The sequence below is a fragment of the Polyodon spathula genome, chromosome 15 (genome assembly GCF_017654505.1).
Source record: "Polyodon spathula isolate WHYD16114869_AA chromosome 15, ASM1765450v1, whole genome shotgun sequence".
In the NCBI taxonomy this organism is placed as follows: Eukaryota; Metazoa; Chordata; class Actinopteri; order Acipenseriformes; family Polyodontidae; genus Polyodon; species Polyodon spathula.
The window spans coordinates 3912832-4057010 of NC_054548.1; the positions used below are offsets into that span (position 1 = coordinate 3912832).

The 144179-nt window shown below is 42.4% G+C and overlaps 5 protein-coding genes and 1 long non-coding RNA gene across 8 annotated transcripts in view; 2 read left to right on the forward strand and 4 right to left on the reverse strand.

Annotated features, from left to right (window-relative positions):
* Positions 1-3083: 3083 nt before the first annotated feature.
* LOC121327489 lies at positions 3084-7483 on the reverse strand. Its single transcript, XM_041271560.1, has 3 exons — positions 6378-7483; positions 3268-4278; positions 3084-3151 (listed from the first exon to the last, which is right to left on the reverse strand). Exons 1-3 carry the CDS (start codon positions 7411-7413, stop codon positions 3084-3086), a joined length of 2115 nt encoding a protein of 704 aa, XP_041127494.1. The 5' UTR covers positions 7414-7483.
* Positions 7484-19625: 12142 nt separating this feature from the next.
* On the forward strand, positions 19626-67610 carry LOC121327817 (phospholipid-transporting ATPase VA-like). Its single transcript, XM_041272033.1, has 21 exons — positions 19626-20426; positions 34982-35186; positions 42447-42532; positions 43288-43394; positions 43954-44085; positions 44562-44692; positions 44786-45038; positions 46393-46610; positions 46832-47026; positions 47974-48505; positions 50157-50260; positions 50842-50968; positions 53698-53882; positions 55959-56283; positions 58607-58683; positions 61658-61783; positions 62804-63004; positions 63992-64072; positions 64752-64856; positions 66184-66371; positions 66809-67610. Exons 1-21 carry the CDS (start codon positions 20002-20004, stop codon positions 67533-67535), a joined length of 4530 nt encoding a protein of 1509 aa, XP_041127967.1. The 5' UTR covers positions 19626-20001; the 3' UTR covers positions 67536-67610.
* Positions 67611-70154: 2544 nt separating this feature from the next.
* Positions 70155-73156, reverse strand: LOC121327818. Its single transcript, XR_005951614.1, has 4 exons — positions 72053-73156; positions 71288-71290; positions 70626-70847; positions 70155-70360 (listed from the first exon to the last, which is right to left on the reverse strand). It is a non-coding gene; the product is annotated as an uncharacterized LOC121327818 (long non-coding RNA).
* Positions 73157-90434: 17278 nt separating this feature from the next.
* On the forward strand, positions 90435-117847 carry LOC121328180 (ubiquitin-protein ligase E3A-like). Of its 3 annotated transcripts, none has more exons than XM_041272738.1 (11): positions 90435-93371; positions 96557-96601; positions 99661-99971; positions 101700-102922; positions 106686-106830; positions 108652-108857; positions 113582-113746; positions 113919-114074; positions 114180-114253; positions 114768-114911; positions 115945-117847. In XM_041272738.1, coding segments are annotated over exons 2-11 (2547 nt in total). In that variant the 5' UTR covers positions 90435-93371; positions 96557-96599; the 3' UTR covers positions 116066-117847. The 3 variants fall into 3 exon arrangements, with proteins under 3 accessions (XP_041128672.1, XP_041128671.1, XP_041128674.1); XM_041272737.1 differs by lacking the exon at positions 90435-93371 and adding an exon at positions 94247-94975; XM_041272740.1 differs by lacking the exon at positions 90435-93371 and adding an exon at positions 94929-94975 and having other exon boundaries at positions 99857-99971.
* A 6110-nt stretch (positions 117848-123957) lies between these two features.
* LOC121327746 (cyclic nucleotide-gated cation channel alpha-3-like) lies at positions 123958-140851 on the reverse strand. The gene is made up of 7 exons (XM_041271930.1): positions 140533-140851; positions 138307-138580; positions 136931-137047; positions 134485-134659; positions 127610-127713; positions 126442-126548; positions 123958-126080 (listed from the first exon to the last, which is right to left on the reverse strand). Exons 2-7 carry the CDS (start codon positions 138531-138533, stop codon positions 124663-124665), a joined length of 2148 nt encoding a protein of 715 aa, XP_041127864.1. The 5' UTR covers positions 138534-138580; positions 140533-140851; the 3' UTR covers positions 123958-124662.
* Positions 140852-143182: 2331 nt separating this feature from the next.
* The window catches only part of LOC121327656 (von Willebrand factor A domain-containing protein 3B-like), a 69770-nt gene continuing 68773 nt past the window's right edge, over positions 143183-144179 (reverse strand). Inside the window, exon 29 of the mRNA XM_041271793.1 lies at positions 143183-144179. This exon is cut by the window's right edge and continues 240 nt beyond it. The gene's annotated coding sequence lies outside the window, so the exon portion shown is untranslated.

Consider the following 144179-nt stretch of genomic DNA (forward strand, 5'->3'; position numbering starts at 1 on the left):
AGCATCCATTCCACTGGTGTTCTGGTTATAGAGATCAACATTTTAAATCACTTCAGCTCAGTATTAGGTAATGGCAAAAATCTTCCATACAAGAGATTAAAAAATGTTTTTAAACCAGATCCCACCGGACCAAAAGGAGTCTGCATATTTTTAAATCTGCCCCATGTTTGTTTAGGTTACACATTTTTGCAAACTTTATTTTCATTGGAAGTGCATTATAAATGAAAATTGAAGATTGACAGGCCAGCAGTTGGGGTTAGGGTTAGGGTTAGCGCTTGTGAGAGAAAGGATTCTCTCTACAGTCACTCCTGGTACTGGGGGCCCATTGTTGCAATTCTCAGAGCCTCATGGACTCATGTTTACACACAATGATGAGCTTTCATTAGGGTTAGGAGAATGTAACGCTTCTCCTCCTGGCGTCTGAGGAGTTCATAATACTTCATATCCCATTTATCGCTGTAGAATGAATTATAAACGTGTCCCTGTAAAGCTCAGTAAATGACATAACCACATCATTTTCTTTTTTGAATATTTTTGTCTAGAAGCTGTAATATGGCTCGCAACCAAACAAGCAGTCATGATGATGGGGTGCTTTCTGCTGGGATGATTAATTAAGGCCACTCTTGTAATACAAGGTAGTACTCCACTCTGCAGATAATTACCATCTCCTTCCAGTGTCTGTGTGAACAGTACAAACTCTTAATTAGTATAAAACATATAACACTTTTGCGCTCAGAGGCCAGTGAATGTGATACTGGAGGTATTGTACAGTGCAGCGCCTCAGTAATAAATTACATTTCAATTCCCATTTAGCAGAGTCAACATCTGCTGATCTGATCTGCGCCCAAACCTGAAATCCAGCTGCTGTAAAATACAGCGCCCAAACCTGAAATCCAGCTGCTATAAAATACAGCGCCCAAACCTGAAATCCAGCTGCTGTAAAATACAGTGCCCAAACCTGAAATCCAGCTGCTGTAAAATACAGTGCCCAAACCTGAAATCCAGCTGCTGTAAAATACAGCGCCCAAACCTGAAATCCAGCTGCTGTAAAATACAGCGCCCAAACCTGAAATCCAGCTGCTTTAAAATACAGCGCCCAAACCTGAAATCCAGCTGCTTTAAAATACAGCACCCAAACCTGAAATCCAGCTGCTTTAAAATACAGTGCCCAAACCTGAAATCCAGCTGCTTTAAAATACAGCGCCCAAACCTGAAATCCAGCTGCTTTAAAATACAGTGCCCAAACCTGAAATCCAGCTGCTTTAAAATACAGTGCCCAAACCTGAAATCCAGCTGCTGTAAAATACAGTGCCCAAACCTGAAATCCAGCTGCTGTAAAATACAGCGCCCAAACCTGAAATCCAGCTGCTGTAAAATACAGTGCCCAAACCTGAAATCCAGCTGCTGTAAAATACAGTGCCCAAACCTGAAATCCAGCTGCTGTAAAATACAGTGCCCAAACCTGAAATCCAGCTGCTGTAAAATACAGCGCCCAAACCTGAAATCCAGCTGCTGTAAAATACAGCACCCAAACCTGAAATCCAGCTGCTTTAAAATACAGTGCCCAAACCTGAAATCCAGCTGCTGTAAAATACAGTGCCCAAACCTGAAATCCAGCTGCTGTAAAATACAGCGCCCAAACCTGAAATCCAGCTGCTTTAAAATACAGTGCCCAAACCTGAAATCCAGCTGCTTTAAAATACAGCGCCCAAACCTGAAATCCAGCTGCTTTAAAATACAGTGCCCAAACCTGAAATCCAGCTGCTGTAAAATACAGCGCCCAAACCTGAAATCCAGCTGCTTTAAAATACAGTGCCCAAACCTGAAATCCAGCTGCTTTAAAATACAGTGCCCAAACCTGAAATCCAGCTGCTTTAAAATACAGTGCCCAAACCTGAAATCCAGCTGCTTTAAAATACAGTGCCCAAACCTGAAATCCAGCTGCTTTAAAATACAGTGCCCAAACCTGAAATCCAGCTGCTGTAAAATACAGCACCCAAACCTGAAATCCAGCTGCTTTAAAATACAGTGCCCAAACCTGAAATCCAGCTGCTTTAAAATACAGCACCCAAACCTGAAATCCAGCTGCTGTAAAATACAGTGCCCAAACCTGAAATCCAGCTGCTGTAAAATACAGCACCCAAACCTGAAATCCAGCTGCTGTACAATACAGCGCCCAAACCTGAAATCCAGCTGCTGTAAAATACAGCACTTGTGGGAGGGTAGTGGGTGGAGCTTTTGGGAAGGACCAGAAATGACAGCACACAGGAGCCGGAAATGGAGATTAGTCCTTAGAGCCCTGTACCATCAATGGTATCAGGGCAGGGTTTTATTTTACAAAAACAATAAAAATAGAACAGTCCAGTATTGCAAAAAATAAACAAGAAAACCACCTGGAATACCAGCAATGGTAAACTCAGGTTTGAAATAAAAAGAGTAAACAAAAATGTCACGGTTACAAAATAACAACAAAGGAAGCACTGGGTTTCGTTGTGGTACTGCGGTGGGTTTCCTCTCACCGCTTCTTAGCTCCCTTTCACAGATTAATGGCCAGTCCTCGGTTCCTCACTCCAGTAATCCAACAGTGTCCAAGATTTTCAAGCTTCTGTGAATAACAGCAGTGAATGAAAGCAACAAAGCAAGCACAGCATGTGTTTTCAGTTCAGCCCAGAGAGCGCGAATGGCAAAACCATACTGCTTAAATACTGCCAAGTCCCACCCCTGCAATCAGCACGCTGCCCCACGTCAGCCAATCAACGAGAACAGCACAGCTGATTGCAATGATGGGACCCGACGGCCGCATGGTTCTACCTTGGGCCAAGATGGCTGCCTGACCCGGAACTTCCTGCATGGTCAGAGTTCAGCCTCCTGATCCAATCACGGTCAACCCTACACAGCGCTGCCGGTGGTCGGGAGGGCAAATTACGACAGGGACTCCTTCCAGTCCTGTCACACATCCCCCCCCCCTCAGAGTGGAGCCATAGGCACACTCGGCCAACCCTAACTCCCCTAAATCACCACCCTCCCTTGAAAAAAAATCAGCATTTTGATGCTCCTTACCCGAACGATGTTTAACAGTGAAGTTAAAGGGTTGCAGCGCCAGACTCCACCGAGTAATCCGGGCGTTCGTGTCCCTCATCGTTTTTAGCCACTTAAGAGGAGCGTGATCTGTGACAAGAGTGAAGGACCGCCCCAGGAGATAATATCGAAGAGAGTTCATGGCCCATTTAATGGCCAGGCACTCCTTCTCAATAACTGAGTAGTTGCGCTCCCTCTGAGCCATTTTCCTGCTAATGTATAGCACGGGGCGCTCTACCCCATCGATCTCCTGGGACAAGACTGCCCCCAGACCGACATCCGAGGCATCTGTCTGGAGGATGAATTCCCTGTCGAAATCTGGTGACACTAGTGCAGGGGCTTGGCAAAGTATCCGCTTTATCATGTCAAATGCTTCCTGACACTCATCTGACCATTTTACAGTGTTTGGGGCGCTCTTCTTAGTTAGGTCAATCAAGGGGCTAACAATGGTGGAAAACTCGGGGATAAAACGGCGATAATAGCCTGCCAGCCCCAAAAGTGACCTCACTTGAGCCTTGGTTCGTGGAACCGGAGTGTCCACCAAGGCCTGGACCTTGGAAGCCACTGGTTTTACCCGACCATTACCCATGCTAAATCCAAGATATTGGGTCTCTTGTTTGCCAAACGCGCATTTACCTAGGTTGACTGTTAGCCCCGCCTCCCTCAGAGACTGCAGGACAGCCGCCAATCTATCAAGGTGCTCCTTCCAGGTAGAGCTAAAAATAACCACGTCATCAATATACGCTGCAGCATACTGATGATGGGGACATAACACCTTGTCCATCAGTCTCTGGAAGGTAGCCGGGGCCCCATGCAACCCAAAGGGCATGGTCTTGAAATGAAACAAGCCATCCGGGGTAGCAAATGCGGTTTTCTCCTTGGAGCTGGGTGTTAATGGGATCTGCCAATATCCCTTCGTCAGGTCCAGAGTGGACAAGAACCTCGCCTTACCCAGTCTGTCAAGGAGCTCATCCACTCGGGGCATGGGGTACGCATCGAACTTGGAGATAGCGTTCACCTTTCTAAAGTCCACACAGAAACGAGTGGAGCCATCCTTCTTAGGTACCATTACCACAGGACTACACCACTCGCTCTGGGAAGGTTGCACTACTCCCAGCTCGAGCATACTGGCCACTTCCCGGCGCATTACACCCCGCCGACTTTCCGGGATCCGGTAAGGCCTCTGACGCACTCGAACACCTGGCAGAGTAATAATGGCATGTTCAATAATGTCAGTTCTACCGGGCAACTCAGAAAAAACATCACTGAATTCCTCAATTAGTTGGCCCAGCTCCTGTTTCTGACAGGGAAGTAACTGTTTCCCCATTGAAATCTTAGTTGTTTGACCAAGTGGCCCCACCTCAGGACCAAAATCCTCCTCGGGGATATCATTAGCAATAAACAGGGCCTCTCTGTCTCTCCAAGGTTTTAACAAATTTACATGATAAATTTGAAGTGGTTTTCGATGGTCCGGCTGCCTGATTTCATAATTGACTCTCCCTATAGCTCGAACCACCTCATAAGGCCCTTGCCACTTGGCAAACAACTTAGACTCAGCTGTGGGAAGAAGCAGCAGTACCTTATCCCCAGTTCGAAAAGTCAGAATTCGTGCTTTTTGATTGTACTGCTGCTGCTGCTGATGCTGAGCATTGCGCAGGTTCTCTTGAGCCAAACGACCGACTAATTCTAAGCGATCTCGTAGCAGTAGTACATATTTGACTACATTTTTAGACGTAGAGGTTTGGTCCTCCCACCCTTCTCGCACGAGATCGAGAATGCCTCGGGGTTGTCTCCCATACAGCAGCTCAAACGGGGAGAACCCAGTTGAGCTCTGTGGCACCTCTCTCACTGCGAACATCAGGAAGGGAAGGAGTTTTGCCCAATGTTTTTGTTCCTGGTTCACAAATCGCCTCAGCATCTGCTTCAGGGTCTGATTAAACCTTTCCACCAGGCCATCTGTCTGCGGATGGTACACAGAGGTCCTGATGGGATGGATTTTCAAAATTTTGTAAACTTCTTTGAGGGTATCGGACATGAAGTTAGTTCCTTGATCTGTCAGAATCTCTTTGGGCACCCCTACTCTAGCAATAATCTTAACTAGTTCTTTAGCAATGGCGACAGCACTAGTGGAGCGCAGTGGCACCGCCTCTGGATATCGAGTAGCATAATCCACCATTACTAAAATGTGCGTATATCCAGAGTCGGCGGGCTGCACTGGGCCCACTATGTCCATTGCTATGCGATCGAAGGGAGTACAAACCAGGGGCAGTGGGACCAGCGGGGCCGGGCGAACCCGTCCCGGCGCTACTCTCTGACAATCGGGACACTCCGCTACATATTTCCTCACATCCATGTGGAGTCCCATCCAATAAAACCGGGCCAGTATTCGTTCCAAGGTCTTTTCCCGCCCCAGGTGGCCAGAAAAGGGAATATCATGTGCCAACCTCATGACCTCCCGGCGGAAAGACCCCGGAACCAATAACTGGGTTACAAGGCTGTCCTGTGCCCGGGGCTTGGGATACCCTATACATCAAATGCCCCATCATGATGAAGTGAGGAAATGTGAGCGGCCAGCAGCCTTCAACTTCCTTCCCCTTGACAGACCAAACCCGCTATCCTGATGTGCACCAGAGTGGGGTCGTTACTTTGCTCCCACTCCAGGTCCACACCCCGGTCCCAGAATTGCGGTATGCCGAGCGGGGCCTCAGTAGCTTCTGCTCTAGGGATCTCAGTAACCCGCTCCCGCTGGTCACACTGGACACCCACACCCTTCTGTGTTCGTTTGACAGGCAATGCAGATTTCCCCACCAATCCCCAGCCTTGTCTCATTAATGCCCCCTCAAGTTTCTCAGCCCTCCGCTCTCTTTTAGTTTTACGGGGCCGGAACCTGGAAGTAAATATGTCGGCCTGCAAGGGAAAGATCCGGCCAATTGGATCCCCCGTTGCGACCACCCCTTCTACAATGGGTGGCCGAGCCGCATTGACCTTAACTTCTGAATAGTAAGGCCAATCTCGACCCAAAATCACTGGGTATGGCACCTTTTTAGCGACGGCCACGACTACATGGCACGTCCGACTTTCCACAGTCATTCTAACTTTAGTGGTAGGATATGCCTTGGTTTCTCCATGAATACACGAGATGGTCACAGACCCCTGTGGCCGCCAAGGCGTACCCTCCAAGAGAGCAGACCGAATTATAGTGTGACTACACCCTGAGTCCACTAATGCGTGGGTACTCATATTACCAACATCTACATTAATAATGCAAGGCCCCTCCCGACCCCTTCCCCTGTACTCACCACCCTCTGCAGCCGGACATCGCAAGGCCACGTCACACTCCATCGCGATGGGACAGAATCTCGCGATGTGCCCCACCTCGTGGCACCGGAAGCAGGTAGGGGAAGGCGGCGCTGTGGGAGACGGCTGTTTGTCCCTTGGTCCACTAGGGGAGGTCCAAGGATTCTCTCTAGCCCAGCTGGGAGCTAACCTCTGTCTCCACTTTGGAGGAGAGGCGCTCAAAGGGACGGGGAAAACTGAAGGCCTCGTTGCAGTCTTTGGGTGCGCTGGCGAAGGCAGATGCCTCACTGGAGCTGGACTGGGGTCCACCCGAAGCAGTGCGTCCTCGAAGGCCTCCGCCAGCTCGACGGCCGTGTCCATCGTCTCGGGACTGTGGCGAGCGACCCAGGCTCGAGTCTCTGGTTCCAACACCTCCAGGAACTGGTCGACCGCCACAGACTCCATGATTTGTTGGGTGGTCCGTTCAGTGGGACGCAGCCAGCGGGTCAGATGGTCCCAGAGTTGCTGGGCCATGATGCGAGGCCGGGTTCCCTCCAGCCGCTTGTAACTCCGGAAACGCCGGCAATGCGTCTCCGGGGTGATATTAAGGCGCCGGAGGATAGCTGTCTTCACCTGGGAGTAATCTTCCGCCGCCACGTTGCTCAGAGCCTGGTATGCTGCCTGCGCTTCACCAGTTAGACAGGGGGCTAGTTGGGCTGCCCAACATCCGGCTGGCCACCCTGACACTGTAGCCATCCGCTCAAATGTGGTCAGGAAGGCCTCCGGGTCATCTTCTGGGGTCATCTTTTGCAGACGGATTTTGGGCACTGGCAGCACTGGTCCAGCTGCTGCGACCGGGACCTGAGCTTGGGCTTGGGCCACTACCAGGTTCTGAATGGCCAGACACATGGCCGCCATCTTGTCAGCCATCGCAGTCATGTGGGCTGTACGCTCAGCATCCCTCTGAGCATCCCGTTCTTCCCGACGCCGCTCTATACCATCACGGTGTCTCTCCTGATCCTCCAGAACGGCTTGCAGGGTGTGCCGGTCCATGCTCATCCCACTTCTGACACCACCTGTGGGAGGGTAGTGGGTGGAGCTTTTGGGAAGGACCAGAAATGACAGCACACAGGAGCCGGAAATGGAGATTAGTCCTTAGAGCCCTGTACCATCAATGGTATCAGGGCAGGGTTTTATTTTACAAAAACAATAAAAATAGAACAGTCCAGTATTGCAAAAAATAAACAAGAAAACCACCTGGAATACCAGCAATGGTAAACTCAGGTTTGAAATAAAAAGAGTAAACAAAAAAATGTCACGGTTACAAAATAAATAACAAAAGGAAGCACTGGGTTTCGTTGTGGTACTGCGGTGGGTTTCCTCTCACCGCTTCTTAGCTCCCTTTCACAGATTAATGGCCAGTCCTCGGTTCCTCACTCCAGTAATCCAACAGTGTCCAAGATTTTCAAGCTTCTGTGAATAACAGCAGTGAATGAAAGCAACAAAGCAAGCACAGCATGTGTTTTCAGTTCAGCCCAGACAGCGCGAATGGCAAAACCATACTGCTTAAATACTGCCAAGTCCCACCCCTGCAATCAGCACGCTGCCCCACGTCAGCCAATCAACGAGAACAGCACAGCTGATTGCAATGATGGGACCCGACGGCCGCATGGTTCTACCTTGGGCCAAGATGGCTGCCTGACCCGGAACTTCCTGCATGGTCAGAGTTCAGCCTCCTGATCCAATCACGGTCAACCCTACACAGCGCTGCCGGTGGTCGGGAGGGCAAATTACGACAGGGACTCCTTCCAGTCCTGTCACAGCACCCAAACCTGAAATCCAGCTGCTGTACAATACAGCACCCAAACCTGAAATCCAGCTGCTGTACAATACAGCACCCAAACCTGAAATCCAGCTGCTTTAAAATACAGCACCCAAACCTGAAATCCAGCTGCTGTAAAATACAGCGCCCAAACCTGAAATCCAGCTGCTGTACAATACAGCACCCAAACCTGAAATCCAGCTGCTTTAAAATACAGCACCCAAACCTGAAATCCAGCTGCTTTAAAATACAGTGCCCAAACCTGAAATCCAGCTGCTGTAAAATACAGCACCCAAACCTGAAATCCAGCTGCTGTAAAATACAGTGCCCAAACCTGAAATCCAGCTGCTGTAAAATACAGCGCCCAAACCTGAAATCCAGCTGCTGTAAAATACAGAGCCCAAACCTGAAATCCAGCTGATGTACAATACAGCACCCAAACCTGAAATCCAGCTGCTTTAAAATACAGTGCCCAAACCTGAAATCCAGCTGCTTTAAAATACAGTGCCCAAACCTGAAATCCAGCTGCTGTAAAATACAGCACCCAAACCTGAAATCCAGCTGCTGTAAAATACAGCACCCAAACCTGAAATCCAGCTGCTGTAAAATACAGTGCCCAAACCTGAAATCCAGCTGCTGTAAAATACAGCACCCAAACCTGAAATCCAGCTGCTGTAAAATACAGCACCCAAACCTGAAATCCAGCTGCTTTAAAATACAGCACCCAAATCTGCTGTCTGCTGTAAAATGTAAAATAATTCCTGAAAAAGTGAAGAAAGCCAGAATCTCTAAAGATGATTTATTTATGTTATGGGTTAAAGAAAGAAAAGAAAAGGAAACAAGGTTTGTGTGATGCCAGTAAGGTTATTGGTTTTTAAATTCAATTATTCCTGTCATAGCCCTAAGGAACTGGCTGAATGAATACTCAGAATATATCATTCGTTTAGTGTGTGTTTGTACTAATTCTATTTTTACAAAAGCAAAAACCCACTGCATTTTTCATCCTTGTTTTTTATTCTCAATTGAGTATTTAACACGTGTCTGATCAGGTACGTCTCATTGAGACGCCATGTTTTCACGATTTCCATGGGATGGTCCCCTTGAGCTACCAAGTCCTTATACAGTGCTCCCTCATTAAAGGTGGCCTTTTACAGTGCAGGATGGGTTATGAGACGACAGTCACCACTCCCATTGTGCTGATCAAGCCATTCTGCTTGCGTTCTCATTATAAAGCAGAACACAAATGGCACCGTCTCTTATCTCTGGCCCCTGACAACAATGTTGAAAAGGAAGGGACACTTGATGCTGCAATACATAAATATCCTTTGTAGCATTCCTGTTAGATAACTGACCACAGCAACTGTGTCCCAAGCTGAAGACAGAGGCACTGACACTCACTGTTCAGGCTGGGCATTCACCTTCATTGAACCATCCTCTTTCTTAACACAGGATTTATCCGTTTGTAACCATGTGGCTGGGGCTTGATTGACCATAAATGACTCAATCAAGACCAGCCACATTCCACTCATGGACTTGGCAGGACTGGGATTTTAACCCCATCCCTGCCAAACCTCCATTCAAAACATACAAACTTTCTAACCGAAGCACACCGTTTGCACACGCGGGGCTGCTGCCCTGCCACAAGTCAGCAATATTACTTTCAATAACCCAACAGTGTCTGTGTGCTGAATGAAGAGAGAAATCACCAATGTGGTTTTCTCTACCTTTTCAAAATGTTGCCATGTTGTTCACTGCACATGGTATTCTGATATCATGGTCTCTGAAGCAGAGTTTAAATGTGTGTTCGGTGTGTCTGGCTTTTTAAATACAAGCATAAAAACAACATAATGCTAAGTGTTTACTGACAAAATGTTATTATTATTATTATTATTATTATTATTATTATTATTATTATTATTATTATTATTATCATTATTACCTGACGCTTTTTTATCTAATTTGCGATAATATTATATAATAATATATTCTATATATCTATAGTATTATATAATATATATACCTATACTATATATCTATTATATAAAACAAACAGTATGTTTGATTGTCATAACCTTGCTAATCAAAGTGGCCTATATGTATCTATTGCAATGGTCCTGCATTTATTTAGATTCAAAGTGCTCTAAAAGTCAACAGCAGGAGTACTGAGTACTGCATGCCAGCAGGCTGTGATGCAGCTCCTCCTAGTGGCCGAGGAGATAATAACACTGACAACAGCATTGACCCATACTAACCTCTCATCTACAGAGCTTGCATTCGGTTGAATGTCAAGGCATTCTTACTAATATCTGAATTTCCAGTCAGTGCACCAGTTTAATCATCTCACTGAGTGGAGTGCACCTGTCTGAAACTCATCATGAAAAATGTATGGCAAGATTTTTAACTTAAAGTGTGTTTTAGGCAGCAGAGCAGCATATAACACTATAACAATACAGGCTGAGCATTCACCTTCACTATAACGATTCAAACCAATAAAAAAAAAATCACAGCAGAAACACTCACCTCCCAAACTCCTCCCAAAGGAAGGATTTCTCCTTCCTTATATACATGTGGCCATTACATTATACATTGTAACGGTGCACGATAACATTGTAATTATATGTAAGTACACATGTATTTACCATGTAACTACTATGTAAACACGCAGTGTAAACACACTGTGTTCATTTTATAGAGACCTTGATTTCACATGTTTGTTCTTAATTTATATTTTAAAAAAATAAACCAGAACCTGCACTGTTGTTATACTCTTCTTTACAAGAGCGGGTCTAAGAGGCAGTTCAGGCATTTTGTCCTGTGAAAAAAGTTGCCATGGTAACCTGTCATAACAAACCTTGCTGCTGAAGGACAGGCCTTCTAAGACTCCCAGGTAATGATTGTTTACAAACATGGAAGATACCTGTTATTGTGTACAGTCTAACCTCTCCAAGATAACCCTGAACTGGATTGAATACACATTGTATACCATTAACAGAAATCTTCATGTTCCAGTATGTATACTGTATATATGTAAGTACACAAGTGTGTCAGAAAGGGATTTGGGTTTGGGTTAGAGTTAAGATTAGGGTTATATCATGCAAAGCAATGACACATGAAGTACATTGGAACTATGCATAATAACACTGTAATTATGTCACTCATTTTAGAATGTTTTTTTTTCCTCTGAATGTTTATGTGGTTATTGAGTTAGAGTGTATGTGTTCACAATTCACTAGCAACCCGGTGTGTTGTTTTAATGTTAACAAATTAGACACAAACATATTCTGATATGAATCTGCTCAGTGACTCACCCCATAGCTGCTGCCTTTGACCAATTGTAGTGCCACTGCTTTAACATCGCATATCACTTGCTAAGGAATAGCGCAATCTAATAGATGAATTACATAAGAATACAATACCCAAACCAACCTTTAAATAAAAAGAAGACAATGCAGAATAAAAACTCACACCTGACACTTTTATAGCAGCCTCTAAAATATTTAAGACAACTACAAGCTCTCCACTCAAGAGAAACTGATGCACGAAATTGTTGCAAGCTGGCTTTTTCAATATTTGCAAGAATTCAATTTACAACCCCCAGTGTTTCTTTGAAAAGCAAGAAAGAGTGATCTATAGGGTCCCTGCAAATGTGTTTGAATGCAAGCCTCCCTCGTTGGTGTACAGAATTGATTTGCATGCATTGTGCATTTATACAGCCCTCTGCTAATTTACTTTTAGCTTAAAACTCATTTATTTGTAATACAAAATACCTGTGTGTGTGGAATCATTTCTATTCATCTTTTCTGACACGCTGCTCTATTGCATATTAGAACCAAGAAGTCCTAACTGGTATCGGAGTTAATGAAACAACAAATCATTCATTCACTCTGAATGAAAGCTTAAAGAACCATCTTTTCTCGAATAAGTGCAAGGCAAGCTCAAAATGTTCAGCGGCTTGACTTTCTGTGGGAATATTTCATATTCTCTTCTACTTCAGAATGGCAGATTTCTCCACACAGATCCATATAAAGCTATACAGATGTGTGTTAAAAGCACAGTGAAATGTAATGAGATGTGATTGTTCAGGAAACACGCAGTAGCAGTAAATCTCAGGGGGCTCAACACATATTCTCAATAAGGCTTTTCATCCTGGCACATTCTTTCAATCGATTCTTCATGTGAATGAGCAATTAACAGATGGAACCGCATACCTCATTAGGCCCATATGATGTGGAATTGTAATAATCTACACAAAACAACAAGAATCTCTACATTAAAAAGCTCCATACCTGCACAAGCATTGTTGTTTCATCAATGCAGTTCATCTGAAAGGTAAGGGACTTTGTTCTTGTGTTTGGAATTGCAGTTCTACTTGAACTTTCTGCAGTGTGGTGGTGTCCTGCAAGGCAGCTTCCTGATTTGTGGATGAAAATTCTGAGGCTTCGACTGTATTATATTTACCCTTTGTTAATCAATTAGGACATTACTAATCGATTGAAGGTAGCTTGTGCAGATAATTACTTAATCAACCCTTAAATCTCAATATAAAGTAGGTGATTGAGTCATGATGTTGTTGAAGCTGACACCCTGGGATTCTTCAAGAAGCTGCTTGATGAGATTCTGGGATCAATAAGCTACTAACAAGCAAACGAGCAAGATGGGCTGAACGGCCTCCTCTCGTTTGTAAACTTTCTTATGTTCTTATAATCGAGAAGCCTAACTGACAAGTGCCCTGTGTTTAATAAATATATATTATTTGTTCCATTTTTATTGGCAGTCCTTTTTACATTTCTTAATTCAAGTTGCCGGTTGTTCTGAAAACGTGCATCTTTCTTTAGCAGAAATAGAAGGGCCGGCGCCTGCATGGAGCAGAATAGAAGGGCCGGCGCCTGCATGGAGCAGAATAGAAGGGTCGGTGCCTGCATGGAGCAGAATAGAAGGGTCGGTGCCTGCAAGGAGCAGCAGAACAGAAGGGTCATGCCTGCATGGAGCAGAATAGAAGGGCCGGTGCCTGCATGGAGCAGAATAGAAGGGTCGGTGCCTGCATGGAGCAGAATAGAAGGGTCGGTGCCTGCATGGAGCAGAATAGAAGGGCCAGCGCCTGCATGGAGCAGAATAGAAGGGTCGGTGCCTGCATGGAGCAGAATAGAAGGGTCGGTGCCTGCATGGAGCAGAATAGAAGGGTCGGTGCCTGCAAGGAGCAGCAGAACAGAAGGGTCAGTGCCTGCATGGAGCAGCAGAATAGAAGGGCCGGCGCCTGCATGGAGCAGAATAGAAGGGTCGGTGCCTGCATGGAGGAGAATAGAAGGGCCAGCGCCTGCATGGAGCAGAATAGAAGGGTCGGTGCCTGCATGGAGCAGAATAGAAGGGTCGGTGCCTGCATGGAGCAGCAGAACAGAAGGGTCAGTGCCTGCATGGAGCAGCAGAATAGAAGTGCCGGCGCCTGTATACAGCAGCTGAGGAGCTTCATTCTCGTGACGATTTATTCCAGGTTACATATGTGACTTCTCATCCATTATAGGACTTCTATAGGAATTGTATATAGTAGATCGTCACCGACACTTCAAATGAATATTTTACTAAATATATTTCTGAACTTCAAAATAAATTTTGAAAGACGCTGCAGTGCTGTGCTCGGGTAAGCGGCCAGTCTGTAAATGGGGGTTTGCTGTGGTCGGGTGAGCAGCCACTCTGTAAATGGGGGTTTTGTGACGGCACATTTCTACTGCACACATAAAGGGAACAACACAACTGATTACACTCTACAGAAAGCTGTCCTGGTAATTCAAATGGGAAACAATCTTCCATCCCTTTAAAATGAACTGATCAAAGATTTCGTCTCACTGTAGGGAAGCAGATATTTGTTTTCGTTTGTTTGTTTTAAATATATAAATAGCAGCAATTGTTTCCTTGCACAGTTTGGTTTTGAATTAGGTATAGTATACTGCTGTCCACAAACAGAGGTAGGGACTCTGTGTTTAGCAGACCATGAATGTGGATCAGCTGTCTCTTGTTGAATATTCCACAGTCTGTATTTTTATATAGAAACTATTCAGACTGATGTGTTAGTTGTTAATGCCTGCACTTTTCAAGTTTGATAAATACAGAGTGCCCAGTGTACCAGTATCACAAAATCTATTCTGCATGATACAGAGATCCAAGAAAAAAAAAAAATGCAAGTTCAATATCAAACTGATTTTTAAAAATCCTCTGTATTTTGGAATGGTATTTCGATTAGAGTTCTAAAGACATGAAAACATATTTAAAATTTAATTCAACTTTGAATGCAGAGAGAAATCCTGTCCTTCAGTGGCTGTATCACACATTGATGAGTGAGGTAAAAGAGAAGAAAGTTACTTCTTACCTGATGTTAATTTAGCAGTTTGCTGGTTGAATCTATTTTGCTTAATAACAGAAAAAAATTAAGGAAAGCTTTCTTCAAAATATGACACCTGAGTGCTGTTGACGGGAGGAACTGCAAGATTTATAGCTAATTAATGTCAGGTAATTGGTAGTGTTTTTACATTAGTAACTACTATGTAAATACCCAGTCATGAGAGACACAAATGTAAAGTGTTACTGTGCATTGTCATTAATGTCATTAGTGTTGGTATTAACTGAATGTGGCATTTTTGTGTTTAAGCCTTTGTTTCCACTTTCACAGCTGTATTTAACACTGCGTTCTTGCTGGTTTTTTAGTAAAACTATACTTTCTGTTTTCATCAATGGCGCAACAGCTGACGTGCACATACAGCAGTATCACATAACTGACCAGAGCTGAACCAGAGCATCTCCACATTGCAAGCAAGTCCATTCCCTTTGAACCAGAGCATCTCCGCATTGCAAGCAAGTCCATTCCCTTTGAACCAGAGCATCTCCACATTGCAAGCAAGCCCATTCCCTTTGAACCAGAGCATCTCCACATTGCAAGTCCACTCCCTTTGAACCAGAGCATCTCTGCATTGCAAGCAAGTCCATTCCCTTTGAACCAGAGCATCTCCACATTGCAAGCAAGCCCATTCCCTTTGAACCAGAGCATCTCTGCATTGCAAGCAAGTCCATTCCCTTTGAACCAGAGCATCTCCACATTGCAAGCAAGTCCATTCCCTTTGAACCAGAGCATCTCTGCATTGCAAGCAAGTCCATTCCCTTTGACCAGAGCATCTCCACATTGCAAGCAAGTCCACTCCCTTTGAACCAGAGCATCTCCGCATTGCAAGCAAGCCCATTCCCTTTGAACCAGAGCATCTCCACATTGCAAGCAAGCCCATTCCCTTTGAACCAGAGCATCTCCACATTGCAAGTCCACTCCCTTTGAACCAGAGCATCTCTGCATTGCAAGCAAGTCCATTCCCTTTGAACCAGAGCATCTCCACATTGCAAGCAAGTCCATTCCCTTTGAACCAGAGCATCTCCACATTGCAAGCAAGCCCATTCCCTTTGAACCAGAGCATCTCCACATTGCAAGTCCACTCCCTTTGAACCAGAGCATCTCTGCATTGCAAGCAAGTCCATTCCCTTTGAACCAGAGCATCTCCATTGCATTGAACAGAGCATCTCCAGCAAGCAAGTCCATTCCCTTTGAACCAGAGCATCTCTGCATTGCAAGCAAGTCCATTCCCTTTGAACCAGAGCATCTCCACATTGCAAGCAAGTCCATTCCCTTTGAACCAGAGCATCTCCACATTGCAAGCAAGCCCATTCCCTTTGAACCAGAGCATATCCACATTGCAAGCAAGTCCATTCCCTTTGAACCAGAGCATCTCCACATTGCAAGTCAACTCCCTTTGATTGGCAGTGATAGTAACCCTGCTTCTGATCCTCCCGTGACACACGGAGGCCCGCATTCTCATTCAGCTGTTTGTGTTGTAACTCTTGTAAAAGTTGTAAAAATGCCACAAATGTCTCACTCACAGACGTGCCGCCACAAAGAAAGCAAGGCTTCAGCACCAAGCTCTTCTTCACCTCCTGTGGAACCTGCACAGAATTTCAGCAGTAGTTCAGCTTTTTGGGATACCTCTTGACCCATGAGATGAAACTGTGGCCCAACATTAAGAAAACGTGTAAAAGCACTTTAAATATCTACAGGACGTGTGCTCAATTGAAAATCCCATGTTGACAGTTCCAGATTGATTCCTCACCTGAGTTGCTCTGATGTAGGCACCATTTTCAGATCACTTGTTTTCTGCTGCACCTACAGTAGGCATGCTATACGATATAATACTATACAATACTGTACTATGCTGTACTATATACTTTCATGTATATAAAAGTAGGTGGATCCCAAATAACTTTGCATTTGTTAATAATTTATTGTCTTACAAACCAATAAGACATGATTGTATAAGGATTACTGAAGTTGTATTATCTGCCTGCAGGTAAATAAACATGTCTGAAGCATCTTAACAATGCAGAAGAGTCGGGCTCGTCCACATTCCTGGTTATAGAGCTTTGAACCTCTTTGCATCTCACCTGAAGCTGGGTTTGAAGCTGGATTTGTAGGGACCAGTTTATTTGGTTCTAGAAGCAGATGTTGTTTTCTTTGAAGTTAGAGTGCACCCATCTGATTTGAGGTTTTCAACAAGAATCAGGTATACTGTAGCATTTCCTTTATTCATATTTGTCAGGTCTTTCTCCATGATTCTTATTCTCTGTCTTTCTCTCATTTAAAAAAAAATGTTCGGGTTAATTAGGATAAAAGCCTCAAGCAGGATTTCCACATCATCCATTGTCTGTGCATGTTTGTGTACGTGACATACAACCCTGATACTTTATTTCATCTTGCATCCTGTTTTCAAACCGCTGACGAGTCCAATTCAAAGCACATCCCATTTCAATTCAAAGCACATCCCATTTCAATTCAAAGCACATCCCATTTCAATTCAAAGCACATCCCATTTCAATTCAAAGAACATCTCATTTCAATTCAAAGCACATCCCATTTCAATTCAAAGCACATCCCATTTCAATTCAAAGCACATCCCATTTCAATTCAAAGAACATCTCATTTCAATTCAAAGCACATCCCATTTCAATTCAAAGCACATCCCATTTCAATTCAAAGAACATCCCATTTCAATTCAAAGAACATCTCATTTCAATTCAAAGCACATCCCATTTCAATTCAAAGAACATCCCATTTCAATTCAAAGCACATCCCATTTCAATTCAAAACACATCCCATTTCAATTCAAAGCACATCCCATTTCAATTCAAAGCACATCCCATTTCAATTCAAAGCACATCCCATTTCAATTCAAAACACATCCCATTTCAATTCAAAACACATCCCATTTCAATTCAAAACACATTCCGTTTCTGCACAGGCCCTTTACGTGGAGTGGTTTGTGACATTCTAATGAGATGCATGATTAGTGGCAGCAGTCACGTCTTCTGAAGCAAATGATTCGGGGCACATGCTAATAGTACAGCAAGAGCAAAAACAAATGAACACCAGGATGGGAAATTCCCCAGAAACGAGACACTCATCTCAGTATCAAGTGTGAAGAGAATTCATCCGAGGCTTCTTGCTTGTTTTAAATCTCAATGTGATTCTGGTATTTGTTATAATTAATAAAGTGCTTTTCTAGATAAAGTCCACAGTATTGTTGGTCTTTCAATTTTGGCTTGTATCCAGTCTTCAGAAAGTCCCTATTGATCCTCTGCTAAGCTGATTAAAATCCTCATCCTAATTACCATTTAAAATGCAGTTACAAACACTTTTCAGACACCAAAGTGGATTACAAGTAACTCCAGTACAATATTTCAGTGGATAGCAGTCGTTCGGAGCTGCCTGCATAGGCAGGGCATTCGGTCTGCCATGTGTGGTTTAGTAGCGGTCAATTTATAAGCACAGGATCCATATAAAGCACCCTTACAACTCCTAGAGTACAGGTTACCAAAGTGTAACCATTAACCTGTCCCCCCCGCAACACTCTGCACTAGTACTGTATGTTAGAAACGTATCAGAGTGTAACCATCAACCTGCCCCCCCCCCCCCCCCCCCCCCCACCCCCCCACCAACACTCGAGACTAGCTCTTTGTATGTTAGAAACATGGTGTTTCTTGCGAACCACAACGAACAAGTGTGGTGCTTCTTACATCCAGAAAAAGCAATACCAGTTATTTTGTTTGTTTTTCCAGTTTCTTTTAAATTTTATTTGAATGCCATAAAGCAGGGAGTAGGAATCACAGGATTCCTAAATGAAAATGTATTGAAGTGGTGAAGACTTTGCCTGCAGAGAGATGCATGTGACACCAGTGCATTCACTGGAATGCTTATACTTTATGAATACGGCTTTGTCTTAATCCTTTATAATTTTAAAATGTGAAAGCTTTCTACTGGAGTTTAATAATGGGGCCTTTCTTGGGTAAGTATAGATAAATTTACAATGACACTTAAGATCAGTGACGTACATATGAACAGAGCGGATCTAGATAAGTGCTAGACCCTTGAAAGTCCCTGGTCCCCTTCTATTCTGTGATGCAGAGGTAAGGGCAGGGTAATTAACTCATCCCCAGTCTACTTCAGGATCCACTCCAGCTCCAGCATTACTGGGAGACTCTGAAATACCAAATAGCTGTTGAGTTTGTGACCATGTCAGTCTAGGGTTATGAAGCGTGCTGCCAGTCAATGACATTGGTGCCTTGCCTTTAAAGCAAGTAGTGCCTGCCTGCTTACCCTTTACTCTTGATCGTGAATCTTGTAAATCGACACGCTCCCTTGGGCACCTAGGTGTAGTACTTGAATAGATGAGCACTGTGCATTTTAAATGTGTTTCAGGCCTCCGTATAGGACTGAGGGTCCTAACATCACCGCCTCAGACTCTAGTCTTGCTGCTTGCAGATATCTGACTACATTATGCGTATATAAAAGAGAAAGGCTTGGCTCTACGTTGTTTCTTAAAGTCTGTGGTAAGGATGTAATTGACTGTTCCCTTCTCTCAGTCTGGCTGGCGAGGGAAATCACCCTAGTTGTGTATGACTGGCACTCACAGCAAGCCAGCGTCATCCAGGCTCAGCAGCCACCTGGCAGCTATGGTTTTTAAATTAACTGATGAAAACTGCTATTGCTCAATGAAGCTGATTCTGTGACCGCGATGTCCTTCTATGTGTGTGTCTGCAGTTATTATAATAATGACATCTCAAAGATGGGGTAGTTTATACAATTATATTTGGTTATAGCGGCTATGTATTTTAAGCTATACAAATTGCTGAAGGTGGTTAATGTCTTTTCTCTGAATAGTAATGAAAAAAAAAGCCCAACAGGAGCGTGACGCAAACGACACTGTGTTCCTGGCAGTGACGCCAAATCTCACGAGAAAAAAAGCTGCACCGCCTGCCAAAAGAAGCCCAAAAGAAGCCCAATATATTTCCGAGGGAGGGGTGGGGATGTTTATACACAGTCTTTCTGTTTCCAGTAAAGGAGTTCGTTTTGCTTAGTTGAACTGGTGGGGATAGGATGATTCTAAAAATTCAGTCAATCACGCAACCCGTCACTCTCAAAACATTAAGGCGACTCTTTAAAAGAAGCCCAATTATTATAAGCGGACTTTTGAGAAAGGTAGGCGGAGCATGACTGGGAATCAGGTTTCGTCAGGGGTGACGAGCGGATACGCGGCAAGTGAAGAAACAACTTTCCAAGCTCCAATTACACCGTTAATCGGGGGGGAAATAAGAATGGCGGGTGAGAAAGTATAGGCTGCTGGAGAAATCCGTATCTCTCTTCGTTGTAAATACACCTCAACAGCATGATTACTTACTGTATGTGTTGTTTTGTAAGCGGAAAAGGGAACAACTTCACTTTTTCTGAAGTTTTGTTGTGAAGCATGGAGCCAGAGTTCGGAGAGAGCGGAGGGATGAAAAGTTCCAAACTTAAACAGAGGAAAAAGCAAAACAAAAGAGAGAGTAAAAGCAGGACGGTGCACTCGAATCTGCTGTACAGCGGTGCCAAGGGAGACGAGAACCCCAACAGACACTATGCACTCAATCACATTAAAACCACCAAATACACCGTGCTGTCTTTTCTACCCAAGAACCTGTTCGAGCAGTTCCACAGATTCGCCAACGTCTATTTCGTTTTTATCGCTTTGCTCAACTTTGTGCCCATTGTCAATGCATTTCAGCCGGAGCTGGCGCTAGCTCCCGTGGTTTTTATTCTGTCTGTTACCGCTCTCAAGGATCTTTGGGAGGATTACAGAAGACACCGATCGGATAAAGAAATTAATCACATGGATTGTCTCGTTTACTGCAGGTATGTACTGTCTGTGGTTTTTGCTGCCTACGTGGTAGACGCGGCGTTGTTATTTTGCTAGTATTTGTTACCTGTTGCAAACAGTTTTTTTTAGAGCGCTTAAGTTATTTTTCTTAAATACCGGGGAAAAAGTTTACTTTTGAAGTCCTTGGAATCAGAATCTGAAAGAATGAATGACTTTAAAATGCGTTTCAGAAATGAAATGTTAGTTTTCTAATTTACACTAAAGGGTCATGTGATGCTTCTTTGCAATATGCAAGCATGGATAGTTAACATTTTTTTTTTTTTTTTTTTTTAAATATTGATCAACTGGCAAATACAATGGTGGGTAATCGTTCTGAGCGCAGTTATTTCAATGAAGGGGTTCTTTCAAAGCAAAGTGTTCTAGTCGGATGTTATGTATCCCTATGCATTCCCAGATGATGCAGTATAAACCAGTGCGTGCTCTACAGAGGATAGAGAGCTTGGTAAAGGTATGCAGTATCATGGCTGTCTAAAGTAACGTAGTCTTCCTGTTCAGTTTCACTTTGTACCATTTTCAGTTTCAGGCGTTACATCCTGGGGACTTTTTAAAAGTCAACTTGAAAGAACACCTGTGGCCTCAGTATAGCTCCAGGAATCATGTGTAACCACGAAGTACATCTGGTACACCTGTGTCTAACCATTAACCTGTCCCCCTGCAACACTGCCTCTAGCAGATGTGGGCAGTCACACACATGTTCTGTTGGTATTTCTTACAGGGTATAGCAGCCTTTCCATGTGAGTTCTGGGGACTGTCCACAATAATATAACTGCTGAATGCTGAAACAAAACATCAGCTTTGAGCAGAATCTTTGAGCTTGTCTGCAATTACCGGTTATTATTCACAGTAACCAGTTCTTTGCTTCAACCTTTCTACACTCCAGAGGTAAACAAGTCGGTCATGTAGACCTTGCTCTGGACTGAATTGGTTCTCATATACTCAGTCACATGTATTAAAAGATTTTCATTTGTATCATATTTGGTGTGTTTTTTAGCAAGGGTGAAATTCTCAATAAACAAGTGTGGCTATTCATATGCACAGCCAGGTGTAAACATTTTAATAATTGAGACAATTTGAGTGCCAATGAATAAATACTTTTAAAATGTATCCATATCGCTACACGATACATTTATGAATACAAAATAAGCCTTAAAGTAACTGATCAGTTATAACCAATTCACCGTATTAAGGAAGCTGAAAACACTGAAAGCTTTGTCCCCTCTGCTTGTATCACTCAGTCATGCTCTGTAATATAACACTTCAGTTAAACCTTAAATGACAAGCATTAAGAAATATTACACCATGTAGTAACTGCTGTAGAGAGAGAGTTTTGTTTCAGGGTATCCTAAAAAGGGATGATGTTATAAAGAATGGTATAAAAAAAACAACTTTGTTATGAAAAAAGTGGTACAAAAAGGTGCAAGTCAGACCGTGCACACTAGGGGCTGAAACACCCCTCAAATGTGTTCTGTAACAGGGTTTACTGCTACTAGTGATGTACTTGCCTCTTTAATCTTCATAGTGTTCTCAGCGATCATCCCCATACTTTCCAGACCCGGGGTACTCGCCTGCAACAGGACCTGCCCGTGCTACAGCGATAGCCTTGGATTAGAACGTATCCCTGTTTCTTTCAGTTATGTTGTGTGCTTCTCTGTTGTGTCTCTGTGTAGATTAATTACCATGATCTATTACAGAAAAGATCTTTCAGGCAGAAACCGTATAAAAGTCGACTTTTTTTTTTAAATGTTATCCCTGGTATTGTGGTTTCTGCACAAGAAACAAAGTGGCAAAAGACACATTTTCACAAAGTGATATCATTACTGTGGTTTATTTCTGCCTTTGTAAAGATGTGCACGCAAGTGAAGACTCACATTTAACTTAAATAAACTCTTCAACATGTTTTAGAAAAGGGGGCATTGTACAAAGAAAAAGCACCTCACTATTTTGGTTTTCATTTTACAGTCCCCATAACAGTAAATACGAGGATCACAACAAAACGTTGCTTACTATGCTTAACATGTACCTTGCAAGTTGGGCCCGTGCTTGAAAGCGTGAAGCACACTTTGTATCCTGATTCTTAGAAACTCATGCAGATACTGGCAATGTGGTAAATTGGTGCAAGGGAAAACGCGTTCTGATCATTATTTCTAATATTTATCAACAGTGTAATTAATGGCAAACACTGACGTGGACCTTTGCCTTCAAAGTCATGTACAGCAGTGTTCGTTTTGAATATTTCAGGTAGTTTCTCCAGCACACTAAAGAAAATAATTACTTCATAATAATGATAATTACTCCATACCGCTGTTTTCACGTTGCATTGCTAAAGTCTTCTCTAATGAATGAGCACTGACACAAAGCGAAATGGGTGGAGACTCATGACAAAATGAAATCTGATCAGCCAATCAGCATGCAGTGATTATACTGACGTTAACGGTGGCCAATACCAGCTAACAGTAACAGAAGCGGTATGAGGAAACAGAATGCAAGCAGCAGAACTGTGCTGAGTGAAAGCGCATTTGAGGAACGTTGCGCTAGTGGACTGTGCGAGTGGGTGGAATGTATCTGCATTGGATGAAAAGCAGATTAAATCCCAGTACCCAGTACCGGGATCAAAATAAGTCCCGGTACTGAGTAACGGCAGAATTTCACCGCTGGTTTTTAGTTCTGATACGCACACAGCTGATTAGTTCATGGGAGTTGTTCTTGTTGTAATTGAGGAAGCTGGATTCCACCCGTGCATTTGTAAATGTGAAGGAGGCATGCTGTAATGGCCCTGCTTCGAGTGCTAGTCCAGAGCTACGCTTCCATCTCTGTCATGGTCCAGCTCAGGTTAGTTTGTTTTATTAGTAATGTAAATGCTTTGCAAAATGATCCATTACTCGATTTGATAATGAAGTAAGATGAATCTTGTTTTCAGATTAAGTAGGGTACTGTATTTATCACTCTTGCTATGGCCATGTCTGCTGTTAACTGCAGTATTGTGCATGCTGGAATTCCCACTGACAGTGGCAGTATAGCTGATCTGATCTGCAGTATTGTGCATGCTGGAATTCCCTCTGACAGTGGGAGTATAGCTGATCTGATCTGCAGCATTGTGCATTCTGGAATTCCCTCTGACAGTGGCAGTATAGCTGATATGATCTGCAGTACTGTGCATGCTGGAATTCCCTCTGACAGTGGGAGTATAGCTGATCTGATCTGCAGCATTGTGCATGCTGGAATTCCCACTGACAGTGGCAGTATAGCTGATCTGATCTGCAGCATTGTGCATTCTGGAATTCCCTCTGACAGTGGCAGTATAGCTGATCTGATCTGCAGCATTGTGCATTCTGGAATTCCCTCTGACAGTGGCAGTATAGCTGATCTGATCTGCAGTACTGTGCATGCTGGAATTCCCTCTGACAGTGGGAGTATAGCTGATCTGATCTGCAGCATTGTGCATTCTGGAATTCCCTCTGACAGTGGCAGTATAGCTGATCTGATCTGCAGTACTGTGCATGCTGGAATTCCCTCTGACAGTGGGAGTATAGCTGATCTGATCTGCAGCATTGTGCATGCTGGAATTCCCTCTGACAGTGGCAGTATAGCTGATCTGATCTGCAGTACTGTGCATGCTGGAATTCCCTCTGACAGTGGGAGTATAGCTGATCTGATCTGCAGCATTGTGCATGCTGGAATTCCCTCTGACAGTGGCAGTATAGCTGATCTGATCTGCAGTACTGTGCATGCTGGAATTCCCTCTGACAGTGGGAGTATAGCCTGATCTGATCTGCAGCATTGTGCATGCTGGAATTCCCTCTGACAGTGGCAGTATAGCTGATCTGATCTGCAGTATTGTGCATGCTGGAATTCCCTCTGACAGTGGGAGTATAGCTGATCTGATCTGAAATTAACCTTGTTTGCATGATTATTGTGACATTTTTCAAAGTCATTAATACAGTATTCATTTTGCGTTTCCGAATCCCGTGTTCTGTTATTGGTATGGACTTAGTGTCTAATTCTCTCTTTTCAATTTATTCTAAGTTATAACTAAGCCTTCCTTTGGGTAAGAGTCACTGTTTTTCCATCGCTCAGCCAAAAAGCGGTTCTCAGCCCACAGTAGCTTTAAAAACAAAACTGCAAACTAAAAAAACTGATTAACTTTTTTTTTTGTAAATGGACAGATAAAACTACCCATAAATGTTGATTCAATGTGTGTGTATTTGCTTGTCAGGAATCGGGGAATGGCATAAGAATGAAATCTGTATTTATGTCTTGTTTTTTTGAGTGCGATGTATCATTTTGAGCAGCAGGCTGCACTCTTCTGGTAAGGTAAACTCATATCTTTAAGTATTCTTTGCTAATGAAAATGCTTCTACATACAGGAGGTGTGAGTTTTAAGATTGTTAATTAGTGATAGACATGGTTCTTCCCATTGGATTTAAGGGGTGCAGGTGATGCACGTCTGCTTGCTCTCGAAGGCAGGCTGTTGTCTGTGTGGGAAGGGGAGCGCACACCTGAGGCTGATGCTGCTCTGTTCTTTCAGGGCCACACTTACCCTATAGAGGGGAAGTTTAATCTTGTTTAACCCTATTATTTTAATAATGGTAAATTTAATAAGGAGAAGATTGAGTTTTATATTGAAATTAATGTGAAGTAAAGCATTCTTATTGAGTAATTAATAATAATAGTCTGGATTAATGTGTAATTATTATGGGTATTTGCCCAGTGATGGTTTTGCTCGGGGAGGAACCTGTCTGAGATAAGGTGTCTAAGAGGTCAGTTTGAGGAGCTCTGGGTGGGCTGGAGGTTATACCAGACCTCTGTCTGCTCAGGTATAGAAGGATTGTGCTATTGGCCAATGGTTTTCTTTGTTTTGATCCAGGATCAGTGTAAATAGTTGTTTTGTTGAAAGAACAAGCTTACTTTGGTTCACAAATAAAGTATTTGTTTCTTTTAACTGAATTTTTGGTTGTGCGTCCTCCCTGTTTAACATCGGCCACTGGGCACACCCTCACAAAGTCGCCTTGTATAAAGGTGTCTGATAATTGTGTGCAAGCAACAAAACTTTTGATTAAAGCATCATGAGGAATACCTCGGAATCCCATATTTGACAGTTTTTCATAGTAAAATGTCATAAGTCCATGCACAACATTTTAACACAATTTTTGGGGAGAAAAAGCAAAGGAAAAACAAAAACAAATAAACACAGCATCAGTGAAAGCGATCTGCCGACCCTGACCTGTGTGTTTGGTGTTTTGTGTTCGAGATTTGTTTTGTTTAAAGCCATTATTTTGCTCTGCAAGTAAGTGTTTTTGTTTGAATGTTTGTATTTATTTTTGTGATTTAAAAATTAACGGCGTCACAGCGCCTTTGCACCTGCAGTACTGCGTTTGTTTTTGCTCCTGCATTCTGGCCTGACGTCACCACTACAGCCATCCCAGCCACAGGCAGTCATTCGCATCTACATTCATTCAGGTAGTGTGCTATCAAATCATATACGTGCTACAGAAGTGTTCGTACCGGCATTCAAAGGGTTCTTTTCACATGTGATGTATTCAGCATTGCACTTGTGGCAAGTGCATTTCTTACATTCCATCAGCATGAGAGCAGAGATACAAAGCTCTTTCTACTTTTTTTGCTACCTTGACACGTTCCCCATGAAAGTGAGATTTCAAAATGGTCTTATTAACCTTTTACTTGTGTTTGTGGTTATGCATGTGTTTACTACAGTGTGTGTGTGTGTGTGTGTGTGTGTGTGTGTGTGTGTTCTTGCAAGCCTGTGCTGTCCATTGCATCAGAAAGTGTTTTTCTGTTGAACAAGTTAAAGCAGGGCTCCTTCCATTCTGCACAGTATGTTTGTAGTGCTGATCGGATTCTCTTTACAGAAAGCAGTTATTTCATGCAGATTTCGCCAGGCGCACAGACAGCAGTGTTGAGTGCACCTGGAAAGAAACTGTTCAGCTCCGACTGCAGAAGCAGGGCCTGATAAAGGCAGTGCTGTAGTGTTCATTGTGACGCTCTGGAAGTGCATCGTTGTGTTCTGGGACATGGTGTAGAAAGTGAAGAGATAAGCAAACCTCAGTCACTGTTTGCTTAGGAAATTGGAAATGAGTCTCCTCTGCTTTCCTGCTTGCTTCGCATTGTTGTGCATTTCAAAACTGATCTAGTATCCTATATGGGGAATAAAAATCTCTGAATCATATCTGTGGGGTATGTAGAATACAGTGCAAGCTGAGAGAGTACCATGTCCGTTAAATCATGGTCACCTAGGAGTAGAAATCCTGTTGGAATTCAGATGAATGTCATGACATTGTGTCAAAAAGAGCCTTGTATTTCATCTGTCACTCACAAGAAATAGCAGCTCTATGGATCATGTAGGGTCTGCAGGACACTTTTGCATTTCCCCTGGTGTCATCATTCTCACTAAAGATTATATTAACCATTTTTAGTGTTTTACTACTGCCCTGCTCGGACTGCTCTGCTGCCGGCTCTACTGCCCTGCTCGGACTGCTCTACTGCCCTGCTCGGACTGCTCTGCTGCCGGCTCTACTGCCCTGCTCGGACGGCTCTACTGCCGGCTCTACTGCCCTGCTCGGACGGCTCTACTGCCCTGCTCGGACTGCTCTCTACTGCCCTGCTCGGACAGCTCTACTGCCCTGCTCGGACTGCTCTACTGCCGGCTCTACTGCCCTGCTCGGACGGCTCTACTGCCGGCTCTACTGCCCTGCTCGGACGGCTCTACTGCCCTGCTCGGACAGCAATACTGCCCTGCTCTACTGCCCTACTGGACGGCTCTACTGCCCTGCTCGGACTGCTCTACTGCCCTGCTGGGACTGCTCTACTGCCCTGCTGGGACTGCTCTACTGCCCTGCTCGGCTCTACTGCTGGATCTACTGCCCTGCTCGGACGGCTCTACTGCCCTGCTCGGACGGCTCTACTGCCCTGCTCGGACGGCTCTACTGCCCTGCTCGCTGCGCTCTTTTGACGACTCTACTGCCCTGCTCGGACGGCTCTACTGCCGGCTCTACTGCCCTGCTCGGACGGCTCTACTGCCAATTCTACTGCCCTGCTTGGACGGCTCTACTGACAGCTCTACTGCCCTGCACGGACGGCTCTACTGCCCTGCTCGGACAGCTCTAGTGCCGGCTCTACTGCCCTGCTCGGACTGCTCTACTGCCGGCTCTACTGCCCTGCTGGGACTGCTCTACTGCCCTGCTGGGACTGCTCTACTGCTGGCTCTACTGCCCTGCTCGGACGGCTCTACTGCCCTGCTCGGACGGCTCTACTGCCCTGCTCGGACGGCTCTAGTGCCGGCTCTACTGCCCTGCTCGGACGGCTCTAGTGCCGGCTCTACTGCCCTGCTTGGACGGCTCTACTGCCAATTCTACTGCCCTGCTTGGACGGCTCTACTGACAGCTCTACTGCCCTGCACGGACGGCTCTACTGCCCTGCTCGGACAGCTCTAGTGCCGGCTCTACTGCCCTGCTCGGACAGCTCTAGTGCCGGCTCTACTGCCCTGCTCGGACAGCTCTAGTGCCGGCTCTACTGCCCTGCTCGGACGGCTGTACTGCCCTGCTCGGACGGCTCTACTGCCCTGTTCAGACAGCTGTCTCTCTCTCTTTCTTTTCATCAAAGCTTTGCAGCTGAGTAACTTCAGCTCTTCAGATGTATAAATGGCAAAAGCTTATGGCGCTTCAGACTGCATTATTTCTCTTGTAAGTCTGTCTATAATAAGATGGTGCTTTTGACAACCTGTACTGTAATGTAAACTGCAAGTTACCCTGCTGACAGCGCTACACAAAAACACAGCCTGCAAAACAAACTGCTTCTGTTGCATCTCTATTGAAACTGGAACATATACTGGCTGTGCTGCATGTCTTAGAGGGAGGGTTGCATCTCTTCAGGTATTTCATACCTCTTGGTATTGGCCCCTGATTTCTGTTGGCATCCTTGCAATGCGTTGAAACCGGGAAGCGGTTATTTTAAAATTGTAAAAAAGGTTAAACTGAAAGAAAAATCCTAAACGGTGTAGAGTCCTTCAGAAAACTTTTTCTATGTTCTGTAATAACTTTAAGCACAATTACTATATGCTAACTTGACTTGTGTCATAAAGTCAAATAAAACAGAAGAACTTTTAAACCATAGGATTGCATTTCAATGAATTGGGCATCTTGGCCCATGATCCCTCAGTCAGCAGAATGGATGGGATGGTCACGTGACTGCTCTGTTCCCTCATGCGCTGAAAGGGTGGCTGTACAAGGCAGGCTTGATGATGGTCAGTATGGTTTTACAGTCAGCGTGCTGGAGCTTGTGTGCAGCTGCTTATTGCTCCTCTGCTCTTTATCTTTCAGTACAGAAGTGTGCGAGGGACCCAGTCTGACAGTAATAACTACAAACAAACTCCAACTACTGCACTGCTCAGCTGTGTTTCAGTTCAATTTCATACCATGTGTACCACTGAACACCTGCTCTGGACTGGAGTTTTAAACAGAGAACACAATGCCCGCTGCCTTGGAGTAACATCTAACTGCATGCAAGGCTGCAATTTAGAATGTGAGATTCTGTTTAATTCAAGAAGCCATCCGTCATGTGGATAGAATACTGCAGTGTCTGTGCGTGCGTGTGCGTGTGTGTGCATGCGCAGCGTTGAAAAGAAGGGAAGAAATACTGACTATCAAATCAATTGGCTCTGCGCTGCACAATCCCCTTCCTATCTGACTTGTGGATTTTTGGCAGTGATTAAGCGTAAAAATAATTTGAAAACGTTTTTGACACTTGGACTAACGTCTAAAGATTGAAAACAGTGGGGGGTGAATAAAGAAAGAAAAATGATCTGTTTTTAATTTTTGTTACGGTTTGATTTCCATTACAGGAGAGTAAGTGTTAAAATGTCAGGCTGATATTGGACTCAGCTCTCGCCAAGATAAGCACCAACTGAGACATAGCTTCTTCTACTATAAACTAATGTGATCCATCTGCGTTTCCTTCCTGGGGTCTTCAAGTGGGCACCTTCCATCCTTGGTGTTTCGTCGACTAGCCCACAACACCTTAAGAGGCGTCCCAGCATCACCCCCTCCGTCCCCCAGTCAGCTAAGCCCAGCTTACTTACCTTCCTTTCCATCGACGTTGCTTTCTTTCTACTGTGCTGGAGGTCTCCAACCATAAGCGGTCGTTGGTTAGAAAAGCTAACCTGAACTAAACTCCACTTTGTTGCCAACAAAATGTAAGCATGTGCGTGTTGACCAGTCCAATGCATTCGTATCCATGATGAAGTGTGCATCCACTTTGTTTGTGCAGTGTGCCTGTCAGGTTGCGTCTGAGATGAAGATGTGTTGATTGGTTGCCTGTGTATTGTATTGTGACCTATTGTTTATTGACTCCTGTATTGTTATATTTGTCTGCATTCTTGTTCATGTCTGGAGTGATGTACAAATTGCATCCTGTGTTGAAATGAAAATTTGAACTGTCTGTATAAAGTTTAACAAAGCTTCCAAGGAATGAATGTATGCTGCCTGCCACAGCTGACAAACAGAAGGCATAATCTCTGTTAACCTGTCAGGGAAAAATCATTAAAAAAATACATGGAGTAAATGCATGAGCAGTACTGATCCACATACAGGCTGTGCAATTCCCTTGCATTTTCAGTCTTCTAATGTGCCAGCTGAAATCTATCCTTGCTGTGCTTGTGTTCAGTGCTGGAGGGTTCTGTTTCCTTGGAGTTTGCTGCTGCTCTTGTGAACTTGCTCATTAACGTGTTGATAATGACAGTTCGTGCTCACGCAGGTCCTGCCCAGACAGGGTGCTGTCTAAGAGCTTGCTGTGGAATGAAGGTGGGTTGCTGATGAGAGATACAGATTGTGGCTCTGTTCATGGGATGGTACAGGTTAATGCATGCGGCATCAAAGAGAAGTTGGCTGAAGTAGGATCATAATTCTACCCAGTAGACATTATGGGACTCGTTTGTGTCAAAAAGCAAATTAATATTCCATAGATGGCATTGAATATGAAAAAGCAGATCATGTCAATGAGAAGTGTTTTAAGAACATAAGAACATAAGAAAGTTTACAAATGAGAGGAGGCCATTCAGCCCATCTTGCTAATTTGGTTGTTAGTGGCTTATTGATCCCAGAATCTCATCAAGCAGCTTCTTGAAGGATCCCAGGGTGCCAGCTTTAACATTATGAGGGAGTTGGTTCCAAACCCTCACGATTCTCTGTGTAAAAAAATTCAACACTTTTCACAATGTATCCGAGCACCTTGTTGGCCTTTTTTATAGCTTCCCCACATTGTCTAGATGAAGACATTTCTGAGTCAACAAAAACTCCTAGGTCTTTTTCATAGATTCCATCTTCAATTTCAGTATCTCCTATATGGTATTTATAATGCACATTTTTATTTCCTGCATGCAGTACCTTACACTTTTCCCTATTAAATGTCATTTGCCATGTGCCTGCCCAGTTCTGAATCTTGTCCAGATCATTTTGAATGACCTTTGCTGCTGCAACAGTGTTTGCCACTCCTCCTATTTTTGTGTCGTCTGCAAATTTAACAAGTTTGCTTACTATACCAGAATCTAAATCATTAATGTAGATTAGGAATAGCAGAGGACCTAATACTGATCCCTGTGGTACACCGCTGGTTACCACAATCCATTCTGAGGTTTCTCTTCTAATCAGTACTTTCTGTTTTCTACATGTTAACCACTCCCTAATGCATGTACATGGGTTTCCTTGAATCCCAGCTGCGTTCAGTTTGAGAATTAATCTTTTATGCAGGACTTTGTCAAAAGCTTTCTGGAAATCTAAATAAACCATGCCATATGCTTTGCAATTATCCACGATGTTGCATCCTCAAAATAAATCGAGCAGGTTAGTTAGACACGATCTCCCTTTCCTAAAACCATGTTGACTAATTTTCCATTTTGGATCTTATTATAGTTTACATATAATAGAAGTCAGGCTTATTGGTCTGTAGTTACCTGGTCCAGTTTTCCTTCCCTTTTTTTGTGGATCAGTATTACGTTTGCAATTTTCCAGTCTGTGGGTACAAGCCCTGTGTCAAGAGACTGTTTCTTGATCTTGGTTAGGGGTTTGTAAATAACTTCTTTCATTTCTTTGAGTACTATTGGGAGGATCTCATCCGGCCCAGGGGATTTGTTTATTTTAAGAGCTCCTAGTCCCTTTAACACTTGTGCTTGGTTTAATAGTCATGGTGATCCTATACAGTCTCTTGCAGTAGATTATACTGAAACTACTGTTTTCTGCACTAGCCCAGACCGCTATTCTATCCCTACAGGGAAGGTTTGGACTCATTACAGTACACACAACTAAGGTCACAGTAAAAGGCATCTCTCTGTGCTGGAGTTACACACAAACACACGGTTATGTTTCTCGCAGAAATCCCTCAAAGCTTTTTTTCAGGCTGAAGTTTGCATACAGACTCACTTGATGCTATTTTTCTGGTTGTTGGTACAATTTTAATAAACAGATACTGTATTTTTTTTTTTTTTTTTTTTTTTTTAACTAAATAAGTCACAACCTCACTTAAGTTGTGAAAAGTGCACTATACACAGGACAATACAGCATCGTTTCATATTGTCTCGATTGGTGGTTTTGCACACTTTACTGCACTGAAACCGTCACTCAGTTGCTAAGCGAACACGTGAAATCGACCACACCAACTCCTTTTTGAAGCAGTAGTACACAACATGAATTCACAGAAATTAGGAATGTGCATTAACGGTATATTTTAAATTTACATTTGTTTTAATAAATGGTTGTTTATTTGCCAGAAAAGTAACGTATTTGTATTATTTAAACAGTGCCCATCTAGGACAGGGTGGAGACGTTTTAACACAGAAACCAGAGTCGGTGCCGTCTGCGCTTTGAAAACCCTTTCACCTCCAGGGCTGTCATTATGGTCCATTATTTGTGCAGAATTGTGCGTGCTCCTGTTCTCGGAAAGGGTAGTTAGAGGAGCAGCTGGTGTGTGTGTCATGGTGTTCAGATTAGAATAAGGGGTTTAAAGTAAAGAGCTCCCTGCATTGTCCCAGCCCTGCTTGCAGGAGCCGTTTACACTTCGTCATTCTGTTGTGGTTGAGCTTCTAATGCAGCAGCAGCCTGCTGTTGTGTTCCACCTCTCCACAGTGGTATTGCACTAGTATCATTGTTGGAGCTGTAGCAAGCAGGTACAAGTACAGGTGTGAAGATTTAACATTGTAAACTGCCTTGAGGAAACAGACAACTGTTCAGTAAAGTGTGGCTGGAGCTCAAGCAAAAAAGAATCTCATTGCATTTTGTTTTTAAAAATCTGTTTGGAATGAAAATGTGGAGAATCCTGTGGCAGAATGTAAGTGCAGTGCTGTGCTCATGTGTGAATTACAAGTGCAAATCAAAATAAAAATCACTTCAGCAGTAAAAGCATTGATGCCAGGACACAGCACTTGAAAAGTCTTTAATTTACTAATTTATTAATCTTCACTTCTTTTTTATGATTCCTTGATAATGTGGAGGACAATATAAAGAATCCCTTTATAAGGCACTACACAGTCTCTCCAGTCAAACTGTGCATTGTGGAGGTGTACATTCAGAACTGAGTCCCACAGCCAAATATAAGGGAAGAAAAGTGTATCAGCCTGTAACCAATCTGCTGTGCTCCCTGTCAGTGGAAGCAGAGAGCAATACTGCTTCTCATAGACCCTCTCCTATGTGCTCACAGTGTATGCACAGTAATGGTTCTACAGAGAACAGTACTGCTTCTCATAGACCCTCTCCTATGTGCTCACAGTATATGCACAGTAATGGTTCTACAGAGAACAGTACTGCTTCTCACAGACCCTCTCCTATGTGCTCACAGTGTATGCACAGTAATGGTTCTACTCCTTCCTGAAGGGGCGCGTGAATGCTTGCTGTTTATTCCATGCATGTCACATTCCGTTCTGAAAGCAGTCGTGGTACGATCCAGCACCCGCCCAGTCTGGCTTGTTGGACTGATCCGGTCTGCTGTAGCCACACTGCTGAATGATGTGCTGATGTGGCAGCCTGTGCCATATTAAGTTACAGGAAAGGGCTTGTTTTTTAGGACTTATGTAATTTGGTAAGACTGCTTTTAGTTGACTTCAAGGCAGATTTGAAGTTGATTGCATTCTGGGATTTACTGTATGTTTTCATAAAGCTATTTCTGAGTATGCTGTGCGCTACAGTATATAACACAGAGCCTGTACAAACAGCAAGTCACCTAGTTTAAAATGCTATTCCTGAGTGTGCTGTGTGATACAGTATATAACACAGAGCCTGTACAAACAGCAAGTCACCCAGTTTAAAATGCTATTCCTGAGTGTGCTGTGTGATACAGTATATAACACAGAGCCTGTACAAACAGCAAGTCACCCAGTTTAAAATGCTATTCCTGAGTGTGCTGTGCGCTACAGTATATAACACAGAGCCTGTACAAACAGCAAGTCACCCAGTTTAAAATGCTATTCCTGAGTGTGCTGTGCGCTACAGTATATAACACAGAGCCTGTACAAACAGCAAGTCACCCAGTTTAAAATGCTATTCCTGAGTGTGCTGTGCGCTACAGTATATAACACAGAGCCTGTACAAACAGCAAGTCACCCAGTTTAAAATGCTATTCCTGAGTGTGCTGTGATACAGTATATAACACAGAGCCTGTACAAACAGCAAGTCACCCAGTTTAAAATGCTATTCCTGAGTGTGCTGTGCGCTACAGTATATAACACAGAGCCTGTACAAACAGCAAGTCACCCAGTTTAAAATGCTATTCCTGAGTGTGCTGTGCGTATACAGTATATAACTATTCAGAGCCTGTACAAACAGCAAGTCACCCAGTTTAAAATGCTATTCCTGAGTGTGCTGTGCGCTACAGTATATAACACAGAGCCTGTACAAACAGCAAGTCACCCAGTTTAAAATGCTATTCCTGAGTGTGCTGTGCGCTACAGTATATAACACAGAGCCTGTACAAACAGCAAGTCACCCAGTTTAAAATGCTATTCCTGAGTGTGCTGTGCGATACAGTATATAACACAGAGCCTGTACAAACAGCAAGTCACCCAGTTTAAAATGCTATTCCTGAGTGTGCTGTGTGATACAGTATATAACACAGAGCCTGTACAAACAGCAAGTCACCCAGTTTAAAATGCTATTCCTGAGTTTGCTGTGCGCTACAGTATATAACACAGAGCCTGTACAAACAGCAAGTCACCCAGTTTAAAATGCTATTCCTGAGTGTGCTGTGTGATACAGTATATAACACAGAGCCTGTACAAACAGCAAGTTGTCCAGTTTTTGTATGTTGTGTTGTACAGTATATTAATTACAGTACTGCATGTGTATAAGTATAACCAGCTAATTGCTTCCCCTGGTGTAACAAGGGTATTCATTCATACAGAATGCTAGTGTACTGGGCTCTCCAATTCATTGCCTTCATTGTTTGCCTGTTTCATTCTTTTTAATGTCATTCAAGGTAATGTGATTGCATGTCATTGTGGTGTTCCTCATCCAGTATTTCGTTTGGTTCACTGCAGGAATGAAAGGAAATACGTGGAGAAGTACTGGAAGGAAATCCAGGTTGGGGATTTCATTCGTCTTCGATGCAATGAGATCATTCCTGCAGACGTGCTTCTCCTGTCCTCCAGCGACCCTGACGGCTTATGTCACATCGAAACAGCAACACTGGACGGGGAGACCAGTCTCAAACAGAGGCAGGTGGTGAGGAGCTTCTCAGAGCTGGTAAGCAGCCTTCTTCACAGAGAGGTAGACCAGAAGAATATGATTCTGAGCCTTAGGAAGATAAGTGCCTCCTGAGACTGTCTCCCTTTCAAACTCTACTGAAAAGCATAGGAGCTCATGAGATAATGACTGCACTCTGTCCTGTTGCGCACTCCCATTGACTGTCGGTTTTATATGGGCAGTTTTGAAATACACACATGTTCTACAGTACATGTATTTGCATTGCAGTTTTAGGTTAGATGTTGGTATTAGCATTAACATATTGGTCACACATGTAGTGTGAGGGTTGTGATTTCATTGCATTTATAACACAGAGAAATTATTTATACCTGATCTGCTTCTCCCAGCCATTCAGTCGACCCTTTTTATACAACACTCACTCTTCACTGCTTAAACACACACTGCCCTGAACACTATTCACACACAACACCCACTCTTCACTGCGTAAACACACACTGCCCTGAACACTATTCACACACAACACCCACTCTTCACTGCGTAAACACACACTGCCCTGAACACTATTCACACACAACACCCACTCTTCACTGCTTAAACACACACTGCCCTGAACACTATTCACACACAACACACACTCTTTACTGCGTAAACACACACTGCCGTGAACACTATTCATACACAACACACAATCTTTACTGCGTAAACACACACTGCCGTGAACACTATTCACACACAACACCCACTCTTCACTGCTTAAACACACACTGCCCTGAACACTATTCACACACAACACACACTCTTTACTGCGTAAACACACACTGCCGTGAACACTATTCATACACAACACACACTCTTCGCTGCGTAAACACACACTGCCGTGAACACTATTCACACACAACACACACTCTTCACTGCTGACACACATTTCATCTGCCCTGAACACTATTCACACACAACACCCACTCTTCACTGCGTAAACACACACTGCCCTGAACACTATTCACACACAACACCCACTCTTCACTGCGTAAACACACACTGCCCTGAACACTATTCACACACAACACACACTCTTCACTGCGTAAACACACACTGCCCTGAACACTATTCACACACAACACACACTCTTCACTGCTTAAACACACACTGCCCTGAACACTATTCACACACAACACCCACTCTTCACTGCGTAAACACACACTGCCGTGAACACTATTCATACACAACACCCACTCTTCACTGCGTAAACACACACTGCCCTGAACACTATTCACACACAACACACACTCTTCACTGCGTAAACACACACTGCCCTGAACACTATTCACACACAACACACACTCTCCACTGCTGACACACATTTCAGCCCTGAACACTATTCACACACAACACCCACTCTCCACTGCTGACACACATATCAGCCCTGAACACTATTCACACACAACACCCACTCTTCACTGCGTAAACACACACTGCCCTGAACACTATTCACACACAACACCCACTCTCTTCACTGCGTAAACACACACTGCCCTGAACACTATTCACACACAACACACACTCTTCACTGCGTAAACACACACTGCCCTGAACACTATTCACACACAACACCCACTCTTCACTGCGTAAACACACACTGCCGTGAACACTATTCACACACAACACACACTCTCCACTGCTGACACACATTTCAGCCCTGAACACTATTCACACACAACACCCACTCTCCACTGCTGACACACATTTCAGCCCTGAACACTATTCACACACAACACCCACTCTTCACTGCTGACACACATTTCAGCCCTGAACACTCTCCATGCTGTTTTTCTGGTGTGTCTGAATAGTTGCTCTTCACCTTGGCCCGGAGACTGGGTTGCTTGTTTCTGAAGCACTGTAACTGTTTCATGGTGAAGCCCTGAAGAAGTGCAGCACTCCTTTCCCGTGCCCTATTCACCATCACAGACTAGACTCCTGTGGTTTTCTTTCTTTTCAAAAACCATTTTCTAAGTATCCTGTTTTCAACAATTTTAGCTGGTTGCTTGCTCCCTGATCATTCTGCCTATTTACAAGGATTTCAGAAATATTTATTGGGATATTTAAACCTTTTTGACTTTGCTTCTGTAAAAAAAGTAAATAAATTAATAACAAGTTGTTCATTTGGATGTACTGTACTCCCTAGGCTTTCATACTATTATAACTAGGGCTTCAGTTTTCAAACAGAGTTTAGTGTAATATTAACACTGTGGACAGTGTTTATTATACTATATTAACACAGGACAGAGTTTAGTGTAATATATTAACACTGGACAGTGTTTATTATACTATATTAACACAGGACAGAGTTTAGTATATTAACACTGTGGACAGTGTTTATTATACTATATTAACACAGGGCAGAGTTTAGTATATTAACACTGTGGACAGTGTTTATTATACTATATTAACACAGGACAGAGTTTAGTGTAATATTAACACTGTGGACAGTGTTTATTATACTATATTAACACAGGACAGAGTTTAGTGTAATATATTAACACTGTGGACAGTGTTTATTATACTATATTAACACAGTCTTGAACAAAGAAGACTACGTGGCGACCTAATTCAAGCATTCAAAATTCTAAAAGGTATTGACAGTGTCGACCCAAGGGACTTTTTCAGCCTGAAAAAAGAAACAAGGACCAGGGGTCACAAATGGAGTTTAGAAAAAGGGGCATTCAGAACAGAAAATAGGAGACACTTTTTTACACAGAGAATTGTGAGGGTCTGGAATCAACTCCCCAGTAATGTTGTTGAAGCTGACACCCTGGGATCCTTCAAGAAGCTGCTTGATGAGATTTTGGGATCAATAAGCTACTAACAACCAAACGAGCAAGATGGGCCGAATGGCCTCCTCTCGTTTGTAAACTTTCTTATGTTCTAACACAGGACAGAGTTTAGTGTAATATATTAACACAGTTTTGTGTTGCCATGAACAGGGAGGATTGGTCTGATCCCAAGTAAAAGACAGCAAGGCTTCATTTGTTGTGGAAAGATATGTGACTATTCCTGAGTAATCGCTGCCTTCAGAGGGTAGAAATCTACAGAAAGGTCTGTCCTCCAGAATGGCCCTACCCCATGTTTAAGATCAGTATATGTATCAGCCTTGACATGCATTATTGGATTGTTGTAAACACATTCTAATCACAGTTGACTTTTTCTTTGTGTGTTCAGCTGGTCCAGCTGTGGATACATAGAGCAAATATCCCAAATTCGACACTGCACTGGCCAAGTCAAATCCAAACCAGATTTCAACTCTTGAAATGTGAATCTTACTGTTGTTAGAACTTGAATGCAACATTTTACCAACCTGAAGCCAGGTGTACCTTTCACCGACAGTTCTGTTTGTTACTGAAGTTACTATACCATTTCAGGATAAACTCTATGAAGAATTGCATCCTTGCTTCAGATCTCTGCTTGTGTTCTTATGTGTCAGTAGAATTGGATCCTTGCTTCAGATCTCTGCTCGTGTTCTTATGTGTCAGTAGAATTGGATCCTTGCTTCAGATCTAAGAACATAAGAACATAAGAAAGTTTACAAACGAGAGGAGGCCATTCGGCCCATCTTGCTCGTTTGGTTGTTAGTAGCTTATTGATCCCAAAATCTCATCAAGCAGCTTCTTGAAGGATCCCAGGGTGTCAGCTTCAACAACATTACTGGGGAGTTGATTCCAGACCCTCACAATTCTCTGTGTAAAAAAGTGTCTCCTATTTTCTGTTCTGAATGCCCCTTTGTCTAAACTCCATTTGTGACCCCTGGTCCTTGTTTCTTTTTTCAGGCTGAAAAAGTCCCTTGCGTCGACACTGTCAATACCTTTTAGAATTTTGAATGCTTGAATTAGGTCGCCACGTAGTCTTCTTTGTTCAAGACTGAACAGATTCAATTCTTTTAGCCTGTCTGCATATGACATGCCTTTTAACCCCGGAATAATTCTGGTCGCTCTTCTTTGCACTCTTTCTAGAGCAGCAATATCTTTTTTATAGCGAGGTGACCAGAACTGCACACAATATTCAAGATGAGGTCTTACAAGTGCATTGTACAGTTTTAACATTACTTCCCTTGATTTAAATTCAACACTTTTCACAATGTATCCGAGTATCTTGTTAGCCTTTTTTATAGCTTCCCCACATTGCCTAGATGAAGACATTTCTGAGTCAACAAAAACTCCTAGGTCTTTTTCATAGATTCCTTCTCCAATTTCAATATCTCCCATATGATATTTATAATGTACATTTTTATTTCCTGCGTGCAGTACCTTACACTTTTCTCTATTAAATGTCATTTGCCATGTGTCTGCCCAGTTCTGAATCTTGTCTAGATCATTTTGAATGACCTTTGCTGCTGCAACAGTGTTTGCCACTCCTCCTACTTTTGTGTCGTCTGCAAATTTAACAAGTTTGCTTACTATACCAGAATCTAAATCATTAATGTAGATTAGGAATAGCAGAGGACCTAATACTGATCCCTGTGGTACACCGCTGGTTACCACACTCCATTCTGAGGTTTTTCCTCTAATCAGTACTTTCTGTTTTCTACATGTTAACCACTCCCTAATCCATGTACATGTGTTTCCTTGAATCCCAACTGCGTTCAGTTTGAGAATTAATCTTTTGTGCGGGACTTTGTCAAAAGCTTTCTGGAAATCTAAATAAACCATGTCATATGCTTTGCAATTATCCATTATCGATGTTGCATCCTCAAAAAAATCAAGCAAGTTAGTTAGGCACGATCTCCCTTTCCTAAAACCATGTTGACTGTCTCCCAGTACCCTGTTACCATATAGGTAATTTTCCATTTTGGATCTTATTATAGTTTCCATAAGTTTGCATATAATAGAAGTCAGGCTTACTGGTCTGTAGTTACCTGGTTCAGTTTTGTTTCCCTTTTTGTGGATCGGTATTACGTTTGCAATTTTCCAGTCTGTCGGTACCACCCCTGTGTCAAGAGACTGCTGCATGATCTTGGTTAGCGGTTTGTAAATTACTTCTTTCATTTCTTTGAGTACTACTGGGAGGATCTCATCCGGCCCAGGGGATTTGTTTATTTTAAGAGCTCCTAGTCCCTTTAACACTTCTGCCTCAGTTATGCTAAAGTTATTTAAAACTGGATAGGAACTGGATGACATGTGGGGCATGTTGTCAGTATCTTCCTTTGTAAAAACTTGTGAAAAGTAATCATTTAATATATTTGCTATTTTTTTTTCTTCCTCTACGATTTTGCCATTTGTATCTCTTAAACATTTAATCTCCTCTTTGAATGTTCTCTTGCTGTTGTAATATTGGAAAAACATTTTGGAATTGGTTTTAGCTCCCTTAGCAATGTTCATTTCTATTTCTCTCTTGGCCTTTCTAACTTCCTTTTTGACTTGCATTTGCAGTTCTGTGTACTCTTTCTGTGTACTTTCTTTTTGGTCCTTTTTTAATGCTCTGTAAAGTGCCTTTTTTCGCTGAATATTTTTTTTAATTGATCTATTAAACCATTTTGGCAATTTAGTTTTACATTTAGATTTGTCTACTTTAGGGATATAATTGTTTTGCGCCTCTAGTACTACATTTTTGAAGAACAACCATCCTTCTTCTGTGGGTGTTTTCTCTATTTTACTCCAATCTACTTCTGTTAGTCTCTGTTTCATACCTTCATAGTTTGCTTTTCTAAAATTGTAAACCTTAGCTTTAGTCTTTACTTTTGAGGATTTAAAAAACACTTCAAATGAGACCATGTTGTGGTCTGAGTTTGCCAGTGGTTCTCTGACCTCTGTTTTAGTTATTCTATCTTCGTTATTTGAAAAGACTAAATCAAGGCATGCCTCCCCTCTAGTCGGTGCCTTGACAAATTGTGTTAGGAAGCAGTCATTTGTCATTTCCACCATTTCTATTTCATCCTTCGTGCTACCCACCGGGTTTTCCCATTTTATTTGGGGGAAGTTGAAATCCCCCATTAGTATGGCTTCTCCTTTGCTACACACATTTCTAATGTCATTGTATAACAGATTATTGTGCTCACCGTCTGAATCTGGCGGTCTATAGCATGCTCCTATTATTATGCCTTTTGAATTTTTGTCTGTTATTCTGACCCATATTGATTCGGTTTTATTTTCTTTGTCCAGGTTTAACACCTGGGCTTCAAGACTGTTTCTTATGTATAGCGCTACCCCTCCTCCTCTTCTGTCCTGCCTGTCTTTCCTATACAGTGTATACCCACAAATATTATATTCGTCCCCATCACTCTCAGATAACCACGTTTCTGTAACACCTATCACATCGTAGTTACCTGTTAGTGCAGTAGCTTCAAGTTCTAGAATTTTGTTTCTGATACTTCTAGCATTTAGATAAATACATTTAATGGTTGTCTTACCTGAGTTGTTGTTCTTGTTTTGATGCGGTCTCCCTTCTGTTTTTTTTGTTGATTTCTCCCCCCTTCCTTTCTAGTTTAAATGCTTCCGAACCTGCTCGAGGATCTTTTCTCCAAGTAGACTAGTTCCCTTGTTATTTAAATGCAGTCCATCCCGTCTATACAGATAGTCCTCGTTGTAGAAAGTGGTCCAATGATCAAGATAGGTGAAGCCTTCCCGTGTGCACCACGTCTTCAACCATTGGTTTTGATTTATTATTTCCAGCTGTCCATATGGTCCTTTGCAAGGTGCGGGTAGTATACCAGAAAATACCACAGTTTTGGTTTTCTCTTTTAATTTCCTTCCTAGCTCTCTGAATTTGTTTTGCAGGGATTTTGGTCTGTCTCTTCCAATGTTGTTTGTACCGATGTGGACGACTACTACCGGGTCGTCTCCTGTTCGTTCTAGGAGCCTGTCCACATTCTCAGTGATGTGCTTGACCGAGGCTCCCGGAAGGCAGCACACTGTTGTAGTAAGGGGGTCCAAACTGCGAACTGAACTTGCTGTGTTTCTCAATATGGAGTCCCCAACAATCATGACCTCCCTTCTTTTTGCTGTCTGGTCACCACTGTCAATAGGGTCCTGGACAGTGGTGACCAGACAGCAAAAAGAAGGGAGGTCATGATTGTTGGGGACTCCATATTGAGAAACACAGCAAGTTCAGTTCGCAGTTTGGACCCCCTTACTACAACAGTGTGCTGCCTTCCGGGAGCCTCGGTGTTCTTATCTCTGCTCGTGTTCTTATGTGTCAGTAGAATTGCATCCTTGCTTCAGATCTCTGCTCGTGTTCTTATGTGTCAGTAGAATTGGATCCTTGCTTCAGATCTCTGCTCGTGTTCTTATGTGTCAGTTTTTTGTTTTTCAGGACTGTGAGTTTGACCCCACACAGTATAAGACAGTAATCGAATGTGAGAAGCCCAACAATGATCTGAACAGGTTCCGGGGTTACATGTAAGTATTGCTTGAAGTGCGATCAGCCCTTGCTTTGCTTGTGTTGCATCCAGTGGTCACTTAATGACTACATTATCAGTCTCGGCCCCAAATCATGTGTTCAACTAATGGAGCTAAAGTACCCTACCAACGGTATTGCTTAACTGTGAATCCAGCTCTGGCAATGAGGAATTGTGTAATGAGTCTGATTATTACACAAATGCTAGGCTCTGGAAATCCTGTTAGAGTCAAATCCCTTGTTTAAATGATTGTCATTTATATTGGGGGTTTGATGGAAGCCAGGTGTCTGGTGCCTCCTCTTAGCCTTTGGTTGCCAGGATACTGCAGAGTGCAGCCCGGGCTTGTGCAGAGCAGTTTTTCGCTGATGTGTTTTATTACATTAAGGGCACAGGCACCAGGGCTAATCAGGTCACTTTGTATCTTAAAGTGCCTCAGTCGATGGCTGTGCAGCCTGTTAGCTGTGGAAAGCACTCACCTGACCACGGGTACGTCCTCCTCACCTAATACCCAAGTGCTTCAGCCTACCAACCAACCCGAATGTTTAACCATGCTGACCGGGTTAAAAAAAACAAAAACCATGATGACAAAAAAGACTTTGTAGAAGGATGAACTGTGAAGAGACATGCACTGCTACTGTGTTGTATAATACGCTGAGATCAGCCTGCCTTTGCACTGTTTGAATAGTGAATATTACTGAAAGCGTATCGTGCAAAGGGGTTCTGCTGTACCTGATTTGTAGTGTTGTCTGTTTGTAGGATACACCGAAGTGGAAGGAGAGACGGGCTTCGCAAGGAGAACCTGTTACTGCGAGGATGCACGATAAGAAACACGGAGGAAGCCGTAGGGATCGTCATTTATGCAGGTGTGAACCACTGCAGGCCAGCGATACCCTTTGCCACTCGTCTCAACCCTGTAATGCCCAAGCATTTTAAAAGAAGAACTACTTCATGGAACTAGATTGAAATGCAGTGGATGACAATGATTTGTATTTATTGAAATGCAGCGGATGATGTTGATTTTTATTGATTGAAATGCAGCAGATGATATTGATTTGTATTGATTGAAATGCAGCGGATGATAGTGATTTGTATTGATTGAAATGCAGCGGATGATATTGATTTGTATTGATTGAAATACAGCTGTACAGAAGTAACCCTCACATGGAAGGTCACACAATGCATTTGTTTCCAGTTCATTTACTCCTGTTGCTTCTACTTTGTTACACTGGATTTTTCTTGGCGTCTTTCATGTTTAAAATTGGTCTTTTTCTGTTTAATTTCTTTCTGTTGCCTTCCAGGAATTGTTTAATTTGTACTTTTTAAACAGAACTGTAAATTTTTTTTGGCCTAGTATATTAATTGTTCAAAAGCTTTTCTTTCAAAGGTATTCACTGGGGCGGATTGTTTATTTGCGTTCTCCAGGTCATGAAACCAAAGCCATGTTGAATAACAATGGACCTCGTTACAAACGCAGCAAGCTGGAAAGACAGATGAATGTACATGTGTTTTGGTGTGTCATCATACTTTTGGTCATGTGCCTCTTTGCTGCCGTTGGTAAGTTACAAGCAATTTGAGTTAATGTTCATGTGCAGAGGTGTCTGATTATTCTAAGAACTGTCATCTGTTCTCCCTGCTCAAACTGTGCACAATTATAAGAGGGACCCCACATATGACATATTCAGTGATTAGAAGAGGGACCCTACACATGACATATTCAGTGATTAGAAGAGGAGGGACCCTACACATGACACATTCAGTAATTAGAAGAAGAGGGACCCTACACATGACACATTCAGTAATTAGAAGAAGAGGGACCCTACACATGACACATTCAGTGATTAGAAGAAGAGGGACCCTACACATGACACATTCAAAGCAGTGTTACTTGTTACCTTTGGGACTGTGCTGTGTATTCTGTGCACACACTGTACTGAGCTTTACATAGAAACTTATCCATTGTTATTTATAAGATATATTTTTAATATAGAAATGAATTGATTTTGTTTTGGTCTGTTTTTTTAAATGTTCAGGGCACGGACTGTGGGTGTGGCAGTATGGAGAGCACCGCCCTGTTTTTGATGTTCCGAGTCCAGAAGGACCTGCCTTATCCCCAGTGTTATCTGCCGTATACCTCTTCTTAACTATGATCATCATCTTTCAGGTGAAATAACTTTATATTCTTCTTCTTCTTCTTCTTCTTCTTCTTCTTCTTCTTCTTCTTCTTCTTCCAAATCATTATTCTTCTTCTTTGCAGGTATTGATTCCTATCTCTCTCTACGTCTCCATTGAAATTGTAAAAATCTGCCAAGTGTACTTTATTCATCAAGACTTGGATCTGTATGACGAGGAGACAGACTCCCACCTGCAGTGCCGGGCGCTGAACATCACTGAGGATCTGGGACAGATGCAGTACATCTTCTCTGACAAGACCGGCACCCTCACAGAGAACAAGATGGTCTTCCGAAGGTGCACCGTGATGGGAGAGGAGTACTCCCACGATGCAAATGGTGAGTCTGGATTTCACACTGGAGGAGGGGTGTACAGTGGAGGCAGAGTCCCGCTTTCCGACCTGAACCTGCAACCCACTGCATCACTGTCTTCTTACGTGCGACTCAACCCGCTTTAATAAGACCCGCAACCTGACCCAAACCTACAAGTGTTTGTCTTTTTACCTACTGCGTACGTCGACTGACTCTCTCACGCTCTCACATTCACACACAAATATCTCTGCCATTCTCCACAGACTGAGTTTATACAATAGACTATACAGCATGGTAGCGTTGTCTAGTGGTCTGGATATATTTTAACATTGTAACATATTAACTATCTTTACTTTTATAAAATACCTGTCTATTCCTTTCGTGCCACCAGTTGAAAAGGAGCTACACATGTGCTTTCACAGAGATGTAGCAGTTTTGTGGCTGCTGTTCACAATGATTCCAAAAGATTTACCTCTCGCAGTGTTATCCACTACATGATATAAACCCTGCGCTATCTTTTGTTTCACCTCGTCCACAGTTTTTAATATCACCAAGCATACATGATAAAGGGTCTTGTGATGTATCAAAGAAGCGAGAACACTGCTTAGTCAGCAGACTCCTCCCTAATCGCTTCCTGCTTAAGACAGGGCAGGAAATACCGGTGAAAACATAGCGAACCGTCCGCAGAATGGATGCAACCATACGGAGACCACCTCCTTCATGTGCTCTCGGTACGGTTCGTTTTAGTCGTTACTGGGAACGTTTAGAGCATTCACACTGAAGGGCAAATGCTCCAGACTAAAGTGTTGCCAAGTGTTAGTTTTTCAGATTTCCAAGCTACGTTTGTTGCCAGATTGAGCCCCTTCATATCATCCGTGAACAGAATCTTTTTTTGAAACATGTGCTTGTCAGACATGAAAGCTGCAGAAACTGTTTAGACAGTTTTCAGCAGGAGTTGCATCCTGAATTGTAAAGAGGATGCACACATGGAGCTTCAGTCTGTGGAAGAGAGTGACTATAGATTACTTTCAGGGGCGGGACATCTAGCTTAATAAACCAGGAGGAAATGGAAAAAGCTACAGGACAGGCAGATGTTACCATGAAAACCTACATCGAGAATAAAACAACCACCAGCAATTGCAATAACGATGCAGTGGAAATGAAAATTCGAAAGGTTCGTGTTTGTCAAGGGCACACACAGGTCTGTTGCATTATATTGGTGTGCTGCTGCAGCTGCCGGCACATCTGTTCTACTGCCATGGTTCTCTCCAGATTAATCTCTGAAACAGTGCTGCCAAGACTAGACCAACGCAGAGCTACTGCAAACCGGTTCAAAATCACCAGAAACAATCCTGTGAGCTTCCTCTCATTGTCTCCTCAGCGAGAAGGATAGCCACATACCAAGAGGCTGACTCTGAAGAGGAGGAGTGTACCTCCAAAGTGGGGACCCTGCCCAGACGGGACAGTGTGACGAGCCATCACAGCGTCAAAGGCATGCATCGCTCACAGAGCACCAAGTCCCACCGGAGGACAGGCAGCAGAGCTGAGGCAAAGAGGGCCAGCATCCTCTCCAAGCACACAGCGTTCAGCAGCCCAATGGTGAGTGCTGGCACTGGGGGAGTGGGAGAATGGGGTTCATGACTCTACACTGTTACTATACAAGCCTTACAAGTATTACACATGATGAGCTTGACCTCTGTAACACTGTATAATACAGTACAGTAGGGCTCACTTGCTGACCTAGTCTTGCACATGATGAGCTTGTCAGATTGCTGCCCATTTAAAAGCCTTATGCTTATTTTGTGTCCTGGTTTCACTAGGAGAAAGACATCACCCCTGACCCAAAATTGTTTGACAAGGTTAATGAATGTTCCAGCCAGTTATACTTGATGAGAAGCCAGGGGCAGCCTATGAACCACCTCGCCTCTGAACTGTCTGACGTTATCGATTTCTTCATCGCCTTAACAATTTGCAATACAGTCGTGGTCTCTTCACCGAATCAGCCAAGACACAAGGTCAGTTCAACCCATGGTTGCTTTATTCTGATGCAGTTTCCATGTTCCAAAACAACGCTGAACTGAGCTGAAAAAAAACCTTTCCAGAAGAATGTTCTGTTGGAGCAACGCCACTAATATAGAACACAGTTAACCTTCATCAAGCCAAAGCTAGAAAGCAGTTAAGCATGGGAGCTGGGGCTTCCAACTGGTGTACACGTCCTCTCCTGCCTCCTTGTGTTTGCCTGTAGGTGGGTGGTGCCTGTGTCTGTGTGATTGAGATATCTTCCTGCAGGGCTCAGTTAGTTTGTCTGCATTGTCAGGCAGCGGCTCTGGGGAGAGTCACAGCTGCATGGACCCCACCTCTTCCCAGCAGCTTGGATTACTTGGCATCTTTACAGTCAACACTCGTTTATCCGACCCCTCCCGTCACGGACTCTCCTGACAGATAGAAAGGGACGCGTTTATGCAACGTCTGCTAGATTGAGATGCTGAACCAGAAAAAAAAACAAAATTATACCAGAAATAATCACCAATGCCCATTGTATAAAAAAGTAACATTTCTAAAAAAACAATGAATTTACAATAACATCACATACAATTTATACTGCAGTTTAAGTTACAGTTCTGAAAAAAAAACATTCACCGTACTGTACTGTATTTAAATGGCATTTCAAGCATCCAAACAAACCTACAGTAATAAGTTATAAACACAGAGAAGTTGGAGTGTGCGTGTGACTGCTGCATGCGGTATTCTGTATTAGAATCAGTGTGTTCCAGCGCTGACCGACCACTCACTGAGAGTGATGGATAAACAGGTGCAGACTGGACTGAGGCACCAACGTGTATCTGCTTGGAGGTGAATCCCACACTGGGCTGTCCTGTTTCTAGACTCTGAAGCTATTATTAATGCATGCTGCTTCTATTTTGCGCGATTGTTATTGATTTGTTTCTTTATTTTTCCCAAGGTCCGTGTCAGGTTGGAGCTGAAGTCCCCGGTGAAGACCATCGAAGACTTTATCCGCCGCTTCACTCCCAGCCGCTTGACTGGGTCGAACAGCAGCAGCTCCTCCAGTCTGGTAACCAACAGATCAACGCACAAGATGTGCTCCAGCCTCCTCTCTTCTCCCTCCGCAGAGAGCACTCTGATGGGACTGGAGGAGGACCTGGGTCCGGCGCCCCAGAGTCAGGCCGGTCCGGCCAGCCCACCGGGGGGAGACGGGGAGCTGCGCTACGAGGCAGAGTCCCCGGACGAAGCAGCTCTCGTCTATGCAGCCAGAGCCTACAACTGCGCACTGGTGGGGAGGCTGCCTGAGCAGGTGACTGTGGAGCTGCCACACCTGGGCGAGCTGACCTTTGAACTCCTGCACACCCTGGGCTTCGACGCGACCAGGAAGAGGATGTCGGTGGTGGTGAGGCACCCGCTGACCGGCGAGATCGTCGTTTACACCAAAGGAGCCGATTCCGCTCTCATGGATCTCACCAGGCCCAGCTCCACAGGTAGGCTGGGATACTCTGCTGTGCACAGCTACGGACAAAGGGTGAGCATCAGCGCCAATCTTAGGATTGAGACCTCACTAAAATTATATATATATATATATATATATATATATATATATATATATATATATATATATATATATATATATATATATATTTGATATTCGTTATAAATTTAAAGTCAATATACAACACTTACCTGAGCCAACATTAGCAGAAACAAAAAAATTACTTCAGTCTTATAACAAAAAAAAAATTTTTTTTAAGGTGTTCTGTGGTGACCATGTAGATATCTGCTAACTGAGGGAATTAACTTTAATACAGTATTAAACATGATCTTATCTGGACATGATTCCCTCTATTACACAAGGAGAACCTTAGTGTGTGCGTACGAACACCCACACACCGCCCTTGCACACATTTACATCATTGTTTTCATTAAAGTGAGTGTCTATTAGGGCTGTATGAAGCTCCACAGACACTTACACACCTACTTCAAATATTCTGTATGACAAGTATGATGAAAGCTGTGCACTTTGATCATACTTGTCTGTTGTAAGATTCAGTGGATCTGGATTAGACGGGGGTCTGTGATGGGTATAGACAGCATTAGTTTACGGGTCGGCTGCTTGATATGGAGCTGTCCATCACAGATCTCTATACAGCTGTGCAGTGTTGCTGTCTTTATCAGATCTCTATACAGCTGTGCAGTGTTGCTGTCTTTATCAGATCTCTATACAGCTGTGCAGTGTTGCTGTCTTTATCAGATCTCTATACAGCTCTGCAGTGTTGCTGTCTTTATCAGATCTCTATACAGCTCTGCAGTGTTGCTGTCTTTATCAGATCTCTATACAGCTCTGCAGTGTTGCTGTCTTTATCAGATCTCTATACAGCTCTGCAGTGTTGCTGTTTTTATCAGATCTCTATACAGCTCTGCAGTGTTGCTGTCTTTATCAGATCTCTATACAGCTCTGCAGTGTTGCTGTCTGTCCCAGACCTCTATACAGCTTGTGCATCTGAGCAGGAAGCTGGGATTTCCTGTTCTTTTTAAATGACGTCATTCATGTGGTAGTGGTATAAATGTTCCAGTCATTTCTCTAAACTAAGTGTGAAAAGATTCCTCTGTATTTTATATATATATATATATATATATATATATATATATATATATATATATATATATATATATATATATATATATTCAAGTCGACATCGGTAACCCCCTAAACATGCCTTGTTTTCTGTAGGTTTTTTTTCCCCCACATGTAAATAGATGGATGGATATTAATCCAGTACTACCTAACATAATAGGGTGTGTACTAAAAGCTTTTAATGATTGTATGTAGGACAGGGGTCCGTTTTTTTTTTTATCAGATTAGCTGAGCCATACAGTCGCACTTCCAATTAAACAATTCAACCACAACATCAGTATTCTGAGAACAAAACGCAAACGAGAACTGCTTTTAAGAGCGCTAGCTTCAGATGGTCTGATGCATATAACTGGCGGTCCTGGTTAGTTTTACAGTGCAATAAACTACATACAAATTGTGGGATCATCTTTTAAAGACATGTGGTTTTAAACAAGTCTGCATTCTCTGGAGTGCCACTTACGATTTGTGTGAGACTAATATGATTGGTTCTTTTCTTCTAGATGAGAACAGCGGCAAACACCAAAGAAAGATTCTGAATAAAACCCAGAATTACCTAAACCTCTATGCTGCTGACGGCCTTCGGACTCTCTGTATTGCCAAAAGGGTAAGCCTCCGACGTTCAGCTCATAAACAGCTTGAGAGACCGTCTTTATATTCAGAGCTCTGAAACTCCTAGAACAGCACAGCTCATAAACAGCTTGAGAGAGTGTCTTTATATTTATAGACTTTCCTTGACATGTTTACTATAATGATTGTTCTTATTAGAATATAGGCACTGGAACGCATTACCAATCCAGTGAAAGTCTCCTGTGTGATGATAAAATAAGAATGTGTTCTCCCTTCAGCATTGTGGTCATGCAAAGGAGTTATTTTAGAAACAGAAGAAATACTTTTTCATCAAAACCTTTTGATAGAGCCTCATTTCATCGGGACACTATATTGCCTTCTGAGAAATGCCCCACTCTCCTGTGAATGTTAGGACTACAGTGGAGGCATCTGAATGTTTGACTGATTTTTGAGGCTTCTGAATGCTATATCTTGGAAACTTTGATACTGACTTTTGTAAAGTGGGGTTCTTATCCTTGGGTGGGGGGTGGGTGGTTGTGTGTTAGTTCTTGAATTTCAATAGACAATGAAGCAACTTAAAGCACCAAAAAAAGATTAACCCTGTGTCTTAATGTTCAGGTATTAAGTAAAGAAGAATATGCTTGTTGGTTAAAAAGTCATCTGGAAGCAGAATCTGCTGTTCACAATCGAGAGCAGTTGCTGTTTGAGTCGGCTCTGCGATTGGAGAAGAATCTGCATCTTTTAGGTGAGCACACTCTGAACACAGCGCTGATGTAAAAGAATCTGCATCTTTTAGGTGAGCACACTCTGAACACAGCGCTGATATAAAAGAATCTGCATCTTTTAGGTGAACACACTCTGAGCACAGCGTTGATGTAAAAGAATCTGCATCTTTTAGGTGAGCACACTCTGAGCACAGCGCTGGTGTAAAAGAATCAGCATCTTTTAGGTGAGCACACTCTGAGCACAGCGCTGATGTAAAAGAATCTGCATCTTTTAGGTGAGCACACTCTGAACACAGCGCTGATGTAAAAGAATCTGCATCTTTTAGGTGAGCACACTCTGAACACAGCGCTGATGTAAAAGAATCTGCATCTTTTAGGTGAGCACACTCTGAGCACAGCGCTGGTGTAAAAGAATCAGCATCTTTTAGGTGAGCACACTCTGAACACAGCGCTGATGTAAAAGAATCTGCATCTTTTAGGTGAGCACACTCTGAGCACAGCGCTGGTGTAAAAGAATCAGCATCTTTTAGGTGAGCACACTCTGAGCACAGCGCTGATGTAAAAGAATCTGCATCTTTTAGGTGAGCACACTCTGAGCACAGCGCTGATGTAAAAGAATCTGCATCTTTTAGGTGAGCACACTCTGAGCACAGCGCTGGTGTAAAAGAATCAGCATCTTTTAGGTGAGCACACTCTGAACACAGCGCTGATGTAAAAGAATCTGCATCTTTTAGGTGAGCACAGCGCTGGTGTAATGCTAGGTTACTAAGATGGGATGGTTTGGAGAGGTTTTCTTATATCTAAAATCTTAATTCAAGTAATACAAACTGTCAACCAACTAACTGATAGCTGCAAGTATGTTAGGCACATTGCCCACCGTTTAGTTTCATAGATTACTTCAAACTGAGCAAAGTTTAGGCTTAAATGAAGCAATTTGGAGACATGACATTGAGCAGGTTTTCAGTACAGCTTTGTGAATCGGGCAGTGATTTCGACAGTGTCCTCATTTGCAGTGGAAAGAACTACTCAAGCTGTTATTTGGGTACATAAAGCCTTAAAAGTAAGAAGTAAAATTTTAAAATCAACACGAAACCTAACAGGCAACCAGTGCAGGGACTAGAACAGGAGTGATATGACATTTTCCACCCTGCTGTGAATGTGTCGTTCAGATGTAGCATTGCTGTGACTGTGTTTCAGATGTGTTATTGCTGTGATTGTCTGTTTCAGGTGTACCATTGCTGTGACTGTGTTTCAGGTGTACCATTGCTGTGACTGTGTCTGTGTTTCAGGTGTACCATTGCTGTGACTGTGGCTGTGTCTGTTTCAGGTGTACCATTGCTGTGACTGTGTCTGTGTTTCAGGTGTAGTATTGCTGTGACTGTGTCAGATGTAGTACTGCTGTGACTGTGTTTCAGATGTAGCATTGCTGTGACTGTTTCAGATGTAGTATTGCTGTGACTGTTTCAGATGTAGTATTGCTGTGACTGTTTCAGATGTAGCATTGCTGTGACTGTGTTTCAGATGTAGCATTGCTGTGACTGTGTTTCAGATGTAGCATTGCTGTGACTGTTTCAGATGTAGCATTGCTGTGACTGTGTGTTTCAGATGTAGTACTGCTGTGACTGTGTTTCAGATGTAGCATTGCTGTGACTGTGTTTCAGATGTAGCATTGCTGTGACTGTTTCAGATGTAGCATTGCTGTGACTGTGTGTTTCAGATGTAGCATTGCTGCCACTGTGTGTTTCAGATGTAGCATTGCTGTGACTGTGTTTCAGATGTAGCATTGCTGTGACTGTGTTCAGATGTAGCATTGCTGTGACTGTGTGTTTCAGATGTAGCATTGCTGTGACTGTTTCAGATGTAGCATTGCTGTGACTGTGTGTTTCAGATGTAGCATTGCTGCCACTGTGTGTTTCAGATGTAGCATTGCTGTGACTGTGTGTTTCAGATGTAGCATTGCTGCGACTGTGTGTTTCAGATGTAGCATTGCTGCGACTGTGTGTTTCAGATGTAGCATTGCTGTGACTGTGTGTTTCAGATGTAGCATTGCTGCCACTGTGTGTTTCAGATGTAGCATTGCTGCCACTGTGTGTTTCAGATGTAGCATTGCTGTGACTGTTTCAGATGTAGCATTGCTGTGACTGTTTCAGATGTAGCATTGCTGTGACTGTGTGTTTCAGATGTAGCATTGCTGTGACTGTGTGTTTCAGATGTAGCATTGCTGTGACTGTGTTTTTCAGATGTAGCATTGCTGCGACTGTGTGTTTCAGATGTAGCATTGCTGTGACTGTGTGTTTCAGATGTAGTACTGCTGTGACTGTGTTTCAGATGTAGCATTGCTGCGACTGTGTGTTTCAGATGTAGCATTGCTGCGACTGTGTGTTTCAGATGTAGCATTGCTGTGACTGTGTGTTTCAGATGTAGCATTGCTGCGACTGTGTGTTTCAGATGTAGCATTGCTGTGACTGTGTGTTTCAGATGTAGCATTGCTGTGACTGTGTGTTTCAGATGTAGCATTGCTGCGACTGTGTGTTTCAGATGTAGCATTGCTGTGACTGTGTGTTTCAGATGTAGTACTGCTGTGACTGTGTTTCAGATGTAGCATTGCTGCGACTGTGTGTTTCAGATGTAGCATTGCTGCGACTGTGTGTTTCAGATGTAGCATTGCTGCGACTGTGTGTTTCAGATGTAGCATTGCTGCGACTGTTTCAGATGTATTATTGCTCTTGTTAATGTATCGTCACGGCAGGTGCCACTGGTATTGAAGACCGCCTGCAGGACGGTGTTCCTGAAGCCATTGCTGCTCTCCGCAAGGCTGGGTTACAGGTCTGGGTTCTCACAGGGGACAAACAAGAAACCGCAATCAACATTGCCTACTCCTGCAAACTGCTGGACCACGAGGAAGAGATCATCACTCTGAACGCTGAAACACCAGTGAGTGAGAAGCACAGTACTATTCACTGTACATCTCCCAGCATTGTGGAAGAATGTAGGATAGCAGCTAGGCATGTTCAGCCCCTTATGAGTTTCTCATGGTAACAGCACAGCGGTGTAATAACTTGTAGTGAAAGCATGGTAAAGAGCAGTGAGGTATGGTAAACTGTGGTAAATGCATAGTATAACCATGGGGGGAAAACTTGATAAAGCTGCAACAATACTGTGCAAAAGTACAGCTGTAAACTTTTATAAGGAGTGCCACAGTGAACAGAGTGTAACGCAGCTGCACCACATAGATCATCATTCAGCCACTGCTCTGGTCTGTATATTGAAATGCTGTCCATGATGGAGGTTTGGACCCCAATGTGGGATATTGGAGACAGCTAGGAGATGTAGGACTGGATGCACTGTAGGAGTCATGTGGGATATTAGAACATAAGAACATAAGAAAGTTTACAAACGAGAGGAGGCCATTCGGCCCATCTTGCTCGTTTGGTTGTTAGTAGCTTATTGATCCCAGAATCTCATCAAGCAGCTTCTTGAAGGATCCCAGGGTGTCAGCTTCAACAACATTACTGGGGAGTTGATTCCAGACCCTCACAATTCTCTGTGTAAAAAAGTGCCTCCTATTTTCTGGTCTGAATGCCCCTTTGTCTAAACTCCATTTAAACATGCCCTTTAAGCCCGGAATAATTCTGGTCGCTCTTCTTTGCACTCTTTCTAGAGCAGCAATATCTTTTTTTATAGCGAGGTGACCAGAACTGCACACAATATTCAAGATGAGGTCTTACTAGTGCATTGTACAGTTTTAACATTACTTCCCTTGATTTAAATTCAACACTTTTCACAATGTATCAGAGCATCTTGTTAGCCTTTTTTTATAGCTTCCCCACATTGTCTAGATGAAGACATTTCTGAGTCAACAAAAACTCCTAGGTCTTTTTCATAGATTCCTTCTCCAATTTCAGTATCTCCCATATGATATTTATAATGTACATTTTTATTTCCTGCGTGCAGTACCTTACACTTTTCTCTATTAAATGTCATTTGCCATGTGTCTGCCCAGTTCTGAATCTTGTCTAGATCATTTTGAATGACTTTTGCTGCTGCAACAGTGTTTGCCACTCCTCCTACTTTTGTGTCGTCTGCAAATTTAACAAGTTTGCTTACTATACCAGAATCTAAATCATTAATGTAGATTAGGAATAGCAGAGGACCTAATACTGATCCCTGTGGTACACCACTGGTTACCACACTCCATTCTGAGGTTTCTCCTCTAATCAGTACTTTCTGTTTTCTACATGTTAACCACTCCCTAATCATGTATATTGGAGATGTAGGGCTGGGTGCACTGTAGGAGTCGTGCGGGATGTACATGTATATTGGAGATGTAGGGCTGGGTGCACTGTAGGAGTCGTGCGGGATATCGGAGATGTAGGGCTGGGTGCACTGTAGGAGTCGTGCGGGATATCGGAGATGTAGGGCTGGGTGCACTGTAGGAGTCGTGTGGGATATCGGAGATGTAGGGCTGGGTGCGCTGTAGGAGTCGTGTGGGATATTGGAGATGTAGGGCTGGGTGCGCTGTAGGAGTCGTGTGGGATATCGGAGATGTAGGGCTGGGTGCGCTGTAGGAGTCGTGTGGGATATTGGAGATGTAGGGCTGGGTGCGCTGTAGGAGTCGTGTATTGGGATATGGGTGCACTGGAGATGTAGGGCTGGGTGCACTGTAGGAGTCGTGTGGGATATCGGAGATGTAGGGCTGAGTGCACTGTAGGAGTCGTGTGGGATATTGGAGATGTAGGGCTGAGTGCACTGTAGGAGTCGTGTGGGATATTGGAGATGTAGGGCTGGGTGCACCGAATGCACAGTTATTTGTCACACTCTAATTTTTAGTATACATTTTGTTTGTTTGTTTTATAAGAGTTTGGATTCCGTTTTTAGATTTTAACCCTAGAAGACACAAGTTTGGGCTAAGGGCTGTCAGGGTTCAAGTCAGAAATATGAGTTTAAGACCAAGAATTTGAATGACTCCTGGTTAACAGATGCTGATGTGTTTTTGTTGTTTTGTTCCAGGAAGCCTGTGCTGTTCTTCTGGATGAGAGTATACACTACATTCAATCCAAGTTTGTCAACAACACGCTCAACACTGCTGCTGGAGACTTTGAGGTTGACTTCACCCCGTTCCAAATCCCTTCCTCCTCCTCCTCGGTTCTCCGCCTGGGTCTGGTTATTGATGGCAGAACCTTGGCATATGCTCTGGATAAACGGCTGGAAGACAAATTCCTTGCTGTGGCCAGAAGCTGCAGATCAGTGCTGTGCTGTCGATCCACTCCTTTACAGAAAAGCATGGTGGTGAAACTGGTTCGGAACAAGCTCAAAGTAATGACCTTGGCAATAGGCAAGTACTGTATTTAGAAGTAAGAGTAATAATACTGTTGATCAATAGACAAGTACTGAATATAGAGGTAAGAGTAATAATACTGCTGATCAATAGACAAGTACTCTATATAGAGGTAAGAGTAATAGTGCTAATCAATAGGCAAGTACTGTATATAGAGGTATAGAGTAATAATACTGCTGATCGATAGGCAAGTACTCTATATAGAGGTAAGAGTAATAATAGTGCTAATCAATAGACAAGTACTGTATATAGAGGTATAGAGTAATAATACTGCTGATTAATAGGCAAGTACTCTATATAGAGGTAAGAGTAATAATACTGCTGATCAATAAACAAGTACTGTATATGAGGTATAGCTGCTGATCAATAGGCAAATACTCTATATAGAGGTATAGATTAATAGGAAGGTACTATATATAGAGTAATAATAATGCCAATCGTTGTTGATTTCCTCCTGTGTGACACTAGCTGTGCGATTGCTGTAGGTTTGTATCAGTGCAGACTGGACACACAGAGAAGTTGTATATATAAAGGAAAAGGTGGGTCTGAATATTCCTTACTCGTCCAGATCACACTCCTTGTAAGTCAGTCTATAGTGCTTGTGTGTGTGCTGATTGCAGGGGGTGCTTGACATGACTCCCTGTGTGTCCCTGTGCATTGCCTCTTAACTGCAGATAGGGCTCCCTCTTTACTTTTGAGATATTTCCACGTTAGGATGCGTTTAATGAGATCCGTTGCTATTCAGCCCAGCCTGATTTAGTAGAATGTTGCTGAATGATGCTGTGTATGGGAAGCTGTCTGTTCTCTAGAGGTGTATCAGCACACTACACTGAGGTCACGATGCAATATTGATCTTGATATGATCAGGGATCAGCACGCTACACTGAGGTCACGATGCAATATTGATCTTGATACGGTGCAGGGATCAGTACGCTACACTGAGGTCACGATGCAACATTGATCTTGATACGGTGCAGGGATCAGTACGCTACACTGAGGTCACGATGCAACATTGATCTTGATACGGTGCAGGGATCAGCACGCTACACTGAGGTCACGATGCAGTATTGATCTTGATACGGTGCAGGGATCAGCACGCTCCACTGAGGTCACGATGCAGTATTGATCTTGATACGGTGCAGGGATCAGCACGCTCCACTGAGGTCACGATGCAGTATTGATCTTGATACGGTGCAGGGATCAGCACGCTCCACTGAGGTCACGATGCAGTATTGATCTTGATACGGTGCAGGGATCAGTACGCTGCACTGAGGTCACGATGCAGTATTGATCTTGATACGGTGCAGGGATCAGCACGCTCCACTGAGGTCACAATGCAGTATTGATCTTGATACGGTGCAGGGATCAGCACGCTCCACTGAGGTCACGATGCAGTATTGATCTTGATACGGTGCAGGGATCAGCACGCTGCACTGAGGTCACGATGCAGTATTGATCTTGATACGGTGCAGGGATCAGCACGCTGCACTGAGGTCACGATGCAGTATTGATCTTGATACGGTGCAGGGATCAGTACGCTGCACTGAGGTCACGATGCAGTATTGATCTTGATACGGTGCAGGGATCAGCACGCTGCACTGAGGTCACGATGCAGTATTGATCTTGATACGGTGCAGGGATCAGCACGCTGCACTGAGGTCACGATGCAGTATTGATCTTGATACGGTGCAGGGATCAGTACGCTGCACTGAGGTCACGATGCAGTATTGATCTTGATACGGTGCAGGGATCAGCACGCTCCACTGAGGTCACAATGCAGTATTGATCTTGATACGGTGCAGGGATCAGCACGCTCCACTGAGGTCACAATGCAGTATTGATCTTGATACGGTGCAGGGATCAGCACGCTGCACTGAGGTCACGATGCGGTATTGATCTTGATACGGTGCATGGGATGGTCCTGATGGGCTACTTTAAGATGTGTAATAAGATGAGATTATAATTGAAGGATTACTTTGTTAAAAGGTTAGACATTAACTTACAATTCACATTAATGAATAGGGGCCGTTTGCATGCTTCTGGTCCTCATGATAAACAGCATGCCCTTCAGCACAGTAGTTGCATTAGTGTGGAACGTATTTAAATGACGCTGTGAAGAATTGGCTGTGAAAGGGAGGAGGACAGAAGGTGACTTGAACAGGCAGCACAGCACAGTAGGTTTTTGTTTAGTTTTTTGTAAAGTGCTGCTCTGATTTTGCTAGCTTGGCAGTGTTTCATCACGGCTGTGTTTCCATTAATCATGCCTGTGTCTCTGGAGGGGCTGGTAAACACTGTTCCTTGTCTACCTCATTAATCCTAGGTGATGGAGCTAATGATGTCAGCATGATCCAGGTCGCTGATGTGGGAGTGGGAATCTCTGGACAGGAAGGCATGCAGGTAAAGCTTTAGCACTTTCTCTATGGCTGCTGCTTATATGCCCAGTTTTATGCTAGCTTGGCAGGGAAGGGATGTTCAAAATGATGAGGCTGTAAGTTGCTTTCAGGGGTACCAGTTGGTCTTAGTAAAAATGATCCTTGCTTGAAATGCAGCATATGTTTCGCCCCGAAGAAGTCTCCTGGAAGGTTAATTATGCTTCTGTCTTAAGCCTGTGATAAAGTAAATGAAGCTATCTTTACACCACCATGGGGAAGAGAAAAAGGAAAAAAGAATCATTCTGTCGAGTAGCATGTTAGGCATGCTTCAGTATTCATGAAGGTAATCGTGGAAAGAATTGTGATGAACCCAGAGCAAAGGGAGTGTTGCATTCAATCCGTGACACGTCTTTTAATGTCTGCAAATGGGATGAGGTCCTGTGTGGCGCGTTTAATTTAATGCTACAATGTAGTCAGCAGGAAGCCCTGTTTGAGCACCTTTGCCCCATCGCTGTACTGACGAGGGCACTCAGGGTTTAAACCCAGGCATGGATTGTAATGGGGATCATCCTGACATGCAGTGCATCACATGTTTATGAAGTATGACCAATGAATGCAGTGGAGCAGTAATATATCCAATTCCAATTGCACTTCCAACACTGCTGTGTGCTGCACTCTGGAGAGGGTGTGGGTGATACTGATACACTGCTGTGTGCTGCACTCTGGAGAGGGTGTGGGTGATACTGATACACTGCTGTGTGTGGCACTCTGGAGAGGGTGTGGGTGATACTGATACACTGCTGTGTGCGGCACTCTGGAGAGGGTGTGGGTGATGCTGATACACTGCTGTGTGCTGCACTCTGGAGAGGGTGTGGGTGATGCTGATACACTGCTGTGTGCGGCACTCTGGAGAGGGTGTGGGTGATGCTGATACACTGCTGTGTGCTGCACTCTGGAGAGGGTGTGGGTGATGCTGATACACTGCTGTGTGCTGCACTCTGGAGAGGGTGTGGGTGATACTGATACACTGCTGTGTGCTGCACTCTGGAGAGGGTGTGGGTGATACTGATACACTGCTGTGTGCGGCACTCTGGAGAGGGTGTGGGTGATACTGATACACTGCTGTGTGCGGCACTCTGGAGAGGGTGTGGGTGATGCTGATACACTGCTGTGTGCTGCACTCTGGAGAGGGTGTGGGTGATACTGATACACTGCTGTGTGCTGCACTCTGGAGAGGGTGTGGGTGATACTGATACACTGCTGTGTGCTGCACTCTGGAGAGGGTGTGGGTGATACTGATACACTGCTGTGTGCGGCACTCTGGAGAGGGTGTGGGTGATACTGATACGCTGCTGTGTGCTGCACTCTGGAGAGGGTGTGGGTGATGCTGATACACTGCTGTGTGCTGCACTCTGGAGGGGGTGTGGGTGATACTGATACACTGCTGTGTGCGGCACTCTGGAGAGGGTGTGGGTGATGCTGATACACTGCTGTGTGCGGCACTCTGGAGAGGGTGTGGGTGATGCTGATACACTGCTGTGTGCTGCACTCTGGAGAGGGTGTGGGTGATGCTGATACACTGCTGTGTGCTGCACTCTGGAGAGGGTGTGGGTGATGCTGATACACTGCTGTGTGCTGCACTCTGGAGAGGGTGTGGGTGATACTGATACACTGCTGTGTGCTGCACTCTGGAGAGGGTGTGGGTGATGCTGATACACTGCTGTGTGCTGCACTCTGGAGAGGGTGTGGGTGATGCTGATACACTGCTGTGTGCTGCACTCTGGAGAGGGTGTGGGTGATACTGATACACTGCTGTGTGCGGCACTCTGGAGAGGGTGTGGGTGATGCTGATACACTGCTGTGTGCTGCACTCTGGAGAGGGTGTGGGTGATGCTGATACACTGCTGTGTGCTGCACTCTGGAGAGGGTGTGGGTGATGCTGATACACTGCTGTGTGCGGCACTCTGGAGAGGGTGTGGGTGATGCTGATACACTGCTGTGTGCTGCACTCTGGAGAGGGTGTGGGTGATGCTGATACACTGCTGTGTGCTGCACTCTGGAGAGGGTGTGGGTGATACTGATACACTGCTGTGTGCTGCACTCTGGAGAGGGTGTGGGTGATGCTGATACACTGCTGTGTGCTGCACTCTGGAGAGGGTGTGGGTGATGCTGATACACTGCTGTGTGCTGCACTCTGGAGAGGGTGTGGGTGATACTGATACACTGCTGTGTGCTGCACTCTGGAGAGGGTGTGGGTGATGCTGATACACTGCTGTGTGCTGCACTCTGGAGAGGGTGTGGGTGATGCTGATACACTGCTGTGTGCTGCACTCTGGAGAGGGTGTGGGTGATACTGATACACTGCTGTGTGCGGCACTCTGGAGAGGGTGTGGGTGATGCTGATACACTGCTGTGTGCTGCACTCTGGAGAGGGTGTGGGTGATGCTGATACACTGCTGTGTGCTGCACTCTGGAGAGGGTGTGGGTGATGCTGATACACTGCTGTGTGCTGCACTCTGGAGAGGGTGTGGGTGATGCTGATACACTGCTGTGTGCTGCACTCTGGAGAGGGTGTGGGTGATGCTGATACACTGCTGTGTGCGGCACTCTGGAGAGGGTGTGGGTGATGCTGATACACTGCTGTGTGCGGCACTCTGGAGAGGGTGTGGGTGATACTGATACACTGCTGTGTGCGGCACTCTGGAGAGGGTGTGGGTGATGCTGATACACTGCTGTGTGCTGCACTCTGGAGAGGGTGTGGGTGATACTGATACACTGCTGTGTGTGGCACTCTGGAGAGGGTGTGGGTGATACTGATACACTGCTGTGTGCGGCACTCTGGAGAGGGTGTGGGTGATACTGATACACTGCTGTGTGCTGCACTCTGGAGAGGGTGTGGGTGATGCACAATAACTACTGTATGTCTTTCTGAATGATCTTTATGCAAAGTGTAATTGCTGGGCTGATCTCTCATATTAAACTCTTCCTTCCTCTGCCAGGCTGTCATGGCCAGTGACTTTGCAGTCCCACGGTTCCAGTATTTGGAGAAACTCCTCCTGGTTCATGGACACTGGTGTTACTCTCGACTTGCCAATATGATCCTCTATTTTTTCTACAAAAATGCAGTAAGTTTCTGTCTTTTAGTTTTTATTGTCATTCCTCATCCTGGAATTCTTCCCAAGCACAGTGCAGAACGTTCTAATCCAATTGGAACAGGTGTGAAGTGTAGAACATTTGAGTCCAGTTGGAACAGGTGTGAAGTGCAGAATGTTCTAATCCAGTTGGAACAGGTGTGAAGTCCAGTCTGATTTACCTGCAGCTTCTTGGAATGTTCTTTATCTGTTTGTCCGTACTTGAGGTAGAAGAATACGTCCTCACCAGTAAGAGCTCCTGTACGTGGCCCTCGAACTAGAACTGTCTGCTGGGGGCTTCTGCTAATTACTGTGTTCACCAGATGTGCTGCACCAGATCTCATGCCAGACCAGTGCACTGCTTTTGGAATTCAATATATAGGAAATGGTACAGGAGCACGTTGTGTCTGACAGATTTAGCATGCAGATTTATGTGGCACCTTTATAAGAGTGATAGGAACTGTACATGTTGTACCTTCAACGATTGTGCTGCAGAATAAAATGTTTAAGCATTATATAGGGGGTGCCCAGTATAGGTGGGCTCTAGTATTGTATGTAGTAGGGCAGTAAACTAGAGGTGCATGTACCACAGCAGTCTAACTCCTACCCTAAGCAATGCTTATTTCTATGTTTTGTTCTCTATTCCAGATGTTCACACAGCTCTTCCCTAAGCAATGCTTATTTCTTTGTGTTTTGTTCTGTATTCCATATGTTCATGCAGCTCTACCCCAAGCAATGCTTATTTCTTTGTGTTTTGTTCTCTATTCCAGATGTTCATGCAGCTCTACCCCAAGCAATGCTTATTTCTTTGTGTTTTGTTCTCTATTCCAGATGTTCACGCAGCTCTACCCCAAGCAATGCTTATTTCTTTGTGTTTTGTTCTCTATTCCAGATGTTCACGCAGCTCTACCCCAAGCAATGCTTATTTCTTTGTGTTTTGTTCTCTATTCCAGATGTTCACACAGCTCTACCCCAAGCAGTGCTTATTTCTTTGTGTTTTGTTCTCTATTCCAGATGTTCGTAGCCATTCTCTTCTGGTTCCAGTTTTACTGTGGGTTCTCGGGATCGGCCATGATGGATCAGTGGTACCTTATTTTCTTTAACCTGATGTTCTCTTCCTTTCCTCAACTCGTTACTGGGATCCTGGACAAGGACGTCTCCTCGGAGACTCTCTTAGCTCTGCCTGAGCTCTACAGAAACGGGCACGACTCCAAGGTACGCTGCACACGTTCCCACAGCTCCCTTAGGAAAGTTTAGCACATGGCTATATTCTGCATTTACTGTAGTTTACCCTGGTTTGCCATGTTGATGAATATGCTTTACCATAATCCACTATTCTTTTACAATGCTTGCCTGTGTTGCATGCTACCTTTTTAAAATAATATCAGCCATACAATGTGTCCTTGGCTTGCAAAACAATGCAGTGCTTTGTAGAAATGCCCTACCCCCACCCCCACCCCATACACAGCAGATACCCAACCTTCATTTTGGTGGGCACGTTCAGCTCTGTTTCGTTCTTTACTGTTTCCTCAGTCATGTCAATGCTAGGAATTGTGCTGAGGAATCAGATTTATTAGGATGCTAGTAGGCTGTCAGGTTGAAGTTTTTGGGTAGGGTATAAAATGCCGATCTGAGAGAATTTGAAATCCAATGCCTAAATTGTGAAGGTGGTTTGTGTAGGATCAGTTCCTTCAAGAGCAGCATGACGCGTGGGCTGTGGCTCTGTTTGCTATTAATATAGTGTATTCGATTGAGATTGTTGGAGGTTGTCAGTGTAGTTACATCATGGTTCTTGTACAGCTTTCAGAGCCACCCAGGCTAACATGGAATGCTGTCCTCAAAGCTCCTCTGCTTGTTTCTAAACTCTTGTCACATGGTATTGTACACCGGGGGGGGGGGGGGGTCACCTATTCATTAATGAAGCTTTTGATTTTCCTTGTGTGAGGATACTGATCCCAGGCAACCACTTGTCCAGCTTTATACCACTCGTGATTCTTTACCCTATTCGCTAATAAGACTCGTTTCTAATTTGAGAAAGAGAACCATGTCAGAATGCTGCACTCACTCGCTCCTGGGCTTCTCCCTCGGAGACGGATGAGTTTGATTGAAACCAGAATCTGCAGCCATCATCATGACAGCTCCTAAAGCATGTGAAACTGTAGAGCACTAACCTGGGAATAACATTCCCTTTTCTTCTTTTAGGAATATAAGCCACACATGTTCTGGATGAATATGATAGATGCCTTCTACCAAAGCCTCATCTGCTTTTTCATTCCTTATTTTGTAAGTCCCCTTTGTTTGTTTCAAGTTACGTGTACTGCAGTGTGGATACCCAGCCTTGATATAGATACGAAGGTGTTAGCCACTCTGTAGTGTCAAATCAAAGTCCAGAGACTGTCAAACATATTCTGAAATGTTAATGTCCTGTTTATATTAGTTTTAATGAAGTGCATGCCGTGCTTATTTTAAGTTACACATGTTTAAGATTATGTTTGCAGAGCTGTTACAATGTGCCCTTTTTGCTGTGTGCTAAGGATGGTTAAACCCCAGTGTAGTGCAATGGGAATGCTCATTGAGGTCTGAGTGCAGTGGGAATGCTCATTGAGGTCTGAGTGCAGTGGGAATGCTCATTGAGGTCTGAGTGCATGGGAATGCTCCTTGAGGTCTGAGTGCAATGGGATTGCTCCTTGAGGTCTGAGTGCAATGGGAATGCTCCTTGAGGTCTGAGTGCAATGGGATTGCTCATTGAGGTCTGAGTGCAATGGGAATGCTCATTGAGGTCTGAGTGCAGTGGGATTGCTCATTGAGGTCTGAGTGCAGTGGGATTGCTCATTGAGGTCTGAGTGCAATGGGATTGCTCATTGAGGTCTGAGTGCAATGGGATTGCTCATTGAGGTCTGGTCCCAGTTCATGGAGCTCATTTGCTTATTTCTCTATGGATTCTTGTTGTTTTGTGTTTTAGGCCTATGCTGACTCCGATGTGGATTTGTTTACATGGGGAACTCCAGTCACCACCTTGGCTCTTTTCACTATCCTGATGCATTTAGGCATTGAAACAAAGACATGGGTAAGCAGAGGAAACTGGCTATCTGTCCATCTATAGAGATAAGAGCACACTTCCCAACGTTTTAGGGTGTTTAGCACACCTCTGTGAGGGGAAAGGGGGGTTCAAACAAACAGTGGAGGTACTTGTAGGCATTTGATGAACTTGTGCTTCTAGGATTCAGTAACTTTGCAAAACCTGCTGCTTCACCTCATCAGGTGAACATGGCTTTGATCTCAGCCCTCCTGAATACATGGTTTGCAGCAGCGAGATCGCATTGAGAGTTGGATGTTCAGATTGGGAGAAAGTGGGGTGCAAATTCTGTCATTGGGTGCTATAGGTTTAAATAAATAAGTACTTGATCATGTATATTGGACAGCAGTTACAAAGTGATATAAAAGCCATGCTACGCAGTAAGTGTATCGAAGTATGTCAAGCGAAACAGTGTCACCGAGGGACTGGCAGTGTGCCTGAGAGCCAGCATTCTGTTCTGGTGTTGCCCACTAGATGCTATGATTTCAGGGAGATTACTTGGACTGGAGAGAAGGTCATATTCCCAGCAGCATGTGCATGGTTTGCATGCTGTTGAGATCCTATTAACATGCTGGCAAGGTGTTAACATCAAGGTTTGAATTGACTCTTTTGACATTGCTGGCTGGTGGGTCTATACAAGTATTTCTGAACAACACTGTCATGGATTATGTTGAGACAGCTGTTTTATTAAAATATCATATTGCTATCAAATCTGTAATTGGGTGGAGATGTCTGTCTGTTAGCCACATTCTGCAGCTATTACAGAAATGCAACCCTCTCAGAGTGGACAGGCCAAAGATCCAACTCAGGTTTATAAGGGGGTGCAATCGACCTCAAACAGGCCCAATCAGAATATTAGAAGAACCTTCTCAATGTGCTGTGTACGTTCACATTATAATTAGGGCTGGAAACTTTATTTTCTTTTATTACTGGAATGAATCCCATTTTAGAGTGTATTTGTTCTTTATTGAAACATCATGAAACCTGTTAATCGGGTGTTTTTCAGGTTTTTTTTACTTTCATGTGCTCATTCTGAGTTCAAGTTTCAGTGTTTTTGCTTTCATGTGCTCATTCTGAGTTCAAGTTTCAGTGTGTTTACTTTCATGTGCTCATTCTGAGTTCAAGTTTCAGTGTGTTTACTTTCATGTTCTCATTCTGAGTTCAAGTTTCAGTGTTTTTGCTTTCATGTGCTCATTCTGAGTTCAAATGCTGCTCTGTTACGGAGGCACGTGTTCCATTGAGAGTGGCTGCCACCTCAACTGTGATCTGAAAGCTCCTTGTCATGTATTCATATGAAGGTTTTTTCTTTCTATTTCAGACCTGGCTCAACTGGGCCTCCATTGTGTTCAGCCTCGCCCTGTTCTTCACTGTGGCGCTGTGCTACAACGCTTCCTGCCCTACTTGTTACCCTCCATCCAATCCCTACTGGACCATGCAGAGGCTCATGGGAGACCCCATGTTCTACCTGCTTTGTGCTCTCACACCCATCATTGCTCTGCTTCCCAGGTAGGCTCGTTACCACCCAGGCGTGCCTTTAGGACTGCCGCAAGTCATTATTTCTTCAAGTTCTAGACAAAAAAATAATAATTGTTGTCAATGCATTAAATTCAGAAAAATTCAGATAACTTTTTTTGTGTCAATTATTTCTTCAGCTCTTCTAGCAAACTGAGATTTGCAAATATTAAAGGTTAAGAATTTCAGTTGAAACTTATTATAACTGAACTGTTTGTATTGCCTAACTGTATTCATACCACACTGTATATAATGAGTCCCATTTCAACTGCAGTATCTGCACGTATAATCTGCCATTGCATCTGTGCTTTGATTGTCTGGTTCTTTGGTACTGTAATCGCCCCCCTGAGCAGAGATGGAAAGCATCAGTGCGAGCAGCCTCCATGCCCAGCTTCAGTTCCACTAACAGAGGGCACGTCTTTAACTTTCAGATACTTACAGCGAGTGTTTCAGGGAACGCTGCTCCCAACCCCGGTCCAACAAGGACGGCAGCTGGATGAACTTCCATTGGATAAACGAAGCAAAATTCTTCATCAACGAAGTACAACAGTAGAATCGCCGTTTGGTCCCGGACCCTCTTTCCACCTGTTTCCAGGGCCTTTCCCAATGGATTACAGAGCAGCTGAATCCCACTCCCGCCAGCTCCGTGAGGCCTCCAGAGACTTCGACCAGCCAGGGAACGGCTCAGCCGCTCAAGCAGATAGACGGGACAGAGAGAGAGGGGCAAGCCCGAGCAGAAGTGACCCTTCTGGAAATGCACAGGATGAGGATCCGTTTTCAACACCAAAGAGCCATCGGGCTTCAGATGCCAACACGCTGCCTTATTCAGAAGCTCCGCAGGCTGCTGTAGACTCTGAGTCCTCCTTCTGTGAAGACGGCTTCAGACTGGACCCCATCGGGGACTTCGATTTACTGAACTGGATAACATCCGCTGCATTGTTTAATCAGCCTGGGAGTGCAGTGCAGGCAGAGTCCTCGCAAAGCATGTTGCAAACTGCTGAGAAGAAGGGTGGCAGCCCTTTAGCCACCAGTACACGCCCACACTGGGATCTGCAGGTTATACAAAAGCAGCAGCTTGTGACCCCGGTCAGCAGTGAAGTGAAGGCAGCTGTTCCAGACCGTTTAAAAGAGGGAGCTCTCCAAACAACATTGTTATAAGAGAATATTTTAATACAGAGTATTTATATGATTCACTTGGCACAGCAGTTGTACAATACTATTCCGTAATCAACATTTCCAGAGTATGTTTTATGTCCTGTAACTCGCAACAATCTGTAGTTCTAGTATTTAATTTTTTTTTTAGGTTTAAAATCTAAAAAGCTTTCCTGTTTCTCTTGTTTTTGAGAGCATAAGATTAAGGTATGTGTGTTTTTTTTTGTTTTTTTTTTTTGCATCTTTGATGTCATCGGAAAGTTTACAAGAAGTTTTCATCTCATGACCAAACACAAACATATTAATCAGCACATCAGATATTATAAAAGTTACACCAAATATTGTTTCTGAGCTTTAAAATGATCAGAACAAAAAAAATACCTCTGAAAGTACTGTTTTTATGGATCACTGTAGAGAGAGGAAACGTGTTACTGAGTATTTTAATACGAGCCCTTGCTCACAGTCATTGCAATTTGCAGTTGATTTTAAGTGCAAAAAGGGTTAAAGGATCTCAGAGTTAAACTTCTTGAAGGACAGTTGGAAGTATATTCACAACTGAGACACGCAATACAGTTGGATGCACACAGAAGTGTAATAGTTATGAAGCAATGTGCAGGGCTCGGTCATTATATTTGCAGCGTTTGTGTTCGATGCAGCTGCCATTGTAATCGTGCTTCTTGGTTGATACCTGTTATGTGTCTCTGCAGCCCTCCTCTTCCACGCTGCACATAGATCAGTGCCTAAAATATGACATGTCACGTGATTCAGATCGTACAATATGACATGTCACATGATTCAGCTCCTTTGCATTGCCTCTCGATGCACACACTTCATTCCAGGGTCACATGTCATATGATTCCTAGTTTTCAAGCGTATTAATCAGTGTACCTATAAAAGTCTAAGGCATCGGAATTGCCTTATTCCTGGTAAATCAAGCTAGTCATGTATGACCAAACCGGATGGTATTATAAGAACCTCTCTTTGAAGTTACTCCAGTGTTTGCTGCATTCATTGCCCTGTTCAAACTGTACATGCATTTGCTGTAGTTACTGTGTATAGTCCTGCAAATGGCAGGAAGTGCAAGCCAAGAACTACAGCCAGAAGATTTGTTTTAAATATAAATCCCATAATGAGAATTATTATTGTATGCAACAGGGTTGTTTTTATGTTTGCCTGACACTCCAGGCATGCGGTATAGCCGATTCCCATGACCTGATTTCTACTTGAGAGTGTCAGTCTGGTTATGAGATGGAACAGATATAGCAACTACACTGTGGGCCAGTTTTCAAAACAAATATATAAGTAAACAGTCTGTTGCTGAGTAAGCTATGTGTAGTCATGCAGATTGTATCAAAGGCATTTTAATGTCTGTGCCATACCCTTCGAGAGCGCTTCTGCTTCACACAGAGGAGGTCACATCTCCAAATTGATCATCTCTATTTTAATGTCTGTACCATGTCCTTTGAGTGTGCTTCTGCTTCACACAGAGGAGGTCACATCTCCAAATTGATCATCTCTATTTTAATGTCTGTACCATGCCCTTTGAGTGTGCTTCTGCTTCACACAGAGGTCACGTTTCCAAGGTGATCGTCTCTACTTTAGTGTCTGTGTCTTACCCTTCAATTGTGCTTCTGCTTCACACAGAGGTCAAATTTCCACAGTGACCTCTATAGAAATGCATCACTGAATGCAGTCGTCAGCCCTCCTTTTTGAGCCTCTGCATCCCCAGCTCAGCTTTACATTTATACTGTTGCTCAAACACAAACGAGCCTGGCACTGTGTGCTGTCTTTAAACTGCCCGCATTGTGCAGGATTGATAACAGCAGTGTTCAAGTAGGTTAATAAAGAAAAGAATTCACGCAAAAAACTATATATTTACATACAACAGAGCAAATAGACAACTCACTAAATTGAGTGGATACAGACCTTAGTTTGAACGTTTATGGAATCGTAAACGTAACTTCATACCCCAGTACACCGTGCCATTCTCTGATCAGCATTGTACTTCATACCCCAGTACACCGTGCCGTTCTCTGATCAGCACTCTACTTCATACTCCAGTACACCGTGCCGTTCTCTGATCAGCACTCTACTTCATACCCCAGTACACCGCCATCAGCTCTACTTCATACCCCAGTACACCGTGCCGTTCTCTGATCAGCATTCTCTACTTCATACCCCAGTACACCGTGCCGTTCTCTGATCAGCACTCTACTTCATACCCCAGTACACCGTGCCGTACTCTGATCAGCACTCTACTTCATACCCCAGTACACCGTGCCGTACTCTGATCAGCATTCTACTTCATACCCCAGTACACCGTGCCATACTCTGATGCATGCTACTTCTTATCCCAGTACACCGTGCCATACTCTGATCAGCATTCTACTTCATACCCCAGTACACCGTGCCGTTCTCTGATCAGCACTCTACTTCATACCTCAGTACACCATGCCGACTCTGATCAGCATTCTACTTCATACCCCAGTACACCGTGCTGTACTCTGATGAGCATGCTACTTCTTATCCCAGTACACCGTGCCATACTCTGATCAGCATTCTACTTCATACCCCAGTACACCGTGCCGTTCTCTGATGAGCATGCTACTTCTTATCCCAGTACACTCATACTCTGATCAGCATTCTACTTCATACCCCAGTACACCGTGCTGTACTCTGATGAGCATGCTACTTCTTATCCCAGTACACCGTGCCATACTCTGATCAGCATTCTACTTCATACCCCAGTACACCGTGCCGTTCTCTGATCAGCACTCTACTTCATACCCCAGTACACCGTGCCGTTCTCTGATCAGCACTATACTTCATACCTCAGTACACCATGCCGACTCTGATCAGCATTCTACTTCATACCCCAGTACACCGTGCCGTACTCTGATCAGCATTCTACTTCATACCCCAGTACACCGTGCCATGATCAGCATTCTACTTCATACCCCAGTACACCGTGCCATACTCTGATCAGCATTCTACTTCATACCCCAGTACACCGTGCCGTTCTCTGATCAGCATTCTACTTCATACCCCAGTACACCGTGCCGTCTGATCTCTGATGCAGCATTCTCTACTTCATACCTCAGTACACCATGCCGACTCTGATCAGCATTCTACTTCATACCCCAGTACACCGTGCTGTACTCTGATGAGCATGCTACTTCTTATCCCAGTACACCGTGCCATACTCTGATCAGCATTCTACTTCATACCCCAGTACACCGTGCCATACTCTGATCAGCATTCTACTTCATACCCCAGTACACCATGCCGACTCTGATCAGCATTCTACTTCATACCCCACTTCATACCCCGAGTAAGACCGTGCCTGAGAGTCTGAGTCTCGTCTTCTGATAACGTAGAGAGGTGTATGTGAACGTTTTTATCCCAGATGTAGACACCGCACATAGCCATTACTTGATGTATTCCTCATCCGTAATGACCAGAAGTGTAGCCCGGCCGTGTCACTCGGTGCGTCATACGAAGTCCATGAGACTAGTGCTGTACTTGATATGATAGATACATGAGTTGAGGGTTACATGTTAATTCTATGTGGCACGGCTATAGAGAGTACGTCGTTGGACACTTGCTTACTCTGATGAGCGGTCATGTACACGGAGATCTTAACGAACGTAGTCCAGTATATGAACGTGACTGGAATAACGGCATATACGTAGAACTGGATGTAATGTATCGGCTGGGAGAACATCTGTCCTAGTATAGATGATAGTATGGGAGGGTACGTACTAATACGTATCCTAGGTGTGGGCGTCTATCGACGGACGATCTGTCGTAAATCGATAGCAGACTTAGTAGACTTCATGGTAACATCATGGATAGCCGCAGACAGGTATGAGACGTACGCGTGAAGATGCCGACTCTGATTTCCCTGACCCGCCGGTAGGAATAATGTTAGGCAACCAAGCAAAGAGATACTCTTCGTAACCTTAGATCAGAACTGTACGCGACGTCCCATTGTGGTCTGCGACACCGGCGTTGCGACTGACTCTAGTCGTAGGGATTTGAATGAGAATCGCTACGACATGTGTGTCCGGATCGCGCAGTACAGATAGTGTAACGGATTGAGAGTTAAATGGGGCCATGTGGAGACCATACGACACTTGATTCAGTATTACATACTCGTCATACCAACCAGACGATCGAAAACTCGCCGAGAATAGGGTCCCATCGTAAGTGGACAGCGGGCTACGGAGACTATGTTCGTAAGACTAAGTAGTTTCGGTCTCAGACATTAAAAGTGACGCCAACAGGCCCGTATGCCGACTCTGGTCAAGTCAAGCATGAAGTATGGGACGTCACTCTACCCCAGGTACACCGTCCTGTACGATCTAGTCCGTAAAGATAGTAAGTATGGGGTCATGTGGGCTGATGAGCATGCTACTGAACTACTTCCCAGATGAATCCCACGAATAGTGGTCCAGTTCCGGTCCACGGTATGAACTATGATCAGCATTCTACTTCATTCCAGTACAACCGTTGCATGATACCACCGTGCCATACTCTCATCAGCATTCTACTTCATACCCCCAGTACCCCGTGCCATACTCTCATCAGCATTCTACTTCATACCCAGAGTACACCATGCCATACTCTGATCAGCATTCCATCTGATTTGCAGAACTTAGAAAATACTACAAAGCACAGTGATGCTGCAGTCTTCAGGTATACAGGTGTGGTTGTAAAGAGCACAGTGATGCTGCAGTCTTCAGATAAACAGGTGTGATTTGTTCTACAGGGCACAGTGATGGAGTCCAGATATACAGCTGTGATTGTTCTACAGAGCACAGTGATGCTGCAGTCTTCAGATATACAGGTATGATTGCTCCTTCAGCAGATTCTGGATTCGTGGGGTTCAGGTCTGTTCAATGAGTCTAGTTCCCTTATTGAGACTATATTCTTTAGATTGTGAAGAAATAGTGTGTGGATACATTTAGACTAGATGTGAAGTATCCATGCTGAAAATGTAAAACTCAAAAGCTGCTGACAGTTTATTTTTCCTGAGTCTCTGTCTGTCCTCTCTTGTGTGTAAATCTCCCCGTTAGAAGAGAATAAATGAAATGAAAAGTACAAGGATAAATAGTAAACTATCCATTTCAAAATGTACTCAAACAATGTGCGTCACAGATTAGCTTTACAATATTGAATTTTGTGAAAATGCATTATTTCTGGGGGGGGGGGGGGGGGGATCCTACAATACTTGAGTCAGTTTTGTCATTGCTGTGCACCACAAATCCAATCACACTCTACAGAAGTACATTTAAAAGAGTAGCAGCAATGCCACACATGCGCATTCTGCAGCTGCAGTGTTTAGCCTTAAATATTTAAAAAGTAAATCCATGTAGCTCTCCACAGCGCATTTCAAACTTCAAACTGGTTTAGCACAAAGCCTTTTTTATTGTATTTGTATTCTGTTCTAAAGTGCCTGAGTTTATTGTTATTGTTAAATGTTCGAAGCGTTTGATGCTGGATCTACTAGTGTTTGGGTACAGAAGCAACCTGTGCTTGACCTGGGTGTGTCTGTACTTTAATACTTTCAAACTGTGGGACCAATAACTCTGTCTGTGTCCATTTCATTATTCTCTGAATTTCTAAATAAGGAATTCAAGGACCTGTTCAGAATGTAGTATATGCATTTCTAAAACTGTTTAGCAGTATATATATTCTAACGTATATATATAATATATATGTATATATAATATCTATATAATATATCTTATATATAGATATATATAGATATATATATATATATATATATATATATATATATATATAATGCACAGACATGTATATGTACATTTAACATGTGTAAAGGCTGTGGTAACGCGTTTGGGTGGCCACCGTACAATCTATTAACTAGATGATCAGATAAGCATATTGAAATACATAGTTAAAAATTAATATTTTATAAATATATAACAGCTGGTTTCTTACTAAATGTTAAGCAAATATCGATTGAAAATGTAATTGCATATCACGTCCATTTATATTACCTTTTTTTTACCCTTGAAAATATGTAATAATTTCCTATTTACATGTTTTTAAATGAAAATATAGTAAATCTGACTTAAATGTTAATGGAAGGTAACAAGGAATAATTGAACGGAAATTTAATATCAATTGCATATCTGTTAAATATTAATTTAAAATTAATTGAATATGCAATTGCATATAAATCTATTTAATATTAATTTTTGCCACGCAATATAAAGCTAAAGCCTTGTTCTGTTAAGAAGATACATTATAAAACGTTTATTTTACACATATAATGTATTTCTCAATATATCTGCATATGTATTTACAGAACTATATAATGTGCCTTAACACTGGATGCAGAATTAAAGATTCAAACACATCCAGTATTGTCTGGTGTCCTCCATAATTGTGTGTTTGCACTCTTACTGTGAAAAGAGGAGGCTGAAAATATAAAACAGAAAAATTGCATTTTCACTTGCATCCCATTGCTGTGTATAGAGCTGCCAAGGGGATATTGTGTGCTCCTGTGTGCAGAAGTGCTGTGCCCTTCAGTTTATCCTGAGATACCTACAGGAAAGAGTCACGGAGCCGCAAAAAAAAGCCAAGATGGATGATCTTTGTTCCAAAACTTCCCTGCGGTGGGTCTCTGCACCCTGAGCGCACCATCTGTGGCTGCAGTGTGCTGATTAATGAATTGGGTCTGTGAACTTGAAGTATTGACCAGTTGTGCTTTTTAAATTTGTGTTCGTCAGCATCTATGCATATTTCATAAACTAGAGAAATAGTGTCAGCAGTATGATTTACATTGAACTGATTTGAAAGCCGTTGTGGAAGCAAGTTATTTTTGAGGAGCTGGTTATGCCCAATGTCATCCATGATCAATGCAGTGTCTTGGAGTCTCTCCTCATCAGTATTTCCTGCCTTTCCACACTGGCATTTGGAAGGATGAATAAGAGGATCTGATGGCCTTCCTAATTTAATGGACGAGTTTCATTTCAATCTTTTCTCTCTCAGAAGCGTTTTGTAATTACATTTTTAATTAGGTTTTCTGACTGGAAAGTACCCTATTCAGCAGTGGTGCAGCCATCCCTTCAGTGAATGTCTCACACACATGCACTGATACATTTCCGCAGGTCTGGTTAACTGGGGGACGGGGGACACTTTCTTCAAATTGAATATTTGAAGCAATAGATTTAGCTGCAGCATGCTATGTGTCTATACTGTAGATCTCACTGAGGTCTCTCGCACAGTGAAATGCTGTAGATCTCATTGATCTCACTGAGGTCTCTTGCACTGTGAAATCCTGTAGATCTCACTGAGGTCTCTCGCACTGTGAAATCCTGTAGATCTCATTGATCTCACTGAGGTCTATTAAACATATTAAACATTGGCAGACCCTAAAGCTTATGATTTTCTATTACCAACAGATAGATATTACCTGCCATTCTATTGGAACTAATGTCTGTATTGTATTGTACGGTATGGTATTGTATTGTGTTGTGTTGTATTGTATTGTATTGTATTGTATTGTATTGTATTTTATTGTAGTTTGTTTTACACATTTCGTTGTTAATTGTAAATAACCGAGAATAGTTGAGTGAGCACCGTACCTTTAGATTGTGATACATACTGTATCGGAGTCTACAGTATTTAATAGCACAGCATCAGAAACAGTTTTTTATTTTATTTTTCACAGGTGTTTTTGGTCCAGGTTATCAGGACCATAAGTGTTGTTTTTTTTTCCTGGTATTGTGGAGGTTCAAGTGTATCTCTCAATTGCTGTCATTGAACTCTTCTGGTATGATGGATAAACAGTTATTTGATTCAGCAATATAGCTATTTACAGTGTAGTGGTAGGTTGCATAAAACACTTTCAGTTCAATGTCCCCTTAGATTCCCCCTTCGTTCCTTGAGTTTCAGGGTGTTTCAGAAATCAGCTGAACACATGGAAGTCAATACCCTAGACAAGGGAAGGTATATCACTAAGGGTTATATACTTCAACTTAACACTGAAATCAGCTGAACACATGGAAGTCAATACCCTAGACAAGGGAAGGTATATCACTAAGGGTTATATACTTCAACTTAACACTGAAATCAGCTGAACACATGGAAGTCAATACCCTAGACAAGGGAAGGTATATCACTAAGGGTTATATACTTCAACTTAACACTGAAATCAGCTGAACACATGGAAGTCAATACCCTAGACAAGGGAAGGTATATCACTAAGGGTTATATACTTCAACTTAACACTGAAATCAGCTGAACACATGGAAGTCAATACTCTAGACAAGGGAAGGTATATCACTAAGGGTTATATACTTCAACTTAACACTGAAATCAGCTGAACACATGGAAGTCAATACTCTAGACAAGGGAAGGTATATCACTAAGGGTTATATACTTCAACTTAACACTGAAATCAGCTGAACACATGGAAGTCAATACCCTAGACAAGGGAAGGTATATCACTAAGGGTTATATACTTCAACTTAACACTGAAATCAGCTGAACACATGGAAGTCAATACTCTAGACAAGGGAAGGTATATCACTAAGGGTTATATACTTCAACTTAACACTGAAATCAGCTGAACACATGGAAGTCAATACCCTAGACAAGGGAAGGTATATCACTAAGGGTTATATACTTCAACTTAACACTGAAATCAGCTGAACACATGGAAGTCAATACCCTAGACAAGGGAAGGTATATCACTAAGGGTTATATACTTCAACTTAACACTGAAATCAGCTGAACACATGGAAGTCAATACCCTAGACAAGGGAAGGTATATCACTAAGGGTTATATACTTCAACTTAACACTGAAATCAGCTGAACACATGGAAGTCAATACACTAGACAAGGGAAGGTATATCACTAAGGGTTATATACTTCAACTTAACACTGAAATCAGCTGGAAGTCACATGGAAGTCAATACTAAGGGTTTCTAGACAAGGGAAGGTATATCACTAAGGGTTATATACTTCAACTTAACACTGAAATCAGCTGAACACATGGAAGTCAATACCCTAGACAAGGGAAGGTATATCACTAAGGGTTATATACTTCAACTTAACACTGAAATCAGCTGAACACATGGAAGTCAATACCCTAGACAAGGGAAGGTATATCACTAAGGGTTTATATACTTCAACTTAACACTGAAATCAGCTGAACACATGGAAGTCAATACCCTAGACAAGGGAAGGTATATCACTAAGGGTTATATACTTCAACTTAACACTGAAATCAGCTGAACACATGGAAGTCAATACCCTAGACAAGGGAAGGTATATCACTAAGGGTTATATACTTCAACTTAACACTGAAATCAGCTGAACACATGGAAGTCAATACCCTAGACAAGGGAAGGTATATCACTAAGGGTTATATACTTCAACTTAACACTGAAATCAGCTGAACACATGGAAGTCAATACCCTAGACAAGGGAAGGTATATCACTAAGGGTTATATACTTCAACTTAACACTGAAATCAGCTGAACACATGGAAGTCAATACTCTAGACAAGGGAAGGTATATCACTAAGGGTTATATACTTCAACTTAACACTGAAATCAGCTGAACACATGGAAGTCAATACCCTAGACAAGGGAAGGTATATCACTAAGGGTTTATATACTTCAACTTAACACTGAAATCAGCTGAACACATGGAAGTCAATACCCTAGACAAGGGAAGGTATATCACTAAGGGTTATATACTTCAACTTAACACTGAAATCAGCTGAACACATGGAAGTCAATACCCTAGACAAGGGAAGGTATATCACTAAGGGTTATATACTTCAACTTAACACTGAAATCAGCTGAACACATGGAAGTCAATACTCTAGACAAGGGAAGGTATATCACTAAGGGTTATATACTTCAACTTAACACTGAAATCAGCTGAACACATGGAAGTCAATACCCTAGACAAGGGAAGGTATATCACTAAGGGTTATATACATCAACTTAACACTGAAATCAGCTGAACACATGGAAGTCAATACTCTAGACAAGGGAAGGTATATCACTAAGGGTTATATACTTCAACTTAACACTGAAATCAGCTGAACACATGGAAGTCAATACACTAGACAAGGGAAGGTATATCACTAAGGGTTATATACTTCAACTTAACACTGAAATCAGCTGAACACATGGAAGTCAATACTCTAGACAAGGGAAGGTATATCACTAAGGGTTATATACTTCAACTTAACACTGAAATCAGCTGAACACATGGAAGTCAATACCCTAGACAAGGGAAGGTATATCACTAAGGGTTATATACTTCAACTTAACACTGAAATCAGCTGAACACATGGAAGTCAATACCCTAGACAAGGGAAGGTATATCACTAAGGGTTATATACTTCAACTTAACACTGAAATCAGCTGAACACATGGAAGTCAATACTCTAGACAAGGGAAGGTATATCACTAAGGGTTATATACTTCAACTTAACACTGAAATCAGCTGAACACATGGAAGTCAATACTCTAGACAAGGGAAGGTATATCACTAAGGGTTTTTATACTTCAACTTAACACTGAAAGTGTTTAATACCGCCCCACCCACGCACCCACAATACAAATACACAGCCAAAATACAACATGCTCCAAATGTACAGTACAAAGCTGAACTCAGAGTCCAGGCTTTCTGGCAGAACAAGGTGTACTATGGGGTTGTGTTTCCTATGGCACCTCTCTGGTGTATCAGCTGTCTGCGGATAAGCAGTCTTTTGCCATGCTCAGCAGATTTACATTTGCATAGAATCTCATTTCTTTCCACAGCTGTGATGTGAATGTTGTCAACGAGACGCAAGGCGTTCAGCTTGCTGATAAACAACACTGATTCGGTGGAGGGCTCCAGGCAGACTGTGCAGAAGGGGCTGGAGCAGCGCATACTGTGCAAAGTGCAATATTACACGATAGGGTGTGCAATCGTCCAGTCCTATACAGAAGCTTTCCTGATCAATCTTAACTGTGCTGACCCTGCCTTCTCTACATAACAGGTACTCATGATAGGGTGTGCAATAGTCCAGTCCTATACAGACGCTTGCCTGATCTATCTTAACTGTGCTGACCCTGCCTTCTCTACATAACAGGTACTCATGATAGGGTGTGCAATAGTCCAGTCCTATACAGACGCTTGCCTGATCTATCTTAACTGTGCTGACCCTGCCTTCTCTACATAACAGGTACTCATGATAGGGTGTGCAATCGTCCAGTCCTATACAGAAGCTTGCCTGATCAGTCTTAACTGTGCTGACCCTGCCTTCTCTACATAACAGGTACTCATGATAGGGTGTGCAATCGTCCAGTCCTATACAGACGCTTGCCTGATCTATCTTAACTGTGCTGACCCTGCCTTCTCTACATAACAGGTACTCATGATAGGGTGTGCAATCGTCCAGTCCTATACAGAAGCTTGCCTGATCAATCTTAACTGTGCTGACCCTGCCTTCTCTACATAACAGGTACTCATGATAGGGTGTGCAATAGTCCAGTCCTATACAGACGCTTGCCTGATCTATCTTAACTGTGCTGACCCTGCCTTCTCTACATAACAGGTACTCATGATAGGGTGTGCAATAGTCCAGTCCTATACAGACGCTTGCCTGATCAATCTTAACTGTGCTGACCCTGCCTTCTCTACATAACAGGTACTCATGATAGGGTGTGCAATCAGCATGTCCTACACAGAAGCACTACTCTATCTTTACACAATTGAATCCGATGTCAGCTCACACCCTCTCTGCTGCACCTGTTGTATTTAAAGATGTGTTTGAGAGCTCTATAGAGGCCACAGGGTGCTTTGATGCTGCTTTCCTGGCTCACGGTTTATTCGTAGAGTGTAATGGTGAATCATGACAAGACAACAGCAGTTCTGATGGGCATTGTGGAGAATAAGTGGCACTAAGGGATCTCAGGGGATGTCTTGTGTGAGGTGACCATTTCAGCTGTATTACACTGTTACGATACATGCAAGTGCAGCCACACAAACCTGGAAAAAGATCTCTGTTTATTATTAGTTCCTGTGTAAGTTGTGGATATTTTTATCCTGTAGAGGAAGAATAGCTTAAAGGTCAATTTATTCTCATTGAATAGCAAAGCCGATGTCTTCATTCAGTGTGGAGACTCTTAGTGACCAAAGGTGTTGTATGCATATATTTGCCTATGTATGCATGTACTTGTAAAATAATTTGATATCCAGTAAAGTGAACAAAAAAACAGAAAAATCAGCACTGATCTGATATTGTATTGTCAAAGTGTATTTATACGTATAGGGTCCATTAACATATAAAAAGGGGCAGGCTGCCCCTGGCTACTGTGCACCGCTCCAGTGCTGCACACGTAACACTGAAGTCTCAGACATTATGTATAGAAAACAACAAATATATAAAGCGGGTTGTATATAATAGTTATCCGCGCCCTGGCTACTATAACCGCTAATTAAGTTTTTGTTTTTTTTTTTTTTTTTTTTTTTTTTTTTTTTTGCCAGCAAAACTGGGCTGATGCAACATTATTGCTTCATTTCAATGCCCTGAAACTGCTGAGCCACAAAATGAAAAATCTTGTTTTATTAACAAGTGCAGGCATTTCTCAGATACATTCTCAACAATGTATTAATATGTTTAAAATGTATTATTAGTAGTAGTAGAATCCTTTCACCCCTATGAATATAGCTGTGTTTTTGTTGTAGATTTTATAGTGTTGCTTACACACAATTACAATGTTATAATGCATAGTTGCAATGTACTTCATGTGTAACATTTTTTGCATGATAACCCTAACTCTTTTCTGATAGAATTATGTACTTGCATATCGTACAAAAAAAGATTTTTAATTGTATCCCTCTCAGAGAATGAGCCTGAGCACCTCAAAGTAGGGTCTGTGTATTTAAAGAGATGGCAGTTTCAAGTGACATTTCATTACTTTTTCATCTTAAAATAGTATAAGAAATGTTAACAGTTAACATTGTTAGCTTTCGTAGCCTTGGTCTACAACAATACAATATGACTATAGACACAACATAGCCCGGGCTCCAGCCCCACAGCAATGAAAAGACCGGTTTATATTTTCAGTGTGAAAGTATTTGAAGCCCCTTAAAGTGAGTGTCTAGTAATCACATTTCATGAAGCTCATTTGGATCCATTCGAAGTGTGAATGGAAAGTGATGTGTGTATTAACATTCTTAGTTAAAGGGCAATGGATGAGAAACTCAATGTAATCCCTTTTTAATTCCACATCAATCATTGCTTTAAAGGAGAACCAGTGTGTGACTGTATTATTCCTCGTGCTTAATGATATGAATGTGTGCTTATCCCATCACTGATCAGGAGCAAAGCCCATGTTTATGCAAATAATACTTACAGGTGCATTATGGGCTCTATATTAAGGAATGGGCACCTAGCATATAAAAAGTACAATAGTACTCTGTGCACAAAGCTTTATCAAAGTTACTGTGACTATTCAGTTCTACTCGTTCTTTGCTGTGCCTTCCTGCAGTACTGAAATATGGTATACATGCCATAGCAATGAAACACGTGTGTGTATGTCTGTCGTGTCTCTTTCTCCTCTTCTGGAGTTTGTATGTGCAAAGGCATCTGTTTGACAGAAAGACCATCTCTTTATCAATAGGAAGTGACAGAGCGATACATGCAGCTGTTTTGTATTGGAACCCTGACAGCTGCAAGAGAACAGCCTGATCTTGATTGGTCATCTCTCCTAACAGACCATGAGGCTGAACCAATACAGACCCACACCACGCCAAGATATCGCTCCCTTACCACAACCACGCCGGCCCTGCCTTGCTTCAGAATCCTGACTGGCCCAACCCTCTCTCATTGACTAGCCTCACAGGCCCAGCAGCCTATAGTGTTTAATCCAAAGCCAAAGTGTGCTCTGCAGGGGATTGGCTCCCAGAGCAACCCAATAAACGTGCTTGTAGAACATAGGAAGCAGAATCAGACGCGTGCTTGTAGAAGATTGGAAGCTGAATCAGATGCATGCTTGTATAAGATAGGAAGCAGAATCAGATGCTTGCTTGTAGAAGATTGGAAGCTGAATCAGATGCATGCTTGTGTAAGATAGGAAGCAGAATCAGATGCTTGCTTGTAGAAGATTGGAAGCTGAATCAGACGCATGCTTGTATAAGATGGGAAGCAGAATCAGATGCATGCTTGAACAAGATGAGAAACAGAATCGGATGTTTGCTTGTACAAGGAAGGAAGCAGAATCAGACGCATGTTTGTACAAGATGAGAAGCAGAATCGGACGTGCTTGTACAAGATGAGAAGCAGAATCAGACGCGTGCTTGTACAAGATGAGAAGCACAATCAGACCCGTGTGTGTACAAGACAGGAAGCAGAATCAGACGCGTGGTTGTACAAGATGGGAAGCAGAATCAAATAAGTGCTTGTACAAGGAAGGAAGCAGAATCAGACGCATGTTTGTACAAGATGAGAAGCAGAATCAGACGTGTGGTTGTACAACATGAGAAGCACAATCGGATCTGTGGTTGTGTAAGAAATATACTGGGCTCTGACTCGCACAGGAGCATCTCCACAGAAACATACTGGGCTCTGACTCACACAGGAGCATCTCCACAGAAACATACTGGGCTCTGACTCACACAGGAGCATCTCCACAGAAACGTACTGGGTTCTGACTCACACAGGAACATCTCCACAGAAACGTACTGGGTTCTGACTCACACAGGAGCGTCTCCACAGAAACGTACTGGGCTCTGACTCGCACAGGAGCATCTCCACAGAAATATACTGGGCTCTGACTCGCACAGGAGCATCTCCACAGAAATGTACTGGGCTCTGACTCGCACAGGAGCATCTCCACAGAAACGTACTGGGCTCTGACTCGCACAGGAGCATCTCCACAGAAACATACTGGGCTCTGACTCGCACAGGAGCATCTCCACAGAAACATACTGGGCTCTGACTCACACAGGAGCATCTCCACAGAAACATACTGGGCTCTGACTCGCACAGGAGCATCTCCACAGAAACATACTGGGCTCTGACTCACACAGGAGCATCTCCACAGAAATATACTGGGCTCTGACTCACACAGGAGCATCTCCACAGAAACATACTGGGTTCTGACTCACACAGGAGCATCTCCACAGAAATGTACTGGGGTCTGACTCACACAGGAGCATCTCCACAGAAACGTACTGGGCTCTGACTCGCACAGGAGCATCTCCACAGAAACATACTGGGCTCTGACTCGCACAGGAGCATCTCCACAGAAACATACTGGGCTCTGACTCGCACAGGAGCATCTCCACAGAAACATACTGGGCTCTGACTCACACAGGAGCATCTCCACAGAAATATACTGGGCTCTGACTCACACAGGAGCATCTCCACAGAAACATACTGGGCTCTGACTCACACAGGAGCATCTCCACAGAAATATACTGGGCTCTGACTCACAAAGGAGCATCTCCACAGAAACATACTGGGTTCTGACTCACACAGGAGCACCAGTGACTCCAGTTTATTTACAGAATAGAAAAGTTTCTTGAACAGGAAACGTTGTTTAATCCATCAAATCAGACAGAAACCCAAAGTTAATCTAAACAACAAGAATACTAGCAGAAAGTGTGTAAGGTTTGTCTTATTGTATAAGAGATGTCCTCTCATGCAGTTTGGCTGCTCAAACTGTGCGAAATGAGACACCTTACACAATAAGAGACACACATGACGTTACAACTGATTAGAAATCACACAAAGGAAGACTATACTATGGGTGTGGTGTTCTGTGCACGGGATGACATCTTTACAGAGGAGAAGATGGGCTGGAATTCTGGCAAAGCTTCACTGTGATTGGTTGATTTCTGAGCTCATTTATAATGAGTTAAGATAACTAAAATGTAATACCTGTACCCCTTTAAGGACACTGTGTATTCATTCGTATTGGGTGTGTGTGTGTGCGCGCGTCTGTGTTGTGTGGGTGTGTTTGTGTGCGCGCGTCTGTGTTGTGTGTGAGAGTGTTTTTTGTGTGTGGGTGTGTGTGCGTGTGTGGGTGGGTGTGTGTGTGGGTGTGTGTGGGTGTGTGTGCGCGTCTGTGTTGTGTGGGTGGGTTGTGTGCGTGTGTTGGGGTGTGTGTGTGTGTGTGCGCGCGTCTGTGTTGTGTGGGTGTGTGTGTGTGTGCGCGCGTCCTGTGTTGGTGTTGTTGGGGTGTGTGACATCTGCGTAGTGGGGTGCGCTGTGTGTGTGTGTGCGTGTGTCTGTGTTGTGTGCGTGTGTGGGTGTGTGTGTGCGTGTCTGTGTTGTGTGGGTGGGTGGGTGTGTGTGTGCGTGTCTGTGTTGTGTGGGTGTGTGGGTGTGTGTGCGCGTGTCTGTGTGTGTGTGGGTGTGTGTGTGTGTGTGCGCGTGTGTGTGTGCGGGTGGGTGTGTGTGTGAGACACCAACACACACACCCACAACACCGTGTGTTCAACACACACACGTGCGTGTGTTGTTTGTGCGCACCCACACCTGTCACACACTGTGTGTGTGCGCGTGTGTGTGTTGTGTGTTGTGTGTGTGTGTGTGTGCGCGTGTCTGTGTGTGTGGGTGGGTGTGTGTGTGTGTGCGCGTGTGTGTGTGTGTGTGTGTGTTGTGTGGGTGTGTGTGTGTGTGTGTGTGTGTGTGTGTGTGTGTGTGTGTGTGTCTGTGTGTGTGTGGGTGGGTGTGTGTGTGCGTGTGTGTGTTGTGTGGGTGTGTGTGTGTGTGCGTGTCTGTGTGTGTGTGTGTGTGTGTGTGTGTGTGTGTGTGTGTGTGTGTGTGGGTGTGTGTGTGTGTGTGTGGGTGGGTGGGGTGTGTCTGTGTTGTGTGGGGTGGGTGTGTGTGTGTCGTGCCAACACACCACCACACACACGTGTGTGTGGTGGGTGTGTGTGGTTCGTGGGGGTAGTGGTGTGCACCGTGTTGGGTTGTGTGGACAGGTGACACGCACCCACCCACACACGTCACCAGACACAACACACCCACCACCTACACACCCACCAGCGCGTCTGTGTTGGGTGGGTGGGTGGGTGTGTGTGTGTGCGCGTCTGTGTGTGTGGGTGGGTGGGTGTGTGTGTGCGTGTGTGTGTGTGTGGGTGTGTGGGTGTCTGTGTGTGTGGGTGTGTGTGTACGCGTGGGTGTGTGTGTGCGTGTGTGTGTGTGTGGGTGGGTGTGTGTGTGTGCGTGTCTGTGTTGTGTGGGTGGGTGTGTGTGTGTGTCTGTGTTGTGTGGGTGGGTGGGTGTGTGTGCGCGTCTGTGTTGTGTGGGTGGGTGGGTGTGTGTGAGCTGTACCTGTGTTGTGTGGGGGGTGGGTGTGTGACAACACAGCACAGACACAACACACCACCACACACACCACGTGGGGTCACCAACACACCCACCCACCCACGCCAGACACATGCACAACTCACACCCAACCCCACACACAACACGTACGCGTCTGTGTTGTGTGGGGTGGGTGTGTGTGTGCTGTGTGTGGTGTGTGTGTGCGCGTGTGTGTGTTGTTTTACAACCCTGAACCTAATGTGGGTATATCTGTGCAGGGTGTCTGTAAGTGCGTGTGTGTGTGTTGTGTGGGTGTGGGTGTGCGCGTGTCTGTGTTGTGTGGGTGTGGTTGTGCGTGTGTCTGTGCACGTCAGATTGCAAATTCTAATCAGCATTTTTTATATTCCACCAGTATGTTATTATTCATTGGCTTATAGAAAGTCAATGACAACAGCAGAGGTGCTAGTAGGTGGTGCTGGTACATAAAGTGTTGCCTTTCGCATTGGATCATGAAATGGGATATATGGTAACAGGGTACTGGGAGACAGTCAACATGGTTTTAGGAAAGGGAGATCGTGTAGAACTAACTTGCTTGATTTTTTTGAGGATGCAACATCGATAATGGATAATTGCAAAGCATATGATATGGTTTATTTAGATTTCCAGAAAGCTTTTGACAAAGTCCCGCACAAAAGATTAATTCTCAAACTGAACGCAGTTGGGATTCAAGGAAACACATGTACATGGATTAGGGAGTGGTTAACATGTAGAAAACAGAAAGTACTGATTAGAGGAAAAACCTCAGAATGGAGTGTGGTAACCAGCGGTGTACCACAGGGATCAGTATTAGGTCCTCTGCTATTCCTAATCTACATTAATGATTTAGATTCTGATATCTGGTATTAAATTTGCAGTAACACAAAAGCAAGTGTGTTGTTGTGCAATTCATGCAAAATGAAAAGATTCAAACTGGGCAGACACATACATGGCGATCTTGTTAAAAATTTAATAGAGCAAAGTGTAAGTTACTGCAGCAGGAAATAAAAATGTACATTATAAGGTATGGGAGATATTGAAATTGGAGAAGGAATCTATGAAAAAGACTAGGAGTTTTTGTTGACTCAGAAATGTCTTCATCTAGACAATGTGGGGAAGCTATAAAAAAGGCTAACAAGATGCTCGGATACATTGTGAAAAGTGTTGAATTTAAATCAAGGGAAGTAATGTTAAAACTGTACAATGCACTTGTAAGCACCTCATCTTGAATATTGTGTGCAGTTCTGGTCACCTCGCTATAAAAAAAAGATATTGCTGCTCTAGAAAGAGTGCAAAGAGTTTTTGTTGAATTATTCCGGGCTTAAAAGGCATGTCATATGCAGACAGCTAAAAGAATTGAATCTGTTCAGTCTTGAACAAAGAAGACTACGTGGCGACCTAATTCAAGCATTCAAAATTCTAAAAGGTATTGACAGTGTGGACGCAAGGGACTTTTTCAGCCTGAAAAAAGAAACAAGGACCAGGGGTGCACAAATGGAGTTTAGAAAAAGGGGCATTCAGAATTCAGAAAAATAAAAGGCACTTTTTTATACAGAGAAATTGTGAGGGTCTGGAATCAACTCCCCAGTAATTTGTTGTTGAAGCTGACAGCCTGGGATCCTTCAAGAAGGTGCTTGATGAGATTTTGGGATCAATAAGCCTACTAACAACCAAACAAGCAAGATGGGCCAGTAATGGCCTCCTCTCGTTTGTAAAACAGTCTTATGTTCTTATGTTCTTATGTGAGATCTTATGAAAGAGTAGACTAGATTCAATGAAATACAAGCATTGCTATTACAGTACTAACTCTGAGTAGGAAAACACATTTGAACATCGGGAAGTCTTACTAGAAGTAGACTTTGAATAGTTGCATTATTCTAACCGGCTCCAGTGCTAAACAAATACAAATGAAAAAATACATTCCAGCCAGGTAGTAATCCTGTCCAAGAGATGTGTTTACCTTCCCCATTCTTATTGCACTACTCCACTGCAATAGGAACGGCTCCCAGGGACTGCAAACACAATGAACAGGCAAAGGGGACAGGAAACAAAAGAACAATGACACTGAAATCCACTTAGTCTCTAATTGGTTACATGTGCATTCAACGAGACAGTAACAAGCTGCAGATAGATTTTCCTGTCAACATGCAGGTCAATTACGTTCCAAGATACTGCCTGATAATCGAGTTTTATTGCAATTAGAAACTGATAATCAAGTTTTATTGCAATTAGAAACTGATTATCAGGTTTTATTGCAATTAGAAACTGGAAAGCATATTGTATTGTTTTTAAGCAGTTTAAATATCTAATTGGCAGGTATATACTGCATTGCTCTCCTTACCTTTTTCTTTCTCTAAGCTAGATCTTGCGGTGTGGTAGTGCCTGAATTGATGCTTCTTGATTGGTGGATGAAAGTCTTCAGGTGTTGAAAAAGGTACATTTTAAGTTCATATTTTAATAAATGAGATTTTGAAATGTGCGATTGTTACTGCCTTTCTCAAAAAAAATTGGTGTAGGCCTACTTCACCAAATTCACTAAATGTGTGCCACCTCTGGGTTTGATTCCAGCTTGGGGCTGAATTGCAGTTTCTAGGACTGTGGTCTGCTTGCTTGCTGTGGGAGGGGGGCGTGTCAGCACCATACTTGAGCACTGCATTCATTCAGTAACAATAAAATATACATACATACATACATACATACATACATATAAGTGCAAAGTATTAAGACATGTTTCACTGGCCTTTCCTACCCATTATTAAAAGAATAAAAGAATAAAGAACTCACTTGTGAAACAAATCACACATATCTGTTAAATTTCAAGTAACAGAGTACTATATGGGCGAAATGAATCTGCCAATAAATATGATCTGTGCTCGATGCTCTCTGATTAATCAGCTTTGCTTGAATCGCTAACGGGAGAACAGTAAAACTCTGCAATAAGAACAGGCTGGAGTTCAGCAAGAGTCTGGAATGAAAGCATCTTCAGCAAGAGTTATGAGTCGCACATCAGTGGAGAACATGAAGAGGTCAGGACAGCCTTCTCTTGCTTTTTTTGGTTGTCTGACTCCCTTACAGTGGTCTGTTTGAAATGTGACTACTATATCACTGTCCTTGCATTATAGTGCCCTCTTGTGGTTGTAAGAGGGATGTAATATGCTGGTGGAAACTTTTCAGGTTTGTTGCTTTTTCATCAAACTTCCAGTTGTTAAATTGGGCAGCTCTCCCCTGTATCACTGGTTGTGTTTGAGATATGTAGTTGTATTAAGAGGAGGCTGCAATATATGCCATTTCTGACATTTTGAGCTATAGGATTTGACATCAGTATGTATTGCCAGGAAATGAAAGAAAACTGATCTAAAATATAAAATGTAATTATGTGTGCTTGTCTCTGCTGTGCATGTAGCCACAATGTATAGGAGTGCATGAATCATTTTCTTCCTATAACTCGTAGAAATATTTTACAAAATGTCAGAGTTCATTTCAAGTTTAATTTGAAATTCAGCCATAAATATTAGTCAAATCCATAGTGCTGTGCAAGAATTAAACAGATTAAAATGTTAAAAAATGCATGATCTCTAGTCTTGCCATTTAAAAAAAAGTGTAGAAAGAACTAATTTTGCTTCATAACATTGAATGAAACCTACTGAATAATGTTACGTTAACATTGAATTACTCTTGAATGTGTATAATAAATGGGCAGTTTCAGGTAATAGGACACTCACTGACTCACTGTGTGACCCTGAGCAAGTCACTTAACCTCCTTGTGCTGAGTCTTTTGGGTGTGGCATTGTTGGAAGTGACTGCAGCTGATGCATAGTTCACACACCCTAGTCTCATATCTTGTAAAGCACGTTGTGATGGTGGTCCACTATGAAAGGCGCTATATAAAAATAAAGATGATTATTATTATTATTATTATTATTATTACTATAACAATGCAGCCTTGTAACAGTAAGCATAATATCTGTTCCCTTACAGAACACGTATTATAAAGTGACTGATTGATAGAGATGTTTAGAGAGAATAAGAAAACTGTTTGTTACGGTCAAAGTGCTGTATTTGTATGGAATTGCACTCATCTATTTGACACGTGCACGGTGTAGGACATGTTCCCAGTCAGTACGTGCTAAACTCATGCTGGATTTCCAGAACAATAGTGCAGGGTTAGGGCAGCTAGACAACTAGTAAGTCCACGTGGACCAGAAAGGTCTAGTGGAAAACAGATTTCTGTTTTATTTCTCGGGGGGGACAGTAAAACACTGAAAGGTCTAGAACAGATCATTCTACCCCAGACTTGCAGATCTAGAAAAGATAACTCCACTCCAGACCTGCACATCTAGAACAGATAATTCTACCCAGACTTGCAGATCTAGAACAGATCATTCTACCCCAGACCTCCAGATCTAGAAAAGACAACTCCACTCCAGACCTACAGAGCTAGAACAGATCATTCTACTCCAGACCTGCAGACGTTTGTTATAAATGATTTACAACTTTGCTTTAGGTGACCTTGAATAATATAAACATGGAAGCATGGTTTTGGACGGCTGGTTTTCGTGGTACAGCAGGAGTAAAGCTTGACAGTGTGGTTGTGCTTTAAAGAAGGCAACATGTCTCCTTCATTTACAGCTTTGAACAGCAGTGCTTAAAAATGATGAATTGGTGAACTGAGGAGAATTAATCACTCAACTCCTCCACCACGCAGAAGCATTACATACCAAAATCTCAATGAGTTTCTTATTCCTGCCTGTACCCACACCAGCAGGAGCTGTGGGACTGAGGGGCATGAATCCAATTACCATTCATCTAACATCCAGGTCTAAGAGGACATTTTCAACACATGAATCCAATTCCATTCATCTACCATCCAGGTCTAAGAGGACATTTTCAACACATGAATCCAATTCCATTCATCTACCATCCAGGTCTAAGAGGACATTTTCAACACATGAATCCAATTCCATTCATCTACCATCCAGGTCTAAGAGGACATTTTCAACACATGAATCCAATTCCATTCATCTACCATCCAGGTCTAAGAGGACATTTTCAACACAGGAATCCAATTCCATTCATCTACCATCCAGGTCTAAGAGGACATTTTCAACACAGGAATCCAATTCCATTCATCTACCATCCAGGTCTAAGAGGACATTTTCAACACATGAATCCAATTCCATTCATCTACCATCCAGGTCTAAGAGGACATTTTCAAAGGAAACCTCATACTTTTATTACTAATTGACTCCTGCTTTTCATTAAGTCTCTGCATGCGCCATCAAGCACAAGAACAATATACAACTTGCTCTATTAACTCATGAGGGTTTTTATATATTCCAATGAATTATAAACCTTACCAGAGAGCAGAATCACAGCTAATGATTCTCTAAACCCTTCCTCTGTGTATCAGAGAGCAGAATCACAGCTAGTGATGGTCAGCGCTCATTGAAATGGGTGTTACAGCAGTGGTCAGCGCTCATTGAATTGGGTGTTACAGCAGTGGTCAGTGCTCATTGAATTGGGTGTTACAGCAGTGGTCAGTGCTCATTGAATTGGGTGTTACAGCAGTGGTCAGTGCTCATTGAATTGGGTGTTACAGCAGTGGTCAGTGCTCATTGAATTGGGTGTTACAGCAGTGGTCAGCACTTGTTGAAGCTCAGTAAATGCAATGCAACATTTCAAAAGCGGCACGACCGTTCCATTACAGTCTAAAGATGGAGGACAGCATTAATACTGCAGCGAGTGTTGCAGCTGTGATAATGAGGTCTGTCTGTAAAACATTTGCCTTTAGCAGCTGACCAATCCAGCGAGGGTTGCCATAGTGACATCATCAATGAGTCGAAAGCTCAGCAGATCAGAGCTCTGAGAGTCTGTAATGATCTGATTCAACTGCTGACTGGAATAAACACCATGCCATTTTGAAAACGTCCGGAATAGCTTTTTAAAGAACATTCCTGCAAAGTCTTCAGACCAGAAGTAGTAAAGCCTGCTCCATACAATGTCCTCACGTGCTGCTGGGCCTGGAAGTCTTTATCGCTTTGCTGCTTTTAGAACATGTTGAACCACCGTGTTGATAAAGCCAGAAAGCTGAGCTGTTGTTCAAGACCTCTTTTTCACTTCAGATAAATAACTGAAGCAACAAGGCAGCGAGTGTCTGTCCTTTATTTCTGTCATTCTTTAACCCATCTATCAACAGCCCCAGATGAATCGGGTGCAGGGGAGCAATCTCAGCCCTAGTTAACTTGAGGCTAAACAGCTGTCTATATTCATGAAACCCTAATTCACTGCTGCTGCATTATCACATAGCATTTCATCTCTCACTACATTCTTTCATTGCTCGCTTTTACAAGTGCTCTCCCAAAAACAACAAGCACCTCTTTATTTATTTTGAATGTGCTTGATCATGAATTAAAAAAAAGAGAGAGACTGGCTTCACCCACAAACAATTCATCTGCTCAGTAGTATGAATAGCTATATATATAATATAGAACCAATTTTGCCAAATAGTCCTGAATGAAGTGTTTTCACATTTAATTGCATCTACCTATACATGCTTCTCTAGACAGCTGAAATAACAACAAGCAAAGACTTGCTCTATACTGTGTATGAGATCTGAAAAACACCCAAAGCTGAACTGTATTACAACGCAGACCAAGAAACTACTACCTGATTACAGAGACCAGCCTAACCAATCCGCTGCACTTGTTCAGTCACTACAAACAGGAATTACCAATGGAATCAGCAGAGATGGGGGATTAAAACAAATACATTTTTAAATAAAAACTAAAAACAGTTTTGTGTACAAAAATGCTATATATGAAAACTAAAAATGATTGTCTTTAAGATAAAATGAAAATGGAGGTAAAAGAAGTATTGAAAAAGAACTGGTGTTATTCTATAACAGGAGCAGATAAACGATTTCACGTGCCCGTGATGTAGACTCCCCCCCACCCCCAGAGCTTCTGACTGGTTTCCAGCTCAACACTGCCATCTACTGGTGACTCTATGCAGTGCATCACGGTGGTATTTAAGGACAAGTACATAAAAAAAAAAGCATTTTTGTGCTGTTACAAATTGGAAAAGATAGCAGCAATGGCTTTACTCTTGCCAAGTGTATGGCAATGGTCTGTATTAACTTATGTATATTATGTTAAATATGCGGGTATCGGGGAAATGCAGTATAGTAATAAATGTTATTTAAAAGTAAAAGGGAAAGATATAACATGTGTAATTACAGCGTAGTTCAAAACAGATTAAGGATTTCGAACACTAGAAGAAAACAACAGTTTAAATGTGGCATTTCATCAGCAACAGTTTGTAGATCATTGAAGAAAGTGGTTCTATATATTAAAATAAATCAAATAAAATACATTTAAAAAAGAGGCATCAGCTAAAGACACGAAACTCTCGGGGCCTGATGTTTGATACCAGGCAAGTAGACTCTCACGCAGTCTTTCTCAGATCTAAGAGACGCTTCCCATGTCTAAGATCTGTAGCCGCGGAGGAAGGGGCTGTGTACTCTCACGCAGTCTTTCTCAGATCTAAGAGACGCTTCCCATGTCTAAGATCTGTAGCCGCGGAGGAAGGGGCTGTGTACTCTCACGCAGTCTTTCTCAGATCTAAGAGACGCTTCCCATGTCTAAGATCTGTAGCCGCGGAGGAAGGGGCTGTGTACTCTCACGCAGTCTTTCTCAGATCTAAGAGACGCTTCCCATGTCTAAGATCTGTAGCCGCGGAGGGAGGGGCTGTGACTCTCACGCAGTCTTTCTCAGATCTAAGAGACGCTTCCCATGTCTAAGATCTGTAGCCGCGGAGGAAGGGGCTGTGTACTCTCACGCAGTCTTTCTCAGATCTAAGAGACGCTTCCCATGTCTAAGATCTGTAGCCGCGGAGGGAGGGGCTGTGACTCTCACGCAGTCTTTCTCAGATCTAAGAGACGCTTGTGGTGCGTTAATCAAATGTTTAAGTAATGTGTCTATGTTACTATTTAAACAGTGGTGCGTTAATAAAATGTTTAAGTAATGTGTCTATGTTACTATTTAAACAGTGGTGCGTTAATCAAATGTTTAAGTAATGTGTCTATGTTACTATTTAAACAGTGGTGCGTTAATCAAATGTTTAAGTAATGTGTCTATGTTACTATTTAAACAGTGGTGCGTTAATAAAATGTTAAAGTAATGTGTCTATGTTACTATTTAAACAGTGGTGCGTTAATCAAATGTTTAAGTAATGTGTCTATGTTACTATTTAAACAGTGGTGCGTTAATCAAATGTTTAAGTAATGTGTCTATGTTACTATTTAAACAGTGGTGCGTTAATCAAATGTTTAAGTAAATGTGTACACATGCCTCTGACAAGTATTAGGAGGACACAGGTCTCAATGTTTCTATGTTTTCTGAATGAACTACAGTTCCCAGCATGCAATTCAAACCCTGATTTGAAACCATGCAGTAACCCCAGTCCCCGGCAGGCAGCCACGCTATCTCAGGACAAGACTAGCGGGGTGAGTTCGCTGTTGCCGCAGTAATAAATAACAATAATATTAATACGTGTTAATTCTGACATCTCATAATGATACCGTTTTTCTAATATTAGGTGCCACACCTGTGTGTCGTATAACATCAATCAACAGTGTACAATGTGTAGAATTCATTATTCAGTCCGTGTTTGCCCACATTGTAATACAGGAGGGTTATTTGCCTTACTGTTACTTTTATTATTGCCCCAGTATGGGCACTTTCTTTAGGTGATTCCACAAGCAGTGCAAAGCGGTAAGGCTTCGAGCGCTCTCTGTGTGCCACAAGCACGCCAGTCCGCGCTTGTTTACCGCTGTGAGCCGGTCCAGCGGCGCTGGAGCTGTTGAATCCGCGCTTGTTTACCGCTGTGAGCCGGTCCAGCGGCGCTGGAGCTGTGCAATCCGCGCTTGTTTACCGCTGTGAGCCGGTCGAGCGGCGCTGGAGCTGTGCAATCCGCGCTTGTTTACCGCTGTGAGCCGGTCCAGCGGCGTTGGAGCTGTGCAATCCGCGGCTTGTTTACCGCTGTGAGCAGGTCGAGCGGCGCTGGAGCTGTGCAATCCGCTCTTGTTTACCGCTGTGAGCAGGTCGAGCGGCGCTGGAGCTGTGCAATCCGCTCTTGTTTACCGCTGTGAGCAGGTCGAGCGGCGCTGGAGCTGTGCAATCCGCGCTTGTTTACCGCTGTGAGCCGGTCCAGCGGCGCTGGAGCTGTGCAATCCGCGCTTGTTTACCGCTGTGAGCCGGTCCAGCGGCGCTGGAGCTGTGCAATCCGCGCTTGTTTACCGCTGTGAGCCGGTCCAGCGGCGCTGGAGCTGTGCAATCCGCGCTTGTTTACCGCTGTGAGCTCGGCGGCGCTGGAGCTGTGCAATCCGCTCTTGTTTACCGCTGTGAGCCGGTCGAGCGGCGCTGGAGCTGTGCAATCCGCGCTTGTTTACCGCTGTGAGCCGGTCCAGCGGCGCTGGAGCTGTGCAATCCGCGCTTGTTTACCGCTGTGAGCCGGTCCAGCGGCGCTGGAGCTGTGCAATCCGCGCTTGTTTACCGCTGTGAGCCGGTCCAGCGGCGCTGGAGCTGTGCAATCCGCGCTTGTTTACCGCTGTGAGCCGGTCCAGCGGCGCTGGAGCTGTGCAATCCGCGCTTGTTTACCGCTGTGAGCCGGTCCAGCGGCGCTGGAGCTGTGCAATCCGCGCTTGTTTACCGCTGTGAGCCGGTCCAGCGGCGCTGGAGCAGAATCAGCATCGCAAGCAGCAGAGGAACTGCGCTCGCTGCATCTTGGGATAGCTCCCCTTGTGCACGGCCAGCCCGGTGAAATCAAGATGGCCGAGTTGGTTTTGTGGAAATCAGAGTGTCAAACAGGCCTGAAATGAAATATTTTCTCAGTAAAGCAGACACCTCCTCTGAAAAAAAAACAGCAGTAACAACAAATATCCCACTCCGGCAACTTGCTGACATCGCAGAAAATTAACCGAAGGAGGTGTTTGTATACATACGCAAACAGAGAGAGAGAGAGAGAGTCTCGTATGAATTCCGACGAGAAGCCGGACTGTGAGTGTGAGCCACCACAGGCCAAGCCTAGCCCAGCAGCAGCAGCAGACAGGTCGGTAAGGGGTTGGGGCAAGGCCGGGGATGCAGGGGAACAGCAAAGTGAGAAGAGAATTGTTGTAGAATATTTGTGGAAGAGGCGTGCAACATTGCCATGATGAAATTGCCACTATTTGTAACTAAAATACGGATAGTCATTTCATTCGTTGTGAGAATGCTTGCATTTATTTATTTATTATGCCAAGTCGTGTTTTTGACAGTTGCACAACGAGAGCGTACAGCTAATCGTGTTTAGGCCTGACAGTATAATTTTAGAGGTTTGTAAGATACCAGCACATTAAGCCTCTACCATTTGCATTTTTTAGATGTTGTCTAAATAAACCCATGCCGGCATGATTTTAACGCGCTGGACTGGCAGCAGTTAGATGCCGTTCTGTTTTTAGTAGATCTAAATGCCAGCTGTAATAGTTAATCATGCCCTGTCATTTCCCAGAAAGGCGGTTCTGTCAGTGGCACACACTGTACTGTTACTTAGAAAGTATGTCTGTTTCCTGATACAAATATGACTGGTTTCTGTGTGCGCTGGAATTGTGTGTGTGTGTGTCTGTTTATAATCTGACAAGTGGATCCAGTCAGGTTGACTTATTTGTAGTATTGGGTTTGATTTGGTTAGTACAGTTAAGATCAGGGTGACCGGTGGGCCTCCGCTGTGGGTCAGAGTTAAAAAAAAAAAAAAAAAAAAAAAAATTCAGCTCGTCTCCATCTCTGTGCTTAAATTAAACCGGTCATACATTTTGATGACTCTTCCTGTTAGTTTTATAAATAGAAAGTGAATACAGTACAAAACACATGTCCGTGTATCTTCTATATGTACAGCGATAAAGAATGGGAACACGTTTTGATAAGTAGCACCTCTTAGACAGTATTGTTCCATTTCTTTAAAAAAAAACCTCCTTTTATTAAGACTTGGCGAGGGTACGTGATGTGTGTTGTGTTGCCTGATAAACTACAGTGGGATTTGCAGTCCACTTGTCCATCATACACCTTGAGTTTTTATTTCCTTGCAAAATGTTCATTAAAACAAACTTGCAAGAAACATTCTTAGGCTTACCATAAGAGTCCTTTAAAAATGTACCTGAAGTAAGCTTGCATAAAAAAACAGGTCACAAGTATACTTTGAAAGTACTAGCATAATGAGAGTTCAGAATAATGTGTTGATGTGCAATCTTTGCACATAGCTGCAGGGGATATTCCTAAACTGTATACAGTATAGCATTTACAGTGACTGTGGTCTCCATTGGGAAATCCTCAAACTGGTTTAACAACTGGGACTGTTACTGTTAAAATGAGATCCCTTTTGTACCAAAATACAGATATTTGCCTACTGTTTTAATAAAATATTGTTTGCAGCTGTCCATGATATTGCTATAGCCATTGCTATGACCAAACTGATGTGCATAACTGCAGCTAAGTTACATTTTCCATTGCTTCAAGTACAGTAAAGCATTGGTGAACATAAGGCATGATTGCGATTTGTGGCAAGAGCTGGGAATGAACATGGAAGTGCAGTGAACCAGTGACTGTACCAGTAACTAGGGTACTGATTTGTAACCATTGTAATGCTTATTTCTATTAGATCATCAGGAGACCCTCACATAGAAACCCTTGAAGCTAGCCGAATGTAAGTACATACTGTGCTGCTTGCTGTGTCCTAGTGTGTGTTCATTGTGTAGTTGTACTTTTTTTAACATTTGTAGGGATGTGTATTTTAATTCTATTACATTTGTTTTGATGATGGTGACATTAGCCAAAAGAAAAGACTTCACTTTGTATGCAGTTTACACACGACTGTATTTCACCCCTTGAGGGTTTCTATTTTTCTTGCATGAGCTCTTTCCTTGCTAGATGTGCGCATGATGTTTCCCAGGGAGTTCAGTATCTCAGCGTTCCAGACATTTATCTTTACTGTTGGCAACTTGTTGCCTTTAGTCATTAAAATTTTGTAGGGATCATTATAGTTAATCAAACTGTGTGCAATAAGCCATCCAAATATGTGTTCTTGTTAAAAACTTTTCTGCTGAAAAATAAGATTAGGTAAATTGAGGACATAGATATGCTACCAGCAACTGAAAACTGAGACTCCACATGCAGGTCCCTCATAATCCAATTGTTTGCACTCCTAACATTAAATCATGTATTTGATTATGAACATAACCAGACCAGATGGGATTAGGATCTGTGAGGAAACCAGATAAGATTAGGATCTATGAGACACCCTTAGAAACCCAGACCAGCACAGTCTTTCTGTGAGACACCCTTATAAACCTAGATCAGCACAGTCTTTCTGTGAGACACCCTTAGAAACCCAGACCAGCATAGCCTTTCTGTGAGACACCCTAGAAACCCAGACCAGCACAGCATTTCTGTGAGACACCCTTAGAAACCCAGATCAGCACAGTCTTTCTGTGAGACACCCTTATAAACCCAGACCAGCACAGTCTTTCTGTGAGACGCCCTTATAAACCCAGACCAGCACAGCCTTTCTGTGAGACACCCATATAAACCCAGACCAGCACAGCCTTTCTGTGAGGCACCCTGATAAACCCAGATCAGCACAGCCTTTCTATGAGACACCCTTATAAACCCAGACCAGGTGAATTTCCTGAAGCTTTTAGCAGCTTCCACTGCTGCGTACAATACGAATAAAATCTATTCTGTTTGTTAATGCGTGCTTCTAGTTGCTATGACCACATTTTAAAAATAATTAACTCGCTGTCACTGTGAGCATGGTTCTGGAATGTGAAAGCATCACAAGTAATTAACAGTGAGCACACCCTCGCTCTCACTGTGACCATGGTTCACCATCAGATCAAGAGCCCTCAATAGCCACATATTCTTTTTTCACGGTTTGTTGATATTGTAATGAAATATATGGATTAGATCAGTTGGTCTTAATTTGAATTCCCGGTGTCTGATTCTTTTTGTAATTTGTAATTTTCTTCAGACAGTGTGTTTTTATATATATATATGAATTGTACCAGGAAGCTTCACAAGTATAGGGCAGCACTGTACTGCAATGACTGGTGTGTGCTGCTGTCTTTCACACATAGCCTTAGCAATAGGAAGGTATAGATCACTTCAGTCTCTGGAAAGCCCTCTATTAGTCTGTGTTCTACATTCAAGTCTTTCTGTAGGCATTAGTGGGAGATAGAAATTTATACATAGATAGAAATACACAAAAAAAAAAAACATGTTGGTAGAATTGAACTTAGGCTCCATGAAAAGAGAAGCCTTCACAGTTGCAAGTTTCACTTCTCGGTCAGTTCTCATATCTACTTTTCTAAAACTAAGGTCACATAACACCCATCTATTTTCAGCAGCCTAAGTGAGTAATTTTTTGGTGGTGTTTGCCGTGGTGTTTGGATTGGGGATGTGCTTTGATTTGAAACCAGAAGTCTGCAGCATCAAACACCAAAAGCCTGACAACAGCTAGCACCAACATTACAATTATTTTAGGGTTCATTCATTTTTTAGTTCCATGAATCTTAGAAAAGTCCTTACAAAGCGTTCACATTTCCTATGAATTTGAAAACTACATCCCTCGTCAATGAGGGATTGTCTTCTGATCATGTCAGTCATTACGGGAACAGCTGATGACAAAGCAAGCAGGCTCCAGGGTTTCTCAGTCTTTGTTTGATGATGCCGTTGACCTCAGGAAAGATCAAGTAGAACATGTTTGCCAACAGAAAGCTTCTGAAATGCCTGATGTTTGCATGTGTCTTCCTTTCAAAAACCAGGATGTGAGTCCGGCATTGGAATTCATTGATCAGCTTTACATCCTTTTATGGTAAAAGAGATGTGTGTGCCCCACAAAATAAAAAAAATAATGCTAACTTTCTTATTTGTGCAGTGAGCTGCATGAAGCAGGGTTTGAAATGTGTTGACAGGTTGGACCTGGTTGTCAGTGTCCTCCTCGTGATGCTTGAGTTGCTCTCCAGTGTATCTTCAGAAGAAACAGTTTGATCAGCCACTCAGTTCCTTGTGTATTTTCAGGGCTTAGGGTTCAAGACAAGGACAAAGAGGGTAGTACAGATAGATGCAGCTTTCATGGTTGGCTCCACAAGGAGGTGCTTTTATTTTTATGATCAATTCCAGTTCTAAACGTCCTGCACCCCTTTTGCAATAGCTGTGTCTAGACTATTTCAAGCAACGCTTTTGCTGAAAACGAGACGTTTTTAGAGTGTTCTGTACATGGACGTCAACCTTTTTATCTACACAAAAATGGAAAGGTATTGTCTGGCCTTAAATTAAGAGAATGTCATTGTTTTGTTTGATTTGTATTTAGGTGTTTTCCACAGCTCCCAGTTATGTAAAACATTTGCTAGTTGTCTTGTACAAAAAATGTATTCCTTTTCTTCTCCCATGTTTTTTTTCTTCTTTTTTTCTTATCATATTTATTACTCAACGCTGTTTGAGAGGATGCTGTAGTTCTATAATGATAACTGACCGTGATTGGGAATTGGCACATCTGATAACATTACAAGTGACATTATTTTATATATTGTTTAATGTAATAAATCTTAAGAAACAATGTGCTGAAGTGGAGTTTAATCCTGTGCTTTTTCATTGTGTGCACAGCGAGTAATTGAATGAGAATGCACTGCTCCACTGTGTCTCAATACAGCCCTGCCCTGAAGGCTGTACTAATCCTTGTGCCTACTGTTTGAATATTTGGTACAGGAAGCGAGCCGCTGCAAAGCATCTAATAGAGCGCTACTACCAGCAGTTAACTGAGGGCTGTGGAAATGAGGCCTGCACGAATGAGTTCTGTGCTTCCTGTCCGAGTTTCCATCGTGTGGATAACAATGCGGCCGCCATCAAGGCCCTCGATCTTTATAAGATTAATGCAAAACTCTGTGATCCTCATCCCTCCAAGAAAGGAACGAGTGCTGCTTACCTAGAGACCAGTGCCAAAGGAGCCCGCCACAACGCGTGCAGCGCCAGGGGGATGAACCGGACGGAGGAGCCTCCCGCGAGGGATCACTTCAAAGGTAACATACTGATTCTTCCAGCCACACCTCCTTCCGCCTGTAACTTCGAATGACCTGAAGCCCTTTGACGTTCAGAGAATGCAAACGTTGCAATGCATTACGTGAAAATACCAGTCAAGCTACTTTTTGGTTTGTTTGTTTGTTTTAAATTAGTATTTCCACCCGAGTTGGGATGTTCACTGCAGTGCGTTACTTTTATGCAGAGTGAATTTTTTTTTTTTTCTGAACAGTAAACACAAGCAGTAGAATGAGCACAGATTAGAAAGATGTATGTGTGTCTCTCTCTCTCTCTCTCTCTCTCTCTCTCTCTCTCTCTCTCTCTCTCTCTATATATATATATATATATATATATATATAGTGTGTGTATATATATATATATATATATATATATATATATATATATATATATATAAAATAAATGTTCTGCTATGATTGTCAGATATTTTCAGCGCACTATCTCCACCTTTTAAAAATGAAATTCCTGTCTCAGTGATGTCACGCGAAATAACAAACAAGACAGTGCAATTCAGTTCCTCCCCTGTCCAGTGATATGCGTTAACAAGCTGTACTGCAAAGTATGGTGGCCCAGCAAGTCAAAGAAACAAAGTGCGTTTTTTTATCGTGTTTACCTAATCACAGACCCAGAATGACACTTCAGCGTGATCGTGTTTACACCATCACGAGGTGCTTGCTGTGTTGCTTTGAACTGAGGAGCAGGATTTTGGGAGTTGTTTGCAGACCACCTGGAGTTTTCTCACAGTCCACAGGTTGGGAACTGCTGTCCTAATACATTGCTATTGATTCTTACCTGTTGGGGCTCTAGCAAGTGTAAAATCAGGTGTGTTGTACAATAGCCTTGGATATTGTTACGTTCAGGCAGGGAGCCCTGCAGTCTCTTTATAAACCACAGCCCATCTGGCTGCCACGGCTTCTTCTCCTTCTCATATTCATTGTCATGCCCTGATTAAAATAGAAATGTCTGCGATACACACATGCATGTAAATCGGCTGTCCCTCACACTAATTTGTTTGTTGTGCAGACAATCCCTGACATGCATTGTCTTTAAACAATGCTTAGTTGGTAGGTACTTTGAAGACTGCATACATGGTGTTTCACAAGGAACGTTCTCTATTGTGACTCTGTTCATACTGACGAACACTCTTTTTGCATGTATTACCTCACTTCCCTTGGGGTAATGCATTGTTCTGGAGGCATGTGTAATACAATGCGTGGGCCTCCAGTACAATACTCTTGCTTGTAAGTGATGATCCTACGCCTTGTGGACATTGCTATGGCAGATGTTTCTTGCCTGTTCATTATGGGTTAAAAAGGCGCGAAAAAAGCATTTGCAATCGCACTATTTTAAATCTCATTTTGTTCCTTGAAGCTGTAGCAGCTTTAAGTAAATGTAATCTCCCTGTGTCTTTAAAAAAAAGTTTTGCTGTGGTCTGGTCAAGCAGAGGTAAATAAAGTTTTGTGTTCCCAACAATGCATTATTATTATTTTTATTCACACATCATGGATAATTGAGCTAGGGAACAATCTTTTTTTTTTTTTTCTTTCAACTTTTACTCGAATGTTCGCTATAAGATATATATAATTTTTCTTCAAAAAAATCGCAATGTGTGAAGTTCAGGTACAGAAGTGTGTCTATGATAATTGATACTGGGAAATCATAATACTTGCACAACACTAACCTACATTTTGTTTTGCTTTTTTCCCTTAAAGATTTGAATTACCTTACAGAGGAGAAAGTATATGAGATCCTGGAGACCTGTGGTGAAAAGGAGGATTATTCCCCGTTGATCCGGGTGATCGGCAGAGTTTTCTCCAGCGCCGATGGCTTGGTGCAGAGCTTCCGAAAGACCAAGCAGCACACAAAGGAAGAGCTGAAATCACTGCAGGGGAAGGATGAGGACAAGGATGAGGATGAGAAAGAGAAAGCCGCCTGCTCTGCTGCTGCGATGGAGGAAGACTCAGGAGCCTCGTCTTCCAGGTTAGAAGCCGGCAAGCCGGGCCCTGACGAAGTGTCTGTGGATGTGGAGGCGGTGAGGAGGGTCTACAGCAAACTGCTGGCCAACGAGAAGATAGAAACAGCCTTTCTCAACGCACTGGTTTACTTGTCACCCAATGTGGAATGTGACCTGACGTACCATAACGTGTACTCCAGGGATCCCAATTACCTGAACTTGTTTATCATAGTCATGGAGAACAGCAACCTCCACAGCCCTGAGTACTTGGAGATCGCCCTGCCTCTGTTCTGCAAAGCACTGAGCAAGCTCCCACTCCCTGCTCAAGCCAAGCTGGTGCGGCTGTGGTCTCGGTATAGTGCGGGGCAGATCCGTCGCATGACCGAGACGTTTCAGCAGCTCATCACCTACAAAGTGATCAGCAACGAGTTCAACAGCCGCAACCTGGTGAACGACGACGACGCCGTCGTGGCTGCCACCAAATGCTTGAAAATAGTTTACTATGCAAACATGCTGGGAGGGGAGGTGGACAGGGGTCACAATGAGGAGGAGGACGAGGAGCCCATCCCCGAGTCCAGCGAGCTCACTTTGCAGGAGCTTCTGGGGGAGGAGCGGAGGAACAAGAAGGGGCCTCGGGTGGACCCGCTGGAGACAGAACTGGGTGTAAAGACTATCGACTGCCGCAAACCACTGCTCCCTTTCGAGGAGTTTGTAAACGAGCCACTCAACGACGTGCTGGAGATGGACAAAGACTACACGTTCTTCAAGGTGGAGACGGAGAACAAGTTCTCCTTCATGACCTGCCCCTTTATCCTCAATGCTGTAACCAAGAACCTGGGACTGTACTACGACAACAGGATCCGCATGTACAGTGAGCGGCGTATCACTGTCCTCTACAGCCTGGTTCAGGGGCAGCAGCTCAACCCCTACCTGAGACTCAAAGTGCGACGGGATCACATCATCGACGATGCCCTTGTCAGAGTAAGTACTGCTCTCCTCAGGCTGTTTCAAAAGCTTCTCTGCTTCTGCTTGGGTGTAGAAGCTGAGAATCCTTACCTTATGAAACTATACATGAATAGGTAGTGTGGGATTTATAATCTAGCAAGATGTCTCTTTAAAAATAGGTTGACAGAAGGGAATTAAAGGAGGTAGTTAAGCTTAATAAATCCTTTTTTATTTATTTTTTTAATCGAAACCAATGTATTGATTCTTTTCATATTTGCTATGACTGACGCATGCAGTTCACTGTGGGCTGAGGGCAGGGGGGTGAGACTGAGTAAAGTCATGGGTTTTATATTTCAAGCGACTTGATTGTTTAAGAAAGTCTAGAGTGGAGGACTTGCATCCGAGCATATTCAGTGTAATAGAATTTATGTATGTATTTAAAAAAAAAAAAAAATTGGTTAAAGTATTGGTCAGACCTACTAAGATCAGCCTGGGTTTAACACCAGAATCATGTTCTGGGCATCTTAACCATGTGACTGCAACCTGGGGTAACCCCTGAATCATGTGCTGGGCATCTTAACCATGTGACTGCCACTCAATACTCCTGCTGGAGTAATGCAAGAAGGTAGGATTTCTACTCTGTTCGAAACCCAGTCGTTTCCCTTAAATTAACTGTTTTTAATGATTTGTCAAGAGCCTGGTAGTTGCTCAAGGGATTCATCTGTCTACTGCACTCAATTCAATTGCAGTCATTCTCTCCTGTCACTTCTCTGATAGGTGAGAAATGGTTTTGAGGGAAGGAGATGTGTTCAGTCTCATTTTAAGTCTTTCAATACAACAGTTAGTCAGTTTAATACTACTACTCTATTAAACATGTGAAATCAGCGTGTAATACGAGAAAGGCATTGCTGTATAACCCCAACACTGTTAAACATGTGAAATCAGCGTGCAATACGAGAAAGGCATTGATGTATAACCCCAACACTCTATTAAACATGTGAAATCAGCGTGCAGTACGAGAAAGGCATTGCTGTATAACCCCAACACTCTATTAAACATGTGAAATCAGCGTGCAATACGAGAAAGGCATTGCTGTATAACCCCAACACTCTATTAAAAATGTGAAATCAGCGTGCAGTACGAGAAAGGCATTGCTGTATAACCCCAACACTCTATTAAACATGTGAAATCAGCGTGCAATACGAGAAAGGCATTGCTGTATAACCCCAACACTGTTAAACATGTGAAATCAGCGTGCAATACGAGAAAGGCATTGATGTATAACCCCAACACTCTATTAAACATGTGAAATCAGCGTGCAGTACGAGAAAGGCATTGCTGTATAACCCCAACACTCTATTAAACATGTGAAATCAGCGTGCAATACGAGAAAGGCATTGCTGTATAACCCCAACACTCTATTAAAAATGTGAAATCAGCGTGCAGTATGAGAAAGGCATTGCCTTCCATAGTGACATTTTTCTACCTGACCTGCGGTGATGTCATTTTTTCAAATTCATTCATTTGACACACCCTGTGAATAAGAGACAACCTCCATATATCAGACCCAAATAAAGTGTTTCCTTATCCAGCAGCTCGCATTTGCAGTGCACAGCAACATATATAACTGAGAAACATTATAAAACAGCAGCTTATTGTGTGACAGATGGATTCAGCTCATATATTTGTATAAGTGACTGTGGATACTGAAGTCATTTCAGAATGGCAATACAGAGACTAGGAAATCAAACCACTTGCTAGTTTATTGCGCAAGAAAGTGAGTTCCTTCTTAAACCCCGTTTGCCTCTCTCATTGGTTCCAGTTTTGAGTGGTTGAACTTGCTGCTGGTGCCTGGTCAGTGCTGGCTGCGTGTAAAACTCCATTGAGAGATGGCGTTACCAATCAAGGCATGAACACCCAGAGATGCTTAGCGGAACCATCAATAATAACGCATTAAGTACTCTCTTGCAGAGTGAAAACTAATTGCAGATAAAATGCATTTGGTTTTATTTAACATGATTGGTGGTGGAATTGTGAAATTCTTATTATGCATAGCAGCTCATGCCAGCCCCTTTCACTGGCTGGATTGGCTTTGTTTATATTGGAAAGAGCCAACCCATACGGAAGCAGTTGTCTGGCACTGACCGTAGATAATGATGTAATTACCATTATGAAGTGCTGTACCCAGGATGAATAACTTTAATAATTAGCCTGTAGTTAGTGTAAAAGAAATCAATTCACTTTATTTCCTGTTTTTTTTTTTATTTTATTTTATATATAAAATCGTAAAATCATGAAGTATGAGCTTATGACGCAAGTGGTAGCGCACTGCCCTTGGCAGACTGCAATATATACTGAGCAGGGAAATGTCATCTCCTCTAAACACTTCCACTAACTGAAATTGCACCCATTCTGAAATTGCACCCATTCTGAAATTGCACCCATTCTGAAATTGCACCCATTCTGAAATTGCACCAATATGGTTTAAGTTCCACATTCTACTCCAAGGACAAGTGGATGTTGTTCTGCTTAATTTGTCAATTACTTCTGAAATGTGTTGTGATGGGTTTAATCTGTGATTTTGATTATAGGGACAATACTAATATAACAAATAGTAGGGGAGTCAGAAATCTAGTATAATGTATTCATTGTGTCTATGTGTTCTGCACAGGTGGGCTTTTATATAAGCATGGGCCTGAGAATGTTATTCCATGTCCTATCGCCTCCCTAAGATCTTCTATATTGAGACAACCAGACCCACAAGTCCATTCAAACAACTCCTTTTTATTTCTGCAAGCCTTGTTACCTTGCTGTTTACTTTGGTTCACTACACAGCACATTTTTTGCCCATTTCATTTAAAGCCTTATCCATTTGCTGTGCTCTTGTCTCATGTTGACTTGGCAGTATGTTATTAAAGCTTTCAAACTTTACAATGACACTTGCTTTGATTCATGTAGGACTCTTGGGATATTGGTTTGTTTGCAAGATAAATGTAAAAAAAAAAAAAAAATATATATATATATATATATATATATATATATATATATATATATATATATATATATATATATATATATATATATATATATATTAACCTTCTATACTAGAGCCATGAAATTTAATATGGCCATAAAGATCAGATCTGGGCAACGGGCCTAACATGCACTATATGGGTTCTCATTTGCAGGTTTTATTTTTGAGCTATGCCTAGAATTCAGTAGTAAATCTCATGCCTTTAGAAGAACGTGTTTGTTTTGAAACCCCACTTGGGAATTTCTTTGAAAGATCTTGAAATCTGTACACCAGATTGCAGGGGACCTGGTACCGAATGCAATACTGCTGTTGAAACACTGTGTTCAAATCATAGGCTTTATAGCCATTCGTCATATTTCAATGAAGCATTGGCGCAAAACCAATATGCTTCACTTACTCCAAAATAAAACCCTGAAATCAGAACCCCTGCTAATACAAGCGGCCATTTAGGTATTTAAATACAAAAATATTAAAGTAATATTTGGCACAGATCAGAACCTCAGTGTCAATCGCTGCAGCCCTCGTAACCCAACAAGCTGCAGCATAGAGCTCTTGAGATTGAGAGAACACCCTTCACTTAAAACTCACACCCCTGTGTGCTGCAGATATACAGACCTCCGGCATGGAGTCTGCCATGCCAAGTGTTTTGCAGCAAGTGGCGTTCTTGCATTGGTGAACAGGACAGTCGCTGTATTAATCCCATGGAGCTAACCCTGTTGTTCATTTGGTTCTTCACGTTGAAATTGATTTCCTTCTGTGATGTAGCTTGAGATGATTGCCATGGAAAACCCTGCAGACTTGAAGAAGCAGCTGTATGTGGAGTTTGAAGGAGAGCAAGGAGTGGATGAAGGAGGAGTTTCCAAAGAGTTCTTTCAACTCGTAGTGGAAGAACTGTTCAACCGCGATATCGGTAAGATCTTCAAACTAACTTTGCTGAATTAATAATAATAATAATACAATTATTATTATTATTATTATTATTATTATTATTATTATTATTATTATTATTATTATTATTATTATTATTATGTTTTGAAATAATAAACAATAACCCTTTGGACCTCAGTGTCTTTAATGTATTTATATTTGCAGCAGCAACATGTACTGACTGGCCAAACAGTGGTAGACTGGCGTTGCTCCAGCCCCTAGTGCGTTGTTTCAGTGGAAGCCAGTGTTTTTGCAACAGTTTTGAAGGTTCAAGTGATTCGGGCCACTGTAGCATGTCTCGTTTGTCGCTACACGTTGCCACGCCTGCAGGCTTCATTCCTTGTCATGCTTGAGAACAGCGTTGTGCTTTGCAGTGGTGGTTGCCATCCCAGGAGATGGACATGTTAAGCACTGCAGACACTAATAGACACCCACCTTCATGCCCCTTGTGTAGACACTGGAGTGCTTGTGATTTCTGATTGCTGAACAGTTTCACCCAATTCTCACGCATGTTATATAGGCCTAGCAGGTCACATGACCATGCACATTTGCACACTAGTGGAACTCTGAAGTACCCCCGTGAGGCAGTGCTATGTACTAGTCATCCTACAGCTCTGCGTACTTTCCAAAACATTGGCGATGCTGACTTCACATATTCCAGAATTCCTTGTGGAAAACAGAACCCTTCACTTTGCCCTGTGACCTAAGATGTCTGTCATATTCTGGTACACAGCTGTGCTCTCTAGTCCTCTTGGTCCAGTGGGATTGTGGGCTTAGTATAAGAAAAACAAGCCCTTTTGTGTCTGTAATTGTACAAAGCTGACGCTGTTGTGTGTTCCTGTGTCCAATGCTTTAAAAACAATATGCTCTATATTTTGGTGACCATGACATTGATCTGTGACTTAATATGGAGGTCATGTGACTTCTGTAGGTTTCTGGGGTGAGCTGGAACAGTTTGAGCGTCCTGTATAAATTAAACGCTTGGCAGCCACATCAATTATACAGACCACACACCATCTTCACAGTTGAAATACAGCTGGGATGATTCATTCACGTTTCACTATCAGTGTTTGTAAATGTAATCATTTCATTGCCATGAAGATCCTGTTCATAGAGTCATTTCACTTCATGTTTGTCGATTCCATTAGAGATCCCATGCCTTTCTGTTATTCCTGGAGCTGGGGTGCATTCCTCTAGTTTTTTGGCCAGTCAGTGTGTGAATCCACCCTCCTTCTTTCTAATGTCCTGTGTTGTTCTCACAGTAAGAATCTGTAACGACAGTAGCTACACAATTCGTTTGGGGTATGCGAAAATGCATTGTGAAAATACAAAAGTAAATGAATATAAAGAACTAGATGGTGAACTTTGAAATGAAGCTCAAAACAACCCTGTGCATGTAAGTGAAATACTTCAGTACTAAGGGCTAGAGCCTGAAAAATACAGCGATTATCATATACAATACAGTGCCTGCTATTTCACAGTGAAAGAAAACTTTAACAATTGCATTCGTTACGAGATTTTTCTATTTGAAAACATTAACTTATTTTTAGTTTGTATTGCAATTTTAATATTCTCACGTTACTCACTCTTTGCAAATAGTCTGTTCAAAATGCATCCAGACCCTGGATCATTACAGGTCCTTCAGGAGTGAGTGAATAATTAGACGTGGAAAAGCATGGCGCTTGAATCTGCTGTAGAGGCCATGGTGTAGTTGTCTGTGAATTGGAGAGGAGCAAGGTCAGGTTTATTTCCCTGCACATACATGGGCATGCTTCACCATTGTGTTGTTAACAATGTGTTCCAGGAATGTTCACGTACGACGAGACGACCAAACTGTGCTGGTTGAACCCGTCCTCGTTCGAGACGGAGGGTCAGTTTACACTGATTGGGATTGTGCTGGGGCTTGCCATTTACAATAACTGTATCCTGGATGTTCATTTCCCCATGGTCGTCTACAGAAAGTTAATGGGGAAGAAAGGAACTTTCCGCGACCTGGCCGATTCTCATCCGGTAACAAACGCATCCTATTGCTGCATGCTTTCTGTTTTCAATGCTTTTACTTCCTTTGGAGCTTCATATTGAATTGCTTGAGTGTGTGGTAGGAATTTCACCAGTAATGTTTTAAAAAGGTTTTAGATGAAACCAAAGGCCTGGGAACAGTTTGTGACCTCGAAGTACAGATGAATGTATGACTTGCTTTGTAATATTGGCAATCGACCCGATTACTAGAACTATTGACACATTCAGACAGATACTGCATATTTTGATCCCCTATGGTCCATGACAGTCAAGCAGTTGTTTTCAAAATTCAGGTGAATATTCTTTCATTCTGGGTAGAGGTAGTATTAGGGAATATTTTGTCTCAGGCAGGTAGTATTATTTTATATATATATATATATATATATATATATATATATATATATATATATATATATATATATATATATATATATATACACACACGTATACACGTTTTGGTTTACATATTCTTTTCTGTGCTTCAGCTGCAGTGCCATGCTACTCTGTGTGCAGCTATTTTTTTGTCTTGTAATTGATTGTTCGTTTGTATTTTAAATGAGGTATGATTAGGAGGAGAAAATCTAATGCATTCATCCTCCGTGTCACTTACAAAGCTACATGATGTAATGCCTCTGAAGCTATCTTCATCAGCCTCTCTCCGTGTCCGTTTCCTACATTGTAAAGTCTTGCTTGGTGGAGATATCTGCCTAATTAAAGTTATATTGGAGTTAAACGGGGTGTTTTTTTAATTTTTTTTTAATCACTAACCATAACGACCGATTCTTCCCTAATTGGCTAATCCTTTTTTATGCCAGCCTGGTAAATGTCTGCAGGTAAAACGTTAGGCGGAGGGTTACTGTGAAGGGTTACATTAAACTAGAGGGGAGTGACTAACCGAGTAGTTCAGGTAAAAACAGTCCAATACGTCAACCAGTCTCCACTTTTAAAAACTATATATATGTATATATATATACACACACACACACACACACACACACACACACACACACACACACAATAAAAAACGTTGATTTTCTAGGCATTTTTGCTGGGCCATTAAGAGGTGGGAGTGACTAATGCGCCAGTGTGTCTAATATTAAACTACTATGCCAGTGCCACAATGGGGTTACTACAGACACGGTTATGGCTCTCACAAACTTTACTGTCAACAACACAATTATTTTTTCAGGATCTATGGCATTCAGGTCTGTGTAGAAACACAAAACCACTGTTTTTAAAAGTTTTAATTTGTTACTCTCAGTCATTTAAAATAATAAATGTAAGCTGTCAGACTCTGGACTGACCTCATCTTGACCCACTAGAGATGTCACGGTATTCCAGTTTTACGGTAAACCGCAGGATAAACTGCCATGGTTTTGAAACCTCAACCATTTTTCTATCCCATGATTACCGAGTTCACTCGGTTTAAGGTGATGTGGCATGTTTTTTTATTCACAGTTTGTCCATTGGTGAGTCACTGTTCATTAGAAGTAATTAATAAACACAGACATCTCAAGTTCTGAAAACTGCCGTGCAGGAGGTTATCCAAGCAGGCAATTAAATAAGTGACGTCATATTTAATATAAACCGCCTACTAAACAGAGATCGCTAGCAAGCGTGATTGTCAGTAACTGAAACACAAGTACTCAAATATCCGCAAGAACAAGGCCCTGGAACTTTTCATCACTGCCTTCCTGTTAATTTACCAAACCAGAGAAGTAAGAGTAGCTATTATGTACCGTATCGGTCAAGAGAAACGCAATAAGCACACACCAATGCAGAGAATGAAAAAGTATATTTGCTACTGTGTAGCTAAGTCAAGATGCTACAGGCATTTGTATTATTTTTATTTTAAACAGTGTTGTTAATAAAGATGTTGCCGTCTCAAGTTGATATTTTTATATTAAAAAATGAATACAATTTTATTCCCATTTAAAATAAATAATCCCCTAGATGCAGTTTAACTTTGCAATGGTGTCATTCCCACCTCAACTTTTCTTCTTTCCTTTGTGTTCGTTGCTGTTAATATGCAGTCCAAAAAAACAATTTGCAGATGGCGTCTTGTCAGCATTAAGTTTTGCACTGTGGTGAGAGATTAGTGGGTGGGCACTGCATGTCTTAAAATGCACTCTATTGGCTATTGCTAGGTAACACATTGCTTCTCTTAACTAATAGGATGCTGTCCAAACTGATAAAGATGAAGAGGGTATTCAGTTGCAGTGGTCACATCCTTACCCCCTATCGTTCCAGACTGAGCCCAGAAAATGTTAATATTTTGGTGTTTCTCCACAGTAATTTGAAATAAAAAAGCAGCATTATTTTGCTGAGCCTGTGTGAACTGGAGTAAAGACTACTTCCAGTTCAGTAGTGCCTGACAGAACTGTAGTATCGTCTGTTATTTGTTTTAAAACTTTAAAATATTTTTTCTTGTTAAAAAATGACTTGTGTATTTCTTTAAATAGCCATTTAAAAAAAGGGATTACAAAAAATTGACATTATACCAAAATTTGATACCGTGACATCCCTAATTCCCACCCTCCCGAGCCACTGGTTAGTCAACATTCAGACTGAACCTGCCTCTGGGATCTGTAACAAACAGCTATTGGTTAGAAAGCAGAGTAAACTTCTCAAGTCTTCCTTTCGTTGTAACCAAGTATTATATAATGCAGATGTCTTTGAGACTGGATCAAATAGGACAGTCCAGACAAAAAATGAAACTGCTACACAACAGGCCGAAATGCATGGCAATCACAATGTTGAAAAAGCAGTACGAGACTGGAGACGAAACAAAGACAGACTGAAACAGTATGAGACTGGAGACGATACAAAGACAAACTGAAACAGTACGACACTGGAAACGATACAATGACAAACTGAAACAGTACGAGACCGGAGACGATACAAAGAAAAACTGAAACAGTACGAGACCGGAGACGATACAAAGACGGACTGAAACAGTACGACACTGGAGACGAAACAAAGACGAACTGAAACAGTACGAGACTGGAGACGAAACAAAGACGAACTGAAACAGTATGAGACTGGAGACGATACAAAGACGAACTGAAACAGTACGAGACCGGAGACGATACAAAGACGGACTGAAACAGTACGAGACCGGAGATGATACAAAGACAAACTGAAACAGTACGAGACCGGAGACGATACAAAGACAAACTGAAACAGTACGAGACCGGAGACGAAACAAAGACAAACTGAAACAGTACGACACTGGAAACGATACAAAGACAAACTGAAACAGTACGACACTGGAGACGATACAAAGACAAACTGAAACAGTACGACACTGGAGACGAAACAAAGACAAACTGAAACAGTACGAGACCGGAGACGATACAAAGACAAACTGAAACAGTACGAGACCGGAGACGATACAAAGACAAACTGAAACAGTACGACACTGGAAACGATACAAAGACAAACTGAAACAGTACGACACCGGAGACGATACAAAGACAAACTGAAACAGTACGACACTGGAGACGATACAAAGACAAACTGAAACAGTACGACACTGGAGACGATACAAAGACAAACTGAAACAGTACGACACTAGAGACGAAACCAAGACAAACTGAAACAGTACGAGACCGGAGACGATACAAAGACAAACTGAAACAGTACGAGACCGGAGACGATACAAAGACAAACTGAAACAGTACGACACTGGAAACGATACAAAGACAAACTGAAACAGTACGACACTAGAGACGAAACCAAGACAAACTGAAACAGTACGAGACCGGAGACGATACAAAGACAAACTGAAACAGTACGAGACCGGAGACGATACAAAGACAAACTGAAACAGTACGACACTGGAGACGATACAAAGACAAACTGAAACAGTACGACACTGGAGACGATACAAAGACAAACTGAAACAGTACGACACTGGAGACGATACAAAGACAAACTGAAACAGTACGACACTGGAGACGATACCAAGACAAACTGAAACAGTACGACACTGGAGACGAAACCAAGACAAACTGAAACAGTACGACACTGGAGACGATACAAAGACAAACTGAAACAGTACGAGACTGGAGACGATACAAAGACAAACTGAAACAGTACGACACTGGAAACGATACAAAGACAAACTGAAACAGTACGACACTGGAGACGAAACAAAGACAGACTGAAACAGTACGAGACTGGAGACAATACAAACTGAAACAGTACGAGACTGGAGAGATACAAAGACAAACTGAAACGGCACGTTTAATGTAGTTGTATTGCATGTATGCAGCGCTAGGATGTTTTGTTTACTGGTTATTAGATGGTGCCCTCTTTAGTTTATTGGTGGGGGGGGACACCTTTTTTTAATTGATGCAAGCAGCACTGTTTAATGCTTTTCTTTTAAATTTGAATTAATACAAGTGAATTTGTAAAAGCCAGTGCAGCTGGAACTATTGCCTGAGTGTGGTTTTGGAAAGAAATGTCCAGTAAAGCAAAGAAAATACATCCTTGAAGTGTGTAAGTACTTGATAAACTATAATAAAATACCGGTAGGTTAATTTTTCACTCTGTTAATTATTATTTTTTAAATCCATTCAAGTACCATGTGTCTGTGGCTTACACTTACTACTGCAATTTACAGATTTACAGAAATGCAGGTTTTTTGGGGTTTTTTTTGTTTCCCCCAAACAGTTGGGCTGACTTTGACTCTTGTTCTGCATGTGTTTTAGGTGCTGTTTCAAAGTTTAAACGAGCTCCTGGAATACGAGGGCAGTGTTGAAGATGACATGATGATCACTTTCCAGATTTCACACACCGATCTCTTTGGCAATCCGCTGACGTATGATTTAAGGGAAAATGGAGACAAAATCCCTGTTACTAATGAAAACAGAAAGGTAAGTTACAGAATGAATTCACGTTGCACTGATGTTACAAATAGGAAACGAACATGCAAATAATACAAGCATTCACTTGATCCATGAGGGAAACGCAGTATCAGTGTGTCAGTGTACAGGATTGTAACCCTTGGGTGAAGCGTTTCTATTGGTATCTCTGTTTCTTTCGCAGGAATTTGTTGCCCAGTATGCTGAATATATGCTGAACAAAAGCGTTGAAAAGCAGTTCAAGGCGTTCCGGAGAGGTTTCCACATGGTGACCAGCGAGTCTCCGTTAAAGTATTTATTCCGACCCGAGGAAATCGAGCTGCTGATCTGTGGAAGCAGGGTAAGGCCCTCGGAACTCAGGGAACTTCTGCAGTCTTCTCTCGCTCGCTGTCCATAAGAACAGTTACTGAAACCCCTGCATATATTGTGTGTGTTTGATTCACAGAACCTAGACTTTGAAGCACTTGAAGAAACAACAGAATACGATGGAGGCTACACCCGAGATTCCCGTGTCATTAGGTGAGTCTGCGTTTGCTGTATATTAATGTAGAACACCTTTGTGTCATTAGGCGAGTGTGTGTGTGCTCTATATTAATGTAGAACACCTTTGTGTCATTAGGTGAGTGTGTGTGTGTGCTCTATATTAATGTAGAACACCTTTGTGTCATTAGGTGAGTGTGTGTGTGTGCTCTATACTAATGTAGAACACCTGTGTTATTAAGTGAGTCTGCGTGTGCTCTATATTAATGTAGAAAACCTTTGTGTTATTAGATGTTGTATCACGTCATGCCACAAACAACTTCCTGAAGAGTTCTAATAATAATAATACTAATGTACTTAGTTTAATGTGATGCTGTTACAGTAATCCACAGAACCGTGTGTTTTTAGAGCCTTGTATAATGCAGTATTGGTATGGTAATCCACAGAACCGTGTGTTTTTAGAGACTTGTGTAATGTGGTATTGGTATGGTAATCGATAATCTTGAAATTGTCATTTTGTTATTTGAATGAGCTGGGTTTTGCTTTCAAACAGGAGCTTCTGGGAGATCGTCCATTCATTCGCAGAGGAACAGAAACGGCTGTTTTTACAATTCACCACAGGCACAGACCGGGCCCCTGTGGGTGGCCTTGGCAAACTGAAGATGATTATAGCCAAGAATGGCCACGACACAGACAGGTAACACTGTGAACATTGGAAAGAAAACGCTCTGGAAAACATGGGCTTTGTTTTCTGACACCTGTAGGGTTTAAGGGTTGCTTGTTTCAGTTTGTACTGTGGAAGATGTCTTGCAGTGTTTAAACTCTACTAGAGTTACACTTAATATACTTTGTAATATATGTTGAGTAACTTTCTGTTAATTCTGGATCTAAAAAAGCAAGTCACATTTAAAACATCACATCAGTGTGAAGAGCCACAAAGATTTACAATTTTGTTTTGGGGGGTGGGGGGGGGGTGATGTGAAAATTTTACTCCAAACCCTTTCAGCAAGATAACCCCCGGGGTGAAAGTGTATTGATGGTGACTGCATTTGCAGTGTGCAGCCACTGGGTGTCTCCCTTGGTAGAAATCTGAGGCACAATCAAACTGAAACAAAACAATGGAGGAAAGCCCTTTTACTCCATTGTTTAACACTGAAGAAGTTAGATGGAATCGTCCCCTGTCCTTATTCCTCTGATAAATCTGTAGCTCCTTATTCCTCTAATAAATCTGTGCAGCTCCTTATTCCTCTAATAAATCTGTGCAGCCCCTTATTCCTCTAATAAATCTGTTCATAACTGCGAGCCAACTACAAAAGGGCATTCGGTACATCTTGGATGACTTGATTACTTTAGGTAATAAATATTGCATTTGTATAAGAGGTCATGCAAGTCTGCTGTCATAAGTTAGTGTGTTTCATAATAAAATAACAGACCACTTGGGGAGATACTGCATCCTGGGAATGTGTGTTATACTTGCATCTCTTAATACATTTGAAATAACTTGAATATGAGTAGATTTCATTACTTTGAGACATTTTGAATGAAGAACTGAATCGCATTTTCTTTGAGGAATAAGATCCTTTTAGTGGTATAAAATACATGAAGCTTCTCAGAGTAAGATTCTTCTCTGCCTGTTTCTTGAATGTTTTATTCTTCTCAAAATCTGTTTCAGAATACGGGCCTGTGTTTGGTTGCAGCTGTAACCCGATTTCTGTTTCCTCTCTCCCCAGGTTACCCACATCGCACACTTGTTTTAATGTCCTCTTGCTTCCTGAATACTCCACTCAGGAGAAGCTTAAAGAAAGACTCTTAAAGGCCATTACCTATGCCAAAGGATTCGGAATGCTGTAACAGATACATGGCTGTTATAAAGCACTGACATTTCTTTGGAAGTTTAATGTCCCTATTTAATAAAGAAAAGCAAAGCTGTCTAAGGTAGTGAGCTCCAGTAGTCACTTGTGTCTGTGCCGCCCTCCTGTACAGAGGGCAGTGAGCTGGAACAGCAGAGTACAGCTGCTTGCAGGAACACCTTTTTTCTGTTCATGTGAATTATTCTATATTCCTTCACTTGTGTATACAAAAATGGGGTTTTCCTGACTATTTTAAAGGTTAAATCAGTTTCTCATTGTTTCGTCTGCTTGGAGTTGAGCTGTTTTTTGGGGGTGGGCCAGTATATCAATTGTAAAATCCCTGGAAAATCTTTCCATTGTTTAAGAGAAAAAAAAAAAGAAAACTTGGAGCTTTCGGCTCTTTTGCTTTCCCTTTTTTGTGACTTCACTCAATGAGGAGCTGTAAGCTGTAAGTTGAAACTTGAAACCGTGGAAGTGGTGTATTGTAACTACTGCTGTTGTAGCTGAAAGAGAATCCAGACGTATCACTGCTCAATAAAGATGGAAGGGGGACTTTGGACTGTTAAACTGCAGCCTTGAGAACTTGACTTCAACCACAGCACATAAAAGCAAAAGAAAGGCAGCATTCACCCCACGATTGAGGGGCTTTACCAGTCTAGCAACCTGAGTATCGTACTTTATTATTTCTAAAGGATATTGTTTAGTAATAGGCAGTACTTGCAGTACTTTTCCCTCTTGGGTGCATTTTCATGAATTAGTGCGGAGTACTGAAGAACAGTAAGAGATTGCTGTACCGTGTAATCGTGCAGCGTGTGAAAGTGCACTTACAAAAATGTGAAATGTTTAAACTGCTCGTTACAATGACATTGTTTTTTGTTGAAATTATCACTTAATTTTGAGTCTCACCAGTTTGCCATTGTTTTACAGCTCTGTTTTCTAACAAGAAATATATTGTCATTTGCAACAGCCAGTTTTTATTTGCTGTAGACTTATTATTCACTTTGATGCCTCCACATCCACATAAGCTTCACACTCACTGTGGCACAGGGAGTGAACAGGGACAGGAAACGCAGTACTTCAAAGTCTGAAAAACTAAACTCTTCTGCAAGATGGGGGATTGGTTTTGAATTCTTGTTTATAAGACTTGACGCTATGCAACCGTATCCATTTCACTGCCAGTTTGGAAATATGTGCTCTTACATTTGTATGTGTCCTTCCTTTATTAGAAATAATTGGCATTTTGTAGACAACAGGATAATGCCACTTTCCCCGACAGTCTTGAATAGCGCCATGAATTCCACACTCACTAGTGTGTGAGGGGGGGTTAATATCGGTAAGTGATTCCACAGTGGACTTTACCTGAACACGAAGTTCATAAATCTGTCGCAGTACTCCATTCAGCTGAAACGGACACAGGAGTTCAATTCACATTGTATACAGAATCTTCAAACGAAGAGTGATAACCATTTTCTGTCTTCAGCCACTCTCCAGCAAACATACGCACATGCATTCAGTTTCCATACACAAGTTTATAGTTTGTGCTTCCACTTCTTTTCTAACCTTGTTAACCAGATGCCCTGATGTCTGTTGATGTAATGTACCTGTTAATTGTACACCCCCACAGTTGTATATCTGAAAGAAGTCCAATCTTTAAGGGAAGTAAATAATCAGTGTTGTTTTTATTGGGTTCATTTAAACCCAACCTTCTCTTCAAAACGAACGAACAAGAAGAATAAGTGGCGTGTAAACATGATGCTGAATAAAAGTGACTGCATTTTTAAAATGGTGATTTGATTATTTTAACAGGCGAGTTAGTGCAAAGTAATGCCCTAGGAAATCAGTATATTGTTGATATTCAGCCTGGATTGAGTCACTCGAAATGCGAGGTATACGTTGTGGCAAGATGAGAGATCTGTGTGCGAGGAGACCAGCGCTAGTGAGCTGGATAAGCAGTTCATTAGCCTTGTGGGGATGTACATCTACAAGGATATCGTGGAGCCACTCGTTGGTAAGTGTCACACTTTCACAGTAGATGTGAAACAACACCTTGCTTGTGAAATCCAAATCTTATGTGCTTTATTATGTTATTGTTATAATGGTAACTGAAGGAAATGCATAAAACAGTACTGTTTCTTAAGAAAGAAAATTATTTATACATTTGCAAACACTAAAGACCATGTTCAGATCCACCCAAATATCTATCAAATAAACTTTGGATTGATTTAGTAGACAAAACGACTTCGACTCCCATTTGCCGAATGAGAAAGGGTTAAGCCGTGGGTTAATACGGATTGTTAGCAATCCAGTTTCTTTCTTCCTTGTTTTCTTTGGTGATCAAAGCGCTATAGCTTTCCAAGAACAGCACCTTGGTAGGGATGTCCTTCCTTGTGAAATTCCTGTCCAGCTTTCTGATGGTGATGCTTGCGTTGGTGAGCCCTTTGCCAACAAGACCCAATTTGCACTAGTCTTCCTCCATGGCCAACAGCAGTTCCATGTCCCAACTCTTCTTTGTGGAGCTGTTGAAGTTTTCCAGCAGCCTCTATGAATAGTAATCGCTCAGGGCATGGCCTACCTGCTGCTTGAGTTTAGTCACTTTGTCTACAAACTGGCTCACTCTTCCCCCGAAGTCACATCCTTTGTTAAGAGCAATGAGGACCTCTGCTATTGATTGTTTCTTAACTTCAACCCCAGTCTTTATGAAAAGGCTCTTGGAATCTGGTCAGTTCAATCTTTTATTCTCTCCAGCCCTGCGACTTGTAGATCTTGGGTTTCTTCTGGAGAACTGGACGTGTCGTCTGACTCAATTTCAACATTGGGCATTGGAGACCTTACTTTCTGTGGCCTTGCTAACTTGGTTGAAATGTCTGGGTTATTCTGAATGATGACTGAAGCAGTGTGCGGGCGCATAACCAAATCAATTTCTTTGGACAGTGGAGCCTTGGTTGTGTGAGGTCTTAGCTGAGCAAACGACACACCTTTCCCACTGCCTTTCCATTCACATCAGGTGCTATCCACATCATCTTGAAGGTCTTTTCATCCCATGGGATCTCAGGCTTCCCATCAGAGTAAACCTCTGGGGTGAATCATGCACCTCTTGCAGACTTCAAAAAGGGTAGCCGAGTTGATCTGGGTTTGCAAGTCCAGTGCTTTTTGATACTTTCCTCTGCAATGCTTGCAAAATCTGTCTCACTGCCTTTCTGCTGTCATCTGTGACAATGGTGTTGAACGAGAATGTGCTGATCTGTAGCTGCTGCATGAGATCCTTATTGCACATCCGTCTTGCGTGTGCCATCTCCTATCTCCTGAGTTTGATCCGGAATCTGTTGTATGCAATGCTCTGATCCAAAGTGTAGGAATCCTCAACCTGTTTCATCATCAAGTCCAGTGTATTCAGCCTTTTCTTCAGCTTCATCTCCTCTTCCCAGTTGAAGGACACAGTTCACAAAGACTTCTCTTAAACTTTGATTTTCATTTTCTCTGTCATTGTACCGTTTGCAACTGAAACTCTTACTGACCTAGCAAAGAAAGCAGATAATTGGATCTCCTCCCACGGTACTCGGTATAGGGACACTGTTAGCTGTCGCACACTAAACCTGTACAGTTCTTCCCCTAGAGTCCAGCTTCTTTCTGTTGACAGTATTTCAAACCCTTCCTTGCATTGTCTGTTGTCAGGGATGTTTGTTGGGTACTTGGTGACATGAATGCTTGACAAACCTTTTAATAAAATTCAACACTGTTTATTGTTGGTTCAGACAGATTCAGGAAATACCCAAAGTAAGGCCACAAGCCAGGTAAATAAGACAATGACCTCACCTCAACTGTAAGTCACAGACAGTATTGATTTCTTTATTGTTGGTTATTAAGGGAGTGCTTTTACAGTAATTCCAGTTATGTTCCATCACCACAGTAACTCCACACAGCAGCTCAAGAAACCTGAAGGTCTGGGTGTCCCCCCGGTCCCTCTCCCAAGCCAATAAACCTTTACAAGCAGGTGCTTGTCCAGTCACTCTGCCAAGCCAATTCCCTTTACAAGCAGGTGCTTGTCCAGTCTCTCTGCCAAGCCAATAAACCTTTACAGGCAGGTGCTTGTCCAGTCTCTCTGCCAAGCCAATAAACCTTTACAGGCAGGTGCTTGTCCAGTCTCTCTGCCAAGCCAATAAACCTTTACAAGCAGGTGCTTGTCCAGTCTCTCTGCCAAGCCAATTCCCTTTACAAGCAGGTGCTTGTCCAGTCTCTCTGCCAAGCCAATTCCCTTTACAAGCAGGTGCTTGTCCAGTCTCTCTGCCAAGCCAATTCCCTTTACAAGCAGGTGCTTGTCCAGTCTCTCTGCCAAGCCAATAAACCTTTACAAGCAGGTGCTTGTCCAGTCTCTCTGCCAAGCCAATTCCCTTTACAAGCAGGTGCTTGTCCAGTCTCTCTGCCAAGCCAATTCCCTTTACAAGCAGGTGCTTGTCCAGTCTCTCTGCCAAGCCAATAAACATTTACAGGCAGATGTTTGTCCAGTCGCTCTGTCAAGCCAATTCCCTTTACAAGACAGACACCTCATTCAAGAATGATCATTTTTATGGGCACTGAAAGATAATGGGCAATTAGTTTATAAGTAGCAGTTAATAATGCTCTAACAGTATAACAGCCAAATGAATAACAATAGTAGCACATGTACATAGTGCCTGTGGCTTGTGATTTTGACTTCTGAATCAAGAGATTTGACTTTTCAAGAGCAGGTTGATCAAGGTCAAGGAAGCAATGGTTGACTGTGGCTACTTTCCTCCAACATGCACCGCTGGTATCCCCTGAGGGAAGAGACCCTGCTGCAGGGAGGAAGCAATGCAAAGCGCCGGTGAGAACGGGTGTGTTCAGATACCCTGGGGCTGCTTCTGATTGGCAGTATCTCAGTGCAGCGCAGAGAAGAGTTTCAATTTGAGTTTTGCAACAGTTTTTATGTTTGCTGTCTGTTTTCTGCTATTGTACAAAAGGACTGGACTTACTAAACTGTAGAGATTGCCTTCAAATTCCTATCTTTTATTTTGTAACTGTCTCAGCAGTTCCTGATTCGCTCATCATGCCAGAGTCATGAGAATGGAACTTTTCAGTAAACCGCTGCTGTTCTGGAAGGAGGTTAAAATACATAAACACAACTTTTGCTCAAACAAACCATTTTTATTTATATATGAAGGTTTTCATTCAGATGTTAAAACTTGCATAATTGAAATTACATCACAAACATACATAAGACAAAAAAATTACATTACAAACCAAAAAACAATATTTAAGCATTGTGAGATGGGTCTTTCACTTTGGAATGACCCACTAGTACGAGTCTAATGTGTTCAGTTCAAGTACTATAGAGTCTAATGTGGTCAATTTCTTTGGATCTAAATGAAATCCCTCCGATTGCTCTATCGTCACTGTACTTAGCAGCTAAGGGAATAGCAAGTGTGATACATGTGTATGCACTGAATCTGTTTTGATGAGATCTGACGATAAAGTAAACCTGTGTGTGTGTGTGTGTGTCAGGGTGAGACCCTCACAGTAATATTGAAATGCCTGTTATTGTGTTTGTTTATTACTGTTATTCTACGAGTGATAGAGCCAGGGGTTATCTGTATCATGTGTGCTGTTGAGCAAAGTGTATTTGATATGACAGTTTATTGCTGTATTTAGATTAGAGCGCTTACTTTCATGAAGTTGCCGTAGCTTTACATGTGGGATGAATGATTGTTATAGGCATATGTTCAGTAATCTTCCAAGAGAAGGGGTAATGCTAATGTTCAGTCTTTATACTGGTAAGTTAGGGACTAGAGGAGAAGAAGGGTATTGATTAGGAGTAATAATGGAATTATTAGTGATCGTCTGTTTGTTAACAGAGACGGAGTTCATGCAGGTTAAACGCAAACGTGTGAAGCAGAAGAAAACATGTTTACTGTAAAAAGTAGGAATGGAATGAATGTTAAAGAGTTTCTTTGTGTATAAGATCATTCCGGGTGTAGCTGTTTATTGAATAATTAAAGCGCTTTGTGATGGTGGTCCACTATGAAAGATTGATTTGATTGAAAATTCATTCTGTTCAAAGCAGGTGGTGCTGGGGCTTATTTCATGCTGTGTCTTTGCTGTGCTTTTTGGGTCTTTCGTGATCTTGTCTTTGTGAAGGTCGGTCATTTTCTGTTCAATGTTAGTCTGTGAGCATCAGTTGTAATTTGTGTGAAGTCTTCTTCCAGTGCCAAGGTAAATCTGTATGCCTATGAACACTATCAAGTTGCTTTTTCCTGAATTCCACAAACCTCTGTGTTTCTGAGCTGATAAATGTGATTGTGAGTAGGGGAAGTTCGGACCCCGTCACAGTGTGCTGTACGTGTCTGTTGACTCTATTCAATGTCATGGATTCTTTTGGGGATACCCTGTGCCGCAACGATTACCAAAAGTGCTGTGAATCTTTACCAAGGTTCATTTTCCCAGGTAATTGTGTTTGTCTTTGCAACTGCAGATGATCCAGTATAATGCACTACATACAGTACTGATACTCATAAAACATCCTTTAAGAACATAAGAACATAAGAAAGTTTACAAACGAGAGGAGCCCATTCGGTCCATCTTGCTCATTTGGTTGTTAGTAGCTTATTGATCCCAGAATCTCATCAAGCAGCTTCTTGAAGGATCCCAGGGTGTCAGCTTCAACAACATTACTGGGGAGTTGATTCCAGACCCTCACAATTCTCTGTGTAAAAAAGTCCCTCCTATTTTCTGTTCTGAATGCCCCTTTGTCTAATCTCCATTTGTGACCCCTGGTCCTTGTTTCTTTTTTCAGGCTGAAAAAGTCCTTTGGGTTGACACTGTCAATACCTTTTAGAATTTTGAATGCTTGAATTAGGTCGCCACGTAGTCTTCTTTGTTCAAGACTGAACAGATTCAATTCTTTTAGCCTGTCTGCATATGACATGCCTTTTAAGCCCGGAATAATTCTGGTCACTCTTCTTTGCACTCTTTATAGAGCAGCAATATCTTTTTTATAGCGAGGTGACCAGAACTGAACACAATATTCAAGATGAGGTCTTACTAGTGCATTGTACAGTTTTAACATTACTTCCCTTGATTTAAATTCAACACTTTTCACAATGTATCCGAGCATCTTGTTAGCCTTTTTTATAGCTTCCCCACATTGTCTAGATGAAGACATTTCTGAGTCAACAAAATTTCATAGATTCCTTCTCCAATTTCAGTATCTCCCATATGATATTTATAATGTACATTTTTATTTCCTGCGTGCAGTACCTTACACTTTTCTCTATTAAATGTCATTTGCCATGTGTCTGCCCAGTTCTGAATCTTGTCTAGATCATTTTGAATGACCTTTGCTGCTGCAACAGTGTTTGCCACTCCTCCTACTTTTGTGTCGTCTGCAAATTTAACATGTTCGCTTACTATACCAGAATTTAAATCATTAATGTAGATTAGGAATAGCAGAGGACCTAATACTGATCCCTGTGGTACACCATTGGTTACCAAACTCCATTCTGAGGTTTTTCCTCTAATCAGTACTTTCTGTTTTCTGCATGTTAACCACTCCCTAATCCATGTACATGTGTTTCCTTGAATTCCAACTGTGTTCAGTTTGAGAATTAATCTTTTGTGCGGGGCTTTGTCAAAAGCTTTGTGGAAATCTAAATAAACCATGTCATATGCTTTGCAATTATCCATTATCGATGTTGCATCCTCAAAAAAATCAAGCAAGTTAGTTAGACACGATCTCCCTTTCCTAAAACCATGTTGACTGTCTCCCAGGACCCTGTTACCATATAGGTAATTTTCCATTTTGGATCTTATTATAGTTTCCATAAGTTTGCATATAATATAAGTCAGGCTTACTGGTCTGTAGTTACCTGGTTCAGTTTTGTTTCCCTTTTTGTGGATCGGTATTACGTTTGCTTATTGTAATAGTGGTAACGTGTTCAACTAGAATTGTACACTAATGCATTTCTCTCAGTATTTCCATATGCTTTACTTGCAGTACATGAATATAGTCATTTAAGAAAGCATGCTCAGCACTGATGGGTTTTTAATCGAGGATAACGCTCGATTGCTAATGCCCGTCATAGAGAAACATACAACTAGACTATTCGTGATTACTGTATGCACACCTGTGGGCCCTCCAGATTCAAGTGTGTTCCTCATTCACTCGCTCTCAAATACTGTTATCTCCTTAAATAAGAGTGCATATATTATTCAGTAATAAATACAATTCCTCCCTTTCAAGTGGGAATCTGTCACACTCCCAATGCAGGCATTGTATTTGCATTCCGTGTTTCCCAGAAAGAGCTGTTCATGTAATTGAAAAGACTTGTGTAATGAAGAGTTTTCTCCTGCAGGAACTGCGCTACACTATGTGAACAGCTTGAGATCGGCAAGTAAAAAGGGGCTTTTGTTCTAATGGAAAACTGTTTTCAGAGGAAAAAAAAGCATAACTTTATATTGTATGTTAAATGAAAATAGAAGTTAAAGTATCAAACTATATATTTTTTCCCTGTTTGGTGTCTCACAAAAAAACAAGTACCATTAGCTGGTCTAGTCCAAGATAATCAGAAATGCTCAGAGTAGTGCATGTTATTTGTCCTTTTTGGCCTCTTCTTTTGCAGCTTCATTGTCTGTTTCCAGATCCTCTGAGAAGCTTGCGCTCCCGTACTTCTTCACTTTGGACTCCACTGTTGTGAGTCTCTGTTTGAGCTTTTGCTGGCTCGAGGTAAACTCTGCCATCAGTCTGGCGAATTTCGTTTGCATGAGGTCCAGAATAGTTTCCAACTGGTGCACTTTTTCTTGCATGTTTTGCGGGTCGTCTCCCTGTTTGGCCACCTCCTCGTCTATCAAGCCGTCCTTCATTAAAATGGCTTTCCCTTTCTCCTCCAGCGCCTTCTTGGCCTCCGGATACTCAGTCAGGGCTTCCATGAGGTCATCCTTGGATAAGCAGAAGAGATCAGAGTAGCCTATGCTTCTAATGTTTGCAGTCCTTCTGTTCCCGGACTTACTCCCCTTGATGTTCAAGATGCTGATTTCTCCAAAGTAACTCCCGTCGCTCAAAACTACAAACTGGGTGATGCCGTCGTCCGCTACGACGGCCAGCTTTCCCTCTTTGATGATGTACATTTCTCTGCCAATGTCCCCTTTGCGACAGATATAGTCTCCAGGGCTAAACACCTGTGGCCTTAGCTTCAGCACCAGCTCTATCAGCAGCCCTGCTTCGCAGTCCTGGAAGATGCGCACTTTCTTCAGCGTGTCCAGGTGGACATTGATGGCGATCTCTGCTTTCAGCTTGTCAGGCAAGTTCTTCAGGACCTCCTTTTCATCCACCGTTTTCTTGTTGGTCCAGAGATAGTCGAACCACTTGATGATTCGGGCCTCCAGGTCTTTGGTGACTTTACGGAAATGCATGTATTGCTTAATGGAATCTATCTTGGCCTGGAATTCCGCTCTGGAGGCGTTCATGTTGGAAATCATGGCACCCACGTTACCGACGATGGTAGCGAAGATCAGCACTCCGATCAGGAAGTCAAACACCACAAAGAGGTACTCCACGTCCTTCACTGGGGGAGGGGTCTCCCCGATTGTGGTCAGCGTCAGTGTGGACCAGTACAGGCTGTAGATGTACTTCCTGGCTAGTCGACCGTATTCAGGGTGGCTTATGTTGGGGTACACCCAGGTATCTGTCCCAAACCCTATGGCTTTGGAAATGGCAAAGTATATGCATGCATTCCAGTGGATAATAATCAGAATGTACAGGACAAGGTTGCCAATTCGAAAGATGTTGGGGTAATTGGTTCTTGTTTCGGTGCGGTCAAAAAACTCAAACATGCGCGCGAATCGGAAGAGCCTGTTAAACCTCAGCTCAGGCCAGTTGAACCCAATTTTAATGCTGATTAAGTCCGTCGGCACAAGTGAGAGTGCATCAAATTTGAACTGCAAAGTCTTCATGTAATTCTCCCGTAACTCCTTTGAATCCTTGACAAGCAATCCTTGTTTGAGGAAACCTGGATTTTTATAAAACATAAAAAGGGTATTTAAGAGCAGCAGTCAGACGTGTGTATTTTTTCCAGTATATGGTTAACTTTAAAACAGTTTTAAATTGTATTTGATGAAGAAACTCATAAACAGAGTTAGACATCATGCATTAACTTGTCGTTGTATAGTTTGATTCTGGGATCAATAAACTACTAACAACAAAACGAGGAAGATGGGCCGAATGGCCTCCTCGTTTGTAAATGTTCTTATGTTACAGAACATGCTGACACACGCATACATGAACAGAACATGCTAACTCATACCCATGTACAGAACATGCTGACTCGCACACACTTCAGTCACATATGTTTCGATAGGCAAGGCACTCACCTGTCCTAAATCTCACAAAAGTGTCAATGAGGTAGACACAATCTGAGGAGTAATCTAAAACACCCCACAAAACCAGGTAGTCAATTTGAAGTTCATCAAAACATGCCCTAAAACAAAATAAACAAGTTGTAATTACCATGTTTTAACAATGATTTGACATGTTCATTTTCTACATTAAAGAAGTAAAAGCCAATACATACAATCTTTCCGTGAATTGCAGGGCTGCTCTGCTGTCAGAGGCCAGGGAGATTTAAAGGGCGTGCCCTTACCTTGTGAGCCACTCTGGGACCATGAAGAAATCTCTTAACCTTTCTATTGTTTATCAATCCCCACAGTCAATATTAAGGGGCCAGGAAAGAGAAACGGGGGGATAGTGCAGTCTGCAAGCCAGCCTGTGTTGTGTATCAGAGGGGTTAAAGATGCATTACAACAGTGCAGTCTGCAAGCCAGCCTGTGTTGTGTATCACATATAGGATCCCCAGTTTTAGGAGCTGCCTCTTCGTGGTTTCTTATTTCTGTGCAAAGGGTTTGCTGTAGTAGTCATACCTTAGACTAACTGTGAGGAGGTCAAGTGGAACCAGGTATCTCATGACACATCCAGTCACCTGGGGCTGGTTATTTAACACAAGGGCTGACTGCCTCATATGAATCAAGGATTAGTTACTGTGCAGCGATGGACCAAAGTTTTGCATCTCCTCAAATTTTACGGTTGAGACATCATAAAACAAAAAATAAACTATATGAACATCATTTAGATCTTTTATTTAAAATTAAGTAATCAAGAAATTACAAAATGATATCGTAAAAGTCTACCGGAAGCCATAATAGTAGTACAGTATTTAATGTTAGATTATAAAAAGTCACATTTATGTATATGGAAAACTGCAAAGGTAAGAAATTTCAATGTTAACGTAACATTACTTCATAGTTTTCATTTGACTTTATCAAGCAAAATAAGTTAATTCTATAGGATGATGCAACACTTTTAAGCATAGCTTTATTATTATATATACATTCGTTTTTAAGGAGATTGTTTTTAGAAAGCGAGGGCATTTGCAGTTTATGTTGATTTTAAATCTTTTATAAATAAAGACGTTAAAAACAAAAGCTTGTGTGTTGTATAAAATGATAATGGGAGTGCATTCAAAAGCATGGCTGAAACCCCTACCTGCACACCAGCAGACACCAGTTGTACATGACAGGAGCTGCAATAATGGACAGCCACCTGTAGTATAGATTGCTCGCAGGGTCGATAACAAACACTTCTTTTTTCTTCCTGAAAAATAATTCAATATGTAAAGAACACACATGGCGAGACTGAAGCCCGGCTTTAAGTCATCAAGTGAAAGACAATGACCTCGTCCGCTGATCCGCCTGGTTTATCATAACCAGAAGTATAATGGCACCATACAGGTCTTTAAAGGGAGTAATACAAACAGAAAGCCACACAAAATGGTGCATACACAGTATATAGATATTTTCAAAGCATTTAGATCCTGATTTGAATATATGCAGAGCCACTTCAAATACCTCTCTTTGTGTCTGAGGTAAAGAAGTGTAATATATAGAAACCAGTGGATTAGTGAGAAGCCCGTACAATCCAGTATTAAAGATGCAAGTTTCTGTTGTCTGACCATTTTCAGATGTGTGATTATCATGCAGCTCTGTGTTAAGAAGTTGTGATTGTTCTGCAGTAATGTGTACTACAATCACAGCCCACTAGAAAGGGTTTGATTTCAGAAAGCCATCAAGCCCTTACTGCAGTAAATCTCACTTCAGGACAAGAGTGGTGATCAGGGGACAATAAAACAGTTGCTTCTGGAACTAGAACTGCTTTTCATGTGTTTATAATAACCATATGCAAACTTCAATCACTCTCTCAATTGTACAGTTTGTAATATACGAGCGGAACCCTGTCTAGATCTTTCAGGACCAGCCTCAGAGTTCAGCTGCCATGGCAACATATTGTTGGTCTCTGTTTACACTTCTAGCAAAGGTGCCGGTTAGTGTCAATTATACAGCTGATTTACACGATGGAGACTTTCTGCTAGGAACTGGGCAGAGTGACACCCAGTACAGCAACAAGAAGAACCCAACACCTCAATATGAGCAGCACTGGAGGTGGTGAGAAATGGGTCCAAGTCCTGTATGTGTTTCAGCTGTTTAGAAGATGCTCGTGGCACTTCTTCTGTTTATAGGTAGCAGTAAAAGCAACCTATAGAGTTGACCCTTTCTAGAGATTTGCAATCGTTTTCACCATGTTCAATGGGCCAGGTCTCAAAGGGAAGCTGGTAATATTAAAGAAAGCCAGTTAGAAACACTGACAGATAAATACTTACTCCTCTTTCTTTTTATCATCCTTCTTGGCATCTTTTTTCTCCTTTTCCTCTTTATCATCTTCTTTCTCCTCCTTTTTGTCTTCCTTTTTGCTGTGTGATTTTTTTTTAGTTTTTGGAGAAGCACACAGGTTGTGAAAGTCTCAACTAGCAGGCATGCTATGAGGACTCTACAAGTCTAAGAGAAAGCTATGCATGGGAGGGAGGTCTAGCAGCTAACACTGAAGTCCTTGTCACAGCACATGATTCTTTGGACAGAGTGCTTTAGTTAAGAATCATTTTCCCTTAGTGAATAAGAAACCCTCTGCAATGCATTTCAGTTGACTCTGTCTCTTGCAGCATACGATTCTTCTTGTGAGGACAAGACAAACCCACCTCAACTAAGAAAGCGCCGGTGAGAAGACAGTACTGTTAGAGACGCAGGAAAGGTATCAAAGAGGCACTCAGAGGATTGCACACAGGCATTCTCTGCTCAAGGTGAGGGCCATTACTTTGGCAGCATTAATGACCCAGGATAAAAGAACCCAAACAATCCTAGTTTGTATTTTAATATGCAAAACTACACTGTGCACATAGGTGGCACTAAACAGGAAGAACTGGCAATGTTTTAACTTGAACTGATTGTCTTGCCAGTATACCCTGCCTGGATAAGCCACAGCACCATTGCAGTGACTGCTTTAGAGCAATAATAGTAATGCTCTAATAAAATCCAGCCGTGCTATATCACAGCTGGGTACAAGTTGATCAAATCGACAAATCGAGGGAATGCTGAGTGTGTTCTGGAAGTCAGTGTAAGGTTCTGGTTAGGGAGTGCTGAGTGTGTTCTGGAAGTCAGTGTAAGGTTCTGGTTAGGGAGTGCTGAGTGTGTTCTGGAAGTCAGTGTAAGGTTCTGGTTAGGGAATGCTGAGTGTGTTCTGGGAGTCAGTGTAAGGTTCTGGTTAGGGAATGCTGAGTGTGTTCTGGAAGTCAGTGCAAGGTTCTGGTTAGGGAATTCTGAGTGTGTTCTGGGAGTCAGTGTAAGGTTCTGGTTAGGGAATGCTGAGTGTGTTCTGGAAGTCAGTGTAAGGTTCTGGTTAGGGGGTGCTGAGTGTGTTCTGGGAGTCGGTGTAAGGTTCTGGTTAGGGGGTGCTGAGTGTGTTCTGGGAGTCGGTGTAAGGTTCTGGTTAGGGGGTGCTGAGTGTGTTCTGGGAGTCAGTGTAAGGTTCTGGTTAGGGAATGCTGAGTGTGTTCTGGAAGTCAGTGTTCTGGTTAGGGAATGCTGAGTGTGTTCTGGAAGTCAGTGTAAGGTTCTGGTTAGGGAGTGCTGAGTGTGTTCTGGAAGTCAGTGTAAGGTTCTGGTTAGGGAGTGCTGAGTGTGTTCTGGAAGTCAGTGTAAGGTTCTGGTTAGGGAGTGCTGAGTGTGTTCTGGAAGTCAGTGTAAGGTTCTGGTTAGGGAGTGCTGAGTGTGTTCTGGAAGTCAGTGTAAGGTTCTGGTTAGGGAGTGCTGAGTGTGTTCTGGAAGTCAGTGTAAGGTTCTGGTTAGGGAGTGCTGAGTGTGTTCTGGAAGTCAGTGTAAGGTTCTGGTTAGGGAGTGCTGAGTGTGTTCTGGAAGTCAGTGTAAGGTTCTGGTTAGGGAGTGCTGAGTGTGTTCTGGAAGTCAGTGTAAGGTTCTGGTTAGGGAGTGCTGAGTGTGTTCTGGAAGTCAGTGTAAGGTTCTGGTTAGGGAGTGCTGAGTGTGTTCTGGAAGTCAGTGTAAGGTTCTGGTTAGGGAGTGCTGAGTGTGTTCTGGAAGTCAGTGTAAGGTTCTGGTTAGGGAGTGCTGAGTGTGTTCTGGAAGTCAGTGTAAGGTTCTGGTTAGGGAGTGCTGAGTGTGTTCTGGAAGTCAGTGTAAGGTTCTGGTTAGGGAGTGCTGAGTGTGTTCTGGAAGTCAGTGTAAGGTTCTGGTTAGGGAAGTGTGTTCTGGAAGTCAGTGTAAGGTTCTGGCTAGGGAGTGCTGAATGTGTTCTGGAAGTCAGTGTAAGGTTCTGGTTAGGGAGTGCTGAGTGTGTTCTGGAAGTCAGTGTAAGGTTCTGGTTAGGGAGTGCTGAGTGTGTTCTGGAAGTCAGTGTAAGGTTCTGGTTAGGGAGTGCTGAGTGTGTTCTGGAAGTCAGTGTAAGGTTCTGGTTAGGGAATGCTGAGTGTGTTCTGGAAGTCAGTGTAAGGTTCTGGTTAGGGAATGCTGAGTGTGTTCTGAGTGTGTTCTGGTTAGGAAGTCAGTGTAAGGTTCTGGTTAGGGAATGCTGAGTGTGTTTTGGAAGTCAGTGTAAGGTTCTGGTTAGGGAATGTTGAATCCTGAATCAAACATTGGATTAGAGTAAGACTTCCATTGTATAGAGGTTTTAACAAATGATCTTGCTTTTAGTGTTTCCAAAGAAAACATCCTGACCCTTGTTTCTCAGGTTACTATGGAATCAGAGTGGATACATAATGATTGTGTTGCTGTCTCTCAGTCTGATACCTTTCTTGTGTACCTTTACCTACCCATGAATAACACATGATGTGTCACATGCAGTCTTAGTGGTAGTTGCTGCCTGGTTGTATAAAGATGTTTTTAATGTAGTCTCTGAATTGCACGTCACACTTTGTCACATGCAGCAGCTACAGTTCTGTGAGCCGCCCCTCCCTGTCAGTATATCAGTGTTCCTGTCTCACTGCACAGCCGAATGTGGGTTACCTGCATCGATAATTCATTACAAGAATGAAATCTGTTTATAGAAAAAACGAATCTTTGTAATCCGTGTTGGCATGTGATCTGTGACAAGTTTGAAATAATCATTTATACCCTTTGAATTTGCCCATTATTTTGTAAGTGCTCTTAATTTATTAATATTTATTATCCTATGACATGATTTATTAATGTTTGACCTGGTACTGAGCAACACACGGTAATGTTAAAGATTTCTAAAGGAACTCTCTGACCAACTCACTGTTTTAGTGGGGAGCAAATTACTAGTGACACCCCAAGTGCAAACCTAGAGGTAATTTTTATACCAGCTTCACTGCAGAAAATCCACCTTGGTCAGGCTTGTTCAGAGACAGTCCCAGAGGTAAAATATACCAAATATTCAGAAGTGCTGAAATACACGATAACTAAGAACACATACAACAACATTATAGACCGGTACAATATCATTTGAATATTCTGGAAATTCAGAGGGTATTCTTTCAAGGGTTTGAACAGGGTAAATACTAGGCAAGCACTAACAGCACACAAAAAACAGCAAACTATTCTCTTTCCAATCTAGAATTAAGAGTTCCGAGAAAGGGATATTTCAAAATTAGATCAAATTTAAGTGGAAGTGCAAATGCAATAGATCACAGTGTGGAAAACAACTGAATTAGAAACTTTGAAATGTTCTCCAGTTTGAAATGGATTTAAAATGATGATTTACAAATAGCCATTATTTATAAAATAAGTGCACATTATAATTCATAGTAATTGATTGTTATCCACATTCACTGCAGTATATGCATTATGTACACATGCTAAGAATAAACTATGCTAATCACAGATATATATTTCTACAAATTCTATTTTGTGGACGTCTGAAATTCATAGCATAAATACTGTAACAAAACATATAAGGAAATATGGCCAAAGCATTTAATGAAACCAAAATGTAAATATCATTTTAAAAAATATTATTATTATTATTATAAACACTGCAGTTAAAAGAATGCGATATGGACCCTCTATTATGCACACATTATAAAATCAGAGTTCTGGATTTAAGGAATAGTTATAGCTTTTAACAGAACAAACTAAGGAGCCTACAATCTAGAGAGACTAGCTAGAACAGCAGTGAGAATCTCAGCGTCTGCTTCACTAGAACTAGAGAGACTAGCTAGAAGAGCAGTGAGAATCTCAGTCTGCTTCACTAGAAATAGAGAGACCAGCTAGAAGAGCAGTGACAATCTCAGAGTCTGCTTCACTAGAACTAGACAGACTAGCTAGAAGAGCAGTGAGAATCTCAGTCTGCTTCACTAGAACTAGAGAGACCAGCTAGAAGAGCAGTGAGAATCTCAGGGTCTGCTTCACTAGAACTAGAGAGACTAGCTAGAAGAGCAGTGAGAATCTCAGAGTCTGCTTCACTAGAACTAAAGAAACTAACTAGAAGAGCAGTGAGAATCTCAGCGTCTGCTTCACTAGAGCTAGAGAGACTAGCTAGAAGAGCAGTGAGAATCTCAGTCTGCTTCACTAGAACTAGAGAGACTAGCTAGAAGAGCAGTGAAAATCTCAGAGTCTGCTTCACTAGAACTAGAGAGACCAGCAAGAAAAGCAGTGAGAATCTCAGCGTCTGCTTTACTAGAACTAGAGAGACCAGCTAGAAGAGCAGTGAGAATCTCAGAGTCTGCTTCACTAGAACTAGAGAGACCAGCAAGAAAAGCAGTGAGAATCTCAACGTCTGCTTCACTAGAACTAGAGAGACTAGCTAGAAGAGCAGTGAGAATCTCAGAGTCTGCTTCACTAGAACTAGAGAGACCAGCTAGAAGAGCAGTGAGAATATCAGAGTCTGCTTCACTAGAACTAGACACTAGCTAGAAAAGGGTTAGTTACAACTCCTCTGGTTGTACTTACTCATCTGTATTGTTGCAGTTGTTCACATTGAAGTTTGCCGAGGGCCAGTGGCTGTGTTTGAAATATTGTCATGGTATTAGAGGCACGACATGACTCTGAAACACTACAACTACACAATCATACTTCTGTTTATGCCGTCTGAAAACACAATACGAAATGGCTCTGTTAAATACATCAGCATCAGGTCTCATTATTGTACATCAGAGAAGTACTACACTGTTAGCTACTGTGCTGCTGGCAAGTCTGCAAAGAAACATAGGTCATGTGTGTGTTCTTTCAGGGCATGAATATAACCCCAGGACTCACGCATTTCTCTATACCTGAGGTCTTCGTCCATTTCAGGGCACGCTAATGCTTCATGAATACAACCCCAGGACTCAAGCACTTCTTTATACCTGAGATCTCTGTCCATTTCAGGGCATGCTAATGCTTCATGAATACAACCCCGGGACTCACGCGTTTCTCTATACCTGAGGTATCTGTCCATTTCAGGGCAAGCTAATGCTTCATGAATATAACCCCAGGACTCAAGCATTTCTCTATACCTGAGATCTCTGTCCATTTCAGGGCATGCTAATGCTTCATGAATATAACCCCAGGACTCACGTGTTTCTCTATACCTGAGGTCTTCGTCCATTTCAGGGCACGCTAATGCTTCATGAATATAACCCCAGGACTCACGCGTTTCTCCATACCTGAGGTCTCTGCCCATTTCAGGGCACGCTAATGCTTCATGAATATAACCCCAGAACTCAAGCGTTTCTCTATACCTGAGGTCTCTGTCCATTTCAGGGCACGCTAATGCTTCATGAATATAACCCCAGGACTCACGCGTTTCTCCATACCTGAGGTCTTTGCCCATTTCAGGGCACGCTAATGCTTCATGAAGATAACCTTAGAACTCGCATTTCTCTATACTTGAAGTTTGCTGTTACAGATTCTGTCCTATCCCTGGACAGAGACCAGTGTTAATATCTCTTGATGTGCGCTGTGTGTGTGTGAGACTCGCCTGCTCACTCTGCCCTGCTGGCCCAGGGTGTTTTTGGTGTTGGTCAATTACAGAGAACTACACACGACCACACCACACTTGCTGCTGTGTGTGTGTGAGACTCGCCTGCTCACTCTGCCCTGCTGGCCCAGGGCTGACTGGGTGTTGCTCTCTCTGCTGGAAGCCTCCTTCAGCTCCGGGCCACGGAAACGCTCCAGAAAGGAGTCTGGTCTCTGCTCTTCGTGGTGCAGTCGTCTCCTCGCCCAGTTTCTTATTGAAAGGAGAAATCGAGACATCCTGAAAGAAAAAAATTAGGCTTTGACATTCTGCTTTAACTGAGCGTTTCCTTGGCTTGTTTTAGTCAGTGTGATGCTGTGTTTGGTTGGTTTGTTTTAGTCAGTGTGATGCTGTGTTTGGTTGGTTTGTTTTAGTCAGTGTGATGCTGTGTTTGGTTGGTTTGTTTTAGTCAGTGTGATGCTGTGTTTGGTTGGTTTTAGTCAGTGTGATGCTGTGTTTGGTTGGTTTGTTTTAGTCAGTGTGATGCTGTGTTTGGGTTTGTTTTAGTCAGTGTGATGCTGTGTTTGGTTTGTTTTAGTCAGTGTGATGCTGTGTTTGGGTTTGTTTTAGTCAGTGTGATGCTGTGTTTGTTTGGTTTGTTTTAGTCAGTGTGATGCTGTGTTTTTTTGGTTTGTTTTAGTCAGTGTGATGCTGTGTTTGGTTTGTTTTAGTCAGTGTGATGCTGTGTTTGGTTGGTTTGTTTTAGTCAGTGTGATGCTGTGTTTGGTTGGTTTGTTTTAGTCAGTGTGATGCTGTGTTTGGTTGGTTTGTTTTAGTCAGTGTGATGCTGTGTTTGGTTGGTTTTAGTCAGTGTGATGCTGTGTTTGGTTTGTTTTAGTCAGTGTGATGCTGTGTTTGTTTGGTTTGTTTTAGTCAGTGTGATGCTGTGTTTGGTTGGTTTTTTTAGTCAGTGTGATGCTGTGTTTGGTTTGTTTTAGTCAGTGTGATGCTGTGTTTGGTTTGTTTTAGTCAGTGTGATGCTGTGTTTGGTTTGTTTTAGTCAGTGTGATGCTGTGTTTGGTTGGTTTGTTTTAGTCAGTGTGATGCTGTGTTTGTTTGGTTTGTTTTAGTCAGTGTGATGCTGTGTTTTTTTGGTTGGTTTTAGTCAGTGTGATGCTGTGTTTGTTTGGTTGGTTTTAGTCAGTGTGATGCTGTGTTTGGTTTGTTTTAGTCAGTGTGATGCTGTGTTTGGTTGGTTTTAGTCAGTGTGATGCTGTGTTTGGTTGGTTTGTTTTAGTCAGTGTGATGCTGTGTTTGGTTGGTTTGTTTTAGTCAGTGTGATGCTGTGTTTGGTTGGTTTTAGTCAGTGTGATGCTGTGTTTGGTTGGTTTGTTTTAGTCAGTGTGATGCTGTGTTTGGTTTGTTTTAGTTAGTGTGATGCTGTGTTTTGTTGGTTTGTTTTAGTCAGTGTGATGCTGTGTTTGGTTGGTTTGTTTTAGTCAGTGTGATGCTGTGTTTGGTTGGTTTTAGTCAGTGTGATGCTGCATTTGTTTGGTTTGTTTTAGTCAGTGTGATGCTGTGTTTTTTTGGTTTGTTTTAGTCAGTGTGATGCTGTGTTTTGTTGGTTTGTTTTAGTCAGTGATGCTGTGTTTGGTTTGTTTTAGTCAGTGTGATGCTGTGTTTGGTTGGTTTTAGTTAGTGTGATGCTGTGTTTTGTTGGTTTGTTTTAGTCAGTGATGCTGTGTTTGGTTTGTTTTAGTCAGTGTGATGCTGTGTTTGGTTGGTTTGTTTTAGTCAGTGTGATGCTGTGTTTGTTTGGTTGGTTTTAGTCAGTGTGATGCTGTGTTTGGTTGGTTTTAGTCAGTGTGATGCTGTGTTTGGTTTGTTTTAGTCAGTGTGATGCTGTGTTTGGTTTGTTTTAGTTAGTGTGATGCTGTGTTTTGTTGGTTTGTTTTAGTCAGTGATGCTGTGTTTGGTTTGTTTTAGTCAGTGTGATGCTGTGTTTGGTTTGTTTTAGTTAGTGTGATGCTGTGTTTTGTTGGCTTGTTCTAGTCCATGTGATGTCCATACATGTGGACATACATATATACAGTCAAACTACTTATTATCACTCTGCTTAGTATCACACCCATGTTTTCTCATCACATTGAAATGTCCCACCCACAATGTGATAAGTGGATGGAAACAAGCTCCTGATAATGTCACGTGGGTTCATGTCACACTCCGCTTACTGTTAAGGAAATGTAACCGATGCAATTGATTTCCGCCCACTTTATCACTTCAGAATGCCTGCCTCCACTGGTCTGTATTGTGACCTGTATTCGACAGCCTTGTGGTAACAGAATCACCCAGCTTGAGTCGTGTGATTAAAAGTCAGTGTTTTTTTGACCACTTCATATTAAAATGGAAAAGTCTTGTGACTTATATAGCCAGTGTTTCACAAGCAGCAACATTCATAATTGTGATGCCTCCCCTTTCTCGGAGTTGAATAGACAGTGCAGACCGTTGCTTTGCTGGAATAATGGTCAGGTCCTTGCTAAGTGGGCTCTCTTCCCTGTGAATGGACATTACCTGGCCATGGCTCCCCTGCCTGTGAATGAACTCCTGCGGGATTCTGCCAGCTCTCTGATCTCCATGGAGACGGCTCTCTGCAGCTCAGAGCAAGTGTCTTCGCACAGTGACTGATCCCTGAGGAATGACATGTACAGGAGGATGAGCACTGCTGTCCTTGTGCATTCAAAGGGCCTCTAGGTAGCTGATACTGCTGTTCTGAAGAGGCCCCGGAGACCGTGTCAGGCAGCAAGCTAACCATTTCTCTTGCAGGACTGTCTGCTTGTGCTTTTCTCTCATGTCTATCAAGGGGCTGAATGTAATTAAGGAAAAGGACAGTTCAAAGGATGACAATGTTCTGTATAAAGAAGGATTGGGCATCATTGCTAATGAAAACTGCCACCTTGATAGACAAGAACGCACCGCTCTAGCCAAATGGTTTGCATCACCTAGACTTTTAGGATTGAGACATCATTTTAAAAAAAAACTATATGAACATAATGGAGATCTTGTATTTAAATTCATGCAATCAAAGGAAATACAAAATGAAATGGCCAAAGTCTACTGGAAGCCATTATAGTAGTATAGTATTTCGGGTTAGATTTTGAAATGTCACATTAGAAATTGTTTGTCAGTTTTGCGTTAAGTATATGGAAAACTACAAAGCAGTCTGTAGTAATTCAATTTGTTAACCTAACATTATTCAGCAGGTTTCATTCGGCTTCATAAAGCAAAGTGAGTTCATGTCAGTTTAGGGTTAGGGTTTATCCACATGATAAAGTGCTTTGTGATTACATCTGATGACATAGAGACGCTCAACTGAGGAAGCTTGTATAGTTTATACACTAGACTTGTATCATCCAATTATTTCATATTTGAGGAAGCTTCACAAAGCTATCATAGAAATATCCACAACTGACCTCCTGTACCTTTGATTTATTTATGTATTTATTTATTTATGTTGCATATCTAGGATTAAAATGTTAACATGGCTCATACAAGAATGTCCATTTTTAGGTGAGTCTCATTGCTAAATAAAATCTTGTGGGACTTTTGAAATAAGTGCTTCAATACAATGGGCTTACTGTAGCTAGTGTTAGGGTTCTCACACTATCATTCCAGACTCCCATGTTTCAGAGATGCACAGTATAACACTGATTTCAGCTGTATGTATGTGTTTTTTATAATAACAGAATGATGTGTATGTTTGAAAGGTGATTATGACTTGCACAGCTAACCCTAAACACACAAGAAACTAAAGTTAAGAGAACACCCTGGTTAATTAATGCTCCTCATAAGAGAGCATTGCACTGCGGTACCTTCCTACCACTGTAGCCACCCTTGTGTTAACAACTGGGTAAGGGATACACAGTTCCATGGAAACGATTGGTTGTTACCTGCTGTTGCCGTTCTCAATGCAGTCAGCCTCGTCCTCATTGGTCCTGATTGACAGCCTGTGTGGGCCAGGGTAGGGTTGCTGGGTGCTGATTGACAGCCTGTGTGGGGCAGGGTAGGGTTGCTGGGTGCTCATTGACAGCCTGTGTGAGGCAGGGTAGGGTTGCTGATTGCTGATTGACAGCCTGTGTGGGCCAGGGTAGGGTTGCTGGGTGCTGATTGTCTCCATGCTGACTCACCACGTCCCAGTCCAAGGCATCAGACTCTGATTGACAGCTGGAGCACAACAAAGAACATCAGATAACTCTCCCATCACAAAAGAGTTTCCTTCCAGGATAAAATAACCTCATTGGCTTTCACATGTTCAAATGTAACATTGAACCTCACTGGCTTTCACCTGTTCAAACGTAACAATGAATCTCATTGGGGCTTTCACATGTTCAAATGTAACATTGAATCTGATTGGGGCTTTCACATGTTCAAATGTAACATTGAATCTCACTGGTGGGCAGTGTTGTGTAATGCTCTGCCGTTATGGATTCTGTCCCGTAAGTGAGATGAGATGAGTTTAAAAGCTCTAAAACCACAAATACAGACGAGCCCTCTTATGCATAGCGGTTAAGACACTCTGTTGCAGTGAAATGGGTCGCCGGTTCACTCCCAGCCTCCGCCCTGTCACACAAACATTCGAGCTACATACTGTAATAGAACTGTAGTATTTTAAACTAGAAACAAGCAACTTAAACGCTATATCCAACTTAATTGGGACCAGGGTTCTATGTAAAATCGATGCTACAAAAAACTAAAAACCATTCAGATCTGTTAACTGATGGAGTACTTGGCTTTCTTTCACTGGATAATCTTTACATTTCTTCTTATAGCTGGAGGGGTAAAACAATCACATCAAGAGTGACCCACTGGCCACCGGTTACAGAATCAATTGGCACTCTCAACCTTGTTTATTGGAGAAACATGCACTTTAAAAACTATAGTTTAAAAGATGAACTGTTTAGTTTTAGACTGAGTTAGTAAAATACGCTTTGGGTTTAATATGAAGTACTGGAGCAGGCAGACAGATGGTAAGGGGAAGCTTTAAAGTGCACCAAACAGCAATTTAAAAGAGGACCCTGTGCTTGTCAGAGAGAACACTGGGGGCTAAAACCTTCCAAATCTAAAACAATCTCCTTCCTTCCATCACCCTTATAACATCACGGTTTCCTGAGTGGAACATCAAACAGGCTCTGATGTTACAATCACTTCAGGTAATAAAACCAAAGTTGACCCGCGTGATCAGTGATAGTTTGATAAGTTCAGGAATAAGGGGGGTGATGTCTAAGAGAAGCGGTATTAACCTTGTCTTGTTAATTCTGTTGTGACCTGTGCTTAGGGTTATGGAATACCCAACTGTTTGACTGTATTGAATGAAATATCTTTGTTGAAATCTACAACGGAGTTTGAAATCGTAGTAATCATTTATACTTACAGAGGCATGAAGGAAAAAAGAACACTAACTTCTAAATATCCTTTTATGTTTAAATCAACATTGTTAAATATCACTTACTTATATATAGTGCTGGGACAAACACGGGATTTTCATGTTCATATATCCACTCATCATTTAAATATTCGTTTACTTAAATATTCCTTTATTTAAGTAGCCATATTGTGCTATACCTGTTGCGCACTTTAATAATGCGTTTATTATTATGAATAATAATAATAATAATAATAATAATAATAATAATAATAATAATAATAATAATAATAATAAAATAAATTAAAAAATACATTTACGTTTTGGCATTGTTTTCTTTCTTTCTTTCTTTCTTGTCGCGTCAGGCTCTGTTTTGTATTAATGTTGTTGGTGTGGTTTAAGCTGGTGGATACGGATCCTTGCAAGTTGCAACCGTTCGCTGCTCTGTCTGCTAAATCAGAACTGAACAGCTCCAACATGACAGTATTACACACAATTGTATATTCATATTAAATATAAACTAAATGAAAACGCAGCGCGTACTGAGGAATAAGCACATCACCTGAGTTAATCACTTAAAATAATGTTCTTGATTACGCTAGTAGCGTTTTTTTAAACTGTATTTTGTTTTCACTGCAGGTGACGTTAACTAATAAAATTTTTTTTTTAAAAATAAAAACGATTGTTTACGTTATTTTGACTAAATGTAACTAGAACGACATATAATTAAAGCTGAACTACTGTAGCCACTTACACTGTAGAAATAGTTGTAACGCCTGCCTTGCTGTATTACTTGTGCAAACCGTAGTCCTCAAGCAGTTCCACAGGAAATTACACTTCCAGTAATCCTTTTCAGTTCCATTTTAAATAATCCCATTGTTGCAACAAGAATAAGAATAATATATACATAAATCCTGTGGAAAGAGTAACCCTCAATCGCGTAGTTCCGTTAGTTCAGTGCGCAACAAGTCCATAGGCATCATAAGAATCCTTCAGGGGTAGACTTTGCAGTCTCCGTAAAGTCTGTTGCACTTCTTTTAGCAGCTCGGGTGAAGGACAGCTCCGAGCTGAATCCTGATGTCACTGGCAATCAGCGCTCGCTCTATCCTCCCCTCACTCACTCACACTCTAAATTCGCAAACGTCAAGCACCTCTTCTTAATATTCATCAGTGCCACAGCGCTAGTGCGCCACAAACGAACTATTTTCACCACACTGTTGAGCGTGTGCTGCAGATTGAATTTTTGTTCTTCACTTCATTACGGATTCTGCGTTTGAAGAACATCGGCGAGGTATTTTATGTAAAGTGCTGTAGGCTACTGTACTTGTTAATGTACAAACATTTTGAGAAAAGGTGACTGCATTCGTTTTTAAAAAACCCTCAATTTAACCATTCGATAATTGGTCTGAATTCAAGTTTGGAGGTGTCCTTCACATTGTCTCTTCTATGATGTGTGTAGGTGGCCATAATACATATCATGCAGACTGGAATGAAAGACTCAGTGTGGTCACCTGACAATATTGCCCCCAGCTCCCTTACCCCAATCCACAGCTACAATATTCATGTGTTAGCGTGCTCCTGCTTAGCAATATTCATCCAGTCCTGTGCACACTGCTTACAGTGTTAGCGTGCTCCTGCTTAGCAATATTCATCCAGTCCTGTGCACACTGCTTACAGTGTTAGCGTGCTCCTGCTTAGCAATATTCATCCAGTCCTGTGCACACTGCTTACAGTGTTAGCATGCTCCTGCTTAGCAATATTCATCCAGTCCTGTGCACACTGCTTACAGTGTTAGCGTGCTCCTGCTTAGCAATATTCATCCAGTCCTGTGCACACTGCTTACAGTGTTAGCATGCTCCTGCTTAGCAATATTCATCCAGTCCTGTGCACACTGCTTACAGTGTTAGCGTGCTCCTGCTTAGCAATATTCATCCAGTCCTGTGCACACTGCTTACAGTGTTAGCGTGCTCCTGCTTAGCAATATTCATCCAGTCCTGTGCACACTGCTTACAGTGTTAGCGTGCTCCTGCTTAGCAATATTCATCCAGTCCTGTGCACACTGCTTACAGTGTTAGCGTGCTCCTGCTTGGCAATATTCATCCAGTCCTGTGCACACTGCTTACAGTGTTAGCGTGCTCCTGCTTAGCAATATTCATCCAGTCCTGTGCACACTGCTTACAGTGTTAGTGTGCTCCTGTTTGGCAATATTCATCCAGTCCTGTGCACACTTCTTACAGTGTTAGCATGCTCTATTACCATCCTATTGCCGTGCTGACAAGAATCTGTGTTTCAACTCACAGGTATTCATGTTAATAATCTGTGTTAATAATCTGTGTTTCAGCTCACAGGTATTTCATGTTAATAATCTATGTTTCAGCTCGCAGGTATTTCATGTTAATAATCTGTGTTTCAGCTCACAGGTATTTAATGTTAATAATCTGTGTTAATAACACTATGTAACACAATTTTTGTTCCTGGGTAGTAAGTGTTATTTCCTAATTGCTTATGCCTCAAAAGTCTCGAAAAACGACTCACTTCTAAATCTTTTGTAGTCATTTTTGTATTACTTTAGTATAAATACATGTTAATTTGGATTCATATGTTGTTTTTTTCTGACTTTATGTGAACGAAAAGACACCCATTTTCCCATTTTCCCATTGGAAATAGTGATATTTTGAAATATCACTGTCCTGGTCACAAAAGCAAAGTTTGTGGGGAATAATAGCCATGTTCTATACTTTTGAGGCATAAGCAATTAGGAAATAACACTTACTACCCAGGAACAAAAATTGTGTTACATAGTGTAATCTGTGTTTTAAGGTTCTACTCAGGTTAGGAAATCCCTGCAGGGCTTCCTGTCCCTAGTCTTCATTATCATTTCACATGGAGAGTGAAACTTCCCCTTCCTGTCAGTAACCAACCAGCTGCTTCTCCACGTGGCTGACATGCTTGGCTGCCAGTAAGACGATTGACCCTGAATCAACTCTACAATCATCTTAAATAACTCGGTAGAACACTAAAGCATATACTGAGACACTCACTGTCCCATCAAAATGAATGTGTGCATGCAAGCTGTGGTTAAATAATGAGAACGATTGGATGCAATAGTATGTATTAGATTACACAAGTCATAATGCAATAGTATGTATTAGATTACACAAGTCATAATGCAATAGTATGTATTAGATTACACAAGTCATAATGCAATAGTATGTATTAGATTACACAAGTCATAATGCAATAGTATGTATTAGATTACACAAGTCATAATGCAATAGTATGTATTAGATTACACAAGTCATAATGCAATAGTATTTATTAGATTACACAAGTCATAATGCAATAGATTACACAAGTCATAATGCAATAGTATTTATTAGATTACACAAGTCATAATGCAATAGTATTTATTAGATTACACAAGTCATAATGCAATAGTATTTATTAGATTACACAAGTCATAATGCAATAGTATTGATTAGATTACACAAGTCCTAATGCAATAGTATTGATTAGATTACACAGATTAATGCATGGCTTTGTAGAAAGCTTTAGGAGACACACTGTATTAGTATGTATGTAGTATTCAGCACAATACCAAGCAGTTTGTTTGTATTCTTGATGTCAGAACTGAATTAAAGAAAATCTCTTTAATTGGAAACTGGCAGAAATTGACTAATACATTTTTTTTTTAAATTTTCCTTCAGTACGTTAATTCATCAGATCAAAGCATGTAAAACATACAACTGAGGAATTCAAATTTCACAGAATTCAAACCGCTGTAGCTGTCCACCCCAATGATTATGTAGAGGTTCAATTACACACAATGTCTCTTTATCTGTTTGTAAAAATAGTAGACTTTGAACTTACCAGCTAAATAGATCCATGGAAAAAACATCATTTTCAATTGCAATGCCTGTGTTTCATACATACTGTTCATTGATTACCCTGAAATGTCTGTCAAACACAGTCTGTATTCACACTTTTCAAATGAAGTTAAAATCTTTTTTTTTTAATTTTAGATTACCATCTATAATGATTATTGATGAGACGCTAAATGCTAGGCGTTATTGTACCACCAGTTCCATCACCCTATTTACACACAAAGCACACAGCCTGAATATGCATGAGAAAGATTAAACCACTCAGGGAAATGACAAGCCCTGAATATAAAGCACAATATTCAGGTAGGGCCTCTCCTCAAAGCGCTTTACTCAGTTCTTAAGAATCTTTTAATGAAACGATGCACTAGTTTAATTCTGGTTTTGTAAAAGCAACAGGTGTTTTTCGTTCACAACAGCTCTCGCTGTCATACCCACTGGTGGCTCTTCCAATCTCCGATGGTGCAAATAAACAATGGCCTGGATTGGAAGCAGATCCAGCACTGGAAGAGACACAAGG

Bases quoted from the DNA above. Each gene is read 5' to 3' on its own strand.
- LOC121327817 (XM_041272033.1), top strand. From the start codon at position 20,002: ATGGAGCCAGAGTTCGGAGAGAGCGGAGGGATGAAAAGTTCCAAACTT. The intron at 44,086-44,561 runs GTAAGTTACAAG...TTAAATGTTCAG, and splicing joins GTGCCTCTTTGCTGCCGTTG to GGCACGGACTGTGGGTGTGG. The intron at 46,611-46,831 runs GTGAGTGCTGGC...TGGTTTCACTAG, and splicing joins CAGCGTTCAGCAGCCCAATG to GAGAAAGACATCACCCCTGA.
- LOC121328180 (XM_041272737.1), top strand. From the start codon at position 94,899: ATGAATTCCGACGAGAAGCCGGACTGTGAGTGTGAGCCACCACAGGCC. The intron at 114,075-114,179 runs GTAAGGCCCTCG...TTTGATTCACAG, and splicing joins TGCTGATCTGTGGAAGCAGG to AACCTAGACTTTGAAGCACT. The intron at 114,254-114,767 runs GTGAGTCTGCGT...GCTTTCAAACAG, and splicing joins CGAGATTCCCGTGTCATTAG to GAGCTTCTGGGAGATCGTCC.
- LOC121327489 (XM_041271560.1), bottom strand. From the start codon at position 7,413: ATGAGCATGGACCGGCACACCCTGCAAGCCGTTCTGGAGGATCAGGAG. The intron at 4,279-6,377 runs GTGAGTACAGGG...TTACTCTGCCAG, and splicing joins ATGTCCGGCTGCAGAGGGTG to GTGTTCGAGTGCGTCAGAGG. The intron at 3,152-3,267 runs GCAACTACTCAG...GCTCCTCTTAAG, and splicing joins GAAAATGGCTCAGAGGGAGC to TGGCTAAAAACGATGAGGGA.
- LOC121327746 (XM_041271930.1), bottom strand. From the start codon at position 138,533: ATGGAGACAATCAGCACCCAGCAACCCTACCCTGGCCCACACAGGCTG. The intron at 137,048-138,306 runs GTAACAACCAAT...GTCATTCCTCAG, and splicing joins ATTGAGAACGGCAACAGCAG to GGATCAGTCACTGTGCGAAG. The intron at 126,549-127,609 runs GTAGGGGTTTCA...ATTTTGTTTTAG, and splicing joins TGGTGTCTGCTGGTGTGCAG to GGCATGTTTTGATGAACTTC.